This window comes from Pocillopora verrucosa, chromosome 13 (assembly GCF_036669915.1).
Source record: "Pocillopora verrucosa isolate sample1 chromosome 13, ASM3666991v2, whole genome shotgun sequence".
Taxonomy (NCBI): Eukaryota; Metazoa; Cnidaria; class Anthozoa; order Scleractinia; family Pocilloporidae; genus Pocillopora; species Pocillopora verrucosa.
Genome location: NC_089324.1, coordinates 12,367,930 through 12,480,776, shown reverse-complemented (window position 1 = coordinate 12,480,776; position 112,847 = coordinate 12,367,930). Strand labels below are relative to the sequence as shown.

General features: G+C 38.2%; 3 protein-coding genes, 10 non-coding genes and 1 pseudogene across 14 annotated transcripts; 5 read left to right on the top strand and 9 right to left on the bottom strand.

The window, feature by feature from the left end:
* Positions 1 to 3,833: 3,833 nt before the first annotated feature.
* LOC131776807 (U6 spliceosomal RNA) lies at positions 3,834 to 3,943 on the top strand. The gene has a single exon (XR_009339579.2). It is a non-coding gene; the product is annotated as a U6 spliceosomal RNA (small nuclear RNA).
* A 9,917-nt stretch (positions 3,944 to 13,860) lies between these two features.
* On the bottom strand, positions 13,861 to 13,961 carry LOC131776806 (U6 spliceosomal RNA). The gene has a single exon (XR_009339578.2). It is a non-coding gene; the product is annotated as a U6 spliceosomal RNA (small nuclear RNA).
* A 5,780-nt stretch (positions 13,962 to 19,741) lies between these two features.
* On the bottom strand, positions 19,742 to 19,813 carry Trnah-gug (transfer RNA histidin (anticodon GUG)). Its single transcript has one exon. It is a non-coding gene; the product is annotated as a tRNA-His (tRNA).
* An 856-nt stretch (positions 19,814 to 20,669) lies between these two features.
* Positions 20,670 to 20,741, bottom strand: Trnah-gug (transfer RNA histidin (anticodon GUG)). The gene has a single exon. It is a non-coding gene; the product is annotated as a tRNA-His (tRNA).
* An 854-nt stretch (positions 20,742 to 21,595) lies between these two features.
* Positions 21,596 to 21,667, bottom strand: Trnah-gug (transfer RNA histidin (anticodon GUG)). Its single transcript has one exon. It is a non-coding gene; the product is annotated as a tRNA-His (tRNA).
* Positions 21,668 to 26,489: 4,822 nt separating this feature from the next.
* Trnah-gug (transfer RNA histidin (anticodon GUG)) lies at positions 26,490 to 26,561 on the bottom strand. Its single transcript has one exon. It is a non-coding gene; the product is annotated as a tRNA-His (tRNA).
* An 854-nt stretch (positions 26,562 to 27,415) lies between these two features.
* Trnah-gug (transfer RNA histidin (anticodon GUG)) lies at positions 27,416 to 27,487 on the bottom strand. Its single transcript has one exon. It is a non-coding gene; the product is annotated as a tRNA-His (tRNA).
* A 4,667-nt stretch (positions 27,488 to 32,154) lies between these two features.
* On the bottom strand, positions 32,155 to 32,226 carry Trnah-gug (transfer RNA histidin (anticodon GUG)). The gene has a single exon. It is a non-coding gene; the product is annotated as a tRNA-His (tRNA).
* A 2,681-nt stretch (positions 32,227 to 34,907) lies between these two features.
* Positions 34,908 to 35,016, top strand: LOC131792599 (U6 spliceosomal RNA). Its single transcript, XR_009340861.1, has one exon. It is a non-coding gene; the product is annotated as a U6 spliceosomal RNA (small nuclear RNA).
* A 2,908-nt stretch (positions 35,017 to 37,924) lies between these two features.
* LOC131792595 (cyclic pyranopterin monophosphate synthase-like) lies at positions 37,925 to 40,812 on the top strand. The gene is made up of 2 exons (XM_066160228.1): positions 37,925 to 38,073; positions 39,696 to 40,812. Exons 1-2 carry the CDS (start codon positions 38,046 to 38,048, stop codon positions 40,487 to 40,489), a joined length of 822 nt encoding a protein of 273 aa, XP_066016325.1. The 5' UTR covers positions 37,925 to 38,045; the 3' UTR covers positions 40,490 to 40,812.
* A 1,866-nt stretch (positions 40,813 to 42,678) lies between these two features.
* Positions 42,679 to 50,411, top strand: LOC131792591 (tubulin beta-2B chain). The gene is made up of 8 exons (XM_059110010.2): positions 42,679 to 42,819; positions 43,824 to 43,932; positions 44,715 to 44,825; positions 45,429 to 45,673; positions 46,580 to 46,792; positions 47,391 to 47,668; positions 48,322 to 48,538; positions 49,422 to 50,411. Exons 1-8 carry the CDS (start codon positions 42,763 to 42,765, stop codon positions 49,536 to 49,538), a joined length of 1,347 nt encoding a protein of 448 aa, XP_058965993.1. The 5' UTR covers positions 42,679 to 42,762; the 3' UTR covers positions 49,539 to 50,411.
* On the top strand, positions 49,044 to 49,115 carry Trnah-gug (transfer RNA histidin (anticodon GUG)). Its single transcript has one exon. It is a non-coding gene; the product is annotated as a tRNA-His (tRNA).
* Positions 50,412 to 50,866: 455 nt separating the features above from the next.
* Positions 50,867 to 57,508, bottom strand: LOC136277698 (uncharacterized; annotated as a pseudogene).
* A 610-nt stretch (positions 57,509 to 58,118) lies between these two features.
* LOC131792588 (kinesin-like protein KIF26A) lies at positions 58,119 to 80,178 on the bottom strand. Of its 2 annotated transcripts, XM_066160227.1 has the most exons (13): positions 79,999 to 80,178; positions 69,781 to 70,111; positions 64,886 to 65,119; positions 64,318 to 64,516; positions 63,707 to 63,800; positions 63,512 to 63,617; positions 63,125 to 63,216; positions 62,875 to 62,945; positions 62,512 to 62,617; positions 62,268 to 62,369; positions 61,629 to 61,785; positions 61,270 to 61,432; positions 58,119 to 58,257 (listed from the first exon to the last, which is right to left on the bottom strand). In XM_066160227.1, the coding sequence occupies exons 4-13, from the start codon at positions 64,459 to 64,461 to the stop codon at positions 58,153 to 58,155; spliced, it is 1,140 nt and encodes a 379-aa protein (XP_066016324.1). In that variant the 5' UTR covers positions 64,462 to 64,516; positions 64,886 to 65,119; positions 69,781 to 70,111; positions 79,999 to 80,178; the 3' UTR covers positions 58,119 to 58,152. The 2 variants fall into 2 exon arrangements, with proteins under 2 accessions (XP_066016324.1, XP_058965991.2); XM_059110008.2 differs by lacking the exons at positions 69,781 to 70,111; positions 79,999 to 80,178 and adding an exon at positions 67,717 to 67,836.
* Positions 80,179 to 112,847: the final 32,669 nt, after the last annotated feature.

Sequence of the window (112,847 nt, the reverse complement as noted above, 5' to 3'; positions counted from 1 at the left end):
TAAGTGAATGAGCTACCGATAAGCTTAATTTAGAATTTTCAGATTTATCCACTCGTTTAGATATCCACTCCGAATGGTCGGAGGAACATGCTGAGTGGCAGCCAATCACATCCTGTACATTAGAAATCTTCGACCAATCACATCCACTCGATTTGAATAAACCAAAACGAGTGGATGTGATTGGCCAATTTGCGAGTTAACAAAAACAAATATACAGTGGACCTTCTTATGGGCCCCTTACGTACTCTCACTTTTGAGGGATGGAATTCGGAAAAGCAATCTAAAAAGTCATTAGAAGACTGTGAGATCAACAGAGACATCGTTTGTTATCATATGTATCATGAGACCCTGTTTAGGGCAGTTATAAGCCAAAAGTTATTCTTAGAATCAGTGCACGCTCGATCATTTTGCCTTCGAGGTTTTTCTTTTCGTATATATCTTTCAGCCATCGATCGCGATAATGCCGAAATTTAGACTTCTTAACAATAGAGATTCGATGCTTGGCTGCACAAGAGAAGTGGATGAGGTGTTCAAGAAGAATTCGTAGCAGGACAAGCAAATGAGTTGCAACTGATTTGCAAATTTCCCGAAGATAGGTACCGATTAAACAATTTAGAAGTTTTATATTTAGATTTTTTCAAGCCAATTGTTATATTAAGGTCCAGACCACAGCTTAAAGCTTTTGTTTTATTTTATTAAACACCAATTTAGACTAACTGCTTCACTGCACTTTAGCTGTATACCCTGAGGGCTTTTAAATATCATGGTATAAAGCAAAAAGTAAACAAGATAAAAAATATCATACTGAAGTGGGTATTATATTGATCAAATTTTATGAGGTTTGGTTTGATGATTGGTTTATGATGTTTACAAGTAGAATGATAATAGGAAAAACACATTGAGTCTTTTTTTTAATCAACTGCAGGTTTTTGTTGTTGCAACATCCATTACTAAATTTCTTTAATACAGAATAAGTTTCGATAACTTTTTTCCAGTTTCTTCAACATCATTCTCTGTTTCTGGAGCACAAATAAAAGAAACCTGAGTTACAAAAAGAGTAATAAATTCTGATTCAATAAATTTGAATATATGAGTGATAGTTGTTGTTTCCACATGTAACAGGATGGTCCAGCTGAAGATAGCCCTGAGGTGGAGTGACCTTGACTGTGGCAAAGGTGACTTAGTAAACTTAAGCATTTGTTAATAGTCTTGGCCTGTAATTCTGATGATTGCAGTTTTTTTATGGTAATTCAAATGTCAGTCCTTATACAGGAATGTACCTTCCATATGACCTGTGCAATCACTTACCATGAGATAACTGAAAGAAAATGTTATTGTGTTTGGCATTGAACTACCATTGTAAGTACAGTGGCATCAGTAGTCTCCAAAATGAATGATTTCCTGCAAGTATGAATGTATGGGAGGATGTGTAGGGGTAATTGACCCTATTTCTGCAAGGATGCATAGGTTTTGATGATTGTAGAGTGTATCTTTTGGCTTTCAAGCTTTTTAACTTTGCATTCATGGGAGCTGTGTAGCATTTTTATTTATTTGTACCTTAAGCATTCAAAGGAGTAGCAAGTGAGTCTGCAACCTGATGTCCTTTGTTTACAACTGTATGATTATATAATTTTTCTGGAATTCATGTTTTTACTTTGACCTTACTCCTCCCCTTTCATGTTTAGGGGCACATAGGATGCATAGTTGGGGCTACTTCTACTCAGGCCACACAGAGGATAGCATTTCTTCCCTGAATAGTAGGACAACAAGCACATCTGTTGCCAAGGACAAATTGAAAATCAAAGAATCAATGAGTTGGTTGGTCTCTGCAGTCCCTCCCAGTCAATATACAGCATGCAAGGCTCCCCATGAACTGGCTATAAAGAGAGTGATTCTCGCTTTTTCATCTTTAAGAAAGACATCATATAAAAATGGAAACTATCTAAACAAAAAGCCATGTTGGACACTCGCTGAAGAGAATGAAATTGCCTTTGTTTGCCAACTTTAAAAGTTGTACTCCATATGCTCAGTCTTTAAAGGACTCTGCTGAAAATTGCTTATTCCATGGAAAGAAGAGGATAAAATTAGGAAAACAGAGTTCTAGGGGTCAAGAGGCCCAATTCCATGTTCTTCAGTACACATCCCATAGTTTCATGCAAATGGCTTGGACAATTCTGCCTTTAGATGGGGAAAATGGCAGAGGTCCAGTAGTCTTTGTTTTGTTTTTAAAACTTTGATGGTCCCTAAAAACTGATAGGTTATCACAAAATAAATATAGAATAGAATTAAATATGGAAAAAAAATAGTAATAGGTCATGTGGCTCAGTTCGTTGTTCTTCAGTCCACACGTTGCATAGTTGAAAGGATATCCCTTGGACAATTCTGTTTTTAGATGGGGAAAATGGCAGAGGTCCAGCAGTCTTTGAATTTTTTTTTGTTTTGTTTTTACAAATATATGGGTCTTAAATATCTGAAAGGTAAAATAAAGAGGCTCTTAATTTTAGGACAAACTCTCCTCGTCAGCGCTAGCACCTAAGGAAACTTTTGTAGAAAATTATGGAGAATATGCATACTGATGTAAGGGTGTAAAGATTTATAAATAAGTACTGCTTTGCACACTGAAACTATTTAACACCCTTATCTCTGAAGCATTCAAAGTAAAGCAAGGGGGAATTAAGGCAAAAAGTTTACGCGCAGAAAGACAATGAAATTTAATCGCTGCAAGAGGTAAAAAAACTATCGATGATGCCTGACGATGCAGTGGATCGGCGAGAGCTCGGAGAGATGAAACGAGATAAAATTTCAATACAAATTATCACAACGATTGATTCCCATTCAGACTCTTGTGTGTGCTCATTAAAAGACGATAGAAACGTTTCACCAGATTTAATTACCGTAGCTATATTTTATTTGAAATGTCTTCTTTTTTACCGCACTCAAACTAAGAAGCTCCACACTTATCAACGGGTAAAAAATACGAAAAATAAGTTACAGAGTACCTTCATGATGCACAAGATTGGCAGTCATTTCGTACATTTCGTAGAAAAGATGGCTCGTTCTTCACATGCTAATGATCATTTTAAACAGTTTGGAATATCACTATTGCAAGTCAGATGGAAATCTGCTCGTCTTCGTCCGCCATATTGAAAACTTATACTCAATACGCACGCTCTCTGAAGGATACCGCTGGAAATTCCTTTACTCAATGGCAGATAACGTCATAACGACGTTTGGAAAACGTTTTGATTACGTTTAAATGGTGTTTTGCAACAACAGCGGAAGTACAAAACTGATTAGTTTTAAACATTCTGGAAAAGTAACTGATTGGTATAAATAGCAAGTCAAATTTTGTTATCATGAAGATGTTTACATCGGGAAGTTATAAGGTCTTGTTGGGTTATTGGTTGGTAAATTTGTAAAGGGAGAATGGAAGCCCTGAAATGGAGAAACGGACTAGAGCTCAAAATATATACCAATAATAAATGGAAATAATATTGACTTCAAAGAGAACGCGTGCAAGTCTTGAGCATTGTTCTAGTCTAGCACGGAATTTACATATGGGATGCAGAAATGTCAGACTTTTTAACCAACTCAAACTCATCATGTTCTTGTAAAAAAATTCAAAAAAAATGTAGAAAAATTTCAGAAGTCGCTCAGTAACATGGACAAAAGTTTATGCATGTATACGGAAGTGTTCGCCTTAATTAAACGCATGCGTAGTGGGTTCGTCGGAATCATAAAATTCCCTAGAGGTCAACTTCGATCTTGTCCCACTTGGTTGAGCAACAAACAATAGATTCTTATATATACGAAAACAGACATTTCGCATAGACGTGCTCGCTTAACGGCAGCACATATTACTAAAATTGGAACGATACAGAGAAGATTAGCATGGCCCCTGCGCAAGGATGACACGCAAATTCGTGAAGCGTTCCAAATTTTTTTCTTTGCGGCAGAGATATATTAAATAAACTATATGAACTTCACTGCCGCTTTTTGCAACAAATTACAAAATATCATTTTCAAGGCATTACTTCGCTAAACAGACGATTAAATGGCTATAATAACTCGTAAACTAGTATTTTGAATCCAAATCGTCGCTTCTTCCGTGAAAAATTGCAAATTTAGGCCGAAAATGTAAAAATAGAGTGAAAACACGCATAGAGCGACACTCTCGAAAGAGTCCACGATCGCGCTCGAATGCGTGGCGCGCGCTAACGACCAAACGCACGCGTGGATCACATACGAGGCATTCGATTCGAGTGACTTTCTACGCGCGGCTCCTATCGTCGCTTTTGACCCTTTTCGGCACAACAACTAAAGAGTTAAGTGCTCCATCAAGGGCCAGTTGTTAGCTGTGACAGTTGTAGAAGCACCCAAATTCTAGGAAAATGCGTTTACATGTTCCATGTAAATTCATGGATCGCCATCGACGTCAAGTAACCAATTTTCGCTGACTGATGAAAGTAAGGTGTTTTCAAACCCTGCCTTAAAAGGAGTGTTGGAGGAACTGCAAAAGTTGTTGCGATGAAAGTACCAGGGGCAAATCTCTCTTCAGTGATTCAGGACGTTCCATTCAATCGATCGAAGGCTCGATCGCTGAGGCCATCGATAGTACCTTTCAACCATAAAAATAATCGTCGTAGCTCTGATTGCATTCACCTGTGACTTTAGTTGCGACTTGAAATTGAGAATCTGTAGAGGAATACAAACTTCGGACTCTCGTGAATCGTGTAAGGATTTATGCAATCTGAAATTTATGGAACAACGTATGGACAAATTAAAAAGATTTAAATCATTAGTTAAAAGAAGGAACGAAGAACGATAACTAACAAGAAACTCGAACAGATACATCACATAACCGAGTAAACCACGCGTTCGATAACGATTGTACAAGCTAGCTATTGAGTAATTTCACCAAAACCCTGACATAAACAGTCTAAATAACAAAGCGTGCAGAACAATCAATGAAAATGGGGATAGTAATAAACTTACTTCATGACAAGATTCCATAGGTAATCTAAAAAGCGAACGAAAAGGGACAGTCAGAAGAACGTCAAGAAATGGAGAGCTAATATTCTAACAGATTAAAGTAAAGGCGTATTGATAACCTTATTTCAGACTCAAATTACGATTCAAAAATCAAAGATTAAACATATTAAAATCAATTTCATCGAGGTGAAAATGTCACGCTATCGCTGTCGCATCGAAATTGTATTGAACGTTTTCGTTGGGTGAAAAATCATTGGATCTTTTAATCAAAATTAGACGTGCACATATTAAAATTTAACCACTATTTTGTGACCACTTTTAACCACGATCAAGGGCCGCAAGCGCCTTTGGTTCCACATGAAAACAGACTAAAAGTTGCGTGACAAGAAGTTAGTCACGACCGGCACGACCATGGAAGGCGCCCATTCTTCTCTGTTAATACCTCTCTTGAGGTCCCCATGCCACAGGTCACGCGCAAAGCGTGACAAAAGCAAATCAAGTAATTTTTATGTGAAAATACGTCCAATGGAAGCTGTTGAAAAGTGTATTAAGCAAATAAATGAGAAAGGATGAGAGAATCCTTCAAAATTTCATCCTCCTTTACTATTTAGCAATTTAGCCTTTAAACTCTTTACGGTGGTCAATTTACGTTTTCAACTTAGTTGTTAACACTAAATTACCTATTTAGCAATTGAGCCGGGAAGTCCTGAATCACTGGAGATTTCTCAAATCTCCAAACTCCCATCACAACAACTTGTTGACTTCCTCAAACTCTACTTTCAAGGAATGAATTCAAGAGGAAGTTTTCCTTTCATCAGTCAGGAAAAATTGGTTACTTGGCATAGTGGTATGGTAGATTTGAAATAACCAAACGAGCAGATGTCATTGGTCAATTCTTTCTACTGAGATCCCAACAGAGAAGAATTGGTGCCTTCCTTGGTCGAGGGAGGCGCCCATTCTTCTCTGTTTTGGATCCCACAGCGAAAGGGGATTCCTATATAGAAGTACAGGTAGTCAGCAAAGAGAAGAATACGGAAATCACGTTTAGCAGGCTAAAATCAATGCAAATATAGTTAATAAAGTGAAAATTCCTTTATGGGAAGCTGTTGAAAAGTATAAAACAAAAACAAATGAAAAAATGCAACAAACTTTCCCTCTGCTTTATTAAGGGCTTGGGACCTTCTAGCAATTGCGCTAGGCAGCATTAAAAGTTTGAAAATTTGAATTTATGATAGCATTTCCTCCACCAAGGGAACCATTGCCCAATCCTCAGGAGCTAGTTGCTCACTGAGGGAGCCAGGCTAATTGACCACTGCCCAGCACTCGGCGTTGTTTAAGCAAGCTTGAATGGAAAAAAAGTTAAAATAAATAAACAAATAAACGAAAATTATATAAGTCAATCTGTCTTCTTCTTTTTATATCCTTTGTTCTTTTTAAGGTTTTCCCTCCATGTCTCAAAGCTCTCGGTCATTGTGTTACAATACCAGTTTCCAAAGTATTGTTTATGATTTTCAGGGTCTTTCTTCTTTCCACACTTGGGGCAAACCATGTTATACAAGGATCGCTCACGACTGCTGCTTGTCTTTGGTTCCTGGGTAGTCCTTGTTTCATCTTTTTGCTTTGGGTGTGATGGTTGAGATTGAGACTTTTGTTGCCAAGATTGAGGCTGATGATGTTGTCTTTGTATTTTGGATTGTAATGGAACAGGGGGAAATCTTCTTACTACTGTTGGTGGCTGTAAGAAAGGAACAGGAAGAACAGGAGCTGGAAGAATTGGCATCAGTCGGCAAGCTTTTGAAGTTTGACCTCTGAGAATGGCCGTCCCTGTGGCATTGGTTGGTAATACAAATTGAAAGGGCACAGGATAGTTGACTTGTGGCAGAGACAGAGGCAGTGGTGCGGCTGCTGGTAAAGGTGTCTTTGATGCTGCTGGTTGAGTTCGTTGAGGTATTTCCTGTTTAAGTATTTCTTGTTCTTTCTTCTTTTGTCGCTTGATATACCACTGACTTAGTGTTGTTTGGTTTATATCTGGTAGCTGAATCTGTGTCTCTCTCATCACCATGCTATTGTTCATAACATGTTCTTGTATGCCTCTGTAGTCTTTACACAAGAGACCAATGGTTTGTTGTTGTTTTCTTTAATTTCTCTGGCCCAGGATGTAGATTACACGGTTCAGATATTATTGCCTCTGTGTACCTGTAACAATCTGGCCATTGGACTGGAGCACTGTTGGAGCCTAGAAAACATCTTAAAGAAAGAAAAACCATATTAAATGAAAAAAGAGTCGTGTGTCATATGTACAACATTAGCCGTACAGTAGCTCACCTACTGTCCAGCCCTGGTACAACATTGGTACTTCTTCTCTTTGGAGCTTTAAACTTTCCCTTCACCAGTGTAGTGCAGTGTCGTGGAGCAAATGTTGTTGGTTGTTGGTCATATTCATGAAGGCTTTTCCACAGTCTGATGATTTCTTTGGCTTGTGTATTGGACAAGGCCATATTTCCCTCTCTCACAGAAACCAAATATGCTGCTAAAGCCTGGACTTCTCCATATCCTTGAATATTGTCAGGCCTAGCAGAGTCCTATGGACAAATATAATTCAGAGTTTACTTTCTGAATCCTTATATAAAGTACTACAAAATAATACTAAAAACTTACCTCTGCATCACTTCCAACAAGCTCAGCAGAGTCTTCATCAGAAGTACTGGCAGCATCTAAGTCTAAATGAAAATTCACATTTTCAGTTAAAAATTCGGGAAAGGCAGATTTTGTGGACAATGCACACTTACCTCTTTCACTACCCAAAGGCACAGTAAACACCTGCTCTGCAGGTGCAATTGTCTCATCTTCATCTTCATTAGATCCTTCATCTATTTGGTCTGGGTTAAAATCTGAGAGAGGTTCTTCCTCCTGTTGTGTCATATCTTCATCTACTAGGGTGTTGTCCTTGAGAATCTCACCAGTCTGATTGAAGAGATACTCAACTCCTATCATTTCACCTGTATAGATTCCAATATTCTGAACATTGGGCTTGACTTTCTTACCAAGGACATCTTCACTTAGCTCATTCACAGCATGTATTAATAATCCACTGTAGCTTTCTGGTCCTAATTCAGTACTTGAAACTGCAGCAGAAGAATGATCAGAATTCCACCTCATCAGGCCATCTAACAAGTAAGCTTGAAAATGAACGTCACTTGCTGAAGTACCTAAAATAAATGAAACAGTGTTATAGACTGTAGTATTTGGGACATGTTAAGTTTTTTTACACAGATATTGTTACCTGGTATGAATCTATTAATATGCAGGTGGAATGACTCCAAAGATGTTGAACCTCTTGCACATCTATAAGTTGGAAGTTGGACACCACCTTCAGTCAAGACCCCGGTTTTTGTATACAGTTGCACCCCCTCAGGGTCCTGGATGCATGGAATGTGGTGCTTTTGGTTGTCCCATATTTCCCATACATGGGTCTTGTCAAGCAAAGGTACTCCAGTAGTATCACATCCCTGGGGACCAGTAAATGTCAGTAATAGATCGTAAATCATTGTCGTAGTGTCAACAATTCCCCTAGTTCTCCTACGGCAATGTCGAGCCAATTCTCTCCGTGTAATCTTTTCAATAATGGTTGCATCAGAAGGGTCAGCAACACCTTGAATCTGCAATTGACCTCTTTTGGCAGACTTCAATAAATCCAGATCTTCTTTACTCCATTGGAAGATGCATTGTGATAGACAACTGACAAACACACTATAGACTGGATGTGCCTCTGTGTTACATCCAGCAGCAATTCTTCTCATAAAGTGCCAAATATCAAGGCAGATCACTAAATTGTCCCAGAGTGAGAATAGCTTCTTAGCCTTGCCAGTGGAACAACAATCTCTGTTAACATAAAGGACCTCAGGAGGTGAGACACCAGCCAAAGAATATCTTCTCGTTGGTCCATTTGCCATGTTTTCCAACCCAGTTCCTTCATTGACAGTCATCACTGACATGAGCACTTGTCCATTTTCATTTCCAACATTAGTGGCCCAGGAAGCAGTACCAGCACTACCTCCTGCAAGTTTTCTCACAATTTTCTAATTAGAGTCCATTTTCAATATTCTTCCTTAGACAGAGGTGATGGATGCTTTAACATAGTCCATTCTGGCCATGATATCTAGGGCATACACTGTGAGCAGCCACTTGTACTTTGGCACTGGTACAAATTCTGGAGGCTCTTGAAAGTTAAGGGGACCAGTGAGCCCACTTTTGAATGCATTGGCAAAGTATTTGCAGTCAGTCAGATACTGGGCTGATTTTTGGAGCCACTTTTCACTGTGCTCTTCAGTAATCTTCTTTTCTAATTGTGTTGAGCTGTTGCCAAGGCCCCTGTTTCTCAACAGTCTGATAACTCGGACATCACAAGCATACTGGTAGGTTAGCAAAACTGGGAACTGAAGTTGATGGCCAGTATCAAGTTGTTTATAATCTCAGGGCTCCAGCTGATAACCTTTCTCTTGCAATGCCTACGCTCTAAGTACTCCGCAGCAAGGTTATAGTTGCTGTCAATGTCTACAACTTGCCTCACAGTACTGTATATCCCAGCACTGGTGAGTAGTTTCCTGTCACAGCCTTCATGTAGGCAATACAGAGTGACTTTCCAAAGCTTGTGTGGCATCCAAAAGTAGCAGCCGTTGCGCAAAGTATCTGTCAAGTCGAGGTGGTTGTGTGCTTATAAGAGATGGCTGAGGGGGATCCCACCATAACTTGTTGACCCTAAAGAAGAGTAAATACACTGTACTAAGAAAAGACTGTTTACTGAAAAACACTCTTTAATGTAAAAATAAGTGAACTATATTTTTCTCACAAAAAATAGTAAGCTTGTATGTAACATAAAGTATATCAATATACAATAATAAAAAGTAGTAAAGAATAGTAAGAAATAATAATAATAAAAGAAATAAATAGTCACATATAATAAAAAAATATATTATTTTTTACATATGTACAGTAATATTGCGATGGCTAATGATAGAGTTATTCAACTGTTCTCTAACACTTATTACATTGAACAAATAAAAATCAATATGTCGGTTCACCTGCTAAAGTCCAGCTTTGCCTTTCCCTTATTGTTTGTTGTAAATAAGGCCTGAGACACCCACAGGTGGCCAGCTTTAGGTAATGTCTTAAGCCATCCATCTGGAAGTAAGGAATGTTCTGAAGAATAACATATTTTCATCATTAAAAGAGTGAAATATTAATAACATTTGATACAAAAACCTGTACCCTGATTCCTAACACTGCTGAGGAGGGCTACTGAAGCTGTTAGTAATTGCTCTGGCTGAGCCACAGGCACTTCAACTACTTCTGGTACTAGTGGCACAGGCTTTCTGGTTCAGGTGCTTGTATTGATTGAGATGCACCTGGTGTAAGCTGCTGACTTATATTTGGCTCACTGGTTGGTTGGACTACAATGAAAATGCAGAACATTATTTCAGAACACATCTTCAAACAGAAACAGTTAGTAATACCTAAAATTTGAAATATTATCTAAATTATCCTCTATTTGGTCAGCAAAGGCACAAAGCTCTTCATCATCTACATCTTGAGTACATGTAGATGTAGAAGTCACAGTGGCAGAAGGTGTCTTCGGTTTTCTTTTTTCTCACTGATACAAGGATGGTGGGTTTGAACTTTTCAACACCTGTAGTTGACGCAACCCAGGACAAATATTTCTTGGTGCTTATGTGCCCAGATGCCAGACCAGCTGCCAGGGGGGAGACAACTTTTTTTGATGCAGAGTTTTGGCTTGGTTGTGGAGAACTGTGTTGCTTTTTGGGCTCTTTATCCTCCCTCTGCTTTTTCTTCAGGGCCACAACATCACGACCCTCTTGAAAAGATTCCACATACTTCTTTAAGGCAGCTTTGTTTTGACTTATAGGAGATTTGGTCTCTTTGTCATTGCGGATGTTGTCAACAAACCAACCAATGTAGCTAGGAGCGTTTTCCAGCATCCACCTGAAGGACTGGCCACGATATTTTCCAAACTGGAGCAAGTACTCTCCTTGAACATCAAGTTCATTTTGAACATCCCCTTTTCTCTTCTTAACAGTTTCAATAGCAAGTTTTTTGACCTGAACGTAATAGTGCTGTGATAACAAAGATTAGGTTGTTAAGTTGAGCAATGGAATAAAAGACCCTTCAGGGTAAGTCTTTCTAAAACCAAAGGAATACGAAGAAACTTTCATCACTAAATGAACAAGTATTTTTTTTTTAAGTCATAACTATGAACTAAATATGAATTCGTTTCTTAATCGAGTATCTTAGCGTAGGATAGGTTTTTTATTAACGTCTGATTGTAACATCGCTAAGTTTTATTATCACCATAATTTAAAAGCCACAAGCAATTCAATTTTACTGTAATCGTCGCAAAACAAGATAAGATTCCGTCTTAGCGGCTTCGATACGCACAGGGTTAATATACATGGCTAATATCACGAGGTTACAGATAAATAAACCAACTAAGCGATTTTCCGTCGATCGAAAATACCATTATGCATGAGTAGTTCGGGCTATTTCTCACTGTTCGCTTGTTTTTTCAATTTTTTTCTTTATCAGGCGACCTGAAGTAGAATATGACCTGAACTTGACGTGACTCGTATTTAAATGACCTGAACTTTCGCCTCGCCGCCTCAATATCGGTAAGAACAAATCGGTCTTAAACTTTTAATTGTTTTGTTTGTGTTTAAGTCCTCAGAGCATACAATTAAGAGCGCAATGAAGCAGTCGGTCTTAACTGATGTTTTACTAAACAAAACAAAAGCGATAAGCCGTGCCGGTTAGGACTTTAACAATTGGCTTTTTGAAATTTTAATCTAACAATTATAAATTGTTTAAGCCTACCTCTTCGGGAAGTATGCTAATGACCTGGTCCTGCTGCTCCGAATTCCTCTTGAACACCTCGTTCGCTTCTTTCGTGTAGTTAAGCACCAAATCCCCATTGCTGAAACGTCTAAACTTCGGCATTCTCGCTATAGCTGAAGCTATAAACCGAAAGAAAAACCTCAAAGGCAAACGACAGAAACGAAAACAATCGAGCGCGTACGTCTCTTCTACAAATATTTTCTGGCTGAAAAAGTTCTAAATATAAATTATATCTTATAATACAGATTAGAACGCTCAAAGTTTTCGCTGATCTCTCTCTCTTTCAATGAATTAGAATCCTCCCTTACGAGATAGGGAACAATCTATTATAGATTTGTTGTACTTGTTAGCTCAAATTGACCAATCGCATCCACTCGTTTGGTTAATTGAAATCGAGTTGATGTGATTGGTCAGCTTAATGGATATCCAGTGGATGTGATTGGTCAAAGATTTCTAATTCAGTGGATGTGATTGGCTCACTCTACAGAGACCATTAGCCTGACCGCAGTGGTCGTGACTAACTTCTTGTCACGCAACGTTTAGTCTGTTTTCATGTGGAACCAAAGGCGCTTGCGGCCCTTGATCGTGGTTAAAAGTGGTCACAAAATAGTGGTTATATTTTAATATGTGCACGTCTAATCTTGATTAAAACATCCGATGATTTTTCACCCAACGAAAACGTTCAATACAATTTCGATGCAACAGCGATAGCGTGACATTTTAACCTCGATGAAATTGATTTTAATATGTTTAATGTTTGATTTTTGACTCGTAACTTGAGTCTGAAATAAGGTTTTCAATACGCCTTTACTTTAATCTGCAAGAATATTAGCTCTTCATTTCTTGACGTTCTTCTGGCTATCCCTTTTCATTCGCTTTTTAGGTTACCTTTGGAATCTTGTCACGAAGTAAGTTTATTACTATCCTAATTTTCATTGATTGTTCTGCACGCTTTGTTATTTAGACTGTTTATGTCAGGGTTTTGGTGAAATTACTCAATAGCTAGCTTGTACAATCGTAATCGAACGCGTGGTTTACTCGGTTATGTGATGTATCTGTTCGAGTTTCTTGTTGGTTATCGTTCTTCGTTCCTTCTTCTAACTAATAATTTAAATCTTTTTTAATTTGTCCATACGTTATTCCATAAATTTCAGATTGCGTAAATCCTTACACGATTCACGAGAGTCTGAAGGTCGTATTCCTCTACAGATTCTCAATTTCAAGTCGCAACTTAAGTCACAGGTGAATGCAATCAGAGCTACGACGATTATTTTTATGGTTGAAAGGTACTATCGATGGCCTCAGCGATCGAGCCTTCGATCGATTGAACGGAACGTCCTGAATCACTGAAGAGAGATTTTCCCCTGGTACTTCCATCGCAACAACTTTTGCAGTTTCTCCAACACTGCTTTTAAGGCATGGATTTGAAAACACCTTCCTTTCATCAGTCAGAGAAAATTGGTTGCTTGACGTCGATGGCGATCCATGAGTTTACATGGAACATGTAAACGCATTTTACTAAAATTTGGGTGCTTGTACAACTGTCACAGCGACTAATTGGCCCTTGATGGAGCACTTAACTCTTTAGTTGTTGTGCCGAAAAGGGTCAAAAGCTACGATACGAGCCGCGCGTAGAAAGGCACTCGAATCGAATGCCTCGTATGTGATCCACGCGTGCGTTTGGTCGTTAGTGCGCGTCACGCATTCGAGCGCGATCGTGGACTCTTTCGAGAGTGTCGCTCTATGCGTGTTTTCACTCTTTTTTTATTTTCGGCCTAAATTTGCAATTTTTCACGGAAGAAGCGACGATTTGGATTCAAAATACTAGTTTACGAGTTATTATAGCCATTTAATCGTCTGTTTAGCGAAGTAATGCCTTGAAAATAATATTTTGTAATTTGGAGCAAAAAGTGGCAGTGAAGTTCATATAGTTTATTTAATATATCTCTGCCGCAAAAGAAAAAAAATTTGGAACGCTTCACGAATTTGCGTGTCATCCTTGCGCAGGGGCCATGCTAATCTTCTCTGTATCGTTCCAATTTTATATATGTGCTCGGGAGCACGTCTATATAAAAGGTCTGTTATCGTATATATATGAATCTATGGTTTGTTGCTCAACCAAGTGGGACAAGATCAAAGTTGACCTCTAGGGACTTTCAGGGTTCCGACCAACCCACTACGCATGCGTTTAATTAAGGCGAACACTTCCGTATACATGCATAAACTTTTGTCCATGTTACTGAGCGACTTCTGAAATTTTTCTGCATTTTTTCTGAATTTTTTTACAAGAACGTGATGAGTTTGAGTTGGTTAAAAAGTCTGAAATTTCTGCATCCCATATGTAAATTCCGCGCTAGACTAGAACAATGCTCAAGACTTGTACGCATTCTCTTTGAAGTCAATATTATTTCCATTTATTATTGGTATATATTTTGAGCTCTAGTCCGTTTCTCCTTTTCAGCGCTTCCATTCTCCCTTTACAAATTTACCAACCAATAACCCAATAAGACCTTATAACTTCCCGATGTAAACATCTTCATGATAACAAAATTTGACTTGCTATTTATACCAATCAGTTACTTCTCGAGAATGTTTAAAACTAATCAGTTTTGTACTTCCGCTGTTGCAACACACCATTTAAACGTAATCAAAGCGTCGTCATGTCAGGAATTTCCAGCGGTATCCTTCAGAGAGCGTGCGTATTGAGTATAAGTTTTCAATATGGCGGACGAAGACGAGTAGATTTCAATCTGACTTGTAATAGTGATATTCTAAACTGTTTAAAATGATCCTTAGCATTTGAAGAACGAGCCATCTTGTCTACGAAATGTACGAAATGACTGCCAATCTTGTGCATCATGAAGGTACTCTGTAACTTATTTTTCGTATTTTTTACCCGTTGATAAGTGTGGAGCTTCTTAGTTTGAGTGCGGTAAGACATTTCAAATAAAATATAGCTAATTAGATCTGGTAAAACGTTTCTTTCGTCTTTTAATGAGCACACACAAGAGTCTGAATGGGAATCAATCGTTGTGATAATTTTTGTATAGAAATTTTATCTCGTTTCATCTCTCCGAGCTCTCGCCGATCCACTGCATCGTCAGGCATCATCGACAGTGTTTTTACCTCTTGCAGCGATTAAATTTCATTGTCTTTCTGCGCGTAAACTTTTTGCCTTAATTCCCCCTTCCTCTACTCTGAATGCTTCAGAGATAAGGGTATCAAATAGTTTCAGGGTGCAAAACAGTACTTATTTTTAAATCTTTACACCCTTACATCAGTATGCATATTCTCCATAATTTTCTACAAACGTTTCCTTAGGTGCTAGCGCTGACGAGGAGAGTTTGTCCTAAAATTAAGAGCCTCTTTATTTTACCTTTCAGATATTAAAGACCCATATATTTGTAAAAACAAAATTAAAAAAATCAAAGACTGCTAGACCTCTGCCATTTTCCCCACCTAAAAACAGAATTGTCCAAGGAATATACTTAAAACTATGTAACGTGTGGACTGAAGAACAAGGAACTGAGCCACATCACCTATTACTATTTTTTTCCCATATTTAATTCTATTCTTTATTTATTTTGTGATAACCTATCAGTTTTTAGGGACCATCAAAGTTTTAAAAACAAAACAAGAATACTGGACCTCTGCCATTTTCCCCATCTAAAGGCAGAATTGTCCAAGCCATTTGCATGAAACTATGGGATGTGTACTGAAGAACATGGAATTGGGCCTCTTGACCCCTTGAACTCTGTTTTCCTAATTTTATCCTCTTCTTTCCATGGAATAAGCAATTTTCGGCAGGGTCCTTTAAAGACTGAGCATATGGAGTACAACTTTTAAAGTTGGCAAACAAAGGCAATTTCATTCTCTTCAGCGAGTGTCCAACATGGCTTTTTGTTTAGATAGTTTCCATTTTTATATGATGTCTTTCTTAAAGATGCAAAAGCGAGAATCACTCTCTTTATAGCCAGTTCATGGGGAGCCTTGCATGCTGTATATTGACTGGGAGGGACTGTGGAGACCAACCAACTCATTTATTCTTTGATTTTCAATTTGTCCTTGGCAACAGATGTGCTTGTTGTCCTACTATTCAGGGAAGAAATGCTATCCTCCGCATGGCCTGAGCAGAAGTAGCACCAACCATGCATCCTATGTGCCCCTAAACATGAAAGTAAATGTAAGGTCAAAGTAAAAACATGAATTTCAGAAAAATTATATAATCACACAGTTGTAAACAAAGGACATCTGGTTGCAGACTCAATTGCTACACCTTTGAGGGCTTAAGTTCCACTAAATAAAAATGCTACATAGTTTCCATGAATACAAAGTTAAAAAGCTTGAAAGCCAAAAGATACACTCTACAATCATCAAAACCTATGCATCCTTGAAAAAATAGGGTTAATTACCCCTACACCTCCTCCTATACATTCATACTTGCAGGAAATCATTCATTTTTGGGACTACTGATGCCACTGTACTTACAATGGTAGTTCAATGCCAAACACAATAACATTTTCTTTCAGTTATCTCATGGTATGTGACTGCACAGGTCATATGGAAGGTACATTCCTGTATAAGGACTGACATTTGAATTACCGTAAAAAAAACTGTAATCATCAGAATTACAGGCCAAGACTATAAACAAATGCTTAAGTTTCCTAAGTCACCTTTGCCACAGTCAAGGTCACCCCACCTCAGGGCAATCTTCAGCAGGACCATCCTGTTACATGTGGAAACAACAACTATTACTCATATATTCAAATATATTGAATCAGAATTTATTACTCTTTTTGTAACTCGGGTTTCTTTTATTTGTGCCCCAGAAACAGAGAATGATCTTGAAGAAAATAGAACAAAGTTATTGAAACTTATTCTGTATTAAAGAAATTTAATAATGGATGTTGCAACAACAAAAACCTGCAGTTGATTAAAAAAAAAAGACTCAATGTGTTTTTCCTATTATCATTCTACTTGCAAATATCACAAACCAATCATCACACCAAACCTCTTCAAATTTGATTAATATAATACCCACTTCAGTATGATATTTTTTATGTTGTTTACTTTTTGCTTTATACCATGATATTTAAAAGCCCTCAGGGTATACAGCTAGTGTGCAGTGAAGCAGTTAGTCTAAATTGGTGTTTAATAAAATAAAACAAAAGCTTTAAGCTGTGGTCTGGACCTTAATATAACAATTGTCTTGAAAAAATCTAAATATAAAACTTCTAAATTGTTTAATCGGTACCTATCTTCGGGAAATTTTCAAATCACTTGCAACTCATTTGCTTGTCCTGCTGCTACGAATTCTTCTTCAACACCTCTTCCACTTCTCTTTTGCAGCCAAGCATCGAATCTCTATTGGTAAGAAGTCTAAATTTCGGCATTATTGCGATCGGTGGCTGAAAGATATATACGAAAAGAAAAACCTCGAAGGCAAAATGATCGAGCGCGCACTGATTCTAAGAATAACTTTTGGCTTATAACTGCTCTAAACAGGGTCTCATGATACATATGACAACAAAAGATGTCTCTGTTGATCTCATACTCTTCTAATGACTTTTTAGATTGCTTTTCCAAATTCCATCCCTCAAAAGCCGGTGAGAGTACGAAAGGGCCCATAAGAAGGACCGCTGTATATTTGTTTTTGTTAGCTCGCAAATTGGCCAATCACATCCACTCGTTTGGTTAATTCAAATCGAGTGGATGTGATTGGTCCAAGATTTCTAATGTACAGGATGTGATTGGCTGCCACTCAGCATGTTCCTCCGACCATTCGGAGTGGATAAATCTAAAAATTCAAAATTGTTTAAGCTTATCGGTAGCTCATTCACTTATCCTGTTACTCCGAATTATTCTTGAACATCTCATCCGCCTCTCTTGTGTAGCTAAGCATCGAATCTCAGTTGGTAAGAAGTCAAACCTTTGGCATTCTCGCGATCGATGGTTGAATGATATAAACAGAAAGAAAAACCTCAAAGGCAAAACGATCGAACGTGTACACCTCTCCCAGGAATATCTTTTGGTAGCAAAAATTTCTCTAACGGATTTTTATAAACGATATAAGAAAGCGCGACGATTTTTTTATTTCACACTCATTCAATGACTTTTTATCGCTTTTCAAGAATTCCACTTTACGATTTAAAATCTCAAATGTAAGAGAGCGACCGAGGTAGATTTGTTGTTGTTAGCTCACAAATTGGCCAATCACATCCACTCGTTTGGTTAATTGAAATCGAGTGGATGTGATTGGTGGAAGATTCCTAATGTACAGGATGTGATTGGCTAACTCCTGGTCTCTGTGTAAGCTTCATGTGGAAAAAGGGATTCCTTTAGACAGACATAGACAGCCCGCAAGACATGAAGGAATAGATAGTTCCTCAAACTCTTCTTCTAAGGAATGAATTCAAGAGGAAGTGTTACTTTCATCAGTCACAAAAATGGTTTAGCTGTTTTTCAGTGATTTCTTTGTCTCTGAGAAGGAATTTTTAGACTTGTGTTAGGGAAATGCGGCAAAACGACAGGAGTCGCGCTGAGAAAAGCTCTCGAATGTCTCGCTTGTCATCCACGCGTTCATCAGGCTGTTAGCGCGCGCCACACTTTCAAGGGTGATCGTGGACTCCTTCGCGAACTCTTGGGAGAGCGATGCTCGATGCGCTTTTGTACTTCAAAGTTCATTACAGACATTTGATGCAAAACTTTGTAGTTTTTAAAACAATTTTGCAAGAAATATCTTCAGTGAACCTAGAAGTATAGAAACACTTAGCGCAGCCCTCTCACAAGAGTCCACGATCACGCTTGAACGCGTGGCGTGTGGTACCAACCTGATACACGCGTGAATCACAAACGAGGCATTTGAAAGCGTGGCGCGTGGTAAGAGCCTAGTGCACGCGTGGATCACAAACGAGGCACTTGGGAGCATTTCTCAGCGAGATTCCTGACTTTTTGCCGCAATTCCCGAGCACAAGTCTCAAAATTCACATTACAATTAAATGTGTGTATATCCAGTCCACCTGGAAGTCAATTGAATGAAGCAGAATGCGATTATAAAGGTATTCCTCTCTTTGTTCCGTTTTCTCACGGAGAGGCAACAGTCCCGGCCCCTTAGTCGAGTCCGCTCCACATTAAATACACAAGACATCTTTAAGGATAAAACGCAAACCGTAACTTGTTCCGGTGTTTTCCGCGCTACTCTCTCTCCTTATTTGTCAGTGGAATACATTTTGAAATAAAAATTCTAATGTAGCGCACTCGCCCTTCCGAGGAAATCGAGCGTGCGTGTGAACTGTCCTGCCAAAGTATGACGTACCTCTCCAGTTTGGTGGATTTGTCTTATGATTATTTTCATGACTTCTTTGCTTTTGAAAACGAGGACGGACTTAGAACATTTTTTGTAAAAGAACAGAATCGTGAATAACATCAACTGTAAAGAAGTAGAATGCTCACACTCACTAGTTACCTGAAGTCAACCCTTGCCTTTCATTTACATTTTTAGTCATTTTCATTCACATTTAATTTCCAAACATTTTCCGGCAATAATTAAAAAAAACAAATCTGTTTGACGGGGCCATATTTTAAGTCATTTCCATTTTCCTTGCTAAGAATTTCCTTTAAATATCAGTCAAATTGAACTTTGAAATAGTAAAGTTTCTCAGTTATAAAGAGAGATCCAAACAGGTACATAATTACCAAATAGGAACGAGGAAGATTAAGGAACGCAAAGAATTGAAACAAATCACAGATGACGAAGTTCGAAGTTTTCTTGAAGTCGGGAAAAAAAGAAAAATTTACAAAGAGTAAAAATTGTTAGTATTGCATAGTAAGGAAAAAGGAAAAGTGCCGTGACCAGGATTCGAACCTGGGTTATTGCGGCCACAACGCAATGTACTAACCACTATACGATCACGGCTGCTACTGCTGCTTACATGTACAGCAAGTTTTCAAACAGACAAAGTATATGCATCCTGGCAAAAATACCTTCTCTCATTCACACTCATACTTGCAGGAAATTATAAATTTCTGTGACTATTGACGCCACTGTTCGTACAGTGGTAGTTCAGTTGTGTTCTTCTGGTCGAGGACGGAGGAACATGCTGAGTGGCAGCCAATCACATCCTGTACATTAGGAATCTTCCACCAATCACATCCACTCGATTTCAATTAAGCAAACGAGTGGATGTGATTGGCCAATTTGTCAGCTACATGTAACAACAACACATTTACAGCGGTTCGTTCTCTAACTTTAGAGATCGTGATATAAAAAGTCGTACAAAGAGTGCGAGATCAATAGAGAAATCGTGTGTTGTAATATGTTTTATAAGACTCTGTTTAGAGCAGTTAGCTGCCAAAAATTATTCTTGGAAGAGGTGTAAATGCTCGATCGCTTTGCCTTCGAGGTTTTTCTTTCTGTTTATATCTTTTCGCCGTCGATGATGCCGAAGTTTATACTTCTTACCAAAAGAGATCCGACGCTTGGCTACACAAGAGAAGCGGATGAGATGTTCAAAAAGAATTCTGAGCAGCAGAAGGAGTGAATGCGCCACAAGTTGATTTCTCATTCACCCGAAGAGGTAAACTTAAACAATTTAGATTTGTTAGATAAATGTTTAAAAAATTTTTTAAAGAACCAATCTTTAAGGTCCAGACCATGGCTTATAGCTTTTGTTTATTTATTTATTTTTTTTTTTTTTTAATAAAAGTCGGAAGAAAAAGAACAATTTACAAAGAGTAAAAATAGAAAATACTGCATAGTAAGAAAAAAAAAGTGCCGTGACCAGGATTCGAACCTGGGTTATTGCGGCCACAACGCAATGTACTAACCACTATACGATCACGGCTGCTACTGCTGCTTACATGTACAGCAAGTTTTCAAACAGACAAAGTATATGCATCCTGGCAAAAATACCTTCTCTCATTCACGCTCATACTTGCAGGAAATTATAAATTTCTGTGACTATTGACGCCACTGTTCGTACAGTGGTAGTTCAGTTGTGTTCTTCTGGTCGAGGACGGAGGAACATGCTGAGTGGCAGCCAATCACATCCTGTACATTAGGAATCTTCCACCAATCACATCCACTCGATTTCAATTAAGCAAACGAGTGGATGTGATTGGCCAATTTGCCAGCTACATGTAACAACTACACATTTACAGCGGTTCGTTCTCTAACTTTAGAGATCGTGATATAAAAAGTCGTACAAAGAGTGCGAGATCAATAGAGAAATCGTGTGTTGTAATATGTTTTATAAGACTCTGTTTAGAGCAGTTAGCTGCCAAAAATTATTCTTGGAAGAGGTGTAAATGCTCGATCGCTTTGCCTTCGAGGTTTTTCTTTCTGTTTATATCTTTTCGCCGTCGATGATGCCGAAGTTTATACTTCTTACCAAAAGAGATCCGACGCTTGGCTACACAAGAGAAGCGGATGAGATGTTCAAAAAGAATTCTGAGCAGCAGAAGGAGTGAATGCGCCGCAAGTTGATTTCTCATTCACCCGAAGAGGTAAACTTAAACAATTTAGATTTGTTAGATAAATGTTTAAAAAATTTTTTAAAGAACCAATCTTTAAGGTCCAGACCATGGCTTATAGCTTTTGTTTATTTATTTTTTTTTTTTTTTTTAATAAAAGTCGGAAGAAAAAGAACAATTTACAAAGAGTAAAAATAGAAAATACTGCATAGTAAGAAAAAAAAAGTGCCGTGACCAGGATTCGAACCTGGGTTATTGCGGCCACAACGCAATGTACTAACCACTATACGATCACGGCTGCCACTGCTGCTCACATGTACAGCAAATTTTCAAACAGACAAACCATATGCATCCTGGCAAAAATACCTTCTCCCATGCACATTCATACTTGCAGGAAGTTATAAATTTCTGTGACTATTGACGCCACTGTTCGTACAGTGGTAGTTCAGTTGTGTTCTTCTGGTCGAAGACGGAGGAACATGCTGAGTGGCAGCCAATCACATCCTGTACATTAGGAATCTTCCACCAATCACATCCACTCGATTTCAATTAACCAAACGAGTGGATGTGATTGGCCAATTTGTCAGCTACATGTAACAACAACACATCTACAGCGGTTCGTTCTCTAACTTTAGAGATTGTGATATAAAAAGTCGTAGAAAGAGTGCGAGATCAATAGAGAAATCGTATGTTGTAATATGTTTTATAAGACTATGTTTAGAGCAGTTAGCTGCCGAAAATTATTTTTGGAAGAGGTGTACATGCTCGATCGTTTTGCCTTCGAGGTTTTTCTTTCTGTTTATATCTTTTCGCCGTCGATCGCGAGAATGCCGAAGTTTAGACTTCTTTCCAAAAGAGATCCGACGCTTGGCTACACAAGAGAAGCGGATGAGATATTCAAGAAGAATTCTGAGCAGCAGGACAAGTGAATGCTCTGCAACTTGATTTCTAATTCCCCCGAAGAGGTAAACTCAAACAATTTAGATTTGTTAGATTAATGTTTTAAAAAAAATTTTAAAGAGCCAATCGTTAAGGTCCAGACCATAGCTTATAGCTTTTGTTTATTTTTTTCTGATGAAACATCAATTAAGACTAACCGCTTCATTGCAGTCTTAGCTATATGCCCTGAGCGCTTAAATGCAATTTAACAGTATATAACGGAAAGTAAATAACATCAGAAAAATCACACTGAACTGGCTATTGATCATAAAATTTGAAGAGGTTTGGTTTGGGTATTAGTTTGTGTAGAATAATGGTAGGAAAAACACATGAAATTGTTCTTTATCAACTGGAGGTTAATTAGATCTCGGATTTTACATACAAGCTGGATTAGCTTTACAGACGTTGTTGTCCCAACATCTTTTATTAAGTTTCATTTAAGACTGAATATGTTTCAATAACCTTGAATGAATGATAAAAGCAACCCTGCTTAAAAACATTCGCCATAGAAGAAATTGTAAAATTTTAAGGCAAAGTTAAGCCTTTTTTTAATGTTTTATCAATTTTGCTAATTGCCTGGAACAATTTCCAAAATGAATGAAAAATGCCCTCTGTCTCAGCCAATCAGCATTTAGTGATTTTCCCCCTACATTATAGTGTAAATAACATATATATTTAGCTAAGTTTAAAAGCAAAGCTATAGTAAGTTTATTTTTCAGCCCCTCACTTTATTAGCTGTGGAAGATTTATCCAAGTGGAATTTAGTGGCAAATCATTACTTATTCACATGGGGCATGGAGTCATGGTCTTTTATGTAATAAGAGGGCAGGCTTTCCTTTCATCTTTTAACAAATAAGGAGGATATCATCTTTTCATAGGTGTAGTAAGCAATGAGAGTGGATGAGACGATGATAATGACTATGTTATTTGTGCAAATATCCAGAATAGGATAAAAAGTAGGATATGGTCTGCACAATTCTCTTATTTTAATTGTTCAACCTATCATATGATATTCTTGCCTTGTGCATCATGTGGATGCTAAATAGTTTAAACTTCATGTGTCAAAATATAAAAAAGGTACTCTCAATCTATGTGCCTCTTAAAACATGACAGGGCAGAACAAGGTTGAAGTAAAAAATGTGAATTCAAAAGGAGAGTACCCAATAATTTCAATCCTCAAATACAGAGAATCCTTGCTTATTTCAGATTCTGGCCTTTTTTAAACTTGCATTATCTTGTGAAAAATTGCTCTAATCAAAATTTCTTTAGTAGAATGAGTATCAAAATTTGTAAGGACAACAAGAAAGCTTGAGTCTGAGTATTTAATGTCATCCAAATAACATTACTTGTTACAATGTGGTAATCACAGCAAAATTATATAATTACAATTAGTTGAAAGCTTGAAAGCTGAAAGATATACTTTACAATCATCCAACCCTGTGCATCCTAGCAAAAATATGCCATACCTATTCTTATACATACATGCTTGCAAGAAGTCATTACTTTTTGTGACTTCTGATGCCAGGTCATATGGAATGTACATTCCAGTATAGGGAATGACACTTAAATCAACTCAACAAACTTTCATCATCAGAAATACTATTAAAGATGCAATTACCAAATGCTTAAGTTGACTAAGTAACCCTTGCTAAAGTCAAGCTCACTCCACTTTAAGTTAATCTTTAGCTGGCCATTCTGTTGCATGTGAAAACAACAAATATTACTACATATTCAAATATCAAACGATGATGAAACATTAATAAAAGATGAATAAATGTGTTTTTCCTACTATTATTCTACATGTAAATATCACAAACCAATCACCAAACCAAACCTCTGCACATTTCATGTGCAATAGCAACTTCAGTGTGATATTTTTGATGTTGTTAACTTTTTTATATGTACTGTTTAATAGCATTCAAGCCCTGGAGTATATAGCTAAGAGTACAATAAGGCAGTTACTCGTAATTGATGTTTTATGAAATAAAACAAAAGCTTTAAGCTGAGGTCTGGACCTTAACACTTGGCTTTTCAAAATATTAATCTAGAAATTCTAAATTGTTTAAGCCTATCAGTACCTATCTTCGGGGGATTTGCAAATCAATTGCAGCTCATTCACCTGTCCTGTTGCTCCGAATTGTTCTTGAACACCTCATCCGCTTTTCTTGTGTAGCCAAGCATCGAATCTAAGAAGTCTAACCTTCAGCTTTCTCACGATCGATGGCTGAAAGATGTAAACAGAAAGACAAACCTCAAATGCAAAACGATCGAGGGTGTACACCTCTTCCAGGAATATCTTCTGGTAGCAAAAATTGCTCGAACGGATTGTTATATGAGATATAAGAAAGCGCGACAGTTTTTTGGATCTCACGCTCTTTCAGTAATTTCCTCGATCGCTTCTCCAGAATTAAAAATCCCAAAAGTAACAAAGAGACCGTGCTAGAGTTGTTGTCATTTGCTGACAAATTGGCCAATCACATCCACTCGTTTGGCTAATTGAAATCGAGTGGATGTGATTAGTCAAAGATTCCTGATGTAAAGGATGTGATTGGCTGACACTCCAGTGGGTGTATCCGACCGCCCATTCTTCTCTGTAAGCTCCTTGTGGAAAAAGGGATTCTTTTAGAGAGGCACAGGCCCCGCAAGACAAGAAGGAATAGTTAGTTCCTCAAACTCTTCTTCTGAGGGATGAAATCAAGAGGAGTTATTACTTTTATCACTCGCAAAAGACTTGTTACATGTTCACCCATTTCACTGCTTTTACGGATGTCATAGAGAACGATTGATGAAGCACATTACTCTGTAGCTGTTTTTCAGTGATTTCTTTGTCTCTGTGAAGGAATTTTTAGACTTGTGTCAGGGAAATGTGGCAAAACCACAGGAGTCGCGCTGAGAAAAGCTCTCGAATGTCTCGATTGTCATCCACGCGTTCATCAGGCTGCTAGCGCGTGCCATATATTCAAGGGCGATCCTGGATTCTTACGAGAGCGATGCTCTCTGCGTTTCTATACTTCTAAGTACAGACATTTGATGCAAACAATTTGTATTTTTTTCAAACAATTTTGCTGGAAATGTCTTCAGTGAACTAGCGCAGCCCTCTCGCAAGAGTTCAAGATCGCGCTTGAACGCGTGGCGCGTGGTAACAGCCTACTGCACGCGTGGATCACAAACGAGGCATTCGAAAGCGTTTCTCAGCGTGACTTCTGACTTTTTGCTGCATTTCCCGAGCATAAGTCTCAAAATTCTCATTGCAATGAAATGTGTGTACATCCAGTCTACCTGAAAAATCAATTGAATAAAGCAGAGAGCACCCATAAAAGAATTCCTCTTTTTGTCCCGATTCTTCACGGAGAGGCAAGAGTCCTCTTTGTCGAGTCCGCTCCGCTTTAAAGACTCAAGACATCCTTGTGGATAAAACGCAAACCGTAACTTGTTCCGATGTTTTCCGTGCTACTCTCTCTACTTATTTGTCCATGGAATACATACATTTTGAAATAAAAACTCTTAAGCCCAGCCCCGTCCGAGGAATAGTGCATTCACGAGACTAGAACGAGTGCTCGCAAAATGAGCTTTCTTGCAGCAATGTAGCGCGCTCGCCCCTCCGAGGACATCGAGCGTGCGTGTGAACTGTCCTGCCAAAGTATGACGTACCTCTCCAGTTTGGTGGATTTGTCTTATGATTATTTTCATGACGTCTTTGCTTTTGATAACGAGGACGGGCTTGGAATAATTTTTGTAAAAGAACAGAATCGTGAATAACATCAACTATAAGGAAGTAGAATGCTCACACTCACTAGTTACCTGAAGTCAACCCTTGCCTTTCATTTACATTTTTAGTCATTTTCATTCACATTTAATTTTCAAACATTTTCCGGCAATAATTAAAAAAAACAAATCTGTTTGACGGGGCCATATTTTAAGTCATTTCCATTTTCCTTGCCAAGAATTTCCTTTAAATATCAATAAAATTGAACTTTGAAATAGTAAAGTTTCTCAGTTATAAAGAGAGATCCAAACAGGTACATAATTACCAAATAGGAACGATGAAGAATAAGGAACGCAAAGAATTAAAAACAAATCACAGATGGCGAAGTTCGAAGTTTTCTTGAAGTCGGGAAAAAAAGAAAAATTTACAAAGAGTAAAAATTGTTAGTATTGCATAGTAAGGAAAAAAGGAAAAGTGCCGTGACCAGGATTCGAACCTGGGTTATTGCGGCCACAACGCAATGTACTAACCACTATACGATCACGGCTGCTACTGCTGCTTACATGTACAGCAAGTTTTCAAACAGACAAAGTATATGCATCCTGGCAAAAATACCTTCTCTCATTCACGCTCATACTTGCAGGAAATTATAAATTTCTGTGACTATTGACGCCACTGTTCGTACAGTGGTAGTTCAGTTGTGTTCTTCTGGTCGAGGACGGAGGAACATGCTGAGTGGCAGCCAATCACATCCTGTACATTAGGAATCTTCCACCAATCACATCCACTCGATTTCAATTAACCAAACGAGTGGATGTGATTGGCCAATTTGTCAGCTACATGTAACAACAACACATTTACAGCGGTTCGTTCTCGAACTTTTGAGGACGCGATTTAAAAAGTCATTCAAAGAGTGCGAGATCAATAGAGAAATCGTGTGTCGTAATATGTTTTTTATAAGACTCTATTTAGAGCAGTTAGCTGCCAAAAAAATTATTCTTGAAAGAGGTGTAAATGCTCGATCGCTTTGCCTTCGAGGTTTTTCTTTCTGTTTATATCTTTTCGCCGTCGATCACGAAAATGCCGAAGTTTAGACTCCTTACCAAAAGAGATCCGACGCTTGGCCACACAAGAGAAGTGGATGAATGTTCAAAAAGAATTCTTAGCAGCAGAAGGAGTGAATGCGCCGCAAGTTGATTTCTCATTCACCCGAAGAGGTAAACTTAAACAATTTAGATTTGTTAGATTAATGTTTAAAAAAAAATTTAAAGAGCCAATCGCTAAGATCCAGACCATGGCTTATACCTTTGATTATTTTATTTTTTTAATAAAAGTCGGGAAAAAAAAGAACAATTTACAAAGAGTAAAAATAGAAAATACTGCATAGTAAGAAAAAAAAAGTGCCGTGACCAGGATTCGAACCTGGGTTATTGCGGCCACAACGCAATGTACTAACCACTATACGATCACGGCTGCTACTGCTGCTCATACGTACAACAAATTTTCAAACAGACAAATCATATGCGTCCTGGCAAAAATACCTTCTCCCATACACATTCATACTTGCAGGAAATTATAAATTTCTGTGACTATTGACACCACTGATCATACAGTGTTAGTTCAGTGCTTGTGTTCTTCTGGTCGAGGACGGAGGAACATACTGAGTGGCAGCCAATCACATCCTGTACATTAGGAATCTTCCACCAATCACATCCACTCGATTTCAATTAACCAAACGAGTGGATGTGATTGGCCAATTTGTCAGCTACATGTAACAACAACACATCTACAGCGGTTCGATCTCCAACTTTTGAGAACGCGAATTAAAAAGTCAAGAAGAATTCGGAACAGCAGGAGGAGTGAATGCGCCGGAACTTGATTTCTCATTCCCCCCGAAGAGATTAGATTTGTTCGATTATTGTTTAAAAGAAATTTTAAAGAGCCAATCGTTAAGGTCCAGACCATGGCTTAAAGCTTTTGTCTATTTTTTATTTATTTTTTTTGATAAAACATCAATTAAGACTAGCTGCTTCGCTGCAGTCTTAGCTATATGCCCTGAAAGCTTTAATGCAATTAAACGGAAAGTAAACAACACCAGCAAAATCACACTGAAGTGGCTATTGATCATAAAATTTGAAGAGGTTTGGTTTGGGTATTAGTTTGTGTAGAATAATGGTAGGAAAAACACATGAAATTGTTCTTTATCAACTGGAGGTTAATTAGATCTCGGATTTTACATACAAGCTGGATTAGTTTAAATTTATTCATTTATTATAATTGTTTCCTCATGGTTTGTTTACATGAAAAGTAACTTATAGCTTTACAGACGTTGTTGTCCCAACATCTTTTATTAAGTTTCATTTAAGACTGAATATGTTTCAATAACCTTGAATGAATGATAAAAGCAACCCTGCTTAAAAACATTCGCCATAGAAGAAATTGTAAAATTTTAAGGTAAAGTTAAGCCTTTTTTTAATGTTTTATAAATGTTGCTAATTGCCTGGAGCAATTTCCAAAATGAATGAAAAATGCCCTCTGTCTCAGCCAATCAGCATTTAGTGATTTTCCCCCTACATTATTGTATAGATAACATATAGATTTAGCCAAGTTAAAAAGCAAAGCTATGGTAAGTTTATTTTTCAGCCCCTCACTTTATTGGCTGTGGAAGAGTTTATTCAAGTGGAATTTAGGGACAAATCATAAATTATTTACATGGAGCAAGGAGTCATGGTCTTTTAAGTAATAAGAGGGCAGGCTTTCCTTTCATCTTTTAACAAATAAGGAGGATATCATCTTTTCATAGGTGCAATAGGCAATGAGAGTGGATGAAACAATGATAATGACTATGTTATTTGTGCAAATATCCAGATAAAAAGTAGGATATGATCTGCACAAGTCTCTTGTTTTAATTGTTCAACCTATCATGATATTCTTGCCTTGTGTATCATGTGGATGCTGAATAATTTAAACTTCATCTGTCAAAATACCAAAAAAAACTCTCAATCTATATGTACCTAAACATTAAAGGGCAGAAAGAAGGTCAAAGTAAAAAAATTAATTCAAAAGGAGAGTGCCCGTTTTCAGATTCTTGCCTTTTTTAAACTTAAAATTATCTTGTGAAAAATTACTCTTATCAAAAGTTCTTTTGTGGAATGAGTATCAAAATTAGTAAGGAAAACAACAAAGCTTGATTTAGAGTATTTAATGTCATCCAAATAACATTACATGTTACAATGTGGTAATCACAGCAAAATAATATAATCACACAATTCCAAACAAAGGAAATCAGGTTATAAACTTGCCTGCCACAACTTTTGAGGGCTTAAGTTAAAAAGAAATAAATATGGTAAACAGTTACCATGAATACAAAGTTGAAAGCGTAAAAGCTGAAAGATATACTTTACAATCATCAAACCCTATGCATCCCAGCAAAAGTAGGGTCAATTTCTGCCATATCTTTTCCTATGCATGCATGCTTGCAGGAAGTCATTACTTTTTGTGACTACTGATGCCACTGTATAGTAAATGACTGTACAGGTCATATGGAATATTAACAACAAATGCTACTCAGATATTCAAATATCAAACCATGATGAAACAATAGTAAGAGATGGATAATTTAGAGTAACCCAGTTTGAATGTAAAATCCCAAATCTAATCAAATTACAGTTGATTATGAAAAACCTCAATGTGTTTTGCTTACCATTATTCTACATATACATATTACAAACCAATCACCAAACCAAACCTCTTGAAATTTCATGATCAATAGCCAGTTCAGTGTGATATTTTTTATGTTGTTTACTTTTTGTTATGTACTGTTTAATAGTATTCAAGCTCTCGGGGTTTATAGCTAAGAGTGCAATAAGGCAGTTATTCTTAATTGATGTTTTATTAAATAAAACAAAAGCTTTGAGCTGTAGTCTGGACCTTAACAATTGGCTTTTAAAAATATTAATCTAAAGATTCGAAATTGATTAAGCCTATCGATACCTGTCTTCGGGGGATTTGTAAATCAACTGCAGCTCATTCACTTGTCCTGTTTGAACACCTCATCCGCTTCTCTTGTGTGGCCAAGCATCGAATCTCAATTGGTAAGAAGTCTAACCTTCTACATCCTAACGATCGATGGCTGAAAGATATAAACAGAAAGAAAAATCAAGGTAAAACGATCGACCGTGTACACCTCTTTCAAGAAAATCTTATGGTAGCAAAAATTGCTCGAACGGATTGTTATATTAGATATAAGAAAGCGCGACGGTTTTATTGATCTTACTCTTTCAACGACTCTTTTGATCGCTTCTCCAGAATCCGACTTTTCGATTCAAAATCTCAAAAGTAAGACAGCGACCGTAGTAGGTTTTGTTGTTGTCAGCTCGCAAATTGGCCAATCACATCCACTCGTTTGGTTAATTGAAATCGAGTGGATGTGATTGGTCGAAGATTCCTAATGTACAGGATGTGATTGGTTGACACTCCAGCAGGTAAGGCGCCCATTCTTCTCTGTAAGTTCCCTTTGGAAAAAGGGGATTCCTTTAGAGAGACACAGGCCACCCGCAAGACAAGAAGTAATAGTTAGTTCTATATACTCTTCCTCTAAGGAATGAATTCAAGAGGAGGTGTTACTTTTATCAGTCACAAAAGACTGGTTCCTTGTTCACCCATTTGACTGCCTTTACGGCTGTCATAGAGAACGTTTGGCGATTGATGAAGCACTTTCCTCCTACGCTGTTTTTCAGTGATTTCTTCGTCTCTGTGAAGGAATTTCGAGACTTGTGTTAGGGAAATATGGCAAAACGACACGAGTCAAGCTGAGAAAAGCTCTCGAATGTCTCGCTTGTCATCCACGCGTTCATCGGGCTGTTAGCGCGCGGCACATATTCAAGGGCGATCGTGGACTCTTGGGAGAGCGATGCTTTATGCTCCTCTATACTTCAAAGTTTATTACAGACATTTGATTAAAAAATTTGTATTTTTTCAAACAATTTTGCAGGAAATGTCTTCCGTGATCTTAGAAGCACAGAAAAACTTAACGCAGCCTTCTCGTAAGAGTCCACGATCGCGCTTGAACGCGTGGCGCGTGGTAAGAGCCTAATACACGCGTGGATCCGAAACGGGGCATCCAAGAGCGTTTCTCAGCATGACTCCTGACTTTTTGCGGCATTTCCCGAGCATGAGTCTCAAAACTCACATTACAACGAAACGTGTGTACATCCAGTCTACCTGGAAAATCAATTGAATAAAGCAGAATGCACTTATAAAGGAATTCCTCTTTATGTCCCGTTTCTTTACGGATATCGAGGCAACAGTCCTCTTTGTCGAGTCCGCTGCGCGACACAAGACATCCTTGACGATAAAACGCAAACTGTGACTCGTTCCAATTTTTTCCATTTTACACTTTCTCCTAGCTTTTCAGAGGAATACATTTTGAAAGAAAAACTCTTAAGCCCCGTCCGAGGAATAGTGCATTCACGAGACCAGAATGAGTGCTCGCAAAATGAGTTTTCTTGCAGCAATGTAGCGCGCTCTCCCTTGCGAGGACTTCGAGCATACGTGTGAACTGTTCTCAAAGTGTGTGCATGCTTACACGTATCTGCCACCTGCCTCTCCAGCTTACTGGATTTGACTTGTGATTATTTTCATGACTTCTTTGCTTTTAATAACGAGGACGGGCATGGAATAATTCAAATTAATTTCGTAAAAGAACAGAATCGTTAAAAATATCAACTCTAAAGAAGTAGAATGGGCTGAGTACTCCACTCACTAGTTACCTGAAGTCAACCCTTCCCTTTCATTCACATTTAAGTCAATTTCATTCACTTTTTCAATCATTTTCCGTCAAGAATTTAAAAAAACAAATCTGTTCAATGGTAACATATTTTAAGTCCATTCTATTTTCCTTGCTAAGAATTTCCTTTAAATATCAGTAAAATTGAACTTTGAAATAATAATGTTTCTCAGTTGTGAAGACAGATATAAACAAGTACATAATTACCAAACAGGAACGAGGAAGAATTAAGGAACGCGAATAATTAAAAACTAATCGCCGATGGCAAAGTTCGAAATTTTCTTAAAGTCGGAAAAAAAAGAAAAATTTACAGAGTAAAAATAGGTAGTTCTGCAGAGTAAGAAAGAAAAAGTGCCGTGACCAGGATTCGAACCTGGGTTATTGCGGCCACAACGCAATGTACTAACCACTATACGATCACGGCTGCCACTGTTGCTCCCACGTATTGAACGTGGTCAAACAGACAAGTCATAAGCATCCTGGCAAAAATAGAGTCAATTATCCCCATACCTTCTCCCATACACATTCATACTTGCAGGAAATTATAAATTTTTGTGACTTCTGACGCCACTGTCCGTACAGTGGTAGTAAAGTGCCATTGTTCCTATGGTCGAGGACGGAGGAACATGCTGAGTGGCAGCCAATCACATCGTGTACATTAGGAATGTTCGACCAATCACATCCACTCGATTTGAATTAACCAAACGAGTGGATGTGAAATTTGGAAAGGCGATCAAAAGTGTGTGCGACATTGCGTGTTCTAATATGTATTAAAAGACGTCGTTTAGGGCAATTATCTGCCAAAATTATTCTTGGAAGAGGTGTACACGCTCGGTCGCTTTGCCTTTTTCTTTCTTTTTATATCTTTCTGACAACGATCGTGCGAATGTCGAAGTTTATACTTCTTACCAATTGAGATTCGTTGCTTGGCCACACAAGAGAAGCGGATGAGATGTTTAAGAAGAATTCGGAGCGGCAGAACAAGTGAATGAGTCGTAGCTGATTTGCAAATTACCCGAAGACAGGTATCGATAGGCTCAAACAATTTAGAATTTTTAGAAATATTTTAAAGAGCCAATTGCTAAGGTCCAGACCCAGGCGGTGTGCGCACTCCGATTGCGTTGGATTGTGGTAGCTTCGTTTTCAATATGGCGGAGAAAGCAGCAGAAATCGGCAGATTTTGACTGAACATTCCGTAAAAGTTAGGCCGTTCCTTTTTCCTTTCACCATAGGTAAATGTAATTTGATTTATTCTGAATGTGTAAAAGTATTTTTTGGACGTACTTGTCGCGTACTCTATGATTCCCAAGGACAAACGCAATCACCGTTTTTCCGTAAGCAATTTGAGACCGGTTATCGAGAAGGTCAAATTTGATGTACGTCGTAGTTTGGAGCCTTTCAAAGATTTGGATGGCCGCTTTGATTCTTCTTCAACAGCTCTAACCAAACGCTCTCAAACGCTCTCCAACATGTGTTTCACGCATTTTAAGTGATAGTGTTTGAGACCGATGATAGCCGAGAAGAGGCCTATTGTTGCGTTGCACAGCGTTACCATCGTATACTCAATTGTGTTGTAAATCTACTTTCCTAAGTAAAAAGGAAATTTACTAATGGCGAGTGTTGTATGGTAAATCTACTATCTTGATCACTGAATGAAGGAAAGATGAATCAGAGCAACGAAAGGAGTCACTTGACCAATAAATAACAGTACAATGAACATGGCGACACGCCGGATAAGCCGGAAAACAGAAGGCAGTCGATGGTTAAAAGGTGTTGATTGGCTTGTGCGACTCCTGCCATTCACTTACGCTTCTAAATCTTCTAACCTGAAAGCTTAGCTGTTATTAGGATATCTTTTTTAATGACTTTTGTTTGCCATGTGATAATAAAGGTTAGTTTTAAGGTGTCATCTCTCCATCTGTATGTTCTTCGTCTTTATGCGCGCTATTTTTTTCGTTTTCAGGCATACTGTCTCTCCCGCATAAAATAACTCCAGAGATACGTTTCTCAAAACCTTATTCTCGGTATTCTATATTCTTTAAGCATATTTGTAACTCTGTACATTTTTTATTAAACGTTGAGCGCGACGAATTTGGTCGTAGGAGGCATAAGGCTTCTCCTTTCGCGAATCCCGCATTTACGCCTGTAAGTGTATGACATGAAAAGTAGTTCGTGAATTAGAAGATCGCTGTCTCTTTGTAATGTATTTGCATGTCAAGGGTCGATTCCCCGTTAAATAAATCGCGAATTTTATATTATTCACACAGCCATCAGCTGTGAGTGTAACTGCGCCTAAATGAATAGATTCATGGGCAAGACTGCAATTTCAATTCTTTCTGAATCTCTTCAGTTGCCTCCCAATAACGAATTTGCCACGGAGGAATGACACTTTTTAACTTTCGAAGGAACGGCAATAGACAGTGAATCTCCATTACATTCTCGCTGCCACCAGAGATGTTCACGTGACAGAATGCAAATGACTTACTTTTCGTTTTACGACCATGATGCAACGCAAGCAGAGTGCGCACACCGCCTGCGTTGAATGGTGTGTCGCAACGGAAGTACCAAACAGATTTGTTTTAAACATTCTCGAGAAGTAACAGATTGGTATAAATAGCAAGTAAATTTTTTTATGGTGAAGATGTTCACATCGGGAAGTTATAAGGTCTTAATTGGGTTATAGGTTGATAAATTTGTAAAGGGAGAATGGACGCTCTGAAAAGGAGAAACGGACTAGAGCTCGAAAAATACTTACCAATAATATATATAAATTACATTCACTTCAAAAAGAATGCGTACGAGTCTTGAGCATTGTTCTAATCTAGCACGGAATTTACTTTTAGGATGCAGAAATCTCAAACTTTTTAACCAACCCAAAATCGTCACGTTCTTACAAAATAATTCAGAAAAACTTGAGAAGTCGCTCAGTAACATGGACAAAAGTTTATGCATGTCTACGGAAGTATTCGCCTTAATTAAACGCATGCGCAGTGGGTTGGTCGGTAACCCTTAAAGTCCCTAGAGGTCAACTTTGATCTTGTCCCACTTAGTTGAGCAACAAACAATAGATTCGTATATACAGGAAAATATGACTCATGCATTAACGTGCTCGCTTAACGGCAGCACATATACTAAAATTGGAACGATACAGAGAAGATTAGCATGGCCCCTGCGCAAGGATGACACGCAAATTCGTGAAGCGTTCCAAATTTTTTTTTTTGGCGGTAGAGATATATTAAATAAACTATATGAACTTCACTGCCACTTTTTGCTCCAAATTACAAAATATTATTTTCAAGGCATTACTTCGCTTAACAGACGATTCAATGGCTATAATAACCCGTAAATTAGTATTTTGTATGCAAACCGTTGCTTCTTCTGTAAAAAAATTGCAAATTTAGGCCAAAAATGTATAAAAAGAGTGAAAACGCGCATAGAGCGAGACTCGCAAGAGTCCACGATCGCGCTCGAATGCGTGGCGCGCGCTAACGACCTAACGCACGCGTGGATCACATACGAGGCATTCGAGTGCTTTTCTACGCGCGGCTCCTGTCTTAGCTTTTAACCTTTTCGGCATTTCGCGTCGAAAACATTGCTCGAAATTCCTTTGTATAACAACTTAAGAGTTAAGTGATACATCAAGGGTTAACTGCTCGCTGTAACAGATGTAAAAGCCCCCACATTTTGTCAAATTCGATTACATGTTCCATGTAAATTCATCGATCGCCATCGACGTCAAGTAACCAATTTTATGAAGACTGATGAACGGAAGGTGTTTCAAATCCATGCCTTAAAGGAGTGTTCGAGGAACTGCAAAAGTCGTTATGATGAAAGCCCTTAGGGCAAATCTCTCTTCACTGATCCAGGACGTTCTGTTTGATTGATCGAAGGCTCGATCGCTGAAGCCATCGATAGTACCTTTCAATCATAAAAAATCCTGTGGGAAGCTTGATAGGAAAGAATATCCTCGTAGCTCTGATTGCATTCATCTACGACTTAAATTGTTGTTCTACTGAAATTAAGAATCTGTAGAGGAATATGGACTTCGGACTCTCGTGAATCGTATCAACCTGAAATTTATGGAAGAACGGATGGACATATTAAAAAGATATAAATTATTATTTGAAAGGAGGAACGAAAGACTTAGAAACATCACCGAGTAAACCACGCGTTTGATTTCGATCGTACAAGCAGCTATTGAGTAATTTCACTAACAACCTGACATAAACAGTCTAAATAACAAAGCGTGCAGAACAATCAGTGAAAATGAGGATTAAGAATTAACTTACTTCGTGACAAGATTCCAAAGGTAACCTAAAAAACGAATGAAAATGGACAGCTAGAGGAACGTCTAGAACTGGAGAGTTAATATTCTAATAGATTATAGTAACAGCGTGTTCAAAACGTTATTTCAGACTCAAGTTACAGTCAAAAATCACACATTAAACATATTAAAATCAATTTCATCGAAGTTAAAATGTCACGCTATCGCAGTTGCATCGAAATTGTATTTGAACGTTTTCGCTGAGTGAAAAATTACCAGATGTTTTGATTAAAATTAGATGTAAACAAATTAATATTTAACCACTATTTTGTGACAACTTTTCACAACGATCAAGGTTCGCAAGCGCCTTTGGTTCCACATGTAAACAGACTAAAAGTTGCGTGACAAGAACTTAACACGTCCTCGATCATGAAAGGCACCTATTCTTCTCTGTTGGGATCTCAGTGGTAAATATTGACCAATCACATCCGCTCGTTTGGTTGTTTCAGAATGTCACTGGTCAAAGTTAAAAAGTGATCTGTTGTCTCTGTGAAAGAATTTTGAGACTCACTTTCAGGAAATGTTGCAAAGCGACAGTAGTTACGCTGAGAAAAGCTTTCGAATACCTCGTTTGTGATCTACGCCTGCACGAGGCTGTAAGCGCGCGAAACGCATCCAAGCGCGAACGAGTATTTGCAAGAGCGCCGCGCTATGCGTTCGATACTACTAAGTTCATTACAGACATTTGAGGCCAATTTTTTTCCGGAGTACGCAACTTTTCTATAAAACTAAACAGAAATCTCAAAGAGTTTAACTGTTTCAGTGTAAAGTTCTGTATCAAGGGCCAAATGTCCGAAATTAAAAGCAGTCACTGAAAGGGTGTTCATGTCACATGCAGATCAGCACGATGCCAAGTAATCAATTTTTTTCTGACGGATGAAAGGAAAACTTCCTCTTGTATTCATACCTCAAAAGTAGAGTTGGAAAAACTCGACAAGTTGTTGTGATGGGAGTTCGAAGATTTAATAAATCTCCAGTGATTCAGGGCTTCCCAGCTTAATTGTCAGATAGGTAATTTAGTCATGAAAACGTAAATTGACCACCGTAAAGAGTTTAATTTAAAGGCTAAATTGCTGAATAGTAAAGCAGAAGGGAAATTTGTTGGATTTTATAATCCTTTCTCCCTTATTTGCTTAATACACTTTTCAACAGCTTCCATTACACGCTTTGCGCGTGGCTTATGCCACAGGGACCTCAATAGAGGTCTCAACAGAGAAGAATGTACGCTTCCATGGCCGAAGGAACATGCAGGGTGTCAGCCAATCACATCCTGTACATTAGGATTCTTCGACTAATGACATCCACTGGATTTGAATTAACCAAACGAGTGGATATGATTGGCCAATCTGCGAGCCAACAACAACAACAACAACAAAAACTGTACGGCGGTCGCTCGTATGAGCCCCGTACGTTCTCTTACTTTTGCGGGATGGAATTTGGAAAAGCGATCAAAAAATTCATTAAACGAGTGTGAGATCAACAGAGACATGGTTTGTTGTCATATGTATTATAAGAGTCTGTTTAGAGCAGTTATAAGCCTAAAGTTATTCTTGGAAGAGTTGTACACGCTCGATCGTTTTGCCTAATTATTTCTTTCTGTTTTTATCTTTCACACATCGATCGCGAGAATGTGGAAGTTTACGCCTCTTATCAATTGAGATGCAATGCTTGGAAATACAAGAGAAGCGGATGAGATAATCAAGAAGAATTCGGAGCAGCAGAACGAGTGAATGAGCCGCAACTGATTTGCAAATTCCCCGAAGACAGGTAGCGGTATCCTTTAGAGAGCGTGCGTATTGAGTAGAATTTTTCAATATGGCGGACAAACACATACATTTGTCGATCTAATTCGCGTAAGTGGTGTTGCAAACTCTTCGAAGTTCCAGAAAACTTCGAAAACCAGTCATCTTGTTTACAAAATGGCAACCAATCTTGTACATCATAAAGGTATTCTGCATTTTTCTTTCTAATTTTATATCTGTTGGTACTTAATTTATATCAATTTTAGGTCTGCGGTGGAAAGATGACTACAATTTCAAATGAAGAATTATTGTGTGAATCAGACATTGACGTTTTGTCGTCTGTTTATGGGAGCACACAAGGGTGTTAATGAGAAATCAATCGTTTTGGTATTTTTTGCTCTGAGCTTAGGGTTCAAAATAACAGCCGGCTGCGGGCGGCAGCCGGAACTTTTAGCACCCTTGCCAGCGATTTTTCACCGAAGAAGTAGAATTTTATGGAAAATATGATGGTTATTGATCGTCCAGCTGAAATAAAAGTCGCTGTCATGTTATGGTGAACATTTCATATTAGACAATAAAGCAGCTAAGAAATGTTTAAAAAGCTTTTTGAAAACGTAAACGAGTGTAAAGTTTCGAAATTTGAAGCATGCTATAAGGAGGATTTTTCTTTACAGTATTCAGCTTTCTACGTATTTGTTCAAGCGTGAACCATGCAAGTTTGTGTCACACCGTCACATTACCTTGGTTATGTTTCTGCACTTACATATTACCTTAAATCAAGATTGATTTTTGGCCAAATCCTGTTTAATATCGTTTGTAAAGCTTTCTCACGCGTTCAAAGTTAAGTTGGAGCTTGACAGTACGGATTTCCTATAGCTGTGAATGGAGAAGCGCAACAGTTTGTCTAGACAAAGTTGTGTATTTCACACTTGAACAAACACCAAAAAATTGAACTGTTCACTAGGCTGTGTTAGAAAGGGAATTGCTGCAGCAAAACATGTTTATCAAAATAAAGATTCTGACGCTGAAATTTATTATTGACATCTTGTAGAAAAGGTTGTGGTTATTCATTGTGGTGAATAACAATAAAAGCTAAGTTTTTCATTTGTCTCACGATGTAGTCACATGTAGATGACATTATTACTACACGCGCAGGGTCAAAGAGGCAATTCATGTAAGAATTCACCCTAACAACATCAACAGGGATAGTGGAATAGAAGCGTGGATGTCCACGATTAAAAAAAAACACAACAACAGGAGAGTCGTGCAACAGCAGACTGCCAAGGGAGCAAATCACTGAGTGATCAGCAAGGATCAAAATGCACCAATCAGAGCTGTTTGAAAAACAACTAATCACAGCAGAGCATCATGCTTTATAAGATCACACATGACCAGTCGACCTCATCGCCTGAAGAAGACTAGCAGTATGCAGTTGAAATGTCGCGATTTACATCACACGTGACTACATTGTGAGACAAATGAAAAAATTAGCTTTTATTATTATTGACAGTCAGGGAAAAAAATGAGCCTTGACAAAAGCCTACAAATTCACGCTAAAAACTGAAAAATTATTTTGAACTCTGGAGCTTGCAATTTTTACCTTGTTTCATGTCTCCAAGCTTGTCCTCGTACAATAATACTTTTCTCTATTCTTGTTGCTACAGAGATCAGGGTTTAAGATGGATTCAGCTTGATGTGTTACCAGTCCTTTAGAAACAATTTCAATTTTTTTGAAGCCTTATCTTTCCAGGATCAATTATTCTATGATTACAAAAATGTGCATGCATATTCTTTTTTACATAAATGCAGTTTCATCATCTGTTCTAGGAATCTGCAAAACCTTGCATTGGTGGACCTCCAAAAGAGTGCTTTGTTGTTTTCAAAGGGATTCTCAACAGTTTAATTTAAGAACACCATCTAGTGTTTTGTTCAACCCTGCACAAAGTCAGCACCATACCACATCAGAACTAGTTCAATGCATTAAAACATTTCCACCTGGATTACCTTCTTCTTTTTATAAAAATGTCAGAACTTGTTCAAGGCAGTTTGTACGTAGCTTTTGCAGTAAAAGCTCAGGGATTGACCTGCAAAATGAGGCTTCAACATCCCAGAAAAATGACTCTACTTCAAAAATCACAGGAGTTGCCCCAAAACTCAGTCATGTTGACAAGCAAGGTCATGCACAGATGGTTGATGTGGGTAGCAAGACAGAAAGCAGTAGACTTTCAGTGGCAACAGCTAAAGTGTATTTGGGTCAAAAAGCATTTAATCTTGTGAAAGAAAATAAAATCCATAAAGGTGATGTTCTGACAGTAGCACAGTTAGCAGGGATTATGGCGTCTAAGCAAACACCGAATCTAATTCCATTGTGTCACAATATTCACATCACTCATGCAGAGGTCAATCTAGAACTCGATGAAAAAAAGTTGGCAGTGTGTATCACAGGATCCGTGAACTCTGTTGGAAGAACAGGAGTTGAGATGGAATCTCTGACAGCAGTGACTGTTGCAGCTTTGACTGTGTATGACATGTGTAAGGCAGTTTCACGTGAAATTGCAATTTCCGATATCAAGCTTGTGAAGAAAGTTGGAGGAAAAAGTGGTGATTACATTGCAACTTGAAATGCATTCACAGTGCCCTCTCACTACAACAGATTCTCAACAACCATTTGCAACAGAAGATTACAGGAGTAATGTCAAAACATGCTTTACAAAGTTAAAAATGTTGTTTTTTTGTGAGAGTTGTTGTTTCTCTCCTTATTTATCAGAGAGATTCACAGTTATTATTATCACTGATTATTAATTTGGGGCAGGTGGAGTAATTTGTACTTCACCTGGTTTGCATATTGCAAATGAAAATGGATCAACAAAAGAAATAAACAAAAGCCTTGTTTAATAATGATGAAATTATTTTAGGTTAAAGTGATTAAAAACTCGTATGTGTACTTTTCTAAGTGTATTCTCATTTTTCTAGTGACCTTTATTTGCTGTCTGTTTGGAGTCAAAATTCCTGTTGAATTTTTATTTAAATTCTTGTTCTTGCTAATTCAAAGTATTGCTCATTTATTTGTAGGTACAAAGCAATCTTTTTTCTTTTCAATGAAAATTCTAGACAGAAATAATGAGCAAGCAACTTCTCCATAAAGTTTCCTTAATCTTTTGACTCCTTAGAGTGACTGGTATCTCATTTCTCCAAACAACTTCATCATGAATCAAATATCAAGGTCACTAGAAAAAAAAAACTGATTACCACCCTGTAGAAGCTCTGGATTGTTAAACAAATTCTCCTTGTCAGCATCTTAGAAAATGTATTAAGAACAGTATGGAGAATATGCATACTGATCTCAGGGTGTAAAGGGTTTCAAAAAGTGATAAGAAGGGACTTTAATTTGCTGTGGGATGATATCTCGATGTAACACCAAATTCTCTGAACTAAATAGCTGGGAAATGTATAGTAATTAGAAGGGAGAGTTACTTATCAGCCAAAGGGAGTTTAACCCTTTACACCCTAATATCAGTATGCAAACTCTCCATACTATGCTTTATACATTTCCTTAGGTGCTAACAAGGAGAATTTGTTTAACAATCAAGAGCCTCTTCAGTTGGTGATCATCTCCTTTATTCTCATGACCTAAATGTGTGATTCAGGGGAGATGATGTAAGGAGAAATTAGATACTAGTCGCTCTTAGGGGTGAAAGGGTTAAGGGTCAGATGTTTTTTTTTAGAAGCAAATGGCTGGCAGAAATGGTGGATATCTATGTAGGCAAAAATGTTACATTTTTTACAAGGTATTATTATTATTATTATTATTATTATTATTATTGATTAAATCTTCACAAATGGCAGTGAGAGTTCCAATAATTGGCAGAAGATTGCTAATACCTGGCTTTTATTAAATGGAAACTCTGTCAAACAACACATTATCCATCTTGAGAAAAAGCCTACATTTCGCGTGAGTGTATTTTCTTTGAAGATAAAGACGCAAATTTGGGAGAAGTAAAGTGCAGTCTGCTCATACATTTCACCGTCGTTTTGAATTTTAACGGTTCCTTTCATAATACTCCAAAGGTCCTGGTGGATTCAACAGTGAAAGAAAACTCTTCTAAAGGAGTAGAGCTGTACGACTATTTCTTGCGCTTAAACCGCTACGCTCTTAAACGGGCCAAGAAAGTGGACTGATTTCGAAATCATTTTTAGCGTCTGTATTTTTTCCCATATTTCTGTTACGAAATTATCTCCAATGCCGCTTATTACTGAGTGAGCGAAAGCCGAACCATTTTAGCCAGCAGGAAACATGCCAGTAGTTTATCTTCAGTTCTCTTTTAACGTTTTTTTTCTCATGTTAGAGGAGAGCAGATATAATTTATCTTACATTACTGGCATACACCACACAGGTGAATAGTGTTTTATGCCCACGCTGATTGGCTAGTTCAGAAATGATTTGCAAGTACTATTCACGTACATCCGAGCAGCCAAAGAAGACAAAATCGCGCGTCAAAAGTTTAATTTCCCACCATTTTACAGTATATTGTTTGGAAAATAATAATTTTTTGGTTTCTGTGTGGTATTTACTAAAATAATTATACACCTCAGTGTCGGTGAAAGTGGTGTATATTTACCCTGGCGATTCGCAGCTTGGTAAATATCCACCACTATTCACCTCCACTTCGGTGAATAATTGTCTATTATTATAGCTTATCTCATGGGTGAGATATTGAGGGGATCTTTAGAAATATGCATTAAGGTACTCTCTCGCGTCATAACAGCATGCACCTGGAAGTACATCCGTCATGTAAGATATACTGTATTTCATAGACCACCACCCACTTTAGAAGTCAGAAGCTGTCGAGTGAAAGAACGCGCTGAAATTAGACGCATTTCAAAAGGCTGTAACATGCGAGAAATTGTGCACATCCAGGCTGGCCAATGCGGAAATCAGATTGGCGCAAAGGTAAAATTTCATGTAAAATATATATTTTTCTTTTCCTCACGAAATTCATTCGACCGGTTGATGGGAATTTTGTGATTGAAACCCAGTATTTATTTCCGGATCGATTTCAAAGTTAAACTCGCGCAGTTTTTTGTAAATGCCGTTCCTAATTTTGTTGTACATATTATACAACAGCAAAGGGTATATAAATCTCGTCATAAATAAAATTTTTTGGTCGATAGTAAGCCTATGAAATGTCATACAGAAACTGACTTCATATGTAAATTTCACCACAGAAAGTGATTGGTTACTCTATGACATCTTTCACTGCAAGCATACATTTTCAAATTCGATACAAGTAATTGTTCATCTCAGACGAATTTGTAAAAATAACAAGAATCGGGAAAAGCTCCTTTTTTTCTTTTTCAGTTGCCTCTTTCTTGACTGTTTATCTCGCTACTAAATTTTTTACCGTATTGACCGAGATAGATGCCTTTATGTTTATTTCAGTTTTACCACACCCATAAAATATGTTCTTCGAAAAAATAATTAATCAATAAAAATATTTTTATCATACAGTCGAAATTTCACAATTTTTTTCCCCATACTTTGATTCAGTACTACTTCCATATTGTAATTTTTCTTGCTGAGTACGTAATTTTAAACCTGTTTGTTCTCACTCTCCATTGAAATAAGTTATGTATCTGAAGAATAAAAGCAAATAATACTAAATTTGAGGATTTTGCGAACATGCTTTAATAATGGTTGCGACAACCAAACGAAACTTTCAATTTGAGCTAATGTATAATTTTGCATTTAATCTTGCGTTCTAGATTTGAGTACCACGATTAACAAAAGAAAAAGCATTATCATAACTTCACGTTTTGTTTTTCTTCAGCTGGAATTGACATCGTTGTTGAAGCCTTGAAAATGAAATGTTTCTTTTTAAAATCAACAAACCAGCTTTGATCTTGCAGGGCTCGCATGATATCTTCCGTAAATGACTCGCGCCGTATATTTTTCAGTTTTGGGAAGTGATTTCTGAGGAGCATGGAGTAGATCCAACTGGATCTTACAGCGGGGACTCGCAAACACAACTCGACAAAATTGACGTTTACTACAACGACGCCACAGGTAAAAGTACCAATTAAAAAACATGAAAAATTTAGAATCTTTTGTATAAATGGGAGTAGAGATTATGTAGAATTTCTTTAGTTAAATCCCACCGCACTGAATGAATTTTACCTATAACAACAAATGAGACTTTTGAAGGCTTCCGAAGTCTGAATCCTTTCTTATCTGCCTTGGATCTGTTTCGAATGAAATTCTGATTTTGTTCTCTTATACAATATAAATAATAACAGGTTGCCAAAGTTACTTCAGGATTTTCTTTATTTCAGCTTTCAATTGTTCTCAATCATTTATTTATGGTCACGTTTTAAATCAATTACCCCTGAAAAGAAATTTTAAACGTCGGAAACTCATTTACTTCTCATTAATTATTTTCCATCTTTTTCTTCAATACAAGCGTGCATAGCATAGATATATCTCCCTGATTGATTTCTCGGTCTAGTCCTCTCATTACATATGCAATTTTCGCTGAATCTTTGAAACAAAGAAATATTACATTCTGAAGCTTTTGTTTATTTTAGATGTGAAAAAAGACTCTTAAAGGTCGCTTGTTGTTCCCTTTAGATTTAAAATTTTATAAATTCACGGCTATGTTTGTTTTTATCGAAATCCCTTTAAAAGCCGAAACATTCCCAAATGAATTTATTTGGCAAACATTTAACATTTCATCGAAATGTCACTGGTCAGCTCTTAATCATATCCTGTTTTCTTTGTCTATTACTCTAAGCATTCTATCATTAACACAGCAGGTGTCGGTCTTACATCAAAACTTATTCGCTTTTCAGGAGGGAAATATGTCCCTAGAGCGATTCTCGTCGACTTGGAGCCCGGCACTATGGATTCTGTGCGGTCTGGAGTGTATGGACAGCTTTTCCGACCTGACAATTTCGTTTTCGGTGCGGATTTTGTTTTCTCTGAAATTATTTCGCCTCCTGTGAGGTCTTATTTTTTATTCAAATTATTTACAAGCCATCACATGTATCACCTTTTATTTATTTATACCATAAAATTGTTGTAAGTCGCTAAAGCTTAAATGCGAAGAAAAATGCGTTGTCGTACTGGAAGAGATGAAAATTATTTTTTTATATTTCTAAGTGATGCTGTAAGTCAAAACATAAATTCTCACTACGATCGCTGTATTTTTCTTTGGATGTTATTTTGGAGAATTTTCAATCACGTTGGGTAAATAATTCAAGTGATACATTTAAAGACTTTAAGTTTTTGTTGTAGACGAAATAAGCGAAAGTTTTTTGGTTGGGGGCAAAATCGTCCATGAAAGTTTTATTACTTGATGAGGAAAAATGAATTTCAAAAAAGCTTAAATGATGGCCACAAAGTCTAGTGGAGAAAATTTCATTTCTAATTGTTTTTTTTCTTCTGTTTTTTGTTCAGTTTTGATTTTGCCGTCGCTGCTAGTATTTGTCGTCCTCGCTAGCTGTTTTATTTATTTTTTAATTATTTAGAAGAGTTATTTAAAACTTGGTCCCATTCTTCCGTAGGTCAAAGTGGCGCGGGAAACAACTGGGCCAAGGGTCATTACACAGAGGGAGCCGAGCTAGTGGAATCAGTTTTGGACGTGGTCCGTAAGGAGACTGAAAGCTGCGACTGCCTTCAGGGCTTTCAGCTGACTCACTCACTAGGAGGGGGAACTGGGTCGGGCATGGGTACATTGCTCATATCTAAGATCCGCGAGGAGTACCCGGACAGGATCATGAACTCGTTCAGCGTTGTACCCTCTCCAAAGGTACGCGTAGGAAGTGTATTATTTTCGCGCACGCCATTTTTTTTCCCTTCCATTTTTTTTCTCATCCCACTGATTGAAAACCTTGATCAGAGTGCTAAATACTTGAGTAGCTGGACTTCTACCCTTGTTTGTGCTCAGTGACCATTATATTTGGTCGGGCGGTTGTCTCTATATGCGCAAGATCGACGTAACACCATCAACAACCGATGAAATGGTAAAAAAAAAAAAAAACCAAACGAAAGCGTAACCACCGGTCAAAATTTAATAGTAACAGGGTGCCCTTCCATGATCGACAACCTTATATAAAACTTCTTTAGATGAACTATAAAGACAACTGGAAAACTAGATTAATTTTGTTGAATGCGAACATTCAAGACAGCTCCTTCTTTTTAGTTCTTCCAAACGCCATAGTCTCAATTTGAACCAAAGTTTATTGAGATACAACTAACAACAAAGGCTACAGCGATTACTAATCTATGATCACAGATATCTTGGACGTGTTGAACTGAAGACATGACCTTTTAGCATGTCGATCTATCACAGTTTTCTCTCGCAGATCACGAACAAACCTGTGCGCAGGGGCTTAAGGGCACGAGATAGTGGTACGCCTCCAGCTTTGTCTTATCTTTACTTCCCTGTAAATGGAATCCTGGCGGCAGCCTCGGCGGGGATTCCTTTGATTTCACACATTTGAGCTCCCAGTGATTTTATATTCCCGATCTCTCTATGATTTCATACTCTTGGGATTCTCTGTTTTAGTTTTTTCTTTAACACTCTTGGGCTTCCTGTGATCTTACGCTAATGACCCCCCCTGCGACTTCACACTATGTTATTTTTCATTCCTACGCTCTAGTAATCTCAACCTCTTTTATCAGAATTTCATATCTTATCGTTTTCCCTTTACAGGTTTCGGACACAGTCGTGGAGCCTTATAACGCTACACTGTCAGTGCATCAACTCGTTGAAAACACCGATGAAACTTACTGTATCGATAACGAGGCCCTGTACGACATCTGCTTTCGAACCCTCCGACTTGCCAATCCTACATACGGGGATTTGAACCATCTGGTGTCAGCAACAATGAGCGGTGTAACAACGTGTCTGCGGTTTCCTGGACAGGTTGGTCAGCGTCACAGATCCGAGTATTTTGTTTTAATGTTTCAAATGTTGATGGAGAAAGATGTAACAGGAAACTTCTTGTACATTTTCGAATCTGACAGTGTTAAAGCAAAGAGATTAAGTTCTTTTGTCCAATCTATGAATGCAAATTGGTAGATTACAAAATAATCTACGGAATTTTATATGTTTCTGCTTCGCCAATTCTTCCTTTAAATTTTAAGTTTTGCTTCCGTGGTCATCTTATTCGGCGCTTGTACTCCACTGAAGCATTCCCACACCACGGATAATACGTAAAGAAAATTGTAAGCCTGGGACAAGGGAAAAAAAAATTTGAGCCTCCCCTTCCATCCCGACAGAAATCGAACCCCGGAAATTGACCAATGTGTCCTGATGCTCTACCAGTAAGCGACAGAGTTTTCGATGGTGAGCTACATCAGATACTAGTAGCATTATTTCAAGTGGGCCAGTTTGCAGGGTTCCACTCTCTTGGCTTGAGATTCTCTTGATATGGAGTAATTCAAGTTTTCCGCAATGCATATCACCGATTAATCATTCAATTTTTAAGTAAGTAAAATTTCTAACCTTGCGCTCATTTTAGTTGAATGCTGACCTGAGAAAGCTGGCGGTCAACATGGTCCCATTCCCCCGCCTTCATTTCTTCATGCCAGGGTTTGCACCGCTGACCAGTCGCGGTTCACAGCAGTACCGTGCCCTTACTGTACCGGAACTGACCCAGCAGATGTTTGATAGCAAGAACATGATGGCTGCTTGTGATCCCAGGCATGGCCGTTATCTCACCGTAGCAGCAGTGTTCCGAGGCAAGATGTCCATGAAGGAAGTGGATGAACAAATGTTGAACGTCCAGAACAAGAACAGGTTTGTGGTGGAGAGCCATTGTTATCGAGAAATAGCTATGCTATTCCTTTTATTTTCTCTCGTATTTTTATGAACACATGTAAACAACATTGTACATTAAGGAACAGTCATTATGTTCATCGCATTTTTTTTTCCTTTTTTTTTTGGAGGAGGGGGGGTCGGAGGATTTTTTAGGTCACGATAAAACTTAATTGATTCCCCAATAAGGCTTTGTAACCTCGTTACTATCCCCCCCTCATCGGCAGTTAATTTAACCCCCCCCCCATCCCCCCGTTTATACTCTGTTGGCGACTACTGATCCCCCTTTTGTTCTCCCTGAAAACCATGTGATCTCCCCAAAAATTCACTGAACATCCCCCCCCACGATGGTAACTGGTCCCCAGTTCATTCTCACAGTGCCTCTCTCCACCCCCGTGGGTACAGATGAAGAGTCAGGGGAACTTAAAGACTTGCTAGGGGCGGGGTTAAAAGAGATAGGGACTGCCTAAAAAGATTAGAATTTCGTTCGGGCTGATAAGATATACCTCAAGACACTTCGTGCAATTGAAGCTTTGGGATAAGCTCCGGCAGATATGACTCAACTCTCCTTTGATCCGATTTGGGAGTATCTGATGGAAGATATATTTTTTTTTTCTTGGTATCTTTCTTCCTAGTTCATACTTTGTTGAGTGGATTCCGAACAACGTCAAGACTGCTGTTTGTGATGTTCCTCCTCGCGGGCTCAAGATGTCCTCCACGTTCATTGGCAACAGTACTGCGATCCAGGAGCTGTTTAAAAGAATCGGAGAACAGTTCACTGCTATGTTCAGGCGCAAAGCTTTCTTGCATTGGTACACAGGAGAAGGGATGGACGAGATGGAATTTACTGAGGTAAGAGGGAGGGGAGTGAAGTGGGGTTTGAGGCTTAGAATTTCTTCCAGTATGCCTCTATGGTTTGGTTTCTTAGTGAAGAATATAAAGAGTTCACGAGTGGGCCGCTGCCATAAATGTAAATAGTATTTAATTGATCCGGAATTAAAAGGATGTTCTTTACTTCACTCTGTGATTGGTAACGGAATCTGGAACCTCGTGGTTAATTATGGTAGAGCACTTGACGTATTTTACGAACCAGTGAAAATAATGGTGTATCTGAAGTTAATCCTGTTTAAGCATATCAAGGAGAAAAAAAACAAAACAAACAAGAAAAAATTTTCCGCATCGTCATTTCTTTGTTAGCACGGATGAGATTTATGCCATTTAATTTATAAAAGCGCATAATTGGCATCGAGAAGTGGTTTCCTTGAAATGTAGTTGTCGTTGCAAATATAAGCGGAGGTCAGACGCGCGATTTAAATACTAAAAATTCCACCGGAAGTGAACGTGTGCAGATGTGGCAGCCGTGATCGTATAGTGGTTAGTACATTGCGTTGTGGCCGCAATAACCCAGGTTCGAATCCTGGTCACGGCACTCTACGAAATTTTTTTCCTATCTCCGGTTTTTTTCTTTCTTTCTTTTTATTTTCTGTTTATCTTTTATAATTGGTCTGTGCAATTTACGTTTGTTACTTACGATCCGTTTTGCTATTCGCTTTTAGCATCCCGAATCATTCCTTTTGGTTTATTCTTTATTTACTCTTCCTTTTTCAGTTCCCTAGTCATAGAAACTATTATTTTAAGATTTCCCTCTGATTAAAAGGTTCCCTATGACGATGAATGACTCAAAATACGAAAATATACCCATCTAACCTGACAAACCTCCTCTCTCAATTTTTAGGCCGAGTCCAACATGAATGACCTAGTGTCTGAGTACCAGCAGTACCAGGACGCCACGGCCGAGGAGGAAGGAGAATACGACGAGGACGAAGGCGACGACGAAGAGGAAGCCGAGTAAATATCGACTCTACATCGATTTGAGTAACGCTGACATGCAAAAACTTCTTTAAGATTTAAGCGGAAGAAATCTCTTTATAGCGCTTGCGAGTTCTGTTTGCTCGCACTCTAGCCTGTTTGTACACTGGCCTACATGTAGTCGTACCCTCCCCTCCAAGAAGAACGTTTCTCCTTAGGGGGGGGGGGTGCGGCTACACGTAGGCTAGTAGTATTCTTGATCTCACTTTTTTGACCCTTTAACTCCCATCAGTGACCGGTGACCGCGACAGAAATTCTCCTTAAAATATCAATACAGTATCAAGCAGACAAGTTAGTGAAAATAAAGAAAAATATCAGTTAGGGGATAATGAGTTGATCCAATACCAAATTCTCCATACTAAAATCACGAGAGCTGTATGAAAAAAAGTAAGGAGAATTACTGATGAGATCTTGGGAGTTAAAGGGTAAATGCCTCAATCAGTCTTTGATAAAAAGATTGTCTATTGGTATTGTTTTTATTGAGGTTGTTGTTGCTAACAATTCCCTAACTTAAACTTAACTTTAAAGCCCTAATTTTAATTGACAAAATGACAAATGGTGTCTTAAAGATTTGTAGAATCAGTGCTCAGCTCTAACAATTGATTTTTTAAATTTCTTAATTAAGATGGGAATCGTCTAATAAAATAGAAGAGACACTAATTAGGAATTTCGATACGGGAAGTAAATCTTCAATTTAGATCAACAAGCTAGGGTCTGAATTTATCAGAACTAACACGAATATGACTATGATCATGATTATTTTTTGTGAGATTTAAATTATCTCTTTGATCGAAAATAGCTTTCTCTTGACTTCTTGAAGAAAACAAGATTAAAGGAATCAAAGTTTTAAGCATCAGGAAGGTTTGTCTGAAGTCCATGTGTGCATTAAATTCGTCACGCCACGCCACGATCAATGCCAATTTTTTTGTCCCAACAGTGAGGCGAAATGAAACAATTTTGGATTAAACCTAATACACAATTCCCTCTTAAGTACCAGTTTGTTCCCTATAATCCTATGAAACAAGCTTTTTTGGTTTTGCACGAGCCACTGCCTTTTCTCGTTTTGCACGTACCACTGCCTTTCAAGTTTTCTTTTGCACGTGCTGAATTATGCAAATTAAAAACTGTGCGGTGTGAACAGCGCGCAGTTTGGTGCTAAAACGGAGAATCTTCAGTGATAAATTATTTGGGCTACTCAAAGTTAATGAAACCGGAGATTTCATACAGATGTAAGTACAAACTATTTTTTTTCTCACTGACATCCCCAGCGCCCCGGTGTGGTCGCTCATCCATTCGCACAATAGCAGTTTCAGACGTAAACAAGTTACCTTTATTTTAAAATTCGATTTTATTCACATACCAAAACCGTACACAATATATTTTTATAAACTCCGGAGGACGTGTATGGGTAAAAATTACAAATTTTTGTAATTACACCCATTTATTTGACAGGTTGGAAAGTTTAAAAAATCTTTCCAGCTAGAGCTTTGTAAAGAGAAATTACCTCAGTTTTCCATTTAAAGATCGTCCTGAAAAAGCCTAAATAGTAGTTCATCTAATGTTAAATTACCTTTCTACATTAAGGTCGCTCATTTTGAACGATCCTCCTTGCACTTAAGATCGACTCTACATTTTTAAATACATTCGAGTTTATTCAGGCTTACAGTATATTAATTTACACTTCGTGGAATCGTTACTCGTAAACCAAGGTACATTTCGAAACTATTGTTTATATCTATGAAATTCACCAAAATCTTTAAGTATTCTTCCCTTTCGTCAACTTGATCCTTATTCGTAAATAATATTTAAAAATTGAAAAGCGGTCGTTTGTCGAACTTTCTCTTAACAAGTAGAGTTTATTAACGTACGTCTGGCTGAGATAAGCCCTTTGTAACACACTGACAACAAAGCAATCACGCGTGCCGCTGCAATCCAACATTACAAAGTACCTATATGGCTGCTATGCGATAAAACGAGGTTTATTTTCAACTGGAAAAAGCCATTTATCTCCAAGACTGATGCGAGTAAAACAATTTTTCAATATTTCTGTTTTCAGGTAAATCTTTCGCCCCGGGATTTTGCAAATTTCTTTTTTGGCGGTACCAAAATGTCTTTTGTTGCAAGTAAATGGCCAACATTGTATTCTGCTGACTTTGAAGAGTCTGAAATCATTAACGCATGAACTACCAAACAAACGGAGTTCTCTGACTTGTCAATAAACGTTCTCTCTATAGGGAAAAATTATAATATTACTTTCACATAAATGTCAAAAATATACTTCTGTTTGAAATGTATAAATACCGTAATAAGGCTAACAAAGAAATATAAAATAACTTAGCTCTTTGATAATGAAAATATCTCTAGAAAATTATGACAATGCTGGCATTCTTTTTGTGTGATCTTGTCGATACTTAGGTGAGAGATATGAAACTAGTTTCCATTGGGAATAGTAACTACGCCGGCCAAATGTTTTTCCTAACCAAACGATGGTGGATCCAAGTTAAAACATACTATAAAATACACGCTTATATCATTATACAATACAAAATGTCTTGATGACGTCAACAGTTTCACACTTGAGTGGTCCGTTTATCGAATGACGTCACCATCATGATACTTGACTTGCAGTCTGTAATTCGCTTCTGGAGGTTATTGTTTTCCACTTCTAACGCATCTATAAAACGTGGATCCTCCCAATTGAGTTCTTTCTCGGCTCTCACTGCAAGACAACGAAACATTGAAGTTGTAACCACAGTACACAAGTATGTACCAATAAAAGTTGAACGACAAAGTTTGGTTTTCCAAACCTAACTGCTAAATTTAAGCAATTCCAGCGAAAGACGAGTTATTGAGCTTAGGTTAAGAAATAATCTTCTCTTCTTCGTTACAATACATGAAATGATTCAGTTTCATCGTGATTTTGTTAAGCAAGACCATAGCTAACTAACAGATATCTAGAAAATTTTTGGTTATACCGTACATTGATTGCTAAAGAAAACTTGCGCCACTCTTGAAACCAATCAAATGCAAAGCTTAAATCAAACGTAATGTGGTCACCCACGTTTTCCCGCGCTTTAAGTAGCTTGCCTATTTTTACTTTGTTTCCTTATTGGTCAATGGTGACCTTTCTTCCGATTGGCCATTGTAATAACTTTGGCGAAGGTTTACCTTCACGTGATAGAAAACAATCCACCTATATTCAGTTTCCGGGCTACAGCAGCTTTCGTTATCAAATTTGCTTTGCTAACGGAGTCAGTGTCAGTGTATAATCGGTGGCGTGTCCTTGAGCTATAAGTTGCAAATAGGAGTTAGCCCCTTATTTTTCAATTTAGAGGGAAAACTTACGTCCAAAGCTCCATCTCTGGTGTTCATCGAGCAATCGATTCTTGGCCGCTGAGAATTCTTCCTTCAAATGTCGCTGTCTCTGTCTCAGGGATGCAATGCGGGTTTTTCTCTGTTCAGAATCTTTCCACTAATGAACAAAAGGAAACGTTATTGGATAAGTATATAAGAGAAAGCCGACCCGACAGACCAGAAGTAAACGAACGAATGGTAACGAACACACGAGCAAACAAACGAACAGACATGAACGCAAAAAAAAAAACGAACCAACAAACACGAACGCACGAACAAACGAACGAACAGACACGAACGCACAAGCGAACGAACCAACGGTCACGAACGCACGAACGAACGAACGAACGAACTTTGGTACGAAGGAGTGAGCAACTGATAACGACAGAATCATATAACTAACAAATTAAGTCGAAGAAACGGAAGTAATAAATAGTTTATACCTGAAAGTTAGGTTCCATAGCTTGTTGTAATTTTTCGATGTCATCGACTTCGTAAACCTTGATCTGAACCGGCTCCAATGACTTCCTCGAAAACCAACGCCTAGGAGAATATTTTCGTGCACTGGATCCTGGGGAAGCAGAACGACTTCTACCTAAATAATGGTGATAAAAATATAATGTTAACAATATTAATAAGGTCTATGACGATTTTCCTGCTAGCAATTTAAGGTGCGGAGGTGTACGGAATTACAGAGCAGTTTTCTTAGAGGGATTAAACCTTTCCGAAACTTTGTCAGGTCAAGCTAAACAAATATTTTCAAACGGCGTATCCAAATAAAATCCACGTTGTTATTGGTTCTGTTCAGCTTTGTTCTACTATTGGTCGAGAAAATTGGTACCACCCCTCAGTTTACCAATCAGAAGTAAATCTAAAGCCAATCAAAACTTGTTTATTCGCGTTTTCTAGCGCTTTAGGAAGTTTGCTTGTATTTGCTTCAATCTTACATGGATTTTGACAATCAGCTTTGCCCTAATTTGCGGATGTGAAAACTCTTTATTCCGATTTCACGACAGTCAGTCGGCATGAAGATCCCTCAAGTGGATTCGATACCCAATAAATACCTATCAGAAATTAATGAGAGAGCTCCCAACCAAGTTTGAAAATATAAAAACATCTTATTTCGTACCGTTGCTTAGCAACCTTCGACACTATACCGCGACTTCTCACCTTTTCGTTTCCCACGACTCAGACCTTTTTCACTGCAACTGTCACTTGAGGCGTGACTTGCATCGTTGCGCATGCTCTCGTAGCCACTGCTGCTGGCTGCATCGGATCGAGAAGATACTGAAGGAATAAGGAAAAAAGAGAACGAAAAAATAAGTTTCCTTTTCTCTTTTATTTCAATTCGATTAAAACGCAAAGCAATTTGTGTGAAGTAGAAATTATTGTGTATAGACTGTTACAAAACCAATTTTACGACAAAAACTTCATTTTAAGAGCAAAACTTGCCAATTGATCGAGGTTCATGTAAGGATTGATATGCTTTTCATAATTTTAAGTCCTTTACACTTACACGACTTGAGTCTCTTCAGCGACCGACTTCGTCCGCGAGGTCCTGGGGAATCTCCAATGCTACTGTCGCTAGCGTGACCGCTGCTGTAGCTACTGCGGTCTCGTCTGAAAGAAAATATGGCAACCATTAGAAGTTAATTAATGATTAATAAACTAAATGTTTCAAAAATACAGAAAGTCAATTGTTAGTTGCTCATAATAAAACGATTGACAGTTGCCTTATCGCCAACTTTTGAGAGAAGAGACCAATAGGTAATTTCTCCCCACACTTTTAATACATTTTCAAGAAGAAAGTGTTGAAAACAAAGAAAAATATCAACCAAGAGATATTATTGCTTGATGTAATAACAGATTCTCAGAGCTAAAATTATAGGGAATGTATGGTGGATAGTGTGGGTAATTGACAAATAGATCTTAGAGGTGAGAGGGTTGACAAGGACACCATGAAACAATTAATGACTGATGAAAATGCACGGCAATGCTACCGTACTGTTTCACTCCGCTTTGTGATTTTCCGTCTCGGTCGTTTGTTTTTCTTTATTTTTGGAAAACTTGCGTCAATTTCTCAACCAATCAGACTCAAAACCAAAATTTGGCCGCAAGTTGGCCAAGCATGATTTTGCGCGGTTTCCTCCACCTTTTGTTTTTGAAGCTTGCCTTAATGCCTTCCTTAGTTCCTTGCCTAAAGGCCACGCTATATAATTCCTAGTTATGGTTCTCACCCGAAAAATTTAAACCTCCTTGTCTTTTCGTTCCTCGATCCTACTGCAAAAGGTGTTGAGGGCGCTGGCATTTCGTCTGCTGTCAGATCTCCAGTTGATACACGGGCTCATTGGCTACCCAAACACGTCTGTGCTTTCTGTTCTAATGCTGTTATACCATCCTCCGTGCTAGATGACATCAGCGCCAGAGTTGATGCGTTTGGTGTTTCTGCACTCGTGTGTAAACGTGGCCACAAATCTCCAGATAAGCGGTATTGACGGGTTCGCCGCTCCAACATGAGTGCCGTCTGCACTAGGACGCGGTGGGACGCGGTTGCATCGCAGCAAGGTATTGTCGCCACGAACTCAACAGATAATCGGTAAACGATACGCGGTGGTGCGCAGCGGTCGTGAAAACGCGCGATGAATTGTTCTTGTGGCGCATAAGGTGTCTCGGGCTGAAGTGAATGCACTGTATGATCGGTCGTTCAACAGTTATTGAAATGGTGTTATTAGGCTTGGGAACCAAAATATTAGAAGACTGTTTGTCTTTGGTGGAGGGCTATCAGGTTTCTCAAATTCGGCGTCTGACATCTCCGAGCCACAATATGTGAGTTTTACAAAACTTGATACAGAGCTGATAGAGGTTCTGTCGCTTCTTCTGGTTGGACTGTTTCCTGCTCTGACAAAGTGTTCAACTCTGCCGCTATCTTTCCGGGAGATTCTCTTGAGAAGGAAGAAGTAAAAATATCCGAGTCTCCATATCGCAATTCTCTATAACGCAAGGCGGTTCGAGATTTCTGGTGTGTGGAAATTGTTATGTTCGTCCTCGCTTCCAAGAAAAGTAACGCTTGTTTTCACATTACCAACAGAGAGATGAAAGCCTCTGGTTTGCCGGATCAAAATGTGATCTAGCGGCGGCTCCGACTCGGCGGCACCACGGCTCGTCTTAGCCGTCATCGAACTGTCACTAGACTCGTCCTCATCCTTCGCTCTGCAGCGATAAGGTGCGTAGTCGATGTCATAATCTTTTTCGCCCTTATACCGCAACTTGGGACTAGAAATAAGTCTCGCAGTTTCAGTGCACATGCGTTTCTGCGGAACAATGAGGAGGCAGAAGCTATCGTTACCCGAGGATCGCCCGAAGCCAGCGGAATGAATACGTCGGTTTGGCTTCGGGCGCGGGCGCGATACTCGGGATGCTGAGGGGGCTGGGCGAGCGTTAGCGCGAAGAGATTTTCCCCTTCGCATTCTCTTAGTTGTTCGGCGACGAATTTTGAAGAAGCGAGCGAAGGTCCCCTTTGGTAGTTGTATTCGTGATGTCTTTCATAGGAATGTTCTCTTTGTCTCCTTCCACACGAATAGTTGTGTTCCCATCGTCGATTTCAACACTGACGATGCTGTAACTGCAACTGGCTCGGTTTTTCCCAAAATTCGCCGAAGCCTGATTCAGATTGGACTCAACCGACGGAAATTCTGGTATCGGAGAAAGTGTTTTACTTTTAAAAGACTTCGACACTTGAATATCCTCGAGTTCATCCTCGGTGGAGGACGACTGGGGTGAAGGAACGAGGCGGTAGAACATTTTCATCGGTGTTCCGAACGTGTAACTGCGTGTTGCATCTGTATCGGACTCCGCCGAACTTTCGTCCGAACTCGGCCGATGGGTCTGTTTTTGCGGCACGACTTTCTCGACCACAGGCTCAGTGCATCCTTCGTCTATATCCTGCAAGCTTTCTTCGAGCTCTGGGAAAAGAACATCATTTTCACTTCCAGTGAAGTTTCTTTCTAAATGTGAATCAACGTCGATATCATATTCTTCCTCTTCGCAAAACGCCTCAGCTATGATCGCATCGTCGGCGAGTTGTTTTCCCCAATCGAGTTCGGTGTCGTCGTAGGAGAAATCGTCGGAGCTCGCCTCTCGGGTCTCCTCAAGGACGTAACACAGGTCGGGCGTGTCCGAAACCGGTGAGTGAGGTTGACAGTTTTCAATAAGTTCTGCAGTTGTGTCGCCACTTGCTTGATTAGCCTTACCCTCGAAATGATGCAAAACTTCGTCATCACAGACATCTCGTTCAAAATCGAGCGAAGTCGTGGAGACGTTTGCAGTGTTAAAATGATGGTGTGTGATGCCATCTTGCCTGGACATTTCGTAGTCATACAAATCCTGCTCAGCATCGAGCGACTCCATCGATTTCGATTGGATTTCGTTCACAGCTTCGCATGTTAAGAAGGAGAACGATGGCGCTTTGGCCATAACGATACTCTCCGCGTCCGAAGACTCACTTGATGTCTCCGGACTCATAACCCGCGTTCTCAGCTTAGCATCCTCGCCTGGAAAGCTTTGCACCGGAATGACAACAGTGCTGTTACGAGAATTCATACTTTCATCAATGTCTAAGTTGGGACTCAATCCAGATGGAATGATCAGTGTGTTGACGGCTGTGGCTGTTATCGCAGATATTTCCTTGACAACAGGGTTCTTAAAAGTGTCGCTTTCTTGCCTCTTGCTCCTTTTCACGGAGCCTTTGTGCGATGAATCCGAAAGACTGGAAGAACTTCCTTTTTTTTCTAAAAGTCTCTTGCGGCTCGATGCCCGGCTTTCGGGTATGACCTCGATTTCTGTTTCGTAACACGATTCCTCGGTGTATTCCTCGCTAAATTCCCTTCCTTCTCCTTCTTCTCGTTCAGAAAAGATTTCTTCCTTTCCTCTGTCCTCGTAAAGACTACTGCTATCCTCGCTGCCTTCGATCTCACGTTTCAACCCGACGTCTTCGTCGTTATCCTCCGCTTCTCCGTTCTCGATCGCTTCGAGTTTCCGCACTAGGGACCTTGTGCTGCTGGACACACTTGATTTCCTAATTGGGAGCCTTGTCGGTGGGCCTTCGTTGTCTGTGAGGTCCCGGTCACTTATGGCTCCGTCGGGACCCACGTAAATTACAGTATCACACGACTCTTCGCCTGTGCTCGAATTGTAGTCGGAACTACCCGGCTCGCCGATCGGGCAATCTTCACGGAGTTTCTCGTTTAAAGCTGTGGTCCGAAGCCTCGGTTCGGCTGTCCGAAGTCTTGGTTACGGATTCGGGCTTCGTCGCAAGAACTTTCTCCGCCGGATGAGCTTGTACTCGATCCCTGAAAAAAAGAGCAAAATAAATCAAACTTGGAGAATCAAAACAACGGAACAGATAAAAGAAACAAACAAATAAACAAAGCTATTCAGATATCTTCTTTTCAGATTTTTGAGATAGTTTTTCGAGTGACATTGTTTCACATAACTATTAACTGTTACCCGATACCTAAAAAATTAGAAATGAGTTACACGAAACAAAACAAAATATTGTCGATAAAACAATCTAGTTCATTCCTTTAAAGAATATTACACAAATTGGAGTTCATTGGAAAATTTTTAAAGTTCCTCGAGTATACCAGCTTTGATTAAATGTACACTTTGCTTTTATATGACATGGAAATCAGTTGACAGCGTGCGGCTTCCAGAATGTTCAAAAGTTCGAGTTCGGAAAAAAAAAAGAGAAGAACAGAAAGCTTTTATTTGATATGTTCTCTATTGTACTAAGTTTAGATCAAGTTTCACATAATCGTATAATTTTAGTATTACTGTATGCTGCACATGTGATGAAACTTGTTATGTATTCTCCAACACGATATAACTTAGTTACTTATTGATGAGTCATGAATGATCAAAGAATGGGATAGATTTCGCTATCCTTGTTCAAAAATGTTATTTGCTGCATTGCAAGCAACTTTCGGCTTTTCTCAAAGCAATTTTATAAATTAGAATCGGTAGATCTTATCATATAAGAACAGGTATTAGCTTGAGTGTGTTTTTACATGTGACCTAAATGTATAACTAACAGTTATTGTTTTGAGGGAAGAAACTGTGTGTGCCGAGAAATGTTTTTTCCAACAAACGACAGCGTTAGATTATTGTGTAACTCATGCGGTTCTCGACGTGGCTACGAATTTCTTCAAAATTGAGACAGTTTATAGAAACAACAGGGCATAAGAACTCAAGCCGAGAATTAAGTGTTTTCTCGCCCCGGGGGTGAACTTAAGAAAGAAAACAACTTTGATGTAAATCTAATATTTAAGAAGGATTACATGAAAAAACTACAAAGGTCTTGAGACTTCATAAGTGTGCTGAAAATGCTGAACGGCTTCGTTTGAAACTCAATGTCAACCACGTTTAATTATTTTCCACGTTTTGCTTAATGGATGTATTGAATACTTGCTTCACAAAACGTTTTTAAATTTTCTCCACAGGACGTCTTGCACGCAAACTTAATGCATCTTTGAAGAATGTGTTGGCACTGAATTTCATTTCAAACTCTTAAAATGGATCGGCATTTGAATTTCTTATATCAAATTTTGTAATATTTCGCGACAACGGGCGAAAAAGGCATTTTTCTCCGTACCCGTTCATCAAGATTAGCAACAGTTTAATTCACATCGTGATCGCTGAGGTTTTAATCTGATATCTTATCAGCGAGTTAATAACCTTCGAGAGAAATCAAGTAATTTGCTGTCATTTGTCCTCTGTTCGGAATTGGCAAAATTTGGACGAGAATTTTCGGACAACTCAAGAAGAACAAAATCGCTAGTTTTCAAGAGATGCGTTTTGCGTTTATTCAAAAGCTTTACCAAAGTTTCCTTCTGTTCACGAAGAAACACTTGATAAGATAATCGCATTAGGAACAAAGGCATAATACGTTCCACGAATTTGCTACAGGTTGCCTAATTACAACCAATTTGAATTTAAAGTCGCTCCCATTTGATTTTGCAGATTAAAATCTTCAAGATTCCTTGAATAAGTTGTTTTAAGTATCTCTTTCTCCCGCTGGTTCGAAGACTTCAGTTTGATAAAAAAATGAATACAAGATTTAGTCAGCTTTGCAGTCGCTGTCCACGTTACTTCCTACCTAAGGAACTTAAACACTGTACTTTACATATGATATCTTAGGTTTGTCGTGATACACAAACAACGTTGTAAAAACGAACTCTCTTGATGCACAGACTTCAGTATAGGTCTAAATTGTACCAAAACAATCCACCACGGGAGAACAGAACATAAATAGAACATCTATGGGATTTCAAATTATGTTTGTGCCACAAAACCACATTTCGTGTAATGCAATAATGTTACAGTCATGTTAACACTTTTCTGAGCAGAAAATGGACAAATTTCATTTCATTTCACCAAAGGAAGGCGAGTAATGACCGCTGTTATTATCAGTTTCCTAATATAGTAGGCAACGTGCACATTTTGGATTAAGGCGGCAAAATCTCTCTTCAGTGTGGCTTGAATAGTTACTTTAAGTAGCTTGATAGTGCTGAAGAAAATCTTGATTTTTTTGTCATGTTATTCAATTCTCACCAAAAATTTCTCTTACTTACCAAAAGTTGAAAGAAGCCCCTAAGAGTGTCACCAGAGTCGCGGTATGATAATCACGAGCGACTGAAAACGCGGGTGGATATCAATACCTTTCGCTTATCACAGCGTTTGCTAGCAAAATTTCTTTGAACCAATCACTTTAGCCGAAGGGAGGTATTTCACTTGAAAAGAACTTTTGAAGCATGGAGGAATTAATGAAAAGGACCCATAAGTAAGAAAGAGAGATAACCTGTCTTTTGTCTCCGTCATATTAAAGGCGAGATTAAGAAACCACAAAAACCAATAAATGTGAAAAAAAACGACAAATATTTTTGTCAATTAAACACGACCTTTAGACAGAACTCAGTTGATTCTATCTAATCTCAAGCGTAATTTAATGGGATTAAAACATGTAAACAACTATGAAATAGATACAAATTTGAAACCACTCCTGTGTGCTTTTTCATTGGCAATGTAGCATAAGTTGACAGTTTTTAAATTGAAGGATCGTAATCCAGTGATGTTTGGAAGTGATCATTAAAACTTCGGTCAATAATTGAATAGTCCGTGATACCTCGCTAACACACTCTACCTCCTACGAAATTAGATGTTTGGCCGCTATCGCTGAGGATATATTATGAAACGCTATGTTTGGTCGTTTTCGTTTCTTCTTTGGGCAGCACTCGGAAAGTTTATTTCAATTTTGCTACGTCGATCAGTTGAACAGAAATGATAATTTGAGAAGCCATAGTTACCTTTCCCTTTCGCTTTCGCAGACGGTGAAGCCTGGTGGCTAGTTGTACAGTGGCCAGGGTTTCAGCGTAAAATGGAAGCGAGGGTGACACATGCGCAATCATTGTCGTTCGACATGATGTGTTTCCGATAGACTCTTGGAGCATGCGTGTTATTTTGCTTGTCCTATAAGGAAAGACGAACGTAAGACATGAGTGACAAGACAGATATATCAAAAAATTCAAACGCTTAACGATTGCTTCTTTTTTATATAGAGTTAACTCTAACATGATAAAGTTATCAGCGAATACCCGACATTCTCCGGATCAAATTGCCTAAAATCGAGTGACCTACTCAATGTAAAGTAATAGGATCACTGCACCTGTGTGGCACGTGCTTGGCGCCATTTATGAGAGAAATGATGACGTTTCCCAGCCCCGACAGCGACATGCTGCTAGCACCTCCATCTTTTTTGGACCCAGTGTACCCTTCACAGCTGGCGAGATCGATCAAATGTAGCCGGGAGCGCCCTCCGTGAACTGGGAAGAGGAAGTATAGAACACAGTTGTCGGCGAAGGAACATTCACAGAAGAAACGAAAGTTTTTAAAGGTAGCATGTAAAAAGAAAAACTTTCTTGATGAATAGCTTAGTAAGTAAGAATCTTCAATTAGTAATAAGCCCGAAAAGACAAATTGAGGGCCAACAAAATAGAACTAAAAAAATGAACATACGATACTTTTAAGTATCGTGTGTTCAATTTTAAAAAAAAAGCACTTCAGAGTGAGTAGTTAATGAGATAATCTCTCCACAACAAAGCTTGCAGAAACAGCTGTTTTATTTTAGCAAGATGGTCTAATAGTCCAGTATTGACCATAAGAACGGTCTGACAAGTCTCAAGCTGTCTTTGCCACTGACTGTATTACTAAAAATGGTAGCACAATACGCGTATAAATATTTTTCATCAGTTGCAATGGTGATGTACGCACATAAGAAGATCGAGTTCGCATATTGAGCACTTACCTCCCCCAGCATTCTTAGAATTTTTCTCGACACGATACTGATAGATATGCACAGTGAAAAACATGTGAGAATTCAGGCTTTCTTCCCACTCTGTGTTTTCGCCTGAGAAAGAAGCAGAAGGTTGTGAGCAAAAATGGTAAAAATGTAAAAACGCTGGTCCCGGGTGAGGGCGTGGAGTGCAATTCTGGACTTCATAATATGTCTATCGTAAAGTTCACAGAAAACTGCGGCAAGTATTTCTTACCTTCAGCTTTGTTATTTACTGGTCTGGTTCTCGCGGCCAGAGCCGCATCCAGATAATAGGCTGCTTTTTCAGCAGAAGCTACTCGAAGCTCGGTAGGGTTAATTTCCTGTGAGGATGAGAAAAGAAAGACTTCTGTCAATGGAGCAAAAAAATTGCATTCCCTCACAAACTCAAAGGAAATACAAAATAAATTTCTTAGGCGAGTGACCTTTAACTAATTGAAAATGTTTTTTTTTTTCTTCGGTTACTGAGATGATTTTGACGTGAATTCTATTCAAAGGCTTTCCTTTCTCGTTCGCTTAAACGCTGGCATTTCTCAGCATCATTTTAAGGACTGTGTTGAGGATAATTTGTAATTATTACCTGATCTCCACCATTGCGATCTTCACGAAGGAACACGCTGGGACTTGGGTCTACGGAGCCATTTTCTGGTCCTACGAGATAAGAGAATAATGAGGACGTGAGGGTCATCGTCATCGTTGTCATCATCATCATCACCATCATCATTATCATTATCATCGTCACTTTAATTGACGTCCACACCGTCGGTATTACAATCAGCAGCCCGAATAAAGTCAATCTCTTATTGCTGTAAAGATTAAGCTTACATTACCTGATGCTTGTTCAGTGAGCAAATCCCGAACGGTTTCCGAGCGACCGACGATCTCCACTGCTGAGACACGAACAGAAAATCTCGTCCCAGTTCTACAAAACAAAGGAAGACAACAAAACTCACATGTTTTCATTGATAATCCTCCTTTCCATGCACTTGCTTTGCATTTCCTCGTGAATAAGCTTAGGCGAATTTAGTGTTATGTAAACATAACACGCTCTAGTTGAAGCATTTGATGCTCTCATAGCGAGGCTGCAGAATGATGAAGTGACATTACAAGGGGAGATTGTGAATGAATCGCTAATAGTAGCAAAGGGGTCAAATGCCGTTGATCCAAACTTTTCTGATTTAGTTATACTTTCTAGAAAAACCGCAACAGTGTCTTACTTTTGTTTCTGTTCGCTAATCAGTCTAAATAACCACGACAGAGCACAAGGGATCAGCCCCAAAGTTTGTTCTTTTTCGTCTCTACCAACCATGGTGTTAGTTTTACCTGCAAGAGAGAGCCAGAAAACGACACAATTAGCCCTGACAAAAGTGGCTTTAATTTCGTTTTGCTGATTACCGTAAAAGTTTACCAACCTAATCCAGCATGGCCGTACGAAAACAAACAGCCCTCAGAGCCACCAACGACTGCTTGAAGAACGTCTACCAAAGAACCTGAGCACACTTCAACTGGAAACAAAAAATTCCATGATTTTGAGTCATTCAAAGAGGATTGTTTGTTACTACTTTAACTTTGTGATTAAACCCTTCTGAGTGACTATTTAGAGAGAGATCCTGGGCCTCTCCATACTATTGGTTTTTTTTTTTGCTATGCCGTACGAGGGGATCTAATTTTAAGTCCGTGGTTGAAATCTTAGCGGATAACGATTTCATTGAATGCTACTGAGCAGTTCCTTTATATGGTACTTTTCATCACGTTGTGCGAGATAGTTCTAAATATCAGTCTGTGCATGGGAGGCCAGTGCTATTCAGTTGGAAGCTATTGAGCAGTGGCACTGTTTATGATGATGCACGAGGTGGTTCTAGCTTTTAAGTCTGTAGAGGAAACTCCAGCGTGTCGATTCAAATGAAAATTACGGAACAAATCTTGCGTGGTTAACTTCATCATGCTGTCCAAGTTCGGTCTAACTTGCATGTTGACGAATGAGTCGAGTGTATTGTGTAACAATCAAGAATGCCCCTCTCACCTGAGTGCAATCCGACTCAAATATCGAATCGAATGCAAACATCTTTGGCGCAGCCACACCCATCTTCCTGTGCGTCTGTGATACGTGACCTACTGTACTCGGGTCATACAGTGTGACTTGTTTCCGTTTCTGATCCACCTTCATAAAGGACCCAGTCTCTCCGGGAAATGACGGGCAGATTCTTAAACATCACTTTGACCTTCAGAGGAAAATTGGAGTTTGTAAGAAAGTTGACCAAACAAAACACAGGTAGTGAGACTTGGTGTGAGATCTTACTTAAAGTCAGTCCAAATCACTTACGTAACGTAGCTTATCTTGCTTTCCTCAGTATGAAGCGAATAGAATATACCCCAACTTCCTGGGCTGGATGCTTGTCGATCCATCCCAGGTAACCCCAGAAATCCGCAAAGTTATCTAACTGCTACCAGTACCCGTCAATATTCTTGAATAGAGTGGGGCACGGCGAGAATAATGGACTTTTCCAACAACATAATGCAAATGACTCGGCAAAAGCTCGACCCAGACCTCTTTTTTAGTTCTCTCTTATTAGTGAAACTATGACATCTACCTTTCCATCCGTCCTCTTTGTATGCATCTTAAGTAGGCCAGGTGGCACAGCCGACTCGATATTCGAAGCACTTCCTTGTAGTTTGAAGGAAAAGGGTACGGTTGAACCTCCTTGTGCGCATGCCTTGGCGGTGTCAGTTCGATCATTAGGGTGGGGTGGTATGGTAGCCCTTCTTGTTTGTGGCTGTGTCCCTTTTTGTGCTTCTTTTTAGAGGACAGTAACTTTTGAGCGGCTCTGAATTGATTATAAAATGTTCAGGTATATCAGAAATAATTGATAAGCAACTCCTTACAATTTCAATACTTTATCAAATAAAGAGTCGATAAGAATGAAGAAATTTATCAGTTAGACGATTTTGTCGTGATAGATATTATGAGCTGAATTATACACGCAATTTGATTGGTTGTTATTTATGATCAATTGGAAGATAGACGTTAGATGACGTCACTTCTAAGATAAGTTTGCTTCTTTCTTATACAAAACAAATTAATTTCATGTGTGTTTGTACAGTGATAGATCACAGAGGATGTCAAAATATGGCAAGTAAGTAAATGACACACACTCAGCTGCGCCGCGAGTGCCACTTTTTCGTCCTGACCACATTTTGACATCATCTGTGATTTATAGCAGAACAGCAACATGACGCGCAGCAACATGGAATCTATCGTTGAGTAGCACCGCATTCATTTAAACTAACTGCAGAATGGCTGGGAGGAGGAGATACAAAGTATAGTTGGCGAGAGTTAAAGGCTAAAGCTCTAAAGTACAAAATATTGAGCAGCCAAGCCTGCGCTTACAGACACTTTTTATCGGCGGACACTTACATTATCACGCTACATTTTCCCCTCTCGCCAAAACCATACAAAACTTAAATGGCTTTATTGGACGTGCATGTCATCAGAAAATCTTGACTGTCATTTATCATTCAGTTTTTTTTTTTTGAGAGACGTAGGTATCAAGAGGCGTCGATTGAATGAGATTAATTCGGAATGCCATTTGGAATAAAGTGCCGATGACCACATATACTGTGGGTGCGAGAAAAAATCATAATAATTGGATTTGTTCTGTCAATAGATGACTGTGGAAAAAGCCGCAACGCGTATAAAGGGATCTGATCGTTTCCAATTCATTGGTCCATTATCTATTTCAGTTTAATTGATCCCTCGTGCAGGCTTGACTTTTGACAATCTTAAGATGCTAGAAAAGGAAAAGGTTAGAACTTCTTGACATGAAAGAAGCAGACAAACCAAAAGCATAGTAGATTTAAGATGTAGTAGATTAGCGCGGATTACAAATTTACAGTTACGGCAAATGAAATTTTTCGAGTTGAAAAAGTTAAGTTCTCAAAATTTTCCTTGCAAGAAAATTATTCACGAGGTTTCGAAGCTTAGTTGGTAGTCATTAAGAGGCACGGGGTCGAGGCTTGTCGAAGTCTGGGATTTCTCAGGCGTCTTTTTCTGTAACTTCTTAATTTGCTGTTTTGTAAATTGTAGAATGCACCAGTAGATCAAGAAGTAAGTCACGTTATCTCTAGAACCCTAAATCTCTATGGGAATCCAGTTAGGAAACAATGGAAAGCCGAAACTAGAACCGACAAATAGGCAGCCCTCGGATAGAAATTCGGAATTAATTACTAATCACAAAAATTAGATCCGCTGCTAAAACATTTTTCATGATGAAAGTTATTTATCTCTCTTTTTAAGCTATTAAAGAACGAAACACCTTCAATACAGCCAAAAAACTACTATCAACCAATTGATCCTTAAGAGTGATTAGCATCTAATTTCTCCTTACAATATCACTCTTGAGTCACACATTGTCATGAGAATAAAGGCAATGATCATCAACAGAAGAGGCTCTTGATTGTTCAAGAAATTTTCCAAATCAGCACCCTAGGACATGCATATAGTGAAGTATGAAGAATATGCATGTTGTTGTTGTTAGGGTGTAAAGGGCTATCAAATATGCATTATAATGCACGCATTTCAACGTCAATCAATGCAACACTGGAGAGATTGAAGACTTAGTTAAACAGGAAAACGCAATGATTAGCTGAGGGAAACCCTTCACTACACCATAAAGGAATGGCATAAGAGTTGAAAAGAGTTTTGACATAGAGAATGTAAATATTTAGAAACGATTAAGCAAGATTAAAAACTGTGATATCCTTAAGAAATATGAACAAAGGTTTCGATTTCGCGCGTCAGAATTACTTGAACGTAATCAACACGGTGAATTTGGTAGATTGATGTGTCTCAGTTCCGTGTTTAGATAAAAAAGTAAAACTTGCGTTGTGTCTCAGTAACATGTGGAAAAGCTATACATTTAATGACTGATAAGTTGGCAAAAATAAAGTCCAGTGTTCCTAAATATAGTAAATTTTGTAAAACAGTTTTGTTTTCTTCACACGCTATAGCCCTGAAGGTACACGGCGATGTTTTTCAAATTTTCAGGAGAATAAGGCGAGGGGACACTTTTTTTAATTCTTGACGAGAAACAAGGTTTGAATGGGACAGGTTACTCAGATATTTTCTTCAAAAACTTTAGACAAGTTGCTTAACACCATGCACCAACAGATGTGCCGCAAAAGGCAAGAGTCGAAGTTTTGAATAAATCAAACTAGTTCAAGGTTGGATAGAAACTCTGAAGATGCCTCTCAAACGACGCATGTAACATGGAGTAAATAAAACATACGAAATAACACTGAAATCAACATATTGATACGACCTACTTTTAAAAAATAGACGCCACTCGCGTGCAAGCACGTGATGACCGGGCGTGCAATACCGAAACTTATCAAACCCTCTCATAAAATATACAAAGTAAGCTACCTGAGTCTTCCTAGGACCAATTCTTGTTTCGACGTTAATGCCTTAGAGGTAGATAAACAGGTTAAACTCAAAGGAAATATTTCTGCCAAGTTGTGCCCTTGCTTACTTCGTACTACGTTCATTTCGGCAACGTCGAAGCGAAAGAACGCTGGCTAAAGAATTTGGAGTGCAGTGAGGATTTGGTATTCTGCTTCCTGTGAGGCTGCCAGAGGACGGATGCAATAAAATTCACTGACAATTTGTTTACTTAACAATGTAAAGAAGCCATGACCAAAACACAACACAGGCGGGTTTTGGAGGCGGGACATGCCGATCCTCGTTGACTTTGAGAGGAATGTCAACTGACAGTTTATATACAACAGAGGACACTTTAGGTAGAGTGCATTCCTTCAATTTTTGAAGTGAATGGCTTTCAGAAAAACTTGTTCAGCTTAGTATTTTCCAGCCCGGGGAAGTGCAACCGTATCGCCAAAAAAAAAAATTGGTGAGCTTAAGATTTTCGTGTCAAACGTTTCAGATTCCTTTAGGCGAGACGCGATAAGTACAGTGACTTCTCTCCTGCCGCACTCGATGAAAGAGTCACTAAAGTGTGAAAAGGGTTTGGTGTTTTTCCGGAAGCATGTTTATCAAAATAAATTCTTTCAACTACACACATGATGTGTGCAAACCATTATTTCTGTTAAATAGTCTCTTTTGTTTAGTTCTGCTTTAATTAGAGTTTCCTACTTCCTCTGTAAACATAAATTTTTAGCCAGATAACCCTTTCTAGAATCTGGAATCTTGAATAAGACACTTTGACGAAGGCGCTTTCAAGAAAACGCAGTAGTACAATAACATGGCTTTGTTAAAACACTCTTTGAGCCACAGTATTAAAATGCTACACTTAACTATCACAGACAGTTTTCCTTTATCAAGTTTGTTTAATACGAGCTAAATCGCGTGATTTTATAATTATCGTTACTCAAAGGATAAGTGTGGTTGATAAAACTATTTACAAACTTAACCAGAAAAATTCTTTGAAATGCTTTACGACAATTCATTTCCGCTTAAACAGATCAAAATTTTGACAGCTCCTTCATCAACAAAGAGCTTTTAAAATCTTTACGAGTGAGATTACAGATTGACAAAAGGTAGTGTCTAATTTATTTGAACAAGAGACAATATCTGATTGATGGACTTAAGCACTTGGTTTTAAAAGTTTGAATTTGAACAACATATGAGAAAGTCTCTTTCAAAGGCTGAGGCACGTGCATAGCAGTTTCATAGGTTAAATTTCGATTATCATAAATAACTAAAGATCACTGGTTTCTTTCTGTGGTTGAAAGAAAATGGCACTTTGGAATATTTACGGGATATTTCTGAACTTTAACGTTTCAGGTTAATACGTGTCTTATTCAAAATTGCCATTCCAGGTGATTTGAGTTGGATTTCATCAAATTAAAATCAAAGTAACAGGTAAGGCCAATCAGAGCAGAGAAAAATTTGAATGAGCCAATGGGAACGTACATAACTCGACGTAACAGGCGCGGGAAGACGCATGTAACACAGCGGTCATACGTCTGCGCATGTACAAATGTCGTTATGGCGAGGTGGAGTATTTTCTTTCAGAACCAAGTTGTTGTATAAGAGTTATGGATGGTAAATTCACAGGATACCCGTAATTTAATAAGCTTTGTGCTCGAAGAGAGTCTCGATTTTTCTTTTTCCCTTAATTTTTTTCCCTCTGCTCAAATTTATAAACGTTTCAACTTTACTGCGCACATTTTGCGTGACAGTGTTAATATCTTTTAGTTTTCCTTACAAAATTTGCGCGGGAAATTAGCGCGCGGCCGGCCAAATTCCCTTGTACATGCCCGACGTGTGACCGCTGTATTGACGCAAGTGACCAAATCACTCCTCGTTCTAGCTTTTCGTCTCATTGTTTAAGAAGATGACGCGGATTTTTTTCTTTTAAGCAAATGGCAGAGCTTGTTAAAGTAAAACTAAAGAAATTCCGGAATGCTTTCGAAATTAAAATTCACATCACGTGGTCTGTACTGCATGATTAAAAAAGTCACAACCCACCTTGACAAAAACGAAGAACTAATGGCTGCTTCTTCCGGCTTCACGTACATTACGCCACCTCGATCGTTTTTTTCCATGGCGACCCCAGCTTGAAGGCGCTGCTTGTCCGCCCGCCTTATGAGCTGATCAGCGTTCGGTCCCACCATGTATCCGGGAATGTTATAATAAGCGAGAAACTGAGATTCCTCCAGAGTGTGTACCATGGCGACTGCTTCTCGTTTCAGTTGGTTCAAGCCTGTGGCGCAAACTTCACACTGGTCGTTTTTTTCCATGATTTCATCTGAGTCTCCGGAATTCGGATCTGGTCGAAGATTCTCGCGGAAAGGGAGCCCTGTAATGTAAACAAGATGAGGTTTATGAGTGAGTTTACAAGAAGACCAACCATAGCCATTCGAATCACATGTTATAATCGTTGCGTTAGTGACACTTCAATGACTCCCTACTCCCCACTTAAAAAAACCGTAGCCAGTGGCAAATAATTTCCACGGGCTGGGGAGGAAACACGAGTTCCTCGTTCCCGTCAGACTTTAGAGCTTACCTTCCTATGCTTTCCCCCCGAGTTCCCGTCAGACTTTATAGCTTACCTTCCTATGCTTTCCCCCGAGTTCCCATAAGACTTTCTAGCTTACCTTCCTATGCTTTCCCCCCGAGTTCCCGTCAGACTTTAGAGCTTACCTTCCTATGCTTTCCCCCGAGTTCCCGTCAGACTTTAGAGCTTACCTTCCTATGCTTTCCCCCCGAGTTCCCGTCAGACTTTATAGCTTACCTTCCTATGCTTTCCCCCCCGAGTTCCCGTCAGACTTTATAGCTTACCTTCCTATGCTTTCCCCCCGAGTTCCCAAGACTTTCTAGCTTACCTTCCTATGCTTTCCCCCCGAGTTCCCGTCAGACTTTAGAGCTTACCTTCCTATGCTTTCCCCCGAGTTCCCGTCAGACTTTAGAGCTTACCTTCCTATGCTTTCCCCCGAGTTCCCGTCAGACTTTATAGCTTACCTTCCTATGCTTTCCCCCCGAGTTCCCGTCAGACTTTAGAGCTTACCTTCCTATGCTTTCCCCCCGAGTTCCCGTCAGACTTTCTAGCTTACCTTCCTATGCTTTCCCCCCGAGTTCCCGTCAGACTTTAGAGCTTACCTTCCTATGCTTTCCCCCCGAGTTCCCCCCGGCTATGCAACATTCGTTTGACTCACCGTTCCAATCATGTTATATCTTTCGAGTTTCCTATATCGGCTAATTAACATTACCAAGATTCCCCGTTCAGGCCATGGTACATCTCCCAATTCCCTGTCTCGGTTAACATGTATATCTTAAACTCCCAGTTTAGGCCATGCTCGATTCCCCTAGTTCCCAGGCCCGTCTCGGCTACGCTTCATTCTCCCGATTTCCTGTGAGCCATGCGACACTCCCCCACCTGACGACTCATAAGAAGTGGTCTTACATCATGTTTTTATACCATTATTCTCTGCGCCTCTCTGCCCGACACTGCATTGAGATCGTAAGGAAAGCTTACAAAATGTTCTCTCCTGGGGAATCAAATGGATGGCAAATTTACCGAGTGCCTTGTTAAAAAAATCGGTACTCTATAGTTTTTCCTGTTTTGGCATCGTGACATGCATTTAAGCAGATTGCTAAGGAACATAATTACAACCTCCTTAAAAAGCAGTCTTCCGCAAAAGCTTTTAGCAGTATAATCACATTCATGCACCCCAGGTAGCAAACCTTTTCCGCTCCCTGAATAGAATTTGCCGAGGGTTTCTATTTTTTGCTAAGTTCTCGCTAGAAACCTGCACCGTCATTGCGTTCAATTAATATCGAACTACGTCAATATGATGCAAGTGGAAATTACTATGTTATTCTCTCTGGAATTGCTCGTGAAATTATCAGTTTTGTGCCTATAACAATGGTCATGAATGCAGTTTGCTTTCACGGGTTTCGTTCCGAGAATTACAGTGCTATCAAAACAATTCGTCGATAATACTCGCAAAATTGTTGCGTTAGTTCATTCCGGAAATGGTTGTGAAATTACTCATTACAATCTTTTCATAATGCTTAATCATGACATACTGCATTTATTAGTATTCCGATACAGAAAATATTAGTTGTAAAAGCTAGCTTTGAAAAGTAATGTTTTACAATTACATCAGTTAATGGAATGGTGTTTATTTCATTCATAATTCTCAAGCCAGAGTATATCAGGAAATGGTGTCTGTAAATAGCAATTTGGTAACTGAACAAATTTGTAATTTGAAATTGAGCCGAACAACAGATCCAGAATCTATAACAAATGTGTTGCCAATGAGAAGCGTTTCAATCAATATTTCGTCTTCATTTCAGAATTCTGAGAAAATTTTTGAAATAAAATTAATTGCTTTGACATATACATTCTCACTGATTTCAAATGCTGTTGAAATTGTTTTATGAGGTGGCCGATCACGTTAAACCTCCATATTTCAGAGAATCTCAAACACTGGCGACGAGAAATACTTGTTCAGACTCAAAATACCTTTGATTACTTAACCTGGCACTATCGTCTTTAACAACACAAATGCAAATAAATCTGTACTGCAAAACAAAAACTTCTTTAGAATTTAAAAGTGGATAATTGCTTAAGGCGGGAGGCAAAGTTTCAGATGAATGGCAAAACTATTTGACCTTGAGTCAACTTTTCATTCAAAACATTGGTTATATCGTGATGTTATAACTCGAACTGAAATTTATCGAATGGGAATGTGATATCGTGAGGCGTGGAATCCTTATTGCACGCACTGAAAGGCAATATCAAGTGATATATTTCGGGCACAGAGTCTCTTATTTTCGTCAGCAACATCGCGTGACATTACAAGAAAGTTGGCTAATATAATGGTTTGGATGGAAACAACTGTTATGGATTCGCTCCAAACCGGAAATAACAAGACGAAAATGCAAGCGAATGTAGTGTGCAAAAAACATCAATCGTGCGCATAGATGACAATATAATCTTTTGATAGTAAGGAGCTTTATAAACCAAAACTTGCACATTCCTATGATAAAAATCCACGGCCTTTCAGCGCTATCCACACTCAACATGAGATTGAAAAATTCTTTGACAGAAAATGCACTTTGGCGATCACAGATTTTTTTCAACTTTGTTTTGCTCTTGTAAAGAAAAATTTAAGGGTTGGTGAAAGTTAAACTGCTTTGAATCCGGAAAGAATGCTCAGAAAGTTTCTGTTCTAGTGCATATTTCAGCCCTTAACATTTCTACATTCAAAAAACCTCAAATTAAAATTACAAAAAATAAAAAAAATACGAGTCTCACATATATACATACACACGTTTCAAGAATTCAGTTTATGTCAAATGAAATACTCCAGGGTCTCATGCAAAAACATAAAAGAAGGAATTTCCATTTACAGCTCAATTTGAAGCAGCGCACGAAAGAAGTACTTTCATTAGAAACTGCGCAACACCAATTGTATCATTCTTAAATTTTGAAGTTTGAACCACCAACAGTGCAGCATGAGAAAGTATTATATATCATGAGCCTTACTTAAATATGATAACAGATTGGATCTTGAGTTTTTAGCCACCATGATCTGAGAGCACAGCTGAAGATAAATTGATATCTATCCATTGCAACATTTCAAATGTTTAGATTCGAACTAGCACGCAGTTAGTTAACATAAAACACGAACTTTTCACATTTTCGACGAACATTTTTGCTTCCATTTAAAATATGCTTTTGTTTCGCCTAAGTCACAACATATACCAGAGCTAGTTAAGGCTACGATAGCACCCAAATGAAAGGGCTCAATATAAGGAGGTTTTTCTTGGACATACCTTTTTTTCTTGTTCGACTTCTACCTAACTGAGAAATTCCTATACGCTTCGTGTCCTTAAAAGTTATAACGATGTTAATTTTGATGCGTCGTACGTTTTCGTAACCTCGATTTAGTTCATACGGCTCGAAGCGCGCTTACACATCCAGTGATCTTCATGCTCTATTTACCAGCAAAGCACTGAATCACTTTATTCAAGTACTCTTGTCATACAAAGTAAATTAATCACCCTTTCAACGAGGTGTCAAAGAACTACTTTGTCTATTAAATTAAGGGCGACCGGAGTCCAATCCTTCTACGTGCCCTGGTCAACGCTCGCGCGGCACTCCGCCATCTTAACTGCAGAAAACATCATTATGCTTTGTAAAACTTCCGGGTTCAGTCTTAGAAGCTCGGGTATTGATTCTAGGCGTGTCTATGCATTCCTCCACTTCATTGATTGATCTAAAACATTTTTAGATGACGTAAATACGAAAAACTGCTTTTGTATGTGAACAGTAAAACAATTTCCCCGTAGGGTTCTCGTGCCAGAATATTCCTTGATGCGCATCAAACGTGCAGATTTAACAATTAACGGCGACCAAAAAATGATAGTTTGCTGTCTCAGCTTTTCCTCCATTTTATGGCCATACTCTTGCATAAGTATCTCCTCGGCTTGAGAATTCTCGTAAAGTAGCGTTTTTGTGTGTTTTTAAGTGACAGAAATCGTCTCGCACCGAGCATTATGCAAGTTAGGATGTTTACCAAATCGGCATTTTCTTTCGTTGTTTGTAAACATGGAATCGCTCTTCCGAGATTTTACGTCAAAAAACCGCAGCCAAATGCGACTATGGCTATATTTCCGTTCCTTTATTCGCTTAGACACACAAAGAAATTTCGTCAAAGTGCGGCCGCCTACCAAAAAGTTGCGGAACTTACTCGAGCGTATATTATATATCATATCTATAAACAAGCACGCGTTCAAATGAAACGCTCTAAACATTACGTAAACCTACCTCTAAACAAATATTACACATAAACCGGAGAGAGATGCTTCCTTTATGAACTGCTCTTAAATTTGATATAAAAAAAAACATAACAGGTTACCTGAGTTGAAGGCGTCACTTCTTGTCCAATCTAGATGACTAAAAAAAAATTCCCACTTTGCATATTGTCTCGAAGTCGTACTCTTCAGTCCAAACGATACCGTTCAAAGCGCATGCACGGAACTTCAAGATGACTTTCGAAACTTGCCAAGAGCTTGAGTTTTATCACTCCTAAACTTGTACGCTCTGACCAAACTCAGATGCAGCGAAAGTTTGAATGTAAACGAGGAACTTAAGAGACTATTAACTCTAGCACTTCGATCTACGTAAGAAGTTCACGCTCCAGCGAAACTCTATAAAACATGAAGAGGTTCACGAACACTTAACGAACACAAAGCACTTATATACCTCTTTACTTCCAAAATATATAATATTATACATCTTTACTTCCAAATATATAATATTATACCTCTTTACTTCCAAATATATAATATTATACCTCTTTACTTCCAAATATATAATATATTGAAATATATAATATATTGAAGTAGCAAACGTTTTGTTTTAAACTACATCATCATTGAGGTTTAAATAAAGCGAAAGCAAACTAGACCCGCGAGAAAATTCTTGATTGGAAGTGTGTGCAGTAGTAAGTTTCAGCCACCATTTAAATATTTGCGTGCATGCAGAGAACGACAAAGTCCAAAGCTCTCTGACTTATCCTCGGGCAAATTTGCTCATATTTCAACTTCGTAACATGTGTCTGCACGCGAGAAGTTTTGTAAAAAAGCTGACTTTCAAATAATGCGGATATTTTCAATGGCTTTAACACCACAAATGTTTCTCTTAACCGAGATGTTATCTACGACAGCAATTTAAAAATTTATCGACGAAGATATTACCCAAACAAAATGTGTCTAGACAAATGTTCGAAAAGACAATTTGAGCGTTTGAAACGCTGTCACGAGATATTTTTCTCTCATGAGTTTGTGGTTTGGGTCCGGAATGAGCAAGTGCCGGAAGTGAAATTCAAGTCCTCCCAAAATACTCAACGCGATATTGAATCCTAGAAAGACCACTTTGTTTACTACATTTGGACACGCTATTTTGGCGACGAAAATGAATAGAGACCTTGACCTCGATTCACCGGATTCTTAGACTAGCACAACTATAAGAATGTAGGTGATGTGAGAAGCTTTGTTCTGTTCTTCGTGAGCAAGAACTGTGCATAGTTGTTTTTACTCGTGGTAATTGAGATTTGCCGTTCTCGGAAAAAGAAAAAATAGCTATTGTCTATTTGTCTGTGTCGCCAAGTAGATTTTAAATAGGAAGAAAGGCGAAAAGCTAACATACTTTTCCCGCCAATTAGACGCTTGTTTGTGTGCCCGCCAGTAATGTAGAGATGCTTATGTTTGTTGGCGCGTCAAGAATCAACGCATGCGCTTTTCAAACCATGGAATTCGAAGAGAGATAACTCTCCAGTGAAGGCAAACAAAACAAGTGACACAACTATCTGCAGCCGTTTCTATCTAACATGTGCAGCTGAGCTTTATCTCTTTAAAAATGGTAGATTAATATTTCCAGGGGAATCAATTCGAGTGACTCGAATTCACGCAGCAAATATCTTTCAAGCCCTGTTTGAACAGACTGGGAATGGCGGAAAACACTTATTGATGTAATTTGATTCTTTCGAACAAATTATACCTTGAAAAAGCACAAAAAGACTGGACCAGCAAATACGTTGCTTGAATATCTTTTCTGAAATACCACGGCGTTTAAATGCAGTCAGCTATAACCTTTAGAAGTTTGACTGTTGTTGTGGATGGTCAAATTCTGTTCGAAGCAAATATTCAACTACAGTTGGAAGGAAATACGGAAATTACTTTCATTTTCCTTTTTAGCTTGTAAAAACTCGCTTTGAGCCGATCTGGTTAAAGTTCATCATTTCAAGGAAGTGATAATTGGCAAATTAAGAAGAAATATCAAGTAAAAAGAAGCCAATTTATACAAAGTGATCGATTAAATATCAACAAATAGAGAACTTGTTCTCTATGGGGCAGCGAATTTGCAACTTTCGCCAGAAAATTTGTGTGAAGAAAAATTTTAGATTTGAATTTATACGCAAAACATATTGAAAAATGTTGTATTGTTAACCAATAGCTGATGTATTTAAGTTGTATTCACAAATTATATCAATAGGCTTTGCTCAATGTTTACAGAATTAGCATTTTCAACAGCTATCAACAGAAAGCGATTAACCAAATTATTTCCAGAGTGTTAATGACTCTCTGAAAATAAGTGGTAATGTCTTCCTTTTTTTTCATAGTTGAGACAATCTGTTGGTCTTGGCAAACATTTATGGCTTAGTTTCAAATAAAAAAGTGTCATGGGAAACATTGACCCCCACAAGAGTGACTAGTAAATACCGATTATCACTGAGACCACATTCTGTAAATTTTTGCCTCAAACATATGCTGTGCGACGAAATATTTAAATGAAATCTTTCTACATTTACTCTTTTTTTAGCGGGCTAGGAAGGGAGATTTGGGCCGTTTGACGAATACCACATTAAAACGAAACCATTTTATTTCAGAGAAATTTAAAATTGTTTCAGAAATCACAGATCTTAAGTTCTTGGAAAACTGGTGTAAACATTGCATAGAGATTTACAATTCTTTGTTTGTGATAAAAGCAATTTCCAAATGGTTTTCACACCTTTTGATATTAATGAAATAAACATTTAGAACCCGTGAAATGAGTGCAAGGTATCCGCAGCGTTTTACAGATAAAGGACGAAATTGTTTTCAAATCAAAAGCAGTTGATGATAATTTGGTATAAATTTAAGTGACGTGAGTAGGTGGACTTAGCTTATCGACTGAATATCTAAACCAGAAAACATAGGGCGTGTTACCTTTTCACAAGCTACTGTTTAATTTTATAAATTGTTGTGAACATCTTTCGTCCTTTTTCAGCGTGATCGAAAATTTCTCGATCCATTGTTCGCACCTCTCTCCGTTACGACTGACTCCAAAACTTTTTGCCTCTGATTTGCTTTCAGCCCTTTCGAGGTTTGTTTAAAAATTAAAATGGTGCTAATTGATATATTTCATGAAGAGTGGAGAAGCCTTTCGTCAACTTTATGTTATAAAGAGGTTAGCTACCGATTTCTGAACATCACTCGAGTGACCCCGGATCTGCTTTCTTGTCACGGACTTAAACTCGAAAGAGCTCTAAAGCTGTAAAGCGTATCGAAAAACAAATGCTGTTTTCACGAAACAACAGAAACCATTTAACCACAGCACAAAGAACAGGAAAGCTAAAACGTCAAGGCCGTTTTGTAATTAATAGCAATTAGGAACACAGTCTCCGAAGCTATTAGCTGCTTTCACGTTTTGCTGCAGCAAAAGAAAAGGTCGTAATACCATCCCAGGGAGTGCTTTTGACCTAATAATTATATCAAGGTTGTTTTGATGATCAGAACATTATCTGTGGTCAGCCAAAACTATTTTAATTTTGGGAAAATCAATTTTGTATCTTAGGTAAAACACGCAACATTGACAGAAAAAAAAAAACACGAAAAAACCAAACGACTTCAGAATTTCTAGCTTTTCGAAGAAAATGCTGTTAGTATATATTTTTTTTAGGGTCTTATAAAATCGACTTTTAATAGGCTGATCTCTAAAGTACCCATTTCCAAACAAATGTCTGTTTGATGAAAATTCAAAAAGTGCACATGTCTTTGTAAATCTTCGTAGTATTTGCTAGCTTACAATTCTCGAAAAGTGCTGTAGAAATATAGAGAGATCATGATCCCCGCTTGAGAAACACTACAGCTAAACAGTTGCACATCCGCTTGGAATTGAAATATTAACCGCAAATTAAGTTTTATCGGTGACTTTGTGTTTGAGATGATAGCTCTCCTCTCAATTTAGCTTGATACTTTATCTCAAACGATAGGAGGTCTACGAAGTCATTCCCGACCCAGGATTCGTGACGCCGTCATTGTCTAGAGAAAACACAAACATGATGAGCTGGCAGCCTTTTACAAAAGGCCTTAAGTATTGCCAATATGTGATGTTCGACCAGATAGGCTCAAAAATGCGTTATTATACTACTGTACTAGACGGCTCGGCGCCAGTATCCAGCAACGCGTTTGTCTAAAATATGATAATTTATCATGACCGCCTCGTACATGTGGCGAGGTACAAAATCTCTTAAAAAGTGTGCGCTCCGAACATTCCGGAATAATATCATTCGAAAGTGCTTAGCTTCGCAAAGTTTTGTTGTAATTTTGTTCAAAGCAGTGTATTGGAGAGCGTTTCAGAAATTTAACGACGTTTAAAGCTCTTTTTTTTTCCGTTTTAAGAAGTGAGGTATGTTTCCAAACCGTGGGTTTGAGACATTTATTTGTAAATATCCCACTGTGTATCAGTGATCAGAACATTTCTACACGCTAAACAATAACTGGAAAGTTTTAAAACAGAATAAATTGTTGGCAGTGCAAATTTGCTCTCTGCACGAAAAAAAAAAATTCAAATTCTCGAAAGTTTTGCCATTGTACACTGGTCGAAACAAAGAATCATTCCCTGCGAATGTGACCAAGGATAAAAGGAACTGAAACAAAACCTTGATCCGGCGAAAACTTAAACGGAGAACATCTTACAAAGCTTTATTCGGTGTACAAAGCGCGGCTACAATGTTCGCAGTAAATATCGACTTCCCGCAAAGCATAAAACTAAGAATCCAAGCCAACTTTCCCGAGCCACAAAGGAAGTGTTTAGCTGTCTCAAAGTTAGATTTTGTTGGCCGGGTCATTGATAGCACAGGCCAGAATGCACACGTAGACTTCGTGAATTTAATATTCGGCTTTCATCGAAACAGATTTTCATATCATTGAATCAGCTTCTGCTCTCAATTTTGACCAAGTAGCAGGAGCTTTCTCAGGACCAACGTCAGCATACACGAAAGCTAGAAATCCTCTGGATTGACTCATCTTAATTTTGGAAATATATTTAACTTGGTTACAATCTGAAACTTATTTAACAATTTGTGGTGTTAGATTCGAAATATATTTGAGTTTTAAAGCTTTTCATCTCGTCAAATAATCTTCCTCTTCTATATAATACAGAACAGGCAAGTTTGTTTGTTTTGGGGTAAGTGATAGTAATGTACTAGTCAATACATTGGATTCTGTCATTTGTTTGAAATCCTTACATCTCCAGTTTTTGGTCTCTTAATTTCCAAGCAATGAGTTTTGCGATTAAAACTTGCAAGAGATCAAAAGTAGGCTAAGAATTATCTCAAGGCGATTTCAAGTATATATCTATGTTTTAAACGAGGCACACACATTAGGAACCAAAACGCAAATTTCACAGACCTGTGATATCCCGCACTTTCCGGCGTTAGATAAATCTTCGTATAGCCCGCGTCTGCGCCAGTTATTTTTGTCAAACCTGTCCAAGCTGCCTCCGTAATAAGGCCAATTTTCCATGCTAGCTATCGTCCGCGAACGTTTAAAATTTTAGCGACTCGGCAAGTGCATAGTTAAACGGTCGAACAGATATGAATAGAACTGGTACAACCCTCGCTACAATACTAAAGACCTTGGGTAATTAGATTCGTATTGTTCAATGCCGTTCGCCAATAATCACGAAGCAATTTACACGCGGACACTGAGCACGTCACACAAGGTTACACGCCAAAGACTAAACCAACAATATTGTTTGCGATAAACTTGATATGGCTCTTTCAAAGTCGACGGTTTGTAAAAAAGAATATTTTATTCGAAACCAAAACATATTACGTAGAACAAAGAGTGTTTTGCGACGTTCGAATAGGGTAAACCCGCCTATATCAGTCAATGTTTTTTCAACGAGATAAGAACGTTAAAGAAGTATTAAAACATTCTCTCTAACAGATAATCAGTGAAATCCGCTTAAAGCTTTTAGAGCAAAGATTTAAACAAAAGAAACTTCTTTATTTATTGTTAAATTTTCGTTCCTTTAAAACTCAAAATTAGCAGCCTTGAAATGATGGCATTTTCCTTGACTACTCTACCGAAGACAGACGATTTGATTCTTAAATACACATAAATACTTTCTTGAGAAGTCAAAGACTGTATATCTAAACAAAATTCAAGAGGACTTTTAAGCCAAGCAGATAGTTATCGCCTATTTGAAGGGTGGCGAAATATAATGTAAATCCATTAGCGACTTAGACAAAGTGATAAAAACGTTCCGTCCGTTGGAGGATAAAAACTTGGTCATTCTATGCAAAAACCTATGTGTTCTTTCCTTACACTCGTCGCACGTTTTCAACGCGTGGCATAAACAAAAGAACTTTATTTTAGGTTGTGAGCGTCTACGAAACCTAGATTTGTTTTTGGGGAGTGTTAGATTCATTAACTATCTTTTGATCATCCCTGAGCACAAAAGCGAAAGGTAAACTAATGGCCAAATTATCAAACTAACTCTTCGAAACACGCGTGTCAGATGCAACATGAAACCCGAAGAGACTCGTGCTTTCCGGGTTCGGTATCTTTGAACTGAAATGGTCGATTTTCTTCAAAGAAAAGCGCTTCAGTCTTTTAAAATTTAATTTCGTTCGCTTGAAACTTATTTGAAAGCTCTGACAGGTTTTAATGAACCTTACAGCTTTAACCGGATACTGATAAAAAATTGGTCAACATTTTCCGAGTTCGAAAGTAATGGCAAATTACAGTGTAATACAATTTTCTTGTCGCCGGTAAGCTCTTTAATCCAGAAGAATAATATCATAAATTACTTTACCGTAATTTCCTGCAATAATTTCTTTTTTAGGCCATTGACAATCGGAGTGAGCACAATGGTTATGGTTGCCATTAGCAAGGGAAACAAAGACACAGAGGAGTTTCCCAGAATTTCTATTTTTACTTGTTGAACCAATATCACTACACTATCTAAGAAAAAAAAATATCATCTTTAAATTCGGAACACGACGATAAACGTTTCCACAAATAGCTGGAAGAAGGTGCTTTAGTTTATATCTGTTAAACAAAATATTTCACTGAATAGAGGGTAATATTGGAGGTGTTTTAGCCGAGGGTAAAATCTTAACAAATAAACTGTCCTGAAAGCGCAGGTTGGCAGGCATACAATATCGTTGATTCACTGTCTGCGAAATGCATTAGTAATGTCAACTCATATCCATGGCTCTTCTGTTTGTTGTTGAGAGAACACATAATGATCAAACTCACAAACTAATCGGAAGGATTTCCTTTCTGACAAAGGCAAGCCAAGCCGACATTGGTAAACAAAAGAATATTTTGTGCAATGGCCTCAAACGTTTCCTATGGGAGCAACCTGGCTATAAGCAAATGGTACCCTTTGAATTTTTTTAACGAGCGAAGATAAAAAAAAAAAAAAGCTGCACCAATTGAAAGCATAAATGTACATTCAAACCAATCGCCGTAGGTTTTATGCTTGGAAAAGAATAGAATCGCACAAAAAAGAGGATAAAATGAGAGAGAAATTGAATAGATTGTACGCTGTGTACAGGGTAGCAAGATCGATTTCCATGGCAATCACTATGAGCTACAACCACCCATAAACAATAATGTTACTGGCCGACGCGTTTCTAAAAGCGCGCTCAAATGGCACGTTGCACTAGAAGATAGTTGTAATTTAAAAGCTTCCATTTTAACTTATCGGAAGGGCAAAGGTTCCTTTTTCACTATCACCCAAAGTACCCAAAAGATACGTGCTCGGAGACCGTTTACTGCTTCGCGATCTGAATCGCACTTGAACACCTTGAGAGAAGTCTCGGGCGGACCATGATTAAATCAGGGGAATACAAAAACAATGCGATCGTAGGGCCGCAGTCTTTTTCTTTTATTTAAAAAAACACGCTTGTGGTTTTTGCAAGCAAGGTTGTCTGCAGTTAAAAAGCGATTCGTGCCGCCCGCGTGAATAAACAACAACACGAAATGTGCTGGTAATTACAAATGGTTTTTAAAATACTAGTCTGCACTGTCTCCACTAACTCCTCTTTGTTTTCTCTTTTCGTTTCTAAACAAGAAGTGCAGGTTGGTGCTTCGGTAGTGTGCCGAAAAACTGAATTTTTACTTCTACAAAAGTACCATTTGAAAACCAGTTTCACTGAGGAGTTGTCATCACCTTGTACAGCGTAGTAAATAGTACGACATGACAGTACTGCTCAGACGCTTCCATTTGAAAGGTCAAAACACAAGGATTTTATGTTGACAGAATTTCGGAAAATGCGTAACTTGCCTCGCCCATAAATACCATAGCAAATGAAAGAAATGTGTTAGTAACTTTAAGTTGAGTAATACACCAAGGTTTCACCCACAATTTTACATACAGAATTACTTTTCACAACATTAAACTACTTCATGAAATAAGGGGGTAAGTTTCTAAAGGAAAACTGTGTTGCGCTGCATCGGTGGGGGGGCATGTCAAGAGAGAACGATGAAAAGCTAACAATCGAGACGTCAGGCTTTAGTAATTCTGTACGGCGGGGCCAAGTTACATCATCGAGACAGCTGATGAAAAAATATTCTACCTCACGTGATGATACCGCCTAGGTAGCTGTCATTCGATTTATACTTCATTTTTTTCATAATATTTTTTCCCAAGGAGTAAAGCCGCAACAGTAACTTCTTACCGGCCTTGCAGAGAAATTGTTTGGCCAGGAAAACAAACAAAGAGGGATTTAATTCCAAATGTTACACGCAGGAATTTTTTTCTTTTTCTGGGTGGGAATGGGAGAGGATAATATAGCACAGATCTCTTTGTCTCAGTCCCCATTGAAAAAAGCGTTTCCAGTTTTAAGTAAATGATATCTACATCCCTGTTCCTTTCTGGCTAAAAGAAATAATTAATCTTCATGTGCTTCTCTGTACTGAGTCGAAGTTTGCTTTGAAGTTCATTTGGATAAATGAAATTTGACATCGGAAATTTAAAATCCAAACTTGTGAGAAACTTTCTCTTTCCGTGACTCATCTAGACACAAAATGCCTTTTATATCTGCCCTTCGCAGCCTCGATAGCGGTCAAGAATAAAGTCCGGTTTTTTCGGAGCAATATAATTAAGAGTCGATTATGAATAATACAGAAATTCCAAATCTTCTCTCAAAAGGTTTCAGGTGCACTGTACAGTTTTCTTTCTCTTAAACCTTTTGACCTCTTAAGAGTGATATAAAATCTAATTTCTCCTTTAAAATTTCACTCCTGAATCAAGCATTATGGTCACGAGAGTAATAGAAATCTGATCACCGACTAAAGAAGGCTATGTTTGCTAAGCAAACTCCTTGTCAGCACCACAGGAAATGTGTAGTGAACAGTATGGGAGAATCTGCATATTGAGGTTGGCGTGTTAAGGTTAATAAACTTCTAAGAGAACTTAGCGTACTGAAGATTAAAACACGAGTACAAAGGCTTGGTTTCGTTCTAGCTGATGTCCGCTGGTATTTCAGGTTTCATTATATCGTTTGCCGAAAATATTATACTCTCATCCTGACATCTGAAAACCTGTGATTTTTTCAACATCCCTCGAAGTTTCATGCTCTACGATGTGCGGACCGGAAGCCACGCGGAAAAATTTACAACCCTGAGTGTGCTTTGAAAACATATTTAAGTTGTGTTGGTATGTTTACGAGATCTTCACAGCGGGGAAATGTTGGACACAACGTTCATTTTTTTTTCTTTTTTTTGAAGCAGCACAATATTTTAAGGGAAATATCCATCGTACTTCTGAATATGGGAACTTGGGTACATTCATTTAGACTAATGTTTGCCAAGCACATCCTCCCTGTAAAAAGTTCATACTGTTTGAACCTCGGCAGGCTTTTCTTTCTCTGTTTATTTAAGAACAGAGGTTTGTTTCCTTTTGCTCGTTAGTTTTGAGCAAAGTTTATGTCGTTATCTCAATATTTATGGCCTTCAGGAATGCTGAAAGATGCTGAATACCTAGGGATAAGGCCCAGAAGTGACGGCTTAAGTTGCAAACCTGGCGGAGATTTGTAAAGGAAAGGCAACCATTAATTGCAGGAATCGATGAAAGTATTTCGCATACAGATCATATTTGTAAATCTACAACTCATCAAGTCGCGACCGAAATTTTTAAAATCTGCCTCTCAAAATCTTAATTCAAGTTAGATTTTCTCAAAGCTGCTTAATTTCCTTAACCGCTTTTAACATTTGCAGTACCTTATTTTAAAAATTGCTATGAAAAAGTTTTTTAACATATCTGCAAATCTTTTCAGATTTGCAGATATGTTAAAAAAAAATTTAAGCTTACCACCAAAGCAAGGAAAAATTTCTCAGGTCCTTCAATTAACATTTCTAAGAAATGAAAAGGTGTTTGCGTTGCCAAGTTAAAAAGCCACTTTGTGATTAATACCATAACAAGTGATGTATAGCGGGCATTTCACTCAAACGAGATGATGTAACACTTCCAGCTGGTAGACCTCGGAGTTAAAATTTCGACTCCAAACACGAATTTTGAAGTGTCGCGCCTTTCAAACTTTGGGCCGGATCTGTTACACTGAAATAACTGTTACGAATTTGTTTTTTTTTTGTGTTGTTTTGTTTTATTTTTTTTTCTCCTCGATTCGTGACGTTGTCTCAGTGATGAAGTACGCAGGAATGTTTATGGAGGCCAGCATATAAAGTTATCATATTTGAGGTTCCTTGTCTCCAGAAGCGGTTAATTCAAGGTTGGCAAAATTGTGCGCGTTCTTTAAATTACTTTGCACTTGGACAGAATTGTCGGAGGTAGGGAAATGATTAGCAGTTCCTCACATCACCTTACATTTGGTCACCTCATCGGAAATGTTAACGAGTAAGAGGGAAATAAAAAGGTACTTTTTCAGACATAATCAGTTGTGAAAAATTCACAAGCCTGAGAACATTTCAGTAAACTCCAAGGGTGAAAGCTGATTTAAGATTTCCAATCAGCAGAGCAATGGTTTATGAACCAAAAAATGTAAATCGTAGTGGTAATCTTACCGCATTCTTCTTGCGCCTTCGATCCTTCTGCAAAAACACCTTGGATTTCTGGCAAAATCATCATCAAACTTGCCTCTTCAATTAACAGCCGGTGGTTGCATTTTTCACACCAAACACCAAGTTCTCGAGGAATTTCGTTCGGCTTCGTGGAAGTCCGAGAATGGCGAGGGAACTCCCGAAGCAAGCTATGTCGGAAATCTGAAAAGAAAGGGAAAAATTTCTGCCTCCGTAAGCTTTTTTCAAAATTGCTATAGGACTTCAAATGGATTAATATCCTCGATAACACATTTACCTGCTGCAGCTAAGCGACTGATACCTTCGCTAAACTATAACAAAACCACTGCGGCCGGGGAAGTATCAATCTGTATAAACATTGTCAAGAGAAATCCTTCGCTAATCCTCCATTCACTAAATAGCGTCAAAGCCGTAAACCATTTAGTGGTTGGTTTATCTCGCAGCCCACAAGGAGCAAGCTCTTCGTTAAGTCGGTAATCAGATTTTTGTTTCTCGCTCGAAGGTGCACCGCTTTGGAGAAAGAGTAGTAACTTGAGCTTGAATGGAAAACGTTTTAAATTCCTTTGAGAACATGTCTTGATAATTATCGGGCGATGAGGAAAAGGTTGTGGGACAAACACTTGCATGATGTGTTTTGGAAGGACCGTCTTAGGCGCGTCACGATAGACCGGACAAAACATCACCGCCCTGATAAATCTCACGTTGAATTTAAATGGTTTCCTTGAGCCAAAGAAAGCAATCAAAATCAAGTCTTAGCAAGATCGGTCACTATCAGAAGAATCTACAGTCGGCCCTCCGTTTTTCTAACCTCCACTCTCGACACAAGATTCATTTCGCTTTCAACACATCCGAGCCCGACAAAAAATTTAACGTGACTAATGAATAGCGCAGAGAATTTTAAAATATCACAGCGACCAGCCAGTTTTCGTCAAGTTAAAAGATTTAACACCTTCAGGTAGGCTATGAGAAATCCTTATTTTATTAATGTTGCGTGGCTTGTCTTTATATGCTCGATGGCGATGACAATAGGGTTTTTATGGCTTTATTCCTCAATTTTTCAATACATCCTTGCCACCAATTTTTTTATCTACGCTGGAGAACAAAATGCCTTGTAGTAAAAAAAAAAATTAAGTTTCGTTTGGCAGCTTTCTAATCCTAAAATAGTGTTGATTTACTTTTTTTTTCTTTTTTTGGATATATCAAGGAATAGCGGATAAACCATACGGCCAAAAGTTCTTTACCACAGTCGCCAGCTAATTAAAAACAGTTGCTCGTTCGTTAATATAAAACGATGCAGAGTTTGTTCAAAAAGTGAAGAGGAAAAGGAGAACTCAAGCTCGAGTTACGAAAGAAGAAAATACACAAATGAACGGAAACAACGTCGACTTAAGAATTGCTTGCTGGGCGTGTGAAAACAAATGAAAACAACGCAGTTTGAGGGCAGTCCTTCTTTGTCTAAGTTCTCTAATGAAGAGAAAAAAATAGATACCAATAGGTAGTTTAGAGGAAGTGATTAATTAGCTCAGACCGGAAGTTATCGAAGCATGACGTCTGCCAAAAATAGTCACGCCAGTTATAACACGGGTGTCGGTGACCACGACGAATAATTACAAATGCGCTCAACAAAATTCCCTAGAATGCAAGACGGTAATGGTAAGTCGTAGTTTAGTTATAACACTTTAGTTGAGAAACACCATCATACATTAGCCTTTTTGAATGCAAATCACTTGGACCAGGATCCCTCTAACCTATGTTCTGTCAATTTCGTGAGTGAACAGAAAAAACTCGGGGGTGCGGTTGTCCTCAGTTGCGCCTTTGGCAGACATTTCACAAAAAAGCCCTTGATGGCTGCAGACAAAGGAGAGCGAAGTTGTTTTTTCAAGGTTCATGAGAGCCAATTAAATTTCACAACCTCGTGGAAATTTCTAGAATGGCAATAGGTTTCTCATTTCTTTCATTCGCTCAGCAATACAACAATTTTTTGAACAGAAAATCGAACCAGAATGTATTTTTTCACTAGAACTTATCCTGTAAACAAAAACATCGAGGTGAAGGCATGGAACGTTGAAAAAAAAATTAGGAGTTGAAATGTTCCGCTTTATGACCGGAGAGGATGAGAGTAAGAGAGTGTAGCGTGGAGTGGCGAGAGAGTCTAGGTGGTAATTTTAGCTCCTTCAAATGATCTTTTTTTTTTAAAAACAGGTGTTAGCGATTTGGAACGAACACGAAATACATTATATTTTGGACAAAAGAGAATAAATTGCGATCGGATGGATTTTCGGGGATTGATTGAGGCTCTTTTTTTGGGGTTTTATCATATTATATTTTCTTTATCACTATATCTTCTTTTAGAAAACAAAATGATTTTCACATGGAGGAAAGCTTCTAGAAGGACCTTATGTCAGGGAGGTTGTTCCCTTGTTTTGTCGCATATTGTGGCAATATCTGAAATACGAGAGCCCGTCGGTCGCGTCAGCCGTCTCGGAGTTTTTGTAGTTTAGTTTGATAGAAGTAGAAGTTTGAACGAGAGTTGTTTCAGAAGTTTTGCGTCGCGTCTACCCCGTCCCCGTTTCGGAGTTTTTGTTGAGTTTTGTACGTCGGAGTTTTAAGGTTTTGGAGTTTTGATATCGGAAGTTTTTGGATACCCCTCTAAACAAATTTTGCGTTGGGACTAAGAACAAAAAATCGCGAAACCTTTGTGTTCTCGCTTCCTTGGGCGTTGGACCTTACCACACCCCACAGTTGCCTGCTCCTTGAGGGGCGTTGAATTGTGAAAGTCTGGCTGGATTTGCTGAAAAACAAACATACAAATTGTGTTCTCAAAGATGGACGCCACCTTCGAAACTTCGAATTCAGCCCATGTACCGCGGGAATCGAATTTAAATAGAAGAGTTGATAAAGGTCGTTCGCTGTTGCCCGTCTGCCTTTTTCAAGTCGGGTAACCGAGGATTAAAATTTCCCAAACGACCTTTCTAGTCACGAAAATGAAATATCAAGCCCGTAAAACACAAGCCTAGAATTTCGTCATAAACAGAAGGCAAAATATGTCGCGCTGACTGGTATCATGTGAAGGAAGAGTTCTTTAAATGAAGCGGTGTGAAAAAAGTCAGGCACATTGGCACGGCGTATTGAAGATAAAACTAATCTTTAAAGAATCACTGCATTAACATGAAACAAAGTAATGGTTGTAGATCCCTCCTCGGGTTAATTAACTCCTGTAGTTTCCGATCGCCAAGAGAGGAGAGAGGGAGAGAGCAGAGGATGAGAGAGGGGAAGGAGGGATGAGGTGAGGAGGAGGGGTTTTCGTTTTTTGAAAACAGTTAAAACTGGCACCTTAAATTAAAGTCTGCGACCATTTATTCTTACGAAGATTTCCTGTTTTGCCCTATTTAATCAAAAAAGATGTGACTGAAATCTAAAATTGTAGTTGCGTTTGTCACTTTCCCATTGTATACTGTAGATAAATTGAAACTAAAAAAAATTTATTCGATGAGGGAACAGTAACATCCAATACAGAGCAGCTGTTGCTTGTTGCTTTTCGGAAAAAGCAAATACGAACAAAATTTTCATTCCTTTTATTTCAAATGAAAGTGCATTTTTTCAGTTTTTCATTAAGCAAAAATTGAGACACTGAACTCTAAGGAGTTAATTAATCTCAATCATTTAGTTAAAAAGAGGAATTAAGGCTGTTGCAAAGTTTACCATGAGATTTTTTTTTCTTTTTCAACGAGAACATTTAGTTTCCCAAGCGGGGAAGGACAGGAAATCGTTTTTTTATAGAACCAGGAGAAGGAATTGACGGAAGGGTGGTGGAAAAACCAAAAAAAACAGATGGAAAAAAAATGAAAAAAAAAAAATGTGAAAAAACCAGTTGGAAAGATTGACGAACAACGCATTTATCTATGGCAAAATAAATACGATGAATGATGAACTCGTCAATTACGAGAAGCGTCCTTGAATGAAAAAAGGGACTTGTTTTAAATGACATGGCACCTGAGACTCCGCTGGATATGAACAAGTACAAAATACAACTGCGGCTCACCTTTGCGCCTCATGATGAGGGACGAGGATGTTTTGATTTGCGTGAACTTATTTTCTCAAGGAAAGTTTAGTCCTTCACTTCGAGAAGTGTTAGTTCCAAATTCAAAGTTAATAAGGAAATAATAAACGTATTGGATACATCCTTGAAATTTAAAAGCGGCTGAACAAACAACAAGATTAAGTTCCAGTAGTGCGATTTGGCACACGCTGCTGCCTATGATAATAACATACCGGGAGGTATCAAAGTCAAGTGGAGATGAAAAAGAGTGAGAAGAAACGCGTCTGTGAAGAATCTAAGGATAATTTAATTAATTTTTCGCGACTTTGACGTGTATAAAAAACGAATATTCATGTGCTAAAATTTTAAAAAATTCGCGTTCAAAGCCCTCCGTTTTCCCCACCTGTGCTTCTCCCTAAGCCCCACTCTCAAACTGCTCCCCCACACCGCCATAGTGGTGTTAGTGGTCGATCTCACCCCCTTTCAAGTATTGGGCATCAATAAGCCATCCCACAGGCCAAGGATCTCCCAGCGGTTCGTAGTCAGTTTGAAATTTTCAAGAAATATCAGCTATCGTGTTTGAAATTTCTTTTGGTGGACGCATTGTTCTCTCCCCCTTTTCTACCCTAATGTCTATTTACGTGTGTCTGGGTGAAAACAGAAACTACAGCTTATGTAGCATTTTGCTCATATTACCTACGGATGACGAAGCATTCTTGGGCGCTGATAATTTCTGTTTATGGGGGCCGTATACAGATACATAATGCCGTTTAAGAGCATCCAAAGATTTTTCAAATTGGTCATGTTTAAACATGAATTTTCCAAACGAACACCCGCGCGTTTCAGTTGAAAATGTCATCTGGAAATCCGATTCGCCGCAACGTCTTTCCAAAAAAACTCAATATTTCCACTCAAATTCAAGTTTTTCCCCATTTTATGCCAAATGTAGAAATTCTTTCTCCAAAAACAATAGAAAAACATCAACTAAATATTTCACAGATGGATAAACAATTGTGGTTATGAAATTAGATAGAACTTTCGGTGCGGTTTACCCTTCTATTTCAATACTTGCTAATCTAAATTATGGTGTGTTTTTTCATCTTCTTGTTGAAGAGTGGACAGTACAAAAGGCGGGGGGGGGGGGGGGTTTGAAAAAGGCCTCCAGCGATGCGGAGGACCTTTAGTGCGCAGTTTACAGGCTATCTCTTTTGTTCAGTTTGGGTGGGGTGGCATTATTGATTGACCTTTGCCGAAGAGTAGGATGTAGTTGGAGCATTTACCTTGAACCCCCGAAATGGAAATTTAAACCTCTGTGGGAAAAAAACGCAGTTGGTGTAAGTAACAAAACCGTAATGCCGCCAAAGTTCGACGCATTTCATAAAATCTTCGCGGCGATTGGGCGATAAGCAGGCGTTGTTACACGACCAGCCTGATACCCTTCAAGTCCTTCAACGGTATGAATCTAGGACAAGAAACAAACTGGACTTGCAGTTTTCGATTAACGAAGTTGTGTGTAAAAATGAAAACTGAGCCTGATCACTTAATTGTTTAAAAAATGCTTTTCTTGTATAATCTTACAATATTTCCTGTTGTGTTCCACGGAAGGTTATTAAGGTCAAGGTACTCTTTACTTTCATACCCTCCGGCGAGGAATATGAATTTTGTCCCCGCAAATTGAAGGAAATTTTGAGGAGTGGCAACCACGGACTGTCAAGGTTTTCTCCAAAACGTTTATTGCGTGCAAGGACATTGAACAATTTTTACTTGACGTAACTCCAAATGGCTTTAATTCTGGATGCCTGACTGAATGGAAATTTAATCATCCTTTAAAAAATGCTGTAACGATAGCGTATTTGTATGCAAGCTAGACTAAGTTGTATTCCAATAAAAGTTTTATTCAAGAAAAATGAGGACTGCTACAATTGCCACGGATTCGGAAAATTAAGAAATATGAGACCGCCATACAATGATCCCAGAGCGAAGATACATGTATACACGTCTTACCACCCGACAAATGACTGTTGGCAACTTACACAACTGCGGTATAATTCAAAAGTCCCAGATTGTTCATTGACAGGAGCATGTAAGCTAACCCCAAATATATAACCACGATGAAATTAAAGTAACGTTAACAACAAGCAGGTTTGTGCATTTTGATTGGTTTTTCTTTTTAGGCCATACGAATTAGCTCAAAATTAGTTAGACTCCCTACTCCCGACAATTCTTTTATTGTTTCTTTATTTCTGGTTTTGCGCAATCCAATATGTAAAAGCAAAAAAAAATTGTCCCAAGTTTTGGTGAAGCTAGTTTGAAAACCTTCATTAGGTCAGAAACGATTCTCCTGAGAAACCAAAGAGGCTCCGAAACTCGTGTTTTTACAGATGTGCGCCAACACGAGTATAGGTTGAGGGGAACCAACAAGAGCATTGGTGCGTTCTAATTGGCAAGCCACATGCTCCGCCCCCTTATGGGATAATTTATGAAACGGGTTATTCGGGCAGAATGCACCTGAACAGAACACGGTGCCATACAACAAAGCTTAACTTTGCAAGACAGCCGAGTAAACCTCAAAGGGTCACAAAAAACAGAATGTTGGCAAAATAGTACCACTTAGAACTAAGTACATTTTCGCCGTAAAAGAGCCGGAGAATATGTTTGAAACTGTAGGAACAGAATGCTTGTATCTTAGTGAGCGATTGAGAGGGCGAGAGAGAATCTAGGAGACGCGAGGTTGCCGAGATCGGAATCGATATCTACTCGGTTGACATCGATAAGACATCGCCGGCCGACCAAAACCGGGAACATCAACATTCATAACATAACACATCACTGTCATCTTTTGTTACTGACAGCTTTTAAGTTGGTGCTAAACTGCCAATACCATCTGTTTCTCTGGCGACAATTTGGCGACACGAAAGGAAAAAACGTGCAGGTAATTACTAATCCGAATGATTGTTGCACGAATTCCCGAAGATCTACGATCAATTTTAAGCTTTCCAGGTCCTAATTCGGAATCGAGTTCTAAGCTTTGATATGCATTAAATTCCGTGAGCAAAGTGAATAAATAAACGGATTTTTTTTTCCAACACCGGACAAATTTGTGGTTGCAAGTAAAAGATAAGCGTGGCGTTTCCTATTTACGAACCGCAGTTGGATTTTAAAAATCACTCCCTTTCAAAGAGAATAGCGAAAAAGATTCCTTATACAAAATATGAAACATTTTGGAGTCACGATTTTAGTTAATGGCTAACAGCTTGGTCAAGAGTCGAAAACCTAACTTTCCTAGCGCGAGATAACACCATCAACTCCTGTAACAGTATACGTTACAAAACAAACCTCCAGGGTTTGTTCCATTTGAAAACCATAACATGTAGAGAATTTTGTAAGCTGACTTACTTTAAGCGTCCTTTCCGTGAAGTGAAGGCAATTTTGGTTTTTGCTAGAACTCTTTCTAACTGTCCTCCGCGCTCTAACCCGCTGGCCTTTACATGGACGCTCTCGCAACAGACACCACTTTCCAAGACTTACGTGATAAGATGCAACACAACTGCTTGTTATCAGAATCTCGAGCCTACATGTCCAATAATATTTGTTTATCTTTTCACAATTACGTTTCAATCGCCCACACTCGACCTCGAAAAACAACTCGTTAAAGTAAAAAAAGGGAGTGGCCATATGTCAACCCCGATTGTTGTCGCCACAAACTGACGCAGTTCAAAAATATGATACGCAAAACCTTTGTTGCATCTCTTCACATCAAAACTTTTACCTACCAAAACATTTCAAATCATTCTGGTGAGAGCCTTTAAATTAGTAATTTCTCGAGTCAATGGCAGCTTATCCAGACTATCCAGTGCTTTTCCGGTTATCCACAGACAGGTTATTCGTGGTGATTAGTGTACTAAAGTTAGAATACTTGAAAAGAAGGGAAACTCATTAGGAACTATTGAGACAGGAACGTGATAAGTTGTCAGCTTAAAGTTTTCTTTTTCAGAGATAGCGGTCATCAAAGAGCTTTAACAGACATTTTCTTTGTAGGAAGGTGCTGTATTGTGAAGTGCGAAAGGTAAACGTGAACGACTGAATTCAGTAGCAATGTGATTTTATTGAACTAATCATGATGAATATGTTAGAAAAATATGAACCATCAAAACCACATGCATAAGAAAAAGCCGCATATCATATATAAAGATTAACAGCTTAAAATCGTGCATAAGAGTGATTGCGATATTTTTTTAACAAGTTCGTGAGCAAAGGCCTTGTCATAGCAGACGATGCCAAGAGAATTGCATCAAAAAAGCTTTAACGGGAAAAGCTGCACTGGTACACTTGAGTCTTAACAGCGCCCTTCACAATCATGGGTAACGTGATTAGCAGCACCAGTTGAAAGTGTTGCTCAGAGGTTCTCATTTGAATGGTCACAAATCTTTCAGACAAAATGTTAGACCCATTTAACAGCATAATTACAGTAGCACATGAAAGAAACAAGTAGCAGCTCCCATTTGAATGATTACATATAAGTGTTGTACCTTCATTTTCACCACGAAAGCTGCCCTTGATAGCACAAAAATCACGCACGAAAACCCAGATGCATTTTCAAATAACGGTCATCCTATCACTCATATTCTCTTCATTTTACTTCACCAAACAACCTCACACGGAACATATCTGAAGGTCTAACATCTATACTTTTTTTAAGGTGCACGTATTTCTGTTGAGAAAATCTCGAGGATAAAATTAGCAAATGTTATTTCAAGCATTTGTGGCGGGCCTTGGTTGAAAAGCATACCGACCTCTTGTAAGCAGTCAAAACAGAGCAAAGGTTATTCTGCGAAAACATGGAGATAAAATCAGTCTGATTGTGCCATACACTGGTATTTCTTAAATTTCTCCTTTTGGGAAAGCACAACTTAGCGAGCACAGAGAGACACATTTCTAGAGCCTCAATCTAAATTCATGCAAACGAAACTGTATTTCAACTTAGCGCAACACTGCATGAAACGAAGGTTTACTGATGAAAAGGAAAAGTACAACGGACGTCATTACAACTGCATAATGATGACAAATGTGTAACTAGTGCTGATAACAAAACATTCCTTTGCATGTCCCTTGATAAACAAAGTCCTTGCAAGGAAGGTTAATACAGTCAAATCTTTATTAAGCGGTCACCCACGGGGAATAGCGGTTAATAAAGGTGAAAATTACAGTGATAAAGGGGAAAGAAATTGGGACTTTGACTTTTTAACACCGGGTGACCGCATAATACGGTGCCGTTTAATACAGGTTCGACTATATTTCCTAGAGCTTTGAATGGTAGTAGCAAGATATTCCAGCGTTGGATCACCCTAAGGCCTAAAGGTTAACCCTTTAACCCCTAAGAGTGACTTGCATCTAATTTCTCCTTACAATATCACCACTGAACGACACATTAATGTCATGAGGATAAAGGAAATGATCACCAACTGAAGAAACTCATCAGTGATTGTTAGACAAATTCTCCTTGTCAGCACCTTAGTAAATGTATAGAGAACAGTATGGAGAATATGAATACCGATACTAAGGTGTAAAGGGTTAATTTAGATTACGAGTGAAGTAGAAAGTTCGGGACTTTTATATTCTTAAATTTACTGGAGTTTAACCCACCGAATAACGATGATTAATTGACCGAAGATTGTTTGCAAATTCCTATATGTCACTTTGGGAGCCTGAAGCGCCAGAGCAAAATCCTGACACGTTTGAGTTACTTGTACTCTGCACGAAGCCCAACATGCTATCCACAATTATTTCGTTTGCATGTGAGGAACATAAATTTCACAAAGACTGATACATGAAGGTGTAGCAAGAGATTATCCTCTTCGCTACACGATCGTCGGAGCATCTTGAAAAACTTAGCCCGGCCAAACTTCTTATGTATGTCATTTGCAATGCGTGTCAATCCAAAGCATCTGTAATCATCCTCAAAGCCTAGTGCTTTTCCATCCTACTGAAATAATACTTTGTAGTTTCCTTGACTATAAAGATAAATTTTCATCTTGGAACAAAAACAAATCAAAACTGTGTCGTGACGTAATGCAATGCTATTTACTCATTTAGGACCACACTTGACGGAGAAAATTTTGAGCGAAGTGACAACTGATAGCTCTAAAAATACGCTTTGTAAGCAGTTGATAGAGACCCTAACTATTGTCTTAATTCTTTATGATTGAAGACACGATCGATAATTTGATGACATGAGAATCATTGCTACAACAGATGCAGAAGGGAGATTTTTTTGTTTGTCAATTATGAGACGGCCAAATTTTCAATTATCGCCAATTCCCATTCTTATCTCAACATGTTCTATTCTATTGCAAAGCTCAAAACTCATTATATTCCGTGAGTCAAGTTAGTTCCAGTTGCCTCTCTTGTTGGTCTTGATTCTGTCATTACTTCAATGGGTCAATTTTATTTTATTTCAACGCAGCGAATTCAACCCGTCTCGTTTATTAAAGACTTAACCATTTTAACGTTAGATAGGTTTAACTCGCCATCAATAACCTGGGCTAATAAGTTAATGTCTACAAGCCCTTACTGGCCTTCCCCTAACTGGCCTTCCAACTTCTTTGTTCCTGAATCCCAACTTTTACGTCTTGAAGCCTCGGGACTATACTCGTAACATCTATCCTTGGACCTCACGCGGAAACATTCCAAATGTTGACTGTGGTGTACGTTCATTGCAAAGTTTTTGAATTCAGGAAACTAGGTTCACTTCTCTATCCAAATTGTCAATACCGAATGAAATGGTCGCTGATATTAATACATTTATGTATGAAGACCATTACAGATCAATATTTAGACGTATCTAGAGTTATTAATGGTTTGGAAATGAGTCAATTCATTTTACGCGACTGAACAAAAGGAGTGGCTGGGTAAAATCCACTTAACAATAGCTTATTGTCCAAAGATATTTTCCGTGGACAAGTATGGAAAGACCTCAGACGTCTAAGTGCAAACTTTGCCGAAAAAAAACATCTACGTACGCACAGGAAATACGGAGACACCTGTGGTGATATTTCTCCAATATGGGTTTTGATCGGTGGTGTACTATGCAGATGCCGCAGAAATATATTGATTTAAAGATTTATGAGCGGTAGCCAGTGAATATTTTGTCGTTTCGAAGTTGCAAAGTCTTCATTTAGGGTATTTTTCATGGCAAATGTATGAGACACGATATATCTGATAAGCTATCAGACTGCTATCAGATTTAAAGATCATTTCAGCCCACACAAGTGGAAGGAAGTAATTTCGTCAGGTAAAAAAGTACAGATTTAAGATATGTATGAGGTGTCTCGGATGGGCTTGGAGTGGAAACCGGCAAATTCCACCACGCTTTAATCTTCACTTGGTAATAAAGTGTTCGGGAAAAGGCTGACCTGGAAATTCAAAAGTCATCTTTTTAAATAAATTCGAATTCACAGGTATGACTTCGACCACATCTGAAACAAAGGAAACTGTTGATAGGCGATTAGATCAAGATCTTAAAACTGTTGTCGCCATGTTGTTATACGACAGTCAGTGTAATTTCGAAATTCCAGTCGCCGATGGTGTGGAGTCAGCTTGATACGTTTTACAGATACTGTTTTTAAAACCAATATCATAAATTATACAATTCTAAAGAGGCAAAGTCTAGGTTTTTTCGCCTGATTAGTTTTGTGGTTTCCCTTTGTAAGCCGGATTGACCACCACTTCCTTCCCGAGGGAGTGTGGGTGAGGGCGAAATGTTCCGTTCATTATTTACACATGAAATCTATTTGAGAAATAAAACATTATTGCACGCGTTGTTCGTCATGTACAACAGTACATAGTGTTCCTTAGAAATAACCTGACAATGTTTGGGGTATTCAATTTCTTAACGTGATTTTTTTTTAGCTCTTGATTCCTTGCAAGGAAAGCAGCAAAAAGAGCGTCTTAAAAATTTGCGGTTGCGTCCGACAGGAAAAACAACAAGACCGCGACAAAAAGAGCAACGACAGTAAATTTTTTTACCGCATGGGAGCAAAAACAGTACCTTAACGACCACGAAATACAGGAAATCTCACAAAAAACACCACGGTCTTACGTCATCGCCCACGGAAACCTTAAATCCATCGCAACAAAAGCTGTTTATTCTGGCTCGAAGTTTCGGCGTGTAACTGAACTACAGTGCTTCCAATTCATCACGTTTTTTGTCATTTGTTAAGAAAACCAAATTACCTCCAGCGAGAATAAAACCACAAACCTTAATTTGATAGGAGAAAAAAACACTTAAACGACCAGAACCGACAAAAAAGGGTCAGGGATAATTATGGCCAAGGAAGAGTCTGAGCCACCAATTGTACACCGATTATTTTTTCGCAGACATGATGCGACTGGTAGGTGACTTTCGTGCCCCAGAAAATATTGAATAGCCCTGTTTTGTCTACCGAGTATTTTGAGAGGGTTAACACCCCGGATGTAGGCGATGAAGCGTGTTTAATTGCTGAGAAGGCCATGGGTCGGTTTAGAGAAGATTCATGCGATAAAATGACCAAAGAGTTCACTTATTGTATTGAATCTACTCATTATTAAAAATTACAAATATATTTAGTATCACTTAAGATCTCTATGTATTGTATCAAGTTTTGCCGGTCTTCATTCGAACTTTTCGGGCGGATTGATTGTTCCTTTCTCTATTTTCTGTGACTTACATGAAAATACCTTGTTTATATTTATCTAAGCAGCGTGGCTTATCAAACAAAAACGTGCAAAGAGACTTAAAGGTCTAAGAAATCCATCCCTGTTATTGCCGATTGTAATGGAGACATAAAATGATTCCATCCGTTTCTAGTCAGCCGTTTCTCTTTCCAAATAAGAGATACCGGTATTCGCTTGTTATTTCATAAACTCTTGTTTATAAACCGCTTTGACGATTTAACGGTATAAATTATAAACTGGCTGAACTAATTTAAAGCTCGAATATATTGCAAAAGAAAAACCTCTCCAAGGTCACCGTAAGAAGAATTACGCGTTACTTACCAATCTAGAGATGAAATTCCTTCAATATTCCTCTGCTTTACTTCTACCAGCGTTTTCAATGTGTTCAGTCGCGGCAATTGGTGGCCTCAAGAGATCATTTCTTGCGGAGAAAGCTATTGAAGGAAATAGGGTTACAGTACCTTGTCAGTGCACCAAGAATTTCCGTGTTCACACATAAAATCACCATTCCTAGAATGTTTTTTATCTTGTCACCTTACGTACTTGAAAATCAATCAGTCTTAAATTTTCTCCTTGATGGTTTTCCATGGCCAATTGATAATATCGATGGCTCCGTTTTGGCTAACCACAAAACCTTAAGACTCAAAGATCTAACTCTTCCAACTAGTGACGACTGGTTTTTAGGCGAGAATCTAGCGTTACATCATGATAATATCACCACTAGTATCATTATTCCTGAACTCTTATTTCTTGTTTGCTTGACGGTGTATTAAAGCGTTTAAATTGAGTGTCGTAATAACAAAGGAGAAAAGGAGAAAATGAGAACTCAACGTAAAGACAAGCAAACTGACTGAAGCGCGGGAAAACGCGTGTGACAAGTCGCAATCGGCTTTAGCTTCGAATTTGATTGGTTGCAAAAGTGGCGCGAGTTTTCTGGACCAATCACGCACAGAGCGAAGGTGAGCTTGTGATAATAATAACACTTGCAGATATCTTGTTTTGAAGCTCGCTAAAATTCAGACAGAGTTCAGGGGAACTCGGCCTGGATAAACTCAGCGTGTGTAAAGTACAGGATTCGGAAAACTTTAGGACTTACCCATCCCATATAATTTACTAACTTCTACATTATTAAGGCAGAAACACAGACGACTAATCATTGGCGAGCGAACTTTTCAAGTCATAAATCCCTTTTGAACAATTTTCCGCAATTTTAGATGATAACTTTAATCGGTTTTTAAAAAAAAGGAAATTACATCACTAAATTTCGTTCTACGTAAATGTGTTATTCTTAATTAATCCTCATGATAAAAGCTAATAGAATTTCGTGAAATAATTCTATGGTGCACTTCTAAATTTAGAAAAATTTTAGTTTTCCATTAGTCTAATCCATGCTGTACAATCCAGATTGAATTAGGTGTGTGAAGCGCATCAGCATGAAAAATTTTAAAACACATCTCGTTTAAATGCCGTAAGACCAGGATCAAATCTGTTGCAGCCGCCAATCCCAAAGAAAGAAGGATCACTAGGAGCAGATGAAAACTTTGAATAAATACAAGGAAACTGCTTGGAGTGCTTAGAAACGCGTGTGACCAAGTCGCAGAGACGCATACGAAAACAAGTTTGCATGCACAAAATCATAGTTTAAATTGTTAATTTTCTTTAATCACCCGCTCTAGTTTGGAGAAGGATTTATTAAAAAGGTCATTGTTTATGTTTACATGTTGAATCGATTAAAGCAGAGAATGCTTTTGCCAAATTTTTCTCCCTTTGCCTGATTCAGAAAATTGTATTTTGGCCAGTACAGGAAAACGAAAGATAATTTGTTAATCAGGTCATGTTCAAGTGTGTTACCAAGACTGCCTTGCAAAAAGTAAACCTCTTTTATCTAAGTCGTGTGATCAAGGCACAAAACATCATTGTCTTATACTTAGCTAAACAATGTTAAACACAGATGTACAAAGATTGCAATGGGCAAAGCGATTAAAATATTTAATTCAGCTGCCTCTTTGTCTCTTTGCACATACCTAACGATCTACTGATAAATCTGATCAAAAGTCTTTAAGACCGTTTAAAAATATTATTGAACTGAATTAGTTACCATGCTTCCTGTTTTGCATGAGTAGTTTTTTCATCCCCATGGGATTTCTTAAAGTCATTTTCTTTGCTTCAATATGCATAAGGCAACATCTTTATCGAATTCTTTCTTATAAAAAGAGTTAGCAAGTAATTTGGCCACGTTTGAGACGATGAGCGTTGCAGGAGTATCAAAACAATACAAGCTTAAAGAAGCTTCCTCGCTGTCATAGAAGTGACCTTTTCGAAAGTTGATCTTAGAAGCACCAAGACCTCAAATCGATAACAAGCGAAGTAAAAACCACTGCGAACAATAGATTGAATAAGAGAAATTTACCCCCTTCCTAGCGAATACAACTAATTTTCTTTTCGAAACGAGTGAGACAAACCTATAGGAACTTGCCACCGAGAAAGTTGCGCCAAACTTTTCATTGTTCCGCGAAAGCGAAAATCGCCTCTGAAAGACAGTTGATCGGTATCTAATACTCTTGACACTCAAAACAACATCACTTTGAAAAGATGTGAAGATATAAAACCTTCTCTGGGTCAATATTGTGTTTCAGATAGGAGTTTTATCTCAGATCTTATATAACACAACATAACTAATGATTTACTACTCTCTGGAAAAGAGCTGTTTACTCGTAGAATAGAAGAATGTTTATGCACCTCATAAATGCTAAATCCATTCAGATTCTTTCATTGTTTGTTGCGAGTAATGTTTAGAAAGTTGCAACCTCAATCAAGTGATCAGTGCAGAATTTATGTTTGTGCAATTCTCTTACCTTTTAAAACGTGCCGTGCTCGTGTCAACACGAAAATATTTCGAGGTATGCATTTCGCGGCAATGTCAAGCATCAAAGGTAGTCCGAACAATTGTTCGAAATCTCTTGACACATTATTCAGCTAATGTTCTTTTCGAGTAATCCCTTTACACCACAAGAACAACAAACCTGGATGACGTAGTCCAATAAAAAAGCTTGAATAACATCAGTTGAACATTAGTTAAGAAAACGTGCGCACACATCCAAACAGAATCGCAAAAACGCCCGCGACATAGCAACATAGTCGCTGCTCTGTCAAGCGCTTTGATCAAATTAAAACGAACCAATTTCGGTCGACCTACGTGAAGCAGGCTTTCCGGCCATAAGAAAAACTTGTTCTATGGTTACGACAATTTCCGCTGTCGGCTTGGTTTGAAAGAATTCAAACAATGCAGTTGGTAGAATCTTTGTTGGCTAAGTCCGAAAGCAGGGTTTAAAAAGGCAGTTCATTAAGGGTCGTTTTCGGGGTATACATTTAATTTTTTCCTCTTTCAATCGCGATATTTTAAGAGTACTCAATACAAATGCGTGACTGCAATTACAGCCTTATTTGTACGCTTCCCTCCAAAAACAAGGAGAGCGGCTAATTATGACAAGCGATTCATTAATTTTGTTTTCTTAATTTGCGAACTATTTACAGTAGTAACTCGTGTTTAAATGATTCAAGAAAAGAATACTAATGTGAAACTTTTTCAATTTACTAATTACCACTGAATATTATTGAAGAAGCTGCATGTACAATTAAACCAGCCGGATGAAACGTCTTAAATCCTGTGGTTTTTGCAGGAGAGATTATCAGCCCTACAAGTGTGCCGTCGGAAATTTTCGGTCGTATGTAATAGCCGTCTAAATAAGGAGAAACAAATGAAAATTTAAAGAAATACATGATTACTTTTAAAAGGGTACTCCAACTATCTGGGTCAGTCAGGTTTACTGATGAATTTGGAGAGAACTGAATCAGGTAAGCCCTGGATGAATGAAATTTTGATAATAGCTCAATTACGCTATCCTTGCGTTCTTCCTCCAAGAAAGATTAAAGAACACCGCATTTAAATTTCTCGTGGGTGTTCGTCAACGCGCAAGAGAGCAAAACTAGACAAAGTGAACCGAGGCGCGGAAGAACTCTTGATCTCGAAATCAAAGGTTCTTTTTTCCAACTGACGACAAAGACTTCCGGACGTACGGACATTCATGTTTTAAATTTTCTGGTGGCGTTGATAAGGAAAACTCCGCTTTCGATGCGCTTTTAGACCACCTTCATGCAAGGATACATGTTCAAGGTCGAGTGTACTATTTTCGCCAAACAGAGTCTTAGACGACAAAAATTTCATAAGCCAAGCTCTCAGTGTTCATTCGAGTTTATGTCGACTCGACTGACGGAAACGCCTCTCTTTGCTTAGAAGCCAAAATTTCATGAGATACAAAGCTTAATTAATCTTTTACCCCTAAAAGGCTCCCATGTGTCTTTTGCCTTTGCAGACACCGGAATTTATGTGCATCCAAAACCACTGAGGCTTTCATTAGCACTTCGACGTGCGAAATTCGAGTCGCGCGAAGTATGAATATGAATAAATTTAGTACGTAGGCTTACTTGAAATACTCACACACTCTCACCAATTAATCATGGAACAGTAAATCTTATTAAAAGGTTAAAATCTTTATTAAGTCTTTATTGATTAACGCGTTAATGAAAGTTGCCAGTCAAAGAGACGTCGTTGAACGAGTCTGCTAAAATAAGCTGAGCTTGGCTTGAATCAAAATTGTTGATCTTTTCAATTCAAATTAACCCCACGAGTAATCCAAATTACGCCATTTAATTGATTAATTAATACATATATGTCTACATATATATATATATATATATATATATATATATATACATATATATTTATATATATTAGCAACTAGATAATTCCTACCACCACCTTAATTGATGCAAGTCAGCGTTTAGAAAAGACAATTTTAGTTCTTCTGCTTAACCGGGTGGGTGTACTACACGGACTCAGCGAGCTTAAGAAAAATCAAAAGAAAGATGGTGAAATTTGAGCGCGATCGTCGAATAAAGCAAAATTATTTGGAAGATAAAGTAGGCATAAATTGGTCTATTTGTGGTTCACATTCCTCAGTAAGATGTCTTTCTTGAATCAATCCTTAGCTATTTTCTGACACGTGGGAAAGGAAACTTGTTAACTTATTTTATCATCTTTTTTTATTTTGAACGTATCCAGGTTTTTCCTAATCCACTTTTAAATTTCAAAAATAAAGAAATCATCAAACCCGCATTCTTCCTCAGCCCCATAGCTCAGTTTACGTTTTCTTGATTTTGTGGGTGAAATTTAGAAATTTCCACTGATATATATATATCACGAATCGCGTTACAAGTGTCGATAATCCTTGCCTCTTTTCCGCTTTGATATTACTCAACAAAATATCTATGAAGTAAAACCCTTCGGTTTAAGTTATTACAACAAATCAAAGACATAGCCTTTGCGAAAGAGAACACTATGAGCTATCTTGATAGAGGAGAACAGAGACTATGTCGGAAAAACTGAATTGCAAAATATAATTTTTCTGGTGCCTTCTATACCGCATTCAACTTGAAGTATATATTGACTGTTGCAAGATCCATCTTTGTTAAATGGTAATACATTTATATCCTAAAAATGCTTGCCAAGACCTATTTCTATATTTGTTTATATTGTTTTCCTTGTTAGAAAAGTAATTTTCCTCGCATTGCTGATTGCAGAGTGAATCAGAATCAAAATATCTGCAAAAATTACTATCGCCATTACTGTTAGCCATCACTTAGACAAGAATTCGCTTCGTCGTCTCGGTCACAGACTTAAATCGAAGGAGTCGCTAAAGCTGTAATCCTTATGCTTTCATTGGCCATTTTCCAAACTGGATTACCGGTTGTGAGTACCCTAAGTGCCGTAAAATAATCCTCGTCTAGACATCCTCGAAAATAGTTTACAGGGCTTGTAGGCATTTAATCCAATCGTCGAAAGGAAGTGTCTGTTGACAGACGTTGAAGATTACGTCACCAAATTCTACCTGGCGCTACCACGCAACTACAGTCTACACAACACACTGAGTGTTTTTCCGGTTTCATTTTGCTTTGCATCTTCCTATGTTCCGTGAAATTTCAGGACTAAAGAGTTGAGACGGAAAGGAATTTCAGGCGAATCAAGAGAAGAAACTTGCTCTAGAAATTGTTGAGCGTAAAAAGGATAACGTCACGGTTACTCTGCGTGACAAAAGTACTTCCTGTTTTTTCCTCTCTCTGTTCGGTCGTTAATAGGACTGTCACGCAGACTACGTGTACGTGACGGTTTGGGAACGTTTCCCACATTGATCAATTCGCGTCAATCTTTTCCATTTTTCCTCGTGTTTATTTCTACCCCTTTCATTTCTTTCGTCTCACTTATCTAAAATTGCGTAGTCTACTTCAAGTTTAAATCCCTGAAGACAACGATTCAAAACGACCTACCTTCTTTAATGAATAACCTTACATTCAATAAAAAGCAAAATGAAACATTTCCCTCACCTAAATGACTTATGCAAAATAAGATCTCCGTGTAAAAATATGTGAGGAAGATCTCTCGTAAAAAAAACAACAAAAACAAAACAAGAATGATTTTCCTGCCCATCAGGGTTTCTTGACACAGTGAATCCTTCAAAGGAAAGACACACCCACAAATTATTTAAAGGTGCATTTGAGATGCAAACCAGTTCATACGAGCGTGAGAAAAAGAAAATATCTGAGTTCCCTGGGGTGGGAGAATTCACGTCTCTAGAAGCTGAGTTAAGAAAATTAGAGGTAGCTTTTACATTGCGCATATGTGTAAAGCATTCGGCATACGTTAAGGATTATCCAAAGTAATGTCGAAAGCGTCCTGCGAGAAAGATGTTGTTGTAGGTCGTCGAATTAAGAAATATGTTTGTATTTCTAAAAAGTCACTGATCTATATGCCCTACTATGGTTTCCAAATGATGGTCTGCAGCGACAAAAATGGTATGAGCTACAGAGCTACCGAGTCATATAAATTGCTAATCCAATAGTTGACGGAAATAAGCGAATGGATTTCCATTAAAAAAATTAGAAGGTTTCGATGGTTCTCGATTTTCTGAAACAAATCTCCTAACTTATTTTCGTTTATCTTTCTGTTTTAGTTTTCTCCCACGCTAAATTTAGATTTCCGTGATTATAACCCTTTGTGAAATAGTGGATGAATTTTCAGAGCTCACAAAAGTTGATAATTTTATTCCATCATACCATTTAAAAGAATTCTTAAAATTATTTAAAGTTATGTTTCACAATTATTTTAAAGACCAATTCATGCAAATATTTCGTGAAGGTCTCAGAGTAAAGTGGCTGTTTCCGAAGATCTCAGACCAACGAAAAAAAAAACTTGGGAAAATTTCGCCTATGAAATCCTTAAAGAAGAAAAATAATGAAGAAAGATAAAAAGTCTAGAAGCGGAAGTCCATTTCTATTTATTCATTAAGCTAATAACTTATCAAGGTATTTACCTATTAATCTGTCGCCCTATTTATCCATCAATCTATTTTTAAAAAAATGTTGTTGCTTCTGTTTAATTCCATTTCATCTCTTCTGCGTCTGATTTGCCGCGAAACAGCGTACTAAATTCGCAATTTAAAATTTAATGGCAAGATTGCTCAGGGTCAAGCTGTAAGCAATTTCCATCAGGCAGTAGTAACTAGTTGCCGGGAGTTCCCATCGATGAAAAATGTTCTACCGAAGCATGTTGTTGCTTCATCTATTTTTTTCTCATCACATTTCATGCAACGAGTCTATTTTTATTTTCTGAGGTATAGACCTCCGCTCGCACGAACCTTATGGATACGCGGAGCGATGTTTTGGCCCACGATAGGTTTATTTTTGCAAAATTTTGCCCGCTTCATTGATAATTCGTGACAGTTTGCATTTACTTTTATTCCAAACATCACATGAACAAAGGTATCCATCCGATAATGGTTTTAAGAAAATTCAATCGTGCGTTCGGCTCTAGAATCGGAATGATAAATGTTGCTACCATCTGCTTCATTAATTTATTTTGAAGAAGAATAATTATTTTAGAAATCTTTCAACGACTGTAAAATAAAAAGTTTTTGAGAAGAAAAAATCAATGCACGTCCTGCCGAATTTTATCCCAGGGTTTCCCGGTGGGAAAGCTGTTTAGTTGCACGTAAGATGTCGCAAGTTCCCCGTGGGGTTCTCACACTCACAGCTAGGCTAACTGATGAGAACGGAAGTTTTTGACAGTTTATATTATGTCTAGCACTCGTTTGTCAAATGCGTCTCATTGTTGCAACGAATAGTGTTAAGTGTTGTACAGCAGAGGTCATTGGGCATCCTCGTAAACGCTAAAATTACTCATAAAGTCATTGTGATTTTAACTGGATAGCTACGGAAACCATTTATAATCACTAGTACATGTTGGACATGCAGTTGATGAATAGAAAATTGTGCAAGCAAAATACAAAACAACTTGAAATGCAAAAAAACCTCGTGACGTTCTGTTCGTGGGTGTTCCACTTTGGCTTTTCCTTTAAAAAGCATTTACCTAACTTACAAATCACAAAATATATCTTAGGTAAAAGGCAAAAAAATACATGATGGGATTAACATTTCCTTCTTTTCTCAGACCATTTTTGCTGAGTTCATGAATAAATATTGCAAATTATGATGAATTCATGACATGGATGATATTATTAACGACGACCACGCTGTCTGCAATGGCAAGTTGTTTTGAGCAAGTTGTTTTTGTAGTTTATATGCATGTATTCAGATTTTGCTGGCCTGAAGCGATTAAGAAACTGGTCTGTTATGTTATTCCTTTCAAGACCCTTGAAATAAATATATCAGTAAAAAAAAATTTGTTCTGGTTCACCGTTGTCTTATAGACAGCAGGAACATGTGTTTTCAATTCGAGCATTGCACCAAAGTCTTCCGGAGGTCGGCATGAACAAAATTTAAGTTTTTTAAGATTTTAACTGAACTTACTAAGCCTTGCAATTTTCCAATTTTATCACCTTTCTTTCTTTCATTGTCTACGTTTATAGAGGGTGGTCTTGGCAAATTGAATAGCTCTGTGCATAAGACAATTAAAGCTAGTTCCCTCGCCGATTTCAGTGTAGGAACAAATTTGTTGTAGTTATTTTTTAGCCTTTCCTCGCGGGCGCTTAGTAAATTCACGATCATTTCGAAGCACAGATAAATTTTATCTGTCGGTTTTCATTACACGAAAACAAACGAGGCTTTCTGGCTAAAACCAAGCTCTCGTGTGATCAATTTTTCTTTTATAAACATTTAAGTTGCTAAATCACACTTACTTCTTTCAGTGCAGTTTTCCTCCACTTTATTCACGTTGGCTGAGTGCGTGATAGGAATAATATTCACTTTTCTTTGACTTCTCTCGATCTGGTGATAAACACAGTGATTTTCTACAGTAGAAACCTCTGATAAATGAGCCTGGGTATTCCAGGCGCCAAGGGCGGTCCGAATCGATTTGAAGTCAATGGTAGTATGTTCTGTAATTAACCTTATATGTTAATCACTTCACAGGGTCAATTAGGCAATGAACAATTGTGACCAGATCTGACAGGTCTGAGTGGCAGCTGAAAGAATGAAAGCAAAATAAAAACTATGAAGTGGGACTCGTTCAAAAACGTCAAAAGCGTCTTTAATTTTTTAAAGATGCTATGAGCCCATCGCCCGCTAGGAATATTTAGTTTTAATTTGATAAATCGAAAAAATAGCCAGGTTCTCGAGAGTATTTTCCATAACAAATTGATTTGTGGGCAAATACGAGCGACTTTTGTAATTGATTCGAAAAATGAGGTCAACCATGTTTAATTTGATTACTGACAGAAGCTGAGATGACAACACTGACTTGAAATTATTGCAAGAATAATTTTTCTTTCTTTAAAACCGAAAAAGACAAATTTTTACTAATTTTCAGGCTTAGAATTAGCAATTAACATGTAACATTTTATTAGCCAGGATGAACTTCAAAGTAAACTAAAGGTCAAATACTATTTACATAAGACCGGAGTTGCTTAGCAGAGTAAAGCGTTTTCCAATTTAATAGCTTACTCTATCTAAACAGTTTACCCAACGATACCAGCGCTTTCAAAATAAAGATTTTATGGAGACAATACAAATTTCTAATCTTCTCAAGCTACTTCAGAAGTCTGTGACAGACGCAGAAACTTTATAATTTTTCTGCGTTCCTTTGACTGAGAGAAAATAAAAATACCTATTAAGATTTGCTTTGTGTAAAATCTCTTCGTTAAAATTCCATATATTTTCGTGCACGCAGCTGACCTCAACGACGCATGCGTGAGGAAATCCACATCAGCTATTCCAACAACCACAAGAAGGTAATTAGCGAAAAACGTATCATTGTTAGATTGAAAAGACGAAATTTATCTTTTAGTGACCCGCAACCAATTCTGTTGACATTAATTTTCAGGATTAAGACAGCATTATCCCGTGAAACTAGTGAATCCGCTTTTCGTTTCTCATTTCTCTGGATGAAAATATATATATAATAACATATAATGATAAAATGATATATATTTTATATAGCATGTAATAATAAAATATATCCAGTAAAATCACTTCTAAGCTTGGGGCTGTGTTTTTTTCGTAAGGTTCTAACCAGAATTTATAACTAAACTCAAACTGTATACATCATCATGAACAATGATGCAACAGGTGAAATTTCCCTCCAGCTTGATCTCCTATATTTGAAGAATCTGAAGAGTGTAGTCTTAAACAAACCTTTCGGTAATATTTTTTCCTCTTCCTAACCTCCTCTCTCTTTTTATCATTAGATGTCTCTCTCGCTCACTTTCTTTCCTTTTTTTTCTTTTTGAGTTAATCTGAATAGATGAGGAATTACTTTCAAGAACAACAAAGTGAAAAATATGCTGGCGAATTGCAGATGTTGAAATTGTCGACATGGTAATTTAACAAACCTTTTGATGTGACTTAGCTGGAAAAATCTAAAAAATCATTCGTTCGAACAGAAATTCTTCAAAAATTTATCGAATAAGCTTTTAAAAAAAGGTTAACTGCAAGCCAGCCAACTCAATCTTTAGAGCTTTATTCAATTTTGTTTCGTTTAGTGTACGTTCCTTTTTTCCGGCCATATTTCCGCTTTAAGGCTTATATCCAAACTTTGAACGCAAAACCAATTCAATTATTTGTTCTTTTGTACACATTGAATGCAAAGGAAAGGCAGGGGGGAATAGAATAGATTTTTTTCTGTAAGCGAAAAAAAAAAAAAAAAAAAAAACGGAAGGCCGGATCGAATAACAGTTATTTGGAAAAATTATACTATTGTTCGTGGTCAGTAAATGTCATTCAAAGTTTAACGAAATTTGCGACTTAAAGGCTGTTAACTGTCATTGCAATTAAATCTTATTCAATTTATTTCAATCATTATTCACGTTCTTCAAATGATACCCTTGATATGCGCTTGTTACTTACGGAAGTTTTCGATAAATATCAGACCTGATCTCCGTGCAATATGTACCCTAATGATCATAGTTTTGTCTCCATATGGCGCGCTACTTAGCATTATTGTAGATTAAATTTAGTCCATTGAAGAATTACTACCGTTCCATCATTATTTACATGATTCATGGTTTACAAACCGCGCATATAATAGGACCTATAGGACCTTTCGTCTGTTAATCATATCGCCATTCGAAATAACTACAGATCAAACAGTAAATTGCGTGTAATCTCGCTTAAAAGATAAAATATATATAATTATAAGTTCCACAAAACCTCGCTTGAAAATAAAAATTTTTCCGAAACGTATTGCCCGGACAGCATTTTCCCTTTTGAAGCCTTGGCGACACGTTATTTTCCGTTAAACGAGCGTTGGTTTTTGCGTGAAAGAGTGAGAATGGTGAGCAATCAGATTATGAATTCGTTCGAGGAGGGCCAGTAAGGATAACTTTGCTTGATGGGGAGCCGTATTGTCTGCGTTGAAATGATAGTCTCTAATCCAATTAATCAAATTGAGCATGGTTTATTAATCTTATCGTCACGTACGCTGGAATAATTTTTACGCTGGAGCAATCAGGCGTTCTTTTTTTGGCAGGCTTCATTTGATTTTTGATGAGAATTCGATTATGCAAAAGTCGGCGGACGGACATCGTACATAAGCGGCTAATATCAACGAGCGCCTAATCGCAAGCTAGAAGCACTTCTTATTTAGGCGGGATTTTTTTCAATTAATATTTGATATTTTGTTCCTTGTCTTAAAATACTAGCCTCGACTTCTGCAATGTCTAGTTCTTCAAAATTTTTGGAATTGTTTTTGAAAGAGCAGGAAACGAAATGAATGATTTGTTAGAATCTGAATGGACTTGTTTTTAGGTCTTCTGTACGGTACATAACAATTTCATTAATTTCCCATTTTTTGTGTTTCTTCCTAGTCGAAATGCGTGAAAAAAAAATGCGTGGGAAAATTGGAAAAAAAAACACATGTACCGGCTCTCTGAACTTTCGGTGGCGCGAGAGAAAAGAGATTTGATCATCATTGAACATCCCGCATTGAGAGTTTGAATGAAAAATTCATCCATCTTGAAAAAATATTCCACTTTATTATCTGCCAAGGTAGTCCTAGGAAAAACCGAGCGTTCTGATTAGTCTTACTTGGTCCGAATCTTGCCATTAGGACCGTCTTCACGGAAACAGTCATGAGCCGCGTATTTTGTTCGCGAAAGCCAGCAAATTCAAAATAAAAAAAGTTTGGTACGAGTGCCATATCATAAACTACTCAATAACCTCGCTTGATCGAGCCTTAATGGAGGATATTCGGTCGTTTTTGTGCGGATCTCGTCACGCTTTGGCCGTACTCCCGCGACTTCGGGCCTAGTACAACCCTTAAGCTCGGTTAGTAAGAAGTTGATACATTTTTCAAAGGCCATTTTTTTCCTTCTTCGTATCGATATCGTCCATGAAGAGCCAAGAGGCCGCTTTAATACAAAATTCTTACTCAGCAAATGATTCCGGCATTACTTTTTAATTACAAGGAGAATAAGTAACTTCCTAAAAGCAGAAAAAACTATCACAACATTTCGCTAGGGATGAAATAGAAACGGAAAAAACACAGAGAACGAAAACTGAAAATATAGTGCGACGAAATTTACATAAAGCGCGAAGCTGAAATGGTGAACAAAAGCGGAGCAAAAAAACATCTTTGAGAAAGTGAGTAAATGAACTAGTGCGATGTGCTTTCAAAGAAAATAAAGAAATTAGGGCTGGTTTTTCCTTAAGAAGAAGTCGGTGTCGTAATCTGAAGAGCAAGTGAAACGATCTGATGATAGATCAAACCGACGGAACCGGAAGATAAGTATTGATGGCATCGCCTACGATCCAGTAAAACTGTATTGTCAGATCTGGAGTCGTAAACTATCGGATGGCCTGGGAACAAGCCTATGTACAGTCGCTCCCTGCTCTCTTAAAGAAAAGAACCGGCATTATGATTGGTTGATTCTTCTGCTTCTGCCTGCGACGCCGACAGTCTAGTTGTAATTAGTTCATGAGTGTCGGAGCCATAAGCAGAATCAAGAGAAAGTAAAACCGTTCGGATTCTTCCGACTCCAAATACGTCAGGCTTACGACTCCGATTTTCGATTTTGACTAGGTTGGAAGCACTCTTACGACTCCGAGTCCGTCGCCAGTGAAAACTAACCTTCAAAAATTGGCCACGATAGTCCATACACTTAATTTTCTTGTCAAATATTACGTGTATGATAAGTTGTAAGAAATCGTTTTAATAAGAAATAAAAAGGACTAAATTCTGTCATACTGACAATAGATTTAAAATGTTTTTGTGGATAAGCAGCTCATTTTGCAACCGTTTCTTGCAGCTGAAATAAATTTTAAAACCCAAGAATAGGAACACTGTAATTTAAGCTGCCATGGTTAAAATTCTCAGAACGATGTGAGTTATAATTATCACGGCGCACAATTGGTTTGTCTTGGCATTTTCCGTAGTTGACACGAAAAATGCAAGTAAATTGCTTCCGCGCTCTTTTTCCCGATTCAAGGAAATGTTCCTTCAGCTGAAGTCAGTATAAAGCAGAATAAAAAAAAACGAAACAAAACAACTCCAATTAAAGAAAAGAGCTTTTGACGAAAATAAACTTTTCGCAAATACATCTACGATTCAGGACGAAAAATCGACGAAACTGAAAACGCCCTTCTCGAGATATGTTCAGATTTTTTCGTTGATTTTGATCATGGAAATTCATCTATCATCAATCTCCCTCTCCCTAATAAAATATGACTTCCTGCTTTTTGTGAAGCATGCTATATTTTGAAATTCATGCGTTTGATCTTTTGACACTGATATTCAGACAATTTCTTGTTCCTGTTTGGAAAGCCATTTCGAAAAAACTACAACAGATTGTGGACAATCCCTTAACAACTTTAACTTGAATGCACATTTTGTCCAATAGCAAAGCTATCTCAGGCTAGATTACATTTATTACACGTATATGTGCCAAAC

Bases quoted from the DNA above. Each gene is read 5' to 3' on its own strand.
- LOC131792595 (XM_066160228.1), top strand. From the start codon at position 38,046: ATGGCAACCAATCTTGTACATCATAAAG. The intron at 38,074-39,695 runs GTATTCTGCATT...CATCTGTTCTAG, and splicing joins CAATCTTGTACATCATAAAG to GAATCTGCAAAACCTTGCAT.
- LOC131792591 (XM_059110010.2), top strand. From the start codon at position 42,763: ATGCGAGAAATTGTGCACATCCAGGCTGGCCAATGCGGAAATCAGATT. The intron at 43,933-44,714 runs GTAAAAGTACCA...TTCGCTTTTCAG, and splicing joins TTACTACAACGACGCCACAG to GAGGGAAATATGTCCCTAGA. The intron at 47,669-48,321 runs GTTTGTGGTGGA...CTTTCTTCCTAG, and splicing joins AACGTCCAGAACAAGAACAG to TTCATACTTTGTTGAGTGGA.
- LOC131792588 (XM_066160227.1), bottom strand. From the start codon at position 64,461: ATGAAGGTGGATCAGAAACGGAAACAAGTCACACTGTATGACCCGAGT. The intron at 62,618-62,874 runs GTAATAATTACA...TCATCCTCACAG, and splicing joins ATCGCAATGGTGGAGATCAG to GAAATTAACCCTACCGAGCT. The intron at 58,258-61,269 runs GTAACTATGGCT...TCTTTTTTTCAG, and splicing joins TGCGAAAGCGAAAGGGAAAG to GGATCGAGTACAAGCTCATC.